The sequence below is a fragment of the Helicoverpa armigera genome, chromosome 13, assembly GCF_030705265.1.
Source record: "Helicoverpa armigera isolate CAAS_96S chromosome 13, ASM3070526v1, whole genome shotgun sequence".
NCBI classification, from domain to species: Eukaryota; Metazoa; Arthropoda; class Insecta; order Lepidoptera; family Noctuidae; genus Helicoverpa; species Helicoverpa armigera.
This window is the reverse complement of record NC_087132.1, coordinates 3,012,060-3,154,576: the sequence shown is the minus strand read 5'-3', so window position 1 is coordinate 3,154,576 and position 142,517 is coordinate 3,012,060. Positions and strand designations below refer to the sequence as shown.

The 142,517-nt window shown below is 34.6% G+C and overlaps 2 protein-coding genes and 1 long non-coding RNA gene across 4 annotated transcripts; 2 read left to right on the top strand and 1 right to left on the bottom strand.

Moving 5' to 3' along the window:
• Positions 1 to 3,920: 3,920 nt before the first annotated feature.
• Positions 3,921 to 5,264, top strand: LOC135117723 (uncharacterized). Its single transcript, XR_010277079.1, has 2 exons — positions 3,921 to 4,628; positions 4,784 to 5,264. It is a non-coding gene; the product is annotated as an uncharacterized LOC135117723 (long non-coding RNA).
• Positions 5,265 to 41,787: 36,523 nt separating this feature from the next.
• On the bottom strand, positions 41,788 to 46,815 carry LOC110384434 (oocyte zinc finger protein XlCOF6). The gene is made up of 10 exons (XM_021345716.3): positions 46,585 to 46,815; positions 45,567 to 45,692; positions 45,029 to 45,359; positions 44,734 to 44,829; positions 44,540 to 44,647; positions 44,303 to 44,435; positions 43,803 to 44,030; positions 43,400 to 43,508; positions 42,859 to 43,085; positions 41,788 to 42,040 (listed from the first exon to the last, which is right to left on the bottom strand). Exons 1-10 carry the CDS (start codon positions 46,726 to 46,728, stop codon positions 41,788 to 41,790), a joined length of 1,755 nt encoding a protein of 584 aa, XP_021201391.3. The 5' UTR covers positions 46,729 to 46,815.
• Positions 46,816 to 56,290: 9,475 nt separating this feature from the next.
• LOC110384446 (uncharacterized) lies at positions 56,291 to 134,343 on the top strand. Of its 2 annotated transcripts, none has more exons than XM_064037664.1 (8): positions 56,291 to 56,409; positions 75,956 to 76,115; positions 114,987 to 115,099; positions 119,239 to 119,334; positions 123,328 to 123,463; positions 123,840 to 123,973; positions 131,048 to 131,264; positions 131,885 to 134,343. In XM_064037664.1, exons 2-8 carry the CDS (start codon positions 76,052 to 76,054, stop codon positions 132,022 to 132,024), a joined length of 900 nt encoding a protein of 299 aa, XP_063893734.1. In that variant the 5' UTR covers positions 56,291 to 56,409; positions 75,956 to 76,051; the 3' UTR covers positions 132,025 to 134,343. The 2 variants fall into 2 exon arrangements, with proteins under 2 accessions (XP_063893734.1, XP_063893735.1); XM_064037665.1 differs by having other exon boundaries at positions 56,297 to 56,435.
• The last annotated feature ends 8,174 nt before the right edge of the window (positions 134,344 to 142,517 follow it).

The window sequence follows — 142,517 nt, the reverse complement described above, 5'->3', positions numbered from 1 at the left end:
TATAAACTTTTCAGGAGCAAAAGGTAAATCACTATGAAAATCATGTACGTGCTCGGGATATTCGAGATCTACTTCTAATATAAAACCATATTGACTTTCATCCGATATACTCATTACATCAAAGCAATTAACTTCCTTCTGATTTAGAAAACGAAACTCTGTAATTGGGAACTTTTAGTCATTGCGTAACCATACAGATTATTGCAATCGAGATATATCAAATAACTAGAAGGTTCTAGATCATTAAATTCTGGCAAATATTTATTGTTAGCCTTCGCATGACGTAATGAGCACTGTGCTAGACCACCGCGTATGCCCTTCTCTAGCATTTGATACATTTCTAAGTCATCTATTAAATCAAGCTCAACCTGTGTATAGAGCAGCATAGCATCCCAGCTTAAACTAGGTGCAGTTACGTAGTAGGCAGGATCTAATTTATAATATTTTAAACTTATATTTCTGAAATTTTCAAATATATCGCACAATAATAAAACATCACATTTCAGGTATAGATCAGTATACTCGCCAATAGTTGTTATTTTAAATGCATCCCATACAGTTTTTGCATGCTTATATTCTTCATCGGTAATATGCTCCATTTTCAATGTGTTATAAAAGAATTCTTTCGGAGGAAGTTTTGTTTCTTCATACTTTTTCCAAGTATTCATGTAATCATAAGGATAAATACCTTTAGTTTTGAGCAAATATATTAAATTATCATTTCTCATTTCCGTTGATAAATGCAAAAAATCTTTATCTGTCAAACTTTTGCTTAGTGCATCTAAACTTGAGCTTAGAAACTGAAACGAATCAATAAATTTAATTTGTACAGGACGGTTACTATTATCATGATCTATGTATTTAGTAATGGTTAAATATTTTTCTTTAGTTTTGGGTATTATTTTAATATGACCTTTATGTTTTGCTAATTCTTTTATAAAAAGATGGGAATCATAATTCGATAAATTATGAAAAATTACAGGTATAAATGGACATACTCTAAACATTAGATTACATTGAGTATGTGCAGGTCCTCTATACTTTCCTGTCACATGATCGTGGTCACGCACTTTATCGTCGAGTAACAAGCGATCACAAATATGACAAGTACTTGCATTGTTATATTGGGTTTGTTCTTTTTTAGTTAAAGGTATCATTTGTTTTTTAATTAATAATATATCATTTATTTTCTTCACATCTTCTATTAATCTAGTGATAAATACCTCCACACAATCTAGACCTCTATATGTTACATATCTATTTTGGCGGGGATCATGTGAACAACATATGTAATATGCAAAACATGAAGGTTGGTGTTTTTTTAAATTATGTGTGTTTTCAGATTTCTTTTCGAAACAATTTACCAATAGACTTTCAAAGTCTGCGTAAATTACATAGTTGATTTTTTGTTTTCGTTCATAATTCTTGAAACCCAGTTTACTATTTTTATCAGGTAAAATTGATAAAGTTTTAGAACAGATATGAGATCTATACTTAGTTTCACAGCTATAAAATTGTAAACATGACTCACACAGAAAAAAATTACCTTTATGATTTGTTACTTGTCCTCGTACTAAACGTGCCAGGTCTTTGATAAGACAGTAATGACTCATTCCTTTTCTTTCTAAATATAACAAATTTACATGTATAGATCTTCTTTTGTTTGTTAAATATAGAGGGCCGGTTACTGTTTCGCTCTTATTTTCTACTCCATAGACATTGATACTTATATTATTGTTGGTCTCAAATAATTTTATGTCTTCATATGAAACAGGGAAAGACATCCCTTCAATATTAAATATAGAACTGTAATGTGGATACGAATTAGTCCTGCATACATTCTTCTTAACGGGATATAATGAAGCTACTACACTCCATAAAAAGCAGCAATTGTCATTATTTTGAATATTAATACAACTTTTCGAGTTTTAAGTTTTTGGTAATTCAAGGTAAGTACCACCTCTCATAGGACAATATTTATTAACATTGATTTCAAGATGGCTCACTGATTTAAAAGACCATCCAGATTCTTTGTGTTCGAATTCTGACATTTTGCATTTTAAAAGTTCAATAGCATTCGAATAGAAGTCACTTAAAATCGTGTTATTACAAATAACTTTATATTTCGTATTAACGACTTAAGTTGTTGCTCACTTGTTTTGGTAACACAAAGTGGGCAAACAACTCGAAGTTAATCTTGACACAAGTATTCTTCAATAAAGACATATGTATAAGTTTCAGGACATCGTTCGTATTCTCACACAAGAATGCTTCGGGTGTACAGTATTCAACACCTTGTGCAGGGTTTAAACGATATGTTATGATTCTGTTTTTGAAAGCACTTGCAATTACAAAGATATTGTTAAAATGGCTTTGAACTAAACTATTTGACTTATGTACATTAGTTCTTAAATGATATTTCAATTCAGTTTTCGGTAATTCAATCTGACATTTTTTGCATATTATTAATTCATTGTTAGGATCATGGATATCAATTTCTTTTCTATTAATTCATTACTAGGATTATGGATATCAATATCTTTTCTATTAATTCATTATTAGGTTCATTGATATCAATTCCGGATTCTTTTCAATCTTCCGCGAGGAAGATACTCGAGGTGCTGTAAAATAAAACAATAATAGATCTAAATGTATTTTTTATACGTGAATAAATTGTAATTACAAACTAAGTAATTGAGTAAATACTGATTGATTACATTATTGACATGAAAGCATTTCAAGTCAGTCATCATTTAAAAATAAACAGCAATAAAAGAAATATAAGATTACATGTACCTATTACATTTATAAGTATTTTAAAGTTTTTTGTAAATAGAAAAAAAAATCGTAAATATAAAGAAACGTTAATAGTAACTGCTTACAAACTCTAAAGGACAGTTCTTAAACTCCCGCCTGGTCTCGTCAATAAAGTCTTTAAGCCGAGCCCATGCTGGCGTATTATTTTCAGTGCGATTTTTTATTGAAATAATTGAATGACGCCACCGATTTATAGGTGCGACATGTTCTATCGTTTTCACATCATAAATTTTAATTCTATGTAGTAAGGGCCCTGTTTTAACTCATCGGTTTGCCGGCTTAAGCCGTTTGCAACCCTACGTGTGAAATAGGAGTATAAGGGAGTTATTTTTATTACCCTTTAAATTACTTGCTGCTATCTCTTCACGATCATCGTCGCTGTCACTACCAAATAAGTCATGGCTCGTGGTCTTCATATCGCTTCTCTGGGGCTTCATAACAGGACTGATGGGATGAACAGTAGGCGACATCGTCTTGAGCTTCTTCTTCTTACTGTCCGGATGCGATGATTTGCTGGCGCTTCTCTTAGCAGCATCGCCGGAGCGTGAAGATGAAGACGCTGATGACGAATCCTTCACGTGTTTCACCCGTGTCTGTTGTTCCTCATATTCGTCTTCGGAGGGAAAGAGGTGATCAGCAGAAGTTGGTCCCGACCTGAACAAAAATACAGATAAAATAATTAGAATCAATAAAATAAAAAAGGATTAGGTACCCAGATACCATAGTCACAGGTAAATAGTTCGAATATAATAATCGAAAAAGGTGAATAGTTCGAATGAAGAAATAGATTACATTGTGATTGTATTGAATCTATACAAACATTTTATTCTGTTCATTCATTAGAATCATTCAATATTATTATTTTTTATATAATAAAAATAACAGATTAATAGATAATTATATCAGGACATGTAATGAATGAATAGATGAGTATTATAATAACAGGATATACAGGTAGGTACTTACATTCTTGAGGATTTGATTGAATAGGTTAACACTTTTGATAAAATTAAACTTGCACGCTGATTTAGTTCAGGAGTGATTTGTGTTGTTATTCGGGAGCCGTTTATATAGGCCTAAAAATCACGTCATTCTAACCAAATATGTAAAAATGCACGCTTGCAAAAATAAAACTAGTTGTCACACGTGGTTTTACCCGCGTCCCGATGGATTTAATTCCCGTACCAGGACAAAATATAGCCTATGTTCAACGCATTTAGTGTAGCTACCTAATAGTGAAAGAATTCGGTTTGATCGTTTCGGAGCCTATTCGCGGCAAACAAAAAAATAAACAAACAAACAATCAAATCTTGCCTCTTTATAATATTAGTAGAGAAATGCTGAGACTGCAGATGCTGCCATATAAAGATTATTTGCGATGGTGCATACGAGCGTTTAAATTGTAGCGTTTTCGGTAGCTCAGTCAGGCAGACAATCGTTTGTAAATCGCATATTATGTAGATGTTCTACCAATTGTAGAAACGATGTATAGCAACTTCTACCCACGATCGACGCAAAACAAGCAGTTTATAAACTTTTTCCATGTATAGGTAGGAAATATGTTTATCAGCAGAAACGCTGCGGTTTGCACGCTCGCGTACATTATTTCAACTTCTTACACGTGGAGTACCCAAATAAGAACTTGAATCTCACGTTTCTATAGTATATTTAAAAACAATGTATAATTATGTATTTAATTTTATAATTTTGAACCTTAATGACAAGAAAAAACAAAATGCGAGTAAGTATAAAACCAGAATAAAATCCTGGAGAAATCACATTCCCGTTGAATATCTCGTTCTACAATGTCGGTAAGTCAGCCTTTTCTAAATAATCAAACATTATTTTTATTTTTGATACTTTTATTCAAATAATATCTACATAATAATTCTACTTAACCATTGTATACTTACGAATAGAAACAGTTGATATTTAAAATAATAATTTTAATTATGTATTGTTTCAGAACTCCAGTGATATTTTCATCAATGATTCATCATGCTCCCAAATACCGGCAGCGCAACAACTACGTCAAAATGTTTTGAACTACCTAGAGAGGGAAAGACCGTTCCGGTATGATGAAATAAGATCGAGTCCATCGTACTCTCCGATTCCAGCAGCATCAAGAGAAAGACCCTTTCAATTCGAAGAAAGACCGAGCAGCAGCGGCCCTGAAAGAGTTCCTAATAGTAAAAAACGAGGGACCAAAACTTTGTATTCGTACATTAAAAAGCCTGCAAAGGGTTTACAATCGAAAGTAATACGGATCCAAATCTATGATGCAGAAGATTTAAAAAGTTCTAAATTATGTGAGTGTAGGGCTAATGTATGCGCTCAGCATATTGTTGAAAATGTGTTTAACGATGATATATACAAGTGCGCAAAAGATATGATAAGTAAAATTCAAAAGAAACTGTAAATAATTCATAAATAAACAATATTACTGATGTCTGTCTTTTAATTACCAGATTAACCTATTATTAAACAAGCATTGCTCACTTATGTACCTACTTACCTACCTACTCAACTGTATATAAATTAATTACCTATTCGTTTTATCAAACATAATTCCTATTGTTTGATGTATAGGTACCTATTTGAGTATATATCTGCTCATATCTTATGAACTTAAGCCTGATTGAATCATATTCAATAGTAGCAATTTTTATATGAATAAACATACATTGGTATAGTTACGGAGGCCTATGATGGGTAGAATCAGAATGGAATGCGCTCAGTTTCCTTTACGGGAATATGTAAACATTCTAACGCACCTAGCAACGCTCGCCAGTTGGATCATTTATAATTATTGTCAACCATTAATCATTATTAGGTAAATGCTTTTTATTAAATGCTATATTGTGTTTTTGCTCTCCAAAGACATAGAACAGCTCTTGTCTGTTAGTATGAACCGCTCATTCGATTTGTTTAAATAAATGCTGTTTGTAAGCAGTTGCAACATAAATAACGTACAATATATAAACGTGATATAATTATATACGGGAATGCAATTCAGGAAACATATTAAATTGAAGTTACCTAAAAGACAAGGTAAGTATTGAGGGACCACCTTTTTACTATAGATGGGTCTCTAAGTAACTAAGATAGTTGTCTTACTTTAAATAAAGGTTTTTGAATAGAAGTCTCATTTTGAAAAGAGAATTCTGGATACGATACTTATTTAATTCAGTGAATAGAGGTCTTACTTTGAATAAAGGTTTTTGAATAGAAGTCTCATTTTGAAAAGAGAATTCTGGATACGATATTTATTTAATTCAGTGAATAGAGGTCTTACTTTGAATAAAGGTTTTTGAATAGAAGTCTCATATTGAAAAGAGAATTCTGAATACAGTACTCATTTTGAAAAGAGAGTATTGGGGTATCTGGATCATCATTTGATCCAGATGCCCCAATACTCTCCTACTAACATCGCACCCAAAAACTGTTCAAACTTTCGCCGGCCAACGCTTAAAATAGAAAACTTAGCACAAAGCTCTCGGGGTATAAAGTATACCTTTAAAATAGGAAGCTCGGATCCATAAAATACAGCTTTGTTTCGTTATAAATGATTTCCAAAGTAAGCGCAGACTTCGGAATATAAATTATAGGGGCGGCCTGCCAACACCTAGGTGTGGGTAAAATTTGAAATTAATTTTTGCACTATCGTACCTGTTGCAATTATTCTAGCATTTGTCGGTACGGCGTGCGTCGAACTGTTTAATTGAAGAGTAAAGGGGAAGTTCTCTCGCGGAATACTGAGTGTAATGCATAGTTAAGTAGACATATAACGCGTGTGTAGATGCTTCATGCTTTTAGGAAGGAATCTTGACTGAGTTCGGCCTATGTTTGGAGTTGAGGAGCCAAAGAGATGTGCAATCGTATCGACCGGTTACAGTCCGCTTAGCTTGAGAGTTTGCTTTTAATATATCTCAAGCATGTACTACAAGAATCTTCACAATTCAGAGCTTGGTATGTACCAAGTGAAGCAACATATCTAGTAAATAAATGTAAAGGCTACTATGTGAACTGTTTTGATTCTACGATGTTTTATTCGAGTTGAATTCTACAAGATAATTCTCCTACAAAATCACCCATTTTACTCGACTTACATAAAACAACCTGTAGAATAATAATGTAGCATCATGTAAATGGCAAATTTTTGGCAAGCATTCAGCAGTTCCAGAGATTATCCGCCTACATGCAAACTTTTCATCCATTTAATGTGAGTATAGATTAGAGTTTTACTCCCACGCTGACAGAAGATTATGTAGTATGCATTACCGTTTAGAATCTCTGGTTTATAATTTTAAAACGTGTTTTATATTCAAAGCTTTTGTAGACCATCATTTGACACCAGTCTAACCAAGGGGTATCGGGTTGCCCGGGTAACTGGGTTGAGGAGGTCAGATAGGCAGTCACTTCTTGTAAAGCACTGGCACTCAGCTGAATCCGGTTAGACTGGAAGCCGACCCCAACATAGTTGGGAGAAAGGCTCGGAGGATGATGATGTAGATCATCATTTTTAACCGACTTCCCAAAAAAGAGCAAGTTCTCAATGCACATTTTTGTATTTTTTTAAGGATAAAAATGTAAGAACCCTGTTTAAAAATATTTTCAAACTATCAAATATATTTCGTTGATAAACCGTTTGTATATGAGCGATTAATATGACCGTTTATAAAGCGACATAATTGTATGCGACGTCAAAATTACAGTGGTTACTGATACGAGTAATATATTTCCATTCACGAACGTTCAGTATGGAGTTAACTACCTAATTATTTATATGACCCGGTGTATTTATAACAGTGTAAGTATATTGGTAGAGTAAAGGAAGTGTATTAATTTGTAAGTTTGGCAGAGACTATTTCGATGAAATTTTCTTTGGACGCTGGTGGGATTTATTTATGATCTTACTGCTCCTTAGGTCTTAAGGTCATTTGATGATTTTTGACGTCGTTAAAAAAGGGGCATAATGTTTATTTACAGAAATAATTTTAAAGCTTATTTAAATAAGGTGAATTGTATCATAAGGTTGATCTAATCAACTTTTGCGTATCAGTAACGAAAAGTAAGTAAACTATTGAATAAGAATTTATTATATTTGTCTTTCCCAAGATGAAATTAAACCATCAATACTTTTATCTTCATTAGGATTTTGTTTGTAGTAAATGTTTCACGCGCTATCTATTGCCTTGTAACGCGGGTTTGTTTACGAACATAAATCTCTGTAGCCCAAACATTTGGACTGCGAACAACTATCTGTAGGCGGTACAAATATTTGTTTCGTGAACGTATCGAGAATTTACACAATAACAATACGTATATGGCTTATACATGTACCTATACAAAGGCTGTGTACTAGTTGATTCTGGCTTTATTTGAAGGAACTAATTCAAGCGTCGGAAATATCACCCTCCATTAAGGCACTTTAAACTATCTATGTCTTTCTATCTATCTACATCCTTTTTACGGTTTGTGTTGTCAAGTGACCCCTTGAACTGTGTATCTGAGGAAAGAGACAGGTTCTTACTTATTAAAACCTGCCAATGTTTCATTTGAAGGCCTTTCCTGTTTCAAGGCCGCATTAATCTTTCGCATCCCGCGGCCCCGGTAGCCTCCTGCCCTAATTTCCATTCATACCCATACCACCATTTCATTTTACCGATACTAAGAATATCTAAAACGGTTCACATATTTTACCATTAAACGCCGAAAGCAAACACACATTATTACATTAGCGGTTATTCTAGAAACAAGGTTTATTTTCAACTGCATTAAATTACCCAAAAATAGCCTGGTTGTAACATTTTGAAACTGAACATTTTCAGAGAAATTGTTGCTTCCCACGCAAAAACGCCCGCGTCGACAGTTTGACAAAACAGAGGAAATAAATTTCAGTTATTTCTCCAAATGCTTCAGGCTGAAGTGGAGTTCAGACAAGACAATGTTGATGTTATGTTAACCTTTTAACTAAAAGAAAATATTTTTTTATTTGTCGGAAGAAATTTTATATTGAAATTGATTTTCGATTTGTAAAAAGTTTTGTTACAGAGTTATGAAGGTTGATTTTGTTTCAAAGTTTATTTTTATGTCCAAAAGTACTGCTTATTTGTCCGTTTCCGTCATTGTACATTTTCCATCGCGCATTGTATTTTTTACCTAAATCAATTGATTATTTTTAAGTTAAATACCCACTACTGAAGTAGCTACCTTTTCACCAGAAAGGCATTCCGTCTTTGACATGAATCTAACCAGCACTTTATTTTTAGCTTTATTTTAACAAGAATTTGAGTGGAATTTCTTGTAGGCAACAAAAAAGCTTAAATATTAAAAAGTGTATACTAAGCGACTATTCATAATTCAATATCATATTATTCTGAGAAGATTTCTAAAATTGGACGCTTTTTAGTTGTTTGTTTTACTAGTTGTTAGTTTTTGTTTAGTTGTTAGTTTTTGATATTTATTGTAAATATCTATGTAAATAAAGTTTAATTCCTCTCAAAAAAAATATTTTAATTAACTTAAAGTTTTATGATCTTAAATAATCATTTACGAAAGGGATTAAAACCAAGTAGACCAAATAATCTCAGAAACGGTTTAGAAGCTTATTTTCTGACCATGCATTTTGCTATGCATCGCTCTGATAGCCACAATCTGAGAGTGCGATTATTACAATTAAGCTAATTATTCTGATGCATTCAGCCAGCTTATGCGAACTATTATTACGTTAATTGACTTAATTGCACATTGTAATAAACCTAATCTGTCATTAAGAAACGTAAATACACCCTTTAAGTTTAAATAGAAATAGCTATATAGAACTCTGAAAATATATATTTTGCATAAAAGATAGAATCTCTATAACTTGAATATTCCTTAAGTATTTTATTTTAAAAGCCCGTTATTTAAATTGAAACTCCGTACATATGGTTCGTTTGCAATTGCATGTAAATATGTAGGTTCGTAGCACTCTCGTAGCACGTAATGACCATCTCGTAGCAGCCGTAGCAGTTTCGTAGCTTTATTTACAGAAAGTTGCATGTTTTCGGTAGCACACGAATTAAACTAATCTTGCTAATGTTTACACTAAATAAATGAGTTTTAACCAGTCTCAGTTAGTTTGAGCGCTGAAATTGTGTAAGCACAGTTCGTGGTTGGAGTTTTTGTACCTAGATTTAAATAGTTAGGTACCTAGTAGTAATGGTTTTTTGTAGCACTAAAATGAAAATTTTGTTTTGGCAAGACCTTAGGAATCAGAACAGCAATTCTAGAAATTAGATGTTATTTAGCTGAATTCATCACTTTAATCGTGAAATTAAATACATTGTAATCCTTGCTAATTCAAATTCTTTGCTAAATAATAAATGTGAAAGTAAACAGATAATCTAGCCAGATGCTGAGAAGGCTACTTTTTAACTATAGAGAGTGGGTATTAGTTTCCTCGTCGGAAATCAGGTGGAACCGTAAGAATCAGCTAGAATCATGTAAAAATAAATTTTTAATCACTAATTTAAGAATATTAACATTTTAATTAATAATAATAACGGAACACAAAACCACAGAATCGTTACCAAAAGTTGAACACCAAACCGCAGGGCTCCAACCACTCGGTTCGTGCATTACATCAGCTGTTTATATTCTATAAATATGACTGCATGCAGTCAGACGGACGCTTCAACAAAATATCAATATACTTTAGACTAGCCGTTTTCCCAAGGTTTCACTCGGGAACTACTGCCAGCACCGGGATAAAACATTGCCTATGTTATTCGGGAAGAGTGTAGCTTTCCAACAGTGAAAGATTTTTTTAAATCGATTTAGTAGTTTCAAAGCCTTTAGAGTACAAATAAACGAACGAAAAAAATCCTCTTTGTTATGTTACTATAGAAGTTATAGATCAATAATTTCCAAAAACCACAGCGACTCGGTTCGTGCATTACATCAGCTGTTTATATTCATTCTATAAATATGACTGCATGCAGTCAGACGGACGCTTCAACAAAATATCAATATATTTATAGATATGCAACCGCATCTGTTGAGAGCATTTAGATGACCTCAATGTATAGCGTTTTATGTATCAAAATTTTGATTATACCTTGCTTTTTATTTAAAAACGTATGTCTTTGGAGCATGGTTTGTGTAACGAGACATGCAAGCATAGCACATGCATATGCAATCAATTCTGTGGGTATTATAAATGTTTTTTTTTGTTCTAATAATGTTAACCTAATAGCTGACATGATACTTTAGTATCAATACGTGTGTGTAATAAGAAATCAAAATGATAAGCAACAGTGCTAATTAGCGTAATAAATAAGCCAATAATAACCTATCACTTCATTAAGGTTTTATTTCACTTCCAGTTAACCTGAAATAAGTAGGCCACGATCCACCATCCAATTAGATAATTGATAAAATCCATCACTCTAAAACACTAAATTCGAGTATCGTAAAACGTCTCAACTCATAAACTTCGGGCTTATAATATCGAAAATTCAATTTAAACAAAGCTGAGACAGGTGTTCTTTGATTGATCGGCCGACAAAGCGATAAGGAGTGAAAGCTAATGAGCTTATAACTGCTTCTGTAGATAATACTTGTATGTGTGTTTGTCTCTTTGTTTTCGTTTTTGAGTTAAAGAAAAAAAAAGTGATTTGAATTTTATGTAACTTGATTTTTTGTATGAAAAATAGTTCAGCTTAAAACCCGTACGTTGACCTTAAGCAACCCCTATTATAAATCTAAAAATGAGTATGTTTGTTTCTTGCACTTTCACGTACAAACTAATACAAACAAAATATTTAAATAAAGTACTATACCAATCGAACATTAACCTTCAACTATTGGGGTAAGGTTGAAAATTTATTGAAGTTTAACAGCTTAAGGTACGTTGATATGCTGTCTGTACTTGAAAAATCGTAAAAAAACAGCAATTGTTTAGGTTCGTGTATTTACAATAAATAAAATATATCGTAATTCCATGCAAAGAAATAAGCAATAAATAAAATGCAACACAAATAAAAATACAGCACATTTTCCAATTAAAAACAATTTATAACAAATCCAGTTAATTGGAGCCAAGCGAAAAATAACGATAGGTAGTTATTTGCGCAACTGAGTATCTGTTAAATTAGTTGCGTTGTTATTGAAAAACATTGATAACAAATTGTATTCAATTGCTTAATTAACTAACATACGAGTATTCATTTAATATTCTGTTTTAATTTATCTAAAGTTCAGAGTTTTGTTGTATTTTTATTTTTTATTAGACTTTTGGATATTTATTAATTTAGTGGTTAGGGATAAAAAAACAGTTGTATAATAAGACTTATCACTAAAAACACTAATACAGTGGATATCTTAATAGTTAACAGTTAAAATATCCATTGTATAATGTATTAGACGAGTGTCTATGCAACTTTTAGTATTCCGTTCCCAAAGGTTAAATAGTAACTCATGATGTCTTCCTAGCCGATTATCGGCTACGGCGGCTGTTCTCATGTAAGGAGATTAGCCAACTGCGCAGGACATATTATAGTGCACAAGCATTTGCGCAGACGCAGGTGCACTCCCTATTCCTTCACTCTCATATCCCGATGGGACGGCAATCCGACACGACCGGAGAGAGATCAGGCGCAGGACCGACATTTACGTGCTCTCCGATGCTCGGGTGTATCAATCACCAACTTCCAGGCTCCGGGCTGCTTTGTGAAAGTCTTCTAAAACTCACAAAGCGATTTCGGCCCGACTCGGGAATCGAACCCGAGAATTCGTGCTCAGCAGCCACACTTGCGACAACTAGACCACGAGGCAGTTACTCATATAAAACGTGCTTAGAAGGTTTAACAGAACTACTATTAATGTGTAAATTACATTGTTAATAAGCTTATCATAAAAAAAGTAATTATTCAAATCAGTTCAGTGAAACCGTGAAAGCATTACAGAGTTATTTTCGCAACAATACTTTTACCAAGAAAAGTATAACACCCGTTATAATCCAATTTACTACGCTTTTAAAATATTTTATACCAGCAAAATATTTTAACAGTACAAATTAAAATGTTTTATCGGTTCAGGGCAGCTATTATTCGATTATTCAAGGTTTTCTCTTTATTGCAAAAATAGTCTGTGTATTATAACTCCTTGGCTGTGTATTATCTTGAAAGCCTTAAAGGATAATTAAGCGGAATGTTTTATAGTGAACTAAATCTTTTGTTTGAAGGCACTATCTGATGTTGTGTTAATATCTAGTTCAAGACAAAAATATTGTTTACCTACAGTAATTATTTTCTTCTTCTTAAAGTGCTATTGAAAAATCATCTAAAATTCATTAAGTTTTCACGCAAAATATATTGTCGTTTATCTTATACGACTTGTTCATCAAAATACTCAAGGACCAGAATCGTAACCTGGCTACACATAATATTGTAGCATTCAAAGTCAAAGTCAAAAATGTTTATTGAAAATAGGCTAGTTTTAGCACTTTTTCACGTCAAATAATACATAAAGACAGCACCCCCAAAACACCCCCCATTTTTAACCAACCCCCCCCCCCCAAAGAGTAGGTCCTTAATTACACCAAGTATATATATTTTTACCACGATGCATTAACTTTATATAGTTTAACCGAGGTTTATATCAAAGTAACTCTTTAATAAATTCTTACGTTTAATTTCTCCCGGTAGCATCGTAAGTTCTTGTCTAACGTGACAGCTAGATTTAGCTGTCACCTTTATTTATAATACGGGCTAAGGGTTAGGACATACTAAAGTGTCTATTTCAGCCTTAAAAATGGGTCTCAAAAGTAACATGAAGGCCTAGGTTTTACGATTTTTTTTAGCTGTTTTTTTTTTAAACAGCGAGTAAAACAGTGAAAAACAGGGAAGATGTACATGTTTTTTTTTAATAATTATACCTGATATTTAAAATAAATGTTTTTACTAAGTTGTTACGATCTGTAAAAAAGTTAATCTTTAGACAATAATTTGGCTAATAGTTCAGTAAAAAATCAATACTAATTAGATACAACTTAGCTTAAAATCTTGACATCATATTAAAAACTATCCAACATACATATTCGGCTATAAATAATAGTTCAAAACACTACTGAACTTAAACATTCATGACAACCAAAACCTAGCAACCGACATTATTACGTATATCACGCTCCCAAAGGCGCAGGCGAGATTTATACCATCTGAGTATACAGCCTATTTTACAAGTCAACTTATGCAAAGTAACCTACAGAGTTATTGTTTTATCTCTGCGTATTTTGCTATCTTAAGCGTCAATATCTTTGCCCAAAACTTTGTTTTGCTCCATTCATGACTTTACGACTACACTTTAAGATGTTCCTTGAGCTTCATTGAATTATGTATGGCGGTGTATACCCGGTTTTAGCAGTGAACAGACAGATTTTGTCGAGATAGCGTATAGTTTTGTCATAGTTTGTGATGTTATATTTAGAATCGGTTTTAGAGGGTGAGGCTGCTATTTCTGTAAGTTCGCGTTGAAGTAGGGCTTTTACGACTTACTTAACAGGCTTTCTCAATTCATCCTTATATAAAACTAGCCGTTAGTCCGCGGTTTCACTTGCGTTCCGAGATGATTGCTTCATGTAGTCGGATGATTACAAAAAAATCCTACCCTTTTCCCGGGTCTAAGCTACCTCCCCTCTAATTTTCAACTTAAATGGTTCGGCCATTCTTGATTTATAAGCAGTGCAACTACCACAACTTTCTTTTATAGGTATATGTAGATGAAATATTAGTATAGCCAAAACCAAAAATAAACTCCAGTACAATCAACCGTACTAAAAGCTCCTAAAAGGACTGTAGCAACACGCCTGAATCATTAATATCAAAACGTCTGAATGTACGACGTAACATCTACACCGGCCATTCACAGCTAATTGCTAATTCATTGGTGATTAATTAATCATCACTTGCATTCATACAGCCTGTTGCTTAATCAACGTTTACAATCACTTGTAAGTAATTATCGTGGACTCTTCGTATTTCGTGCGGTTTATTTGCTTGAGTAACGATTGCTATGGTAAGGGATTAATGAAATGGTATTTTGAGAATACAAAATTCAATTTTAGTATTTTAGTTTTAATTGTGTAGTGAAATTAAAACAGCTACCCAGTTTTAACTTACTTCCATTCTACATATACTTATATCTATATCTTGTACTGTACTGTCTTCAAAGACAAAATAATCAATTATTTATATTTTATTCTTTTATTCATTCAGTGAGACTTTGAGACATTTTACAACCACCATGAAAAAAATTCAATAATTTAAAACTATAAATCATTGTTTAATCGCTTCTATCTAGTCAGGCTATAATTTAAGATCATTACATCCAATTCTTAACACTGAGTACTAAGGTTATTCTAGCAGTAAGTATTAATTCAATTCGTATGTTACGCATTAATGTAGGAAGCTGTCACTGTAAATCTCTGTATATAGCACCCCTTCTCTGTATATAATACCTATGTACAAGTGATTCTAGCACCCGTCTTCGCGAATGAAATATTTGAGACCTTTTTATGTGCCGTTATTTTCAACTGTCATGCTCAATTTTGGTGCCCAAGTATGTCTTTGCTAGTGTCACACAATTTGCGAAAAATGCAAATACTTACCTACAGAGCTTTTCTAAGTTGACCATAATTTAAGACCTATAAAAAACTTGGAATGGCAAATAACCCCGCCTTCTACCTCTAAAAATGTCATTGTGTCAGTCGAAAGACGTCCACTACTAGACTTAGGCCTACCCAGGGTTCAAAAATTTGCTCGATCTTCAGCAACCCGCATCCACTGCTTCAAGGCGATCGATGCTTTGGCTAGATCGTCCGTCCATCTAGTGGGGACTAAAACAGTATGATGATCTATTTTATGAATGACTTTGATAAAGTCAAAAATAATTTTAGGTATATCAATAAGTTACAAACGTCAAAATATAAAAACTTTCTTCTCTATCTCTTAACAGGCTATAATATAATGCAATAAAATATTTCTTACTTCCAAAAAAAAAAATACTGCCGCCCTTCAAAAGGGCGGTGGTTTATAAATAAGTGATGTAGACGTAAGAAAGTTTAGAAGCGACAAGATAAAGAAAGTTTTAAGTAAGCGTGTGCGACTTTTTGGTTTCGATCCTTTATATTATCCGATTACTTGCGCCACTTGAAAAGGTTTGTTACCTAAAACCACGTAAGCTTTGAAAGTCTACCTTGTGTTTTTAAAACAACAGGTCTAGGTACTGGTGTTATTTTGTGTGTATTTAAATGGTATTAAAATACGTGAAGTTGGTATATTTTAACAAGGATTTTATTGATTTATTTATTGTTATAACATGATATATCTACAGTTAAGTATTCTTATGTATTTTAAAGTACCTATATTTTATTATCTATATGTTTTTTTTTTATTTAACTTCTCATCAATTAAATGGGAAACTACACAATCATCAGGACCGTAAAAGGGTCTAACTGCTATTTAAAATTTCAGAAAATTTGCCATCTTTTTTTTCAAATTTCATGAAAAAAAAATATATAGCGATTATGGAAATATAATATTTTGCTCGGGGGATCGAATCTACCTATTAAACTTAGCTTGCAGTAACAAAGTACTTCTGACAAAATCTCCGAGTCCGTATAAAGACGAACTTCGCTTAGTTTACGTAAACATTTAGAACTTTCATATTAATAGGTGAGTTCCCTGAAATATCGGTGTGGGCGTACTTAAAATTGATTTATTGTTAAACTTTGACCCTTGTACCGTTTTCGAGTGAATTGAGAAATTATTTTCTTAAAACTTTGTGTTGTACTTTTTAAGTTCGCATAATGCTGAAATGATGGCCAGCGCTTTTAGGACCATTTATTTTGCAATGATCAAAGAAAAATATTTTTTATAATATTCCGGTTTAAGTCACTATTGCGCCAATCTGAAAATAAAATATACCTAGTATTGTACATTAATTTATCTTGCTAACACTTGTATCGACACTTCAAATACAATATTCGAAAGAATGATAACGCTGTAGCAACAGCTGTCTCCGCTACGAACGCTACGATTGCTACGACTTTGCTACGCCACGTAGTCGATAGCTCGTAGCATATTTGCTACGCTCACATTATTGCAAACATGCTTGTTGCTTTAACACATTTTGAACGATTTTTAGGACATTTTTACCACTCAAAATTATTGTGATTGTACAAGATTACACATATTTAAATGAAATACTAATTTTTACGAAGTTTTTCCTTATTTTTTATTACCAACTCAACGGCAACGTAACAAGGAAAATGTACGTAGGAAATTACAGTCGTAAGACTTCGTGTTATAAGGTTTGTTCATAATTAATTTTAGACTTAATACCCAAGATTTCCATACATCATATTCTTTTACAATTTCATACATCAGCTAATTTAGTTTCCACCCATACATATATTTAAATAACAACAGCAAGCAAATTAATGCATTTACCCTGCAGTGTAATAAAACCGACCCATCATCATTAATACTAGATTGCCTCCAGCAGATTTATACGTGCATTCAGAAAGTTCTCGCAAAGAAATTGCGGTCGTGTGGGTCGTTTTAATTGACGTACAGTGTACACAGAGGACCGATAAATGCACGAGATTAACCTATTGATTACCTTACACTTCAGTGCAGAATTATGGGGACAGTTAACAGTAGACAATGCAATTTTTGCACGGCTAAAGTTGGGGCTTTGTTTATTTAGAACCATTTTTAGGGTTCCGTGCCGTACGTACGTTTAAAGGGTAAAATGGGATTCATTGTTTTCGCTCCTCTCTCCGTCCTTCCGTCTGTCACCAGGCTGTATCTCATGAACCGTTATAGTTAGAGAGTTGAAATTTTTACAGATGATGTATTTCTGTTGTCGTTATAACAACAAATACTGAAAACTTGAATAAAATAAATATCTTGTGGGGCTCCCATACAACAAACGTTATTATTTTGTCCGTTTTATTTAATGGTACGGAACCCTTCGTGCGTGAGTCCGACTCGCATTTGGCCGGTTTTTTGGGTTCTGTTTATTTAAAAGATGTTAATGTTGAGTTTAACGTAGCTTAATTGCCAATGTAAATTGGCTAAAATTTCGCTATTAGCGAATTTTAAATGTCAGCCTGAAAATGTGTGACGTGCTTTTATTTAGTTTTGGCTAGAAATAGCTGTAATACCATTATGTTAGGATGTCTACATTAACTGTCGTTTACAGTGGATTGCCATAATGTAAACATCGTTAAAAAAATAGATTGTTTTACAACTTTCATCAATTTACTTACTCGTCCATTTTTTCGGTACATGACTATCAACTATTGATTTGTTTGTGACTGTTTAACTTTATACTAACCTTATACTTACAAAAATATGGTAAGTAGGCATATTCCTCAAACATATTTAACAACAAAAGATACTGATCTCTCTTTTTTATTACCAACTTAATTACACATTTTATTCATAAAAGGAAATCCTTCCATCTGAATTCTTCGAACATTTTCAGTCCCATTCATAGAACGGTAAAATTTAATTTTAACTCGAACCAGACGCCGACAAAAGAGTTAAATAGATAGCGCCTCTTTAGATCGGCGGCTTTCTATAAATTAGTGTTATTATTACTATTTTTATCGCTTATTCGCTAGACTTTTAATAGGGGGTATAATTTATAGGGGTAATTTCCGACATTGTTTAAAAGTTTTAAGTATAGCTGGTTTTTAGGTCAGAATATTTTTTTAGCAGTACCTACGCAAATTGTTGTAGTTGATTTTTTTTCCTTTCTAAATGACATTTGTAGACCTATCATTTTAGCAAGTAGTGCCCTATATTTCAACTATTGTTTGTATTGTTTACTTCTTAATATAAAGAATGATTTAAGATTTCTGTTCGTATTAAGAACAGCTTCTATTTTTTGTAAAATAAGTATCCTTTTGGACACATTTAAATTTAATTATATTTATACAAATGATCGTACATGTTTTACGCCGAATATCTTCCTCTTTTTACTAAAAACTGGTCTTCAACATAACAGCTCAATAAACAAATAAGTACCATTTACTTACTCGGCTAAAACGTTACCTATCTCATTTTATAGCTGACATTATTCCTCAAAATCGGCCCAAAAATGCCCTATTTTGCTTAGTGCCCATATAAAATCGCTTGATTTAAGTAGTCAGTATCCATTTGAAATTTACGATTTAGCCTGGATGGATTTACGAGGCTTTTGAAGTGAACTTACCGAGGATTTGAATTAAAAAACTCTATTTTCGAATATGGTGTTACTGTTGCAATATTAGGGAAGTGAAATACTTTTACCTTGAACAAGCTGTTTTGAGGTAGACACAGACAGAGTTACCTACTTTCGCATTTATAATTAGCGAGGATTGATATTATTTTTGTAGGATTTGTTGTCATTATATTTAAACTTGTGTTAATATTGTTGCAAGGGAATAATTATTATACGCTTTGTTAATCTTGTAACGTTAATCTTGTCATGCGTAAATAGGGAATACCGATGAGACACAGAACATCTGAGGATACCTAAGATTAAGATAGCAAAAAAATTTGCCATACACGGAACTTCCAGAAAACATCATAATATTTTATACCTACCATACTTATAAAGGTGCTAGTAAAACTATACTACGTTAATAACAGGATACCTCTAGCCGTATCTGGTAAGTGCAACGGTAACCTTTTCGACGATCGACATTTACGACCGGCACCGGATGAAAAACACCTGCTACCCACTACACCTTTCATTCTGAAAATATTACGGAAATACGCGCTTTTTTGGGAGTAATAATTTCTAAAATATATCTGCTGTACAATTCTAGATTGGAGTGAAAAAGCAGTGCGTACATAAGAACAGTCTACCATTGATATGGGCGAATGACAGATAATTTAAATTGATCATTAAAAACATATTACAATTATTTGTATTGGTCAAGCCGCGGTTCATTCTAATAACTGCACAAATGCTATATTAATTAGAGCTGTAATGCTACCGCATATTGAAAACAGTTATTTAATCAAATCGAAATTCAATTCAATAAAGGTTTTAATACTAGAACAACCAGTCCATTTACAAAATAAAAAAAAAAACATTTTATTTAACACACGAATCATACCACTATCAATAAACGCAACTATCTCCATACACATAATTTCAGCCCTATCGAACAAACCGACAAAGCACAAAAGCCGCATTATTCCGCGTCAAACGGCCTCACAGAATGCCATTCAATAAGCGTCGCGCAATCAATCTCAATCAAGTACAGAAAGAAATATCTTTACAAATTCCTTTCGCCAATAGTTGGCCTTTTCTCCAAACTTGACGACCCTTCTGTTATGAAGAATATGGATTTTTAATGGCTATTGAATTTTTTAAGGATTGTTTTTGGAAGAAAGTATTTTTATTTATTAGAATTTAGTTTTGAGCTGTAGACAAAAAAGTTTTTTTAAGTAATTTTGTGACCCAAACCATTCATTACACTCAAAAATATTTTTGAATTTCTTATAATGAATTTTCATTAAATTTTCTGCAATACGTGGCTATAAGTTGTTTCATACCCCGGGCGGAGCCGGGTTGAATCGCTAGTACTATTAAACGCTCCCATACTTGGCTAGTCTTCGTTTAAATTGTTCTCTCTGACCAAAACCCATTCTGTCGATCGTTTACTGAACCATTTCGCCACGACATAAACTGTAATAGAAAAATAAAGGCGTCCGAACATCTCAAGAATCGTTTAAATAAGCAATTTAACTTTAAAACCGAAAGCTTTAAACGATCAAAGATTTACTTTAACGAAGTTGTTTGTATTTAGATTAACGTTTGGAAACGTCAGTTAGTTTTGATAAAGATATTCAGAAAAGTGTTACTGCTCACTTTGTAGTCTAGTCATGCTAGATTTTCTCAAGTTGCTTAGAATTTTGTACTTTTTGAGTTGTTTACCATTAACTTTCATTTGATGCATATGATGAAAACACGTATCATACATTCACTTGCATCATAAACCATGCATTCGGAAGGACCCGAGTCAGTTTTTGTTCGTACTTATTATGAACGTAAACTGTTCAGCCCCGATAAAAAAATGTGCAATTTAACATTTTTTTATTGTAAAATGTGCAATTGCACATTTTTTTATTGGTGCTGAACAGTTTGCTACAGTAGGTATAGGTATTATCTCCTGATCCTTCTTCTGAACTAAGTTGGGGTCGGCTTCCAATCCAACCAGATGCAGCTGTGTACCAGTGTTTTACTAGGAGCGACTGCCTATCTGACCTCTTCAACCAAGTTACCCGGGCAACCCAGTACCACTTGGTCAGACTTACCGGCTTCTGACTACCTGTAACGACTGCTGAAGAATGTTACATGACAGCCGGGACCTACAGTCTAACGTGCCCTGAAACAGTAAAAGATAAAGTTGTACTATTTGTAATAGGTAACTTCCATTAAAGTATCCTAACACGTGTTACGTACTCGAGTTAAGATATTATTGTTCAATGAAAATTATCTTTTAAAGTTCGCCTCTGGTGCTCGTTGCACGTGGACGTGTCGAAAAAATTCCTTCGAAAAGTATTAGTGCGAAATAAATAGTACTCATTGCAAAGTGATTCTTACCGTCATAGACTCAAAGTGAACTTAAACACAAAGTGCAAATTAAGTTAAAACCTTGTGACACCACACACCGGCGAGTGCGCAGCACCGCTCACCCCCGCGGGTAAAGGAGATAGTTGCTATTTTTCGTCGCGCTCACACCCGAACGGAGAACGAGCGACAGGCCGTACGTCACGCACGATGAGTGTACAAAGGTCGCCACCGACGCATACAAGAGCGATGAGCGAGAGCATAAGCGCTAGCGGATCTGCACCCAACTTACTCACCTACGTCGATAATGATGATTTTAAAAACGTCAACACATCGAAACGAAAAGAACGCACCGAAGAAACGGAATATAAAAAAGATTTCGAAGACTTCCGCACTAACATGACGAGTCTTCTAGAGAACTTTGGCAAGACCCAGATTAATAATCTAAATTACATAAAAGATGAAATATCTGAAATTAAAAGTGAAATTAAAACCATAAAATCAACAACTGAATCCTATACACAGCGTTTTAGCCAAATAGATAACGATATACAAGATATTAAAAACGACAACACTATAACCCAAAACAAAATTAAACGCATAGAAGACGAAATAAATGAAATAAAAACTCACCAAAACTCTGGAAATACAACACCTCAATCGCCCGTCTTGTGCCACCAAAACCATAACCTTATTCTTGAGCTAAAGAACCAGTGCGAACGCGAGAAGAATATCGTTATTGTGGGTATACCAGAAATCAATGAGAGAAACATACAGTCCAGGCAAAACCACGATAATAATGAAGCCATGAAAATATTTATAGCGTTGTACGAAAACTGTCCTAAACCAATTAAAACTATCCGACTAGGAAAATACATCCCAAACAAAAACAGACCACTAAAAGTCTGTTTTAACAATACCGACGTTCCGAAATACCTACTAAGAAACAAGAAGAACCTACAGGATAATGTACAAATTTATGCAGATCAAACCCCAGCACAAAAACAATATTTACAAACATTAAAAGAGGAGCTAAATAAACGCATTGAAAATGGTGAATCGGATCTCATCATTAAATATATAAAAGGTATACCAACAATTATCCAAAACAAAACAAAACCAAAAAACTAATAACAGATTCTGTACAAAAGGCAATATACACAAATAGACTAAACCATCAACTTGTAAGTAGGTACGAAGATTTACCAACCTACCCGTCCTCGTTACGATTTTTCTATGCGAACCTACGTAGTATTCGCAAGACTGGCAAACTCGACGAAATAAAATGTATAATAAAAGCAACACCTATGACTGTACATTGCTTAATTTTCTCTGAAACATGGATTACATCAGATGCGGACGCAAAATTGTACCAAATACCAAATTATAAACATATCTATAACTACCGAACGGATCGCAGAGGCGGCGGGGTTTCAATTTACATACACGACAGTATCAAATACGACATAACGGAAGAGTTATACGAATTTGGAAACCATTACCTATGGATACATATAGATAAACTCTCGTTGAATATAGGAGCGATCTACAAACCCGGCGACTCCAATATCAACAATTTCATAGAGACATATACTTCACAATTAGAAAAAAGAAAAAGAACAATCGTATTTGGAGACTTTAACATCGACCTACTTAGTAAGGACAACCACGTTACAAGATACTTGGACGAAATAAAGGGAACCGGCTACGAAATATTAAACAAAATAAATAAACTATACAGTACCCGGGAAACCGACACTACAAACACCATACTGGATCATATATGCACCAACCTCAATAATCACACTTTCAGCATATCTATAATTGACTCAAGCTTATCAGACCATAAGCAATTATTCCTTCAAATAGGCAGCTTAGCACCAAAAGTAAAAAAAAGAATCAAGTACAAAGCACTCGACTATGAAAAATTATACAATAATACCATGACAGCAAACTACACTAATAATGAAAACGACTACTATTACTTAGAAAGATTTATCTCGGAACAAATATACAAAAATAAAGTGGATAAGACTAAAATCCTAAATCTACCCCAAGAAGACTGGATAAACCGGAATATTATAGACTCGATCAACCTACGAAATCAATTATGGCAACAAATAAAATCCTACCGAAAAGACGACAAGCTACAGAAGAGCTTTAAGGAAGAACAAGAAAAAGTAAACAACCTTATAAAAACACAGAAAAAGAGCTACTACTACAATCTGTTCCAGAACAACTATAAACGACCTAAAAAGATGTGGCAAGTAATAAACAATTTAGCGACCAACAAAATCAAAGACAGTAGTGCTCCTCCTAAACTACTGACAAACTCGGGACTCATCACAAATGGTAATGAAGTTTGTAACATATTTAACTCATTCTTTGCATCAATAGGCGCGGACTTAGCTAATAACATACCTCAAATGTACCATACAAACACAGGCAACATCCTCATGTACGACAGTAACTACACACATGAAGTAACTTTAAGTGAACTACCCCAATGTGACACTAATGAAATTATAAAAATTATTGACAGCCTTGACAGCAACAGTAGTACAGGTTTAGACGGTATCAGCACAAAAGCCATTAAATGCCTTAAAAATATAATTGCTGGAAGATTATCCGACTGTATAAATATGTGTCTAAGTCGGGGTATTTTCCCTGACTCGCTTAAAATTGCAAGGGTCAGTCCTATTCACAAATCTGGGAGTAGAACTGACCCCGGCAACTACCGACCGGTATCAGTCCTGCCAGTTATTTCGAAAATATTCGAACGAGTCTTATACAACCGTTTACAGGCGTATTTAACTAAGAAAAATTTTTTAATTGACCAGCAATATGGTTTTCGCCCTAAATCAAGTACCCTTACAGCCGCAGTAGACCTAGTAACAAAAATAAAAACAAATATTGATCGAAAGAATCTTGTTGTAGGTATTTTCATCGACCTAAAAAAAGCGTACGATACAGTTAGCCATCACAAACTACTACAAAAATTAAATAATATAGGTATTTGTGGCAACGCCCTTAGTATATTTGCTTCTTATTTACAAAACAGAAAACAAGTTGTAAAAATTGATAACTTCACAAGTTCAATACAAAACATAACATACGGCTGTCCGCAAGGTTCAGTTATTAGTTCGCTACTATTCCTTATTTACATTAATAATATAGACAAGATAGGGTTGAAAGGACACCTAACATTATACGCAGACGACACCTGCCTCTTTTATTTCAACAAGTCGTTACAAGAAATTATGGTTGATGCTCAAAAAGATCTGGATCTACTTAACGAGTGGCTAAAATATAACTTACTAACTATTAACACGTCAAAAACATCATTTATGATCTTTTCTGCAAAAAATAAACGGCTTCCCGATTTCTCACCTCTTACGATAGACGGAGAAGTGATTAAACAATCCAGTCACGAAAAATACCTCGGGTTGTGGGTAGATGACAAACTTTCGTGGAAATTGCACATAGACCATGTCAAAACAAAATTAACGTCACTATTAGGAGTATTAAGAAATATTAGAAACTGTATACCAAAGAAAGTACGACACATTATATATAACTCTCTAGTAAAATCCAACTTGGAATACTTAATCGAAATATGGGGATCAGCCACTAAATCAAATCTAAAATCACTACAAAGACTTCAAAATAAAATCATCAAAATACTATTTCATTTTCACTATCTATACCCAACAACAAAACTTTACGAAAAAACAAACCTACTAAATCTGAAACAACTTTACACATTCTACACCTGCATTCTTATAAAAAAAATTATCACTAATTCTACACAATCAAACATTCAAATACGTAAAAAGACAACAACATACAATACCAGAAGCAAAAACAAGTTTCAACTAATGACTGCAAGAGCACGAACTAACTACGGCAAAACAACAATACTATTTGAAGGAGCACGACTGTTCAATGATTTACCGGAAGAAATAAAGAAGTGTGAAAGTATTAATATATTTAAATCTAAATTAAGAAAACATATTTGTAACCGATGACGTGATTAACGCGCCAGATGCGGACATCTAAATTATTTTTATATGAACTATTTTGTATCTCATTTTAAGTGAACTATAATTGTTCTTATGAGAATAAAATTCTTTAAACCTAAACAAAGTCTTCTGATCCGCAATGAACTTTAGATCCTCAGACACGTGCCCACGAGTGAAATCAATGACGCGCAGTTTCTACCCCTGACATTTGAACCCAAGCGTGGGTGGGACAGAAATATGCACAAGTTTATTCAAATATTGTTCTAACTCAGTGTTGTGATACATAATACGAAGTTAATTAAGATTCCAACAGTAAGCCATGCCAATGAGAATTAATACGTGGAAAACGTAATAATTGTGATTACGAATACCTATAAGTCAATGTTGTTTTTCTAGTAGAAGTTAAACGTTAGTTCTTGGGAAACAATTTGATATTAATATGGGTGACATGCAAAAGTCAGTGAGCATTTATTTTATAACTTTTCAAAGAAATACACTCGTTACTAAAATAACCAGATAAAAAATGCGAATAAAAACTGATATGGTATTTATCACATAGGTATCAACATATTGGTTTCAAAAATTTAATTTATTTATCATAGAACATGTTCACACTACTCCAAAATACACACATTACCTTCCTAGTACAAGGACCGGCAGCTATTTCTCATTTTATTTTTAGAAAACATTCTAAGAGCGCCATCTGTCATGTCATAACATTATAACGAGTATCTTTATGAACTAATAATACTCGTGCTTATGAAAGGACCAAGTCGGGCCCCAACGTTTAAGAGCCCTAGAGGGTTATAGACTCTAATCAAAATGTTCAGAGCATCCGCCTCGAAGGACCAAAAGCATCAAGAGTTTAAAAATAACATTGAATGTCATGGACGAAGGTGAAGGGCAAACATGTGTACAGGGAAGGGAATTAAATATTTAAAATGTACGGTTAGAAGCAATAAATCCGGGTCAGAGTTGAATTAAAGTTAGATTCTATAAAAATTATTGATGTTGCAAATTCGTACAACGTTATTTGAAGGTCGAAGGAGTGGTGAGTAAAAGTAACTTTTAGAGACCACCAACTTCTTTTGATATTGAAAAATATTTTATGACTAACTTCTTAATTCCCTTTTAAATCCATATTTGAAAATCCAATTGTAGTTGACGCCACGATGAAGTTTTGACAGATGCATCGCAAAAAGATCGCTGAAATTTAATTTATTTTGACATCGATATTATATATTTTTGGCCCAAAAATATATCCAACTATTTAATTAAATTCTTCATCTGACATTTTGACAAGAATCAACAAGAAAAATATAGGTACTAAAGATTATGCTCACTGAACTAGGTACTCAAAACTTGATTCTCAGTACACATACCTAATACACTACACCAATAGAAAGGTACCATATTAATAAGGTCTAAGTCTAAATTAAGAATAATCCAGTTGACAGTCTCCAATCCAAAATAGCTTAACATCTTGAAGCTGCGATCAATAAGACTTGCGGTGTATACAGTTCTAGCACAACGGTATTTAGGTCACTTTAAAATGTACGGGATTCTTACTCACTGCTTCGGGAAATCATTATTTTCACTTGCAGTAAAAAGGTAGTAACTTAAAAGTACCTTGGCACTGATTGGTCTTTTTTGGTGAGACCTATGAATTGCTGGGTAGACTTTGATTACATATAATGGTAACATACATTCAAGGCGTTGACAATTCATGTTTTTAAGCAAACTGCCGAGAAGTGGTGTGTTTTTCTTCCTTCTTATTATTTCTATTATGGTGTATCCAAAATACATTCGTGCAATTGAGAGATAACGCTTGCTAAAGATAAATCCTTTTAAAAAGTTAATCAAGTCATTTTTCGTTGATAAAATTATTTAGAAAAAAGGGGGTGAATAATTAATATAAAAGAAGAGTGCTTTTAGAGATACCCCTTACTGCATAAATAGCACCTCAAAGCCCTAGACAGTTCGAACGCTCCATAAGATCATGATTAAATATTAAGAATTTAATAACAAAAATAACTCAGAATAAAGTAAAACAGCGTCATAAAGCAAGTAATTTATAAAGGGCTCTTCACATGTGGGGTGTATTTGATGTTCTTTGGTTTCATCTCCTACGATCCGATAAAAATAATGGCCTGTACGACTGATTCACTTTACGAACGCAAGCACGCGTGGCTCTTCATCAAAATTTCTATTTGATTACACACTGTGCTGAAAAGGTTCTGTGGCGTAATTTATGTGATCGCTAAAAATAAGTTAGGCTCGTTTCGCTGCTAATCAGGCTTTGATAATGTTAAGATTTATATACCTGTAAGCACAGATCCTACAAAGTTTATTTCAGTAAAGTAAACATACGTCTTTAGAATACAAAATAAATGATTGAAATAAAAATGCATCATAATCTCAAATACAATGTATGGAAAAGGTAAGAGCATGATAGTGAACAAAAAACTACACTGGATTTGAAGCTGCGACACGAAGCACGAATACGTATCAATCAGGAGCTGTGTCAATCGTGCCGCCCAAGATCTCACCTTCATTTATTTTTCAGAATTTACAACATATTGCATTATATTTAAAAAAAAGTTCAACACGAAAATCTTTTCTAAAATTCAAACGAAATTTCACGTCTACAAGATTTTAAAAGGCAAACTGTGTACCAAAAGTTATGAACGAAAAGTAAAACGTCTAATGTAAATAAAAGATGGCAGCTTAAACAAAATGGCGCTATAAAAATGTTTTTTTAACGCATTTTGGTAGTACGTACCCCCAGGCGAATCTATTTGTAAAAGGGTTGCCAACCTACGCAAATATCAGACGACTTTGTGTTGCCACTATAGATAATGCTAATTTAAAAAATATTACGATTCAGATAAGATTTTTTTCTAAATATGATTCGAAGTATTTTATGAGAATTCTTTTATTTTTATCATCTGAATGAAGAATCTTTAATATTAGCTTGAGCTAGGTTAGGGTTCAAATCGCAATATAATATCGATACGAAAAAATATGTTTTTATTTTAACATTATAGGTATTAGTTTCTAACTTACATGTAGATACAAATTTAATCTTCATATAAAATCCTCGTCATGCAGTTTTTTACATAGACAAAAATCGAGTTCAGTTTCTATACAATGTATTTTTAAAGTATCGACAGTTAATAAAAACTTTCGAAAAGAAAATCTAGCAAAATATCCCCAATTTAGAGCAACTTTAGGCCTGAATTTATTTATTAATTTACATTAAATATATAATGTACATACAATTTAAAATCTAGCCATAGTCACGTATTACACTAGCAGTTACCAATCTATAAATTGTACAGGTAAACACATTTAGCTATATTTCTGCAAACATGGCGACCTTCGGGCCACGACCACGGGCCTTCATACACCGCACACGAGTGTCGGTATTGCGTGAGCAGTCTATTGCCCGTATAATATTTATATATGTGAGGTAAAATTCACGCTGAGACTTTTATTAACTTAATGATGAAGCTTTTCTTAGCTTTGTAGAAGTTTATACAATAAAACAAAATGATAAAAAAGAGCAATAATTGTCTTCTATAGTAAAAAAATATTAGTAATTGGTTTGAAGCTACTAATTAGAGATACTCTGCGAAAGAAAACGGTATATTTATTTGCCTTTTTTAAGTGCAAGTTACACTATACTTCAAATTAATGAAAAATTTAGATATTTCCTCTGAAAAATATATTGCCACTCTGTTACAAATTCTGGTATATTTTATTAAAACAATATTATTCAAGGAACTTTGTCTACAATGACTGCCGTTGCCCCTCGAGACAGCAATAAAGTAAACCTTTTTACTAATTAATGAGAAAGTAACAAGTGGGCGGTATTTTTTAGATACTTAGTAAAAACTGAAGAGAAAACTAAAGCTAGGAGAACCATTAGTGTTATCGTTTGTCAACTATTTTCTCTCTTTGTTTTAAAAATAGCAGCCACTAAGCACCTTTAAATGGAGAATTTGTGTACAAGAAAAGAGATGTTTCAATTATTTGGAAATCTGCTCTTACATCATCACTCTCAAATGTAATAATAAAGGGTGATTTTTTTGCTGGTATCTTTTTGGCAACACTGTTTTTGGTAGATCACGCGTGAATCGTGTCTTGTGTCATTGTGAAACTTGTTCAGTATGGTCTATAATTTAACCATGAATCAACTTACGAACGAACAACGCTTGCAAATTATTGAATTTTACTATCAAAGACGACAATGGCCGAAACGTTACTGTGAATGGCGGGCGTTACCGTGTGATGATTGGCAATTTTTTTTTACCCAAAATGGAAGAATTGGACATGCCTGACATGTGGTACCAACAAGACGGTGCCACATGCCACACGGCACGCGAAACAATGGCCTAATTGAGAGCAGGCTTCGGTGAACAGTTTAACTCACGTTTTGGGCTCGTCAATTGGCCGCCTAGATCGTGTGATCTAACGCCTTTGGACTATTTCTTGTGGAGCCAGCAACGATTGACGCACTGGGAGCCAATATTGAAGCATTTATTCGTAATATACCGGCTGATATGTTGGAGAGAGTGCCGAAATTGGGCCTTGCGAATGGGCCATCTAAACCGGAGCCGCGGCCAGCATTTGCATGAAATCATCTTCAAACATTAAATTATATTGATCGTTCCATCGATTCCAATAAGGATTTCATCAAATTTTTCAAGTTTTTTGTGCTTTTTTTGAAAATCAAATCCTATACCTCTTAAAAAATCACCCGTTATAAGCACAGATTTCGATTTAAGTTGGCTTAAAGCTGCATTGGTTCATCCATTCCATAGTAAGTACACGGTCTAGTTAATGTAGTGTCCAAATTACTTTATCCCCAATTTTCCATCATAGCATTTCCTTAAATGTAGGTATAAACGCTCCATTTTTGCTACCTATTGTAGAAACTAGAAACTCCAAAAAGGCTTATCAATATTCCAACACTTTGAAAGTAGGCTCAATCTAATCTTATCATTCTTTACACAAGGGACTGCTACCGTCTGAAAATAATCGAAAGTCCTACGATCTAGATAAAGAGGCACGAAGACTTATAGTTCTTTGCGAAGCCACATTTAAGTATCAAAGCCTGTTTAAATACTAAGATAAGGAGTATCTGAAAGACATTTGCCTACTTTTGAGGCAAGATCTTCTCAAAGATTAACTTGAATAAGTAGAACGCCAATGATATTCATTAGTGGTTAGACATGTTTACGCTTTGACCCTTTCTGAATATATCTGGGTCTGCCTTACACCCTATAAAGACTGTATTATCAGTTTCACACGAACAGGATATATTTGGACTCTGCTTAGGTATCCTATAAACTGTCGATACAAAAGACCAAGAGAGAGAGATAATATAAGCAAGTTCCAAAATACAACATTAGCCCGGTTTGCTCCAATAATGTTTGGAGTTTATTACAATATTGCATCGATGCAGCACCAGTTTCAAGTTTGAACTGCCTTTAAGTCAATGCAATCTGGATTATAGGTACCTACTATTGAGGACAGTCACCCCTGCACACCACTATGTTCCTTCTTCCATAGTAATAGTATTTATTTGTCAGAATAATGTTACAATATATCACATATAGACCTTATTCATTATAAGAAAAAAATAACTCTTTCTTGCTTTGCCCCTAATGACCTTAAAAAAACTATATTAAGCTTACATAGAAGGTTACAACTATAGCGGGTTTTCTTCAAATAGTGTCGTAGAATTAAAACGAAATAAGGATACGGATAGGATAAGGTGGAAAATTCCGCTGTAGTTAGTACTTATGTACCTACTAATAATTCGATTCTTACGAAATAGTCTTTCAAGATAAAGGACGATTTTCAAGCAAAATATTAGGACCCTACAAGATAATTTACATTTAAAAAAGGTATTTTTATAACCCAGGTCTTGTTTAGCAATGAGCGATAGGCTGAGTTGATGGATAGGATTTTTATTACGAAGGTTCATTTTTATAGAGGGCCTCGTTAGATAAGCACTGGGACTGACAGGCTTTTTGTCGATTATTTGAAGATTCTTGTACTCAGTGTTTTTTTTTTTTTCTTATATTTTGAAGAATTTCAGCAATTTTGCATAAACTAACTTGGATATTCTAATCTTGTAGGGCTCGTATAAATAAATGTAAAATCTAGAAAGTAGGTACTATAAAATAACATTAAAGTAGTAAGGTTCAGCATAATCTGACCATTAAGTGATCTATTTTTATTCTTCATACATCGATACCTCCTGAGAATGCGTCAGTTAATAGATTGAGGTATTTTTACTCAAACTCCTATTTGTGCAAATTAGACGGTCTCTCGTTTAGAATCTTGTAGATTGCTCATCATTGATCAGTCAAAAAATAAGATAGGTAAATACCTTTTAGCAGTAGGTTACCAGATGACATTAGCAACCTATGACCTTTTCTGAGGATGTTTACATTTTTTAACAAGCATCAAAGGTCAAATACACCAGTAAGTATCTACTTACATAAGACCCTAAAAGACATTTCACTTAGGTACCTCCAAAACAAAAATCGACAGTTTACATAAGCAAAGGTCAGTTCGAACGTCTGTGGTCTACTTTAAGTAATTACATAGATTTAAATCTGGCCGCCGGCGTACCGGTGCTGTTCAATTTCCTCGGGAGACAATCGGGAGCGTAACGGCTAAAGTTTCAGTCTGATCGTGAACGTGGCTGTAATAAGCGTTATGATGTTACGCAATTATTGCTCTTTGTTGCTCTGCTTTTGTTTTGAGCAGATGAATGTGGTAGTGGTGTGTTTCTTTTTTTTTTTTTTCATTGTTTTGTTATAGGAATAAGAGGTTGTGTTTTTATTTGTATGCGCAGTGCAGAGAGTGCGTACTATAAAGACCCTCCTTGTATCTCCACGCATCTGATCATAGTCTTAGTAGACTGATAACAGATTAAAAAAAAAAACAAAAAAAAATGCGCCGTGCAGAAATTACAAGGGTGCAGTGAGCTGGAAAAATGTGTGGAGATACATCATTTTGAGGTCTAGCCTGATCAACGGGACCTTTCTTACCGGTGCTGTTCAATTTCCTCGGGAGACAATCGGGAGCGTAACGGCTAAAGTTTCAGTCGGATCGTGAACGTGGATGTAATAAGCGTTATGATGTTACGCAATTATTGCTCTTTGTTGCTCTGCTTTTGTTTTGAGCAGATGAATGTGGTAGTTTTGTGTATTCTTTTTTCTAATGTTTTTTGTAAGGTTAAGAGGTTGTTTATTTTATTATTGCTATGCATAATTCAGGAATTTTAAGGGTTTAGTGGATATGGAAAATGGAGATAGGTCGTTTTGAGGCCGAGCCTATGCTTCAGGACCTTTAGTAATTTTTGGATCAATTTAAAAATCTTTAATTTAAAATTCTCTTTCAACGTACCTGCGTACATAGAGGTATACAAAGCATAAAAAGTTGTCTTTATGTTATACGAAAACAAAAAGAAAACATCTTATAAAATAGACACGCAAAATAACTCCAAAGAAATACTTTCACAAATCAGACACTTTCATCAAGACCCATGTTTTGATACGAAAGTGACACACCTACGCTACTTTCTGAGCATGCAAACAAACCATTTGGATTGGATGATACTCCAAACGCCTCTTCACTTATATATAGCCTCATTTCCTTTTAAGAAAATGGTGAGGTATGATCGTAAATATCAACTGCCTAGCCTTTTTCCAACTATGTTGACCCCAAACTCCCATTCTAACCGCATCCAGCTGAGCACAAGTGTTTTACAAGGAGCGACTGCCTATCTGAACTCTTCAACCCAGTCACCTGGACAACCTAATACCTTAAAGTAAGACTGGTTGCAGGCTTACTGGCTTCAAACTAGCCGTAACGACTGCCATAGATGTTCAATGACAGCTGCCGTGCCCTCTGAAGCCACAGTTTATCGTGCCCTCTGAAACACGATCACTGGTTTCCAAGATATACTTAGAAAGTACATACAAACTTAGAAACCTGCCTAGGTACTTGCCTGACCTGGAATCAAACCCACACCCTTACTTGAGAAGTTAGTTCTTCAACCACTAGGCTACTAAGACTTAGATATGATCGTAAATAGGTAGACATTATTATGCATACAAACATTCGTTGGAACGTATCAAGAAGTTTCTCAACCGCAATGATTGCTTTGACGTAACGCAAATATACCAGTGACGTCAGTTCTTCAGAATATTACTTGTGACTGTTCCTATGCTAGGGAAAATACTGCCGTTTACGTATGTATGTAGATATTTTTTTATAACAAAGTACCTATGTTAATTTTGTATTTATTGGTTCACCCTTATAATATCACATAATGTGTCTTGTTGGTAATACCTAAGTACCTATCGCAGGCAAATATTCATGGATTTAAATGGTACGTCTAATAATAATTATCTTGTCACTGTCTACATTAAATCCAACTTCAGTCACACGGCTGTAGTAAGTCCTAGTAAAGCCCTAATTTCATTGCTGGTTAAGAGAAGTCCGAAAAGCAAGCTTTACTATAGACTTCATTACAATTTTCCAGGAAAATAAGCAGCTTACTTCATTTGTTGATAATTGGAGAAGACATTTAAAATCATACACCTCTAGCTACAAAATTCAACTAAACATAATATGACAAGTATTCCCCTGCAAGGGGACATCAACACGCCAACACAGCAACTTAGTTCAAGCAAAGAAATTGCGAGAAAACTCCAACATCCTATCGAATAGATATTATTTTAAATGTCTTCCCCGTAAGCGATATCGGTTACCAAAGAGGTTATATGAAAGCTCGAAAACTTTTAGCCAATATTCCGTTAAGATTCGAGACACGATCAGCTTGACGTAAAAACGCTTTAGCCATACCTAATGCTTCCAAATGTGCTTATTTGTGCCTCAAGTAAAGTTATAAATATATCATATAGTACATATGAATGCGGAATATTATGTTTGCCGTTACTTCAGTGATAAAACGCTTGCAAATGTAATGTTTGCTCACATTTTGTTTATTTTGTGTTATAAAAGTTTATGTTTGTTTTGTTTGCTGTGTAGGTAGATGAGTGGGTGGTTATTTTGTAGAAATATATGTGGTTTACACTCAAAATAGATACAATTTACTGAGTTACTGCATGTGGGAAACCAAAAAAATACAGGTAGATATCCTAAAGATCCCAGTTCTTCATAATTGACATAGGTATTAATTTAGCTATTACGGTAAAGACACATGATACAAATTCACATACCTACCTAAGTATACCTAAACTGACAAAATCATCACTCATTTGTATAGATTCTGTTGCTATGCAAGATACAACCTAGAAACACAGAGCAGCGGTGTTGTTGCTACAGTCTCACACCTCGATACAATTTAATTTTTAACCCCACCACTATAACCACAAGGCACTTTTCTTAACCCCCTAAAGGGGTTAACAATCAATGCCATTAAAGCCACCAGCCACTCGGCTTTAGAACCGGACGCTATTTCATTTTATACAGGACATAATCTACTTTATAGGATCGAGGTAAATACTTGCAAGTGTCTACTTGAATCCTTACACGACATATTTGAAGAGAAATAACGTGGAGTTCAAACTAGGTATGGACGGAGTCATTTTCTAAAAACAGTAAATAAAATACATTTTTATTTTGTTTCTACTTTCTAGTTGGTGGGATAATTCTTCTTGCCCTGAGAAGGGCTCACTCCAGAACAGTGATCATCAAGTACGCCATCAAACGAGACTTTAAAAAACTTAACAAACAAAAAACCTTTTTCAATTACCAAAAGTACACCTTTGTCAACAAAATCAGAATAGCCCCGACTTATTAAATCCACCAAACCGTATCTAACAGTAATCATTTATTCATGACCATACTTAAAATAGGACACTGACGAAAACCTCTGTGGTCTAAAAATAAGTATTTTTTAATCCCTTATTTGGGACATGTCGTATTTTCGTATTTTTACCACAGGTTTAGATACCCTCTTCGTTTAGAGGCGTACACGTATGGAGTTGGCAGTCGCTGGCAATTTATTTGAATCAAGCGATGCGTATGCATCGATAATGAGTGTTCGTTTTCCGTCGGTCGGAATATAATGGGAATAATAAGCGGTGTGTGCACATTGGAAAATTCGTTATGATTGGGTAGAACGAATTGTATGGGAATTTTATATCTCGTAATTATGGTAGCGCTTTGAAAGGGTTTAGATGGTTCGTTTCTTGCGTGGGCGGATTAGGAATGATTTTTATGAACGAGTAGGCCATTTAAGTATAAGAAAATTACATGACGCTTACGTATGTCATATCTTTTTATTGCTACAGGTCATTAGCAACATTTAAAAAAATCAACAAACTTAGATTTGTATCTGAAATATTTATTAAGTAGCCTAAGTTACGAGGGCTAGAAAATAATAATAACATTTTATGGACAAAATATTTTATTTAGAAAAACGAGATAAGAATTCTTTTTATTTACTGAATCTTCTAATGACATTAAAGTACTATCTACTGACTACATATTTTATTAATTTATTTTATCTTTAATGCATCAGTTTTAATGCGTTTCTATCTGTGTTCGTGAGTGTTGGGGGCAGATGAAATGACGTAAATAGTTCTGCTTTTAACACTTAATTTTGTTACTGAAAATTAAATTGGCATCATGATAGCGTGGGACGTGTTATGAACGTGGGTGAAACTGGAATGATAATGAGATATTATATTCTTGTAGTTTAATTTTAACTAGTGCGTCATTAAATACTGAGGGGTATCAACAGGGTGCTGTGCCTTTGTATTTTTGGTGTTGGTTAAAATTATGTGAGATTAGTGTTTTCTTTTTTTTGTATTTCAATTGGAATTTGATGGTTAATGGTGGTAAATTATGCATACTCTTTTTTATGTTATCCTTAAGTCAGCAATACCTTAGCCAAGGATTCTTTCGATTTTGCCAATTTTACCAGAGTTTTTTTTCGTTACCAACGCAAATTTAATTAGAGAGATTACAGCAATATTTACATGTAATCATACGTCATAAGTAAGTATTACACAATAACAATTCTATTTTTATAAATAGCTACCTGCAACTTCCCACGTCAGTCTCACAATCCCACACAATATAAAAATTCTAATTAGCACACCCTGTACGCTTGCTCTGTTTATTAAAAAGCTCAGCCATGTAAACAAAGGTTTCTATTATTGCTCTAATCTAACCAAAGAGTTCGTTTAAGTGTAATCACGGTTGGTGATAACGATAATGAAAACTGCTGAGCTGAGCTTTTAAGTGGATGAAGTTTAGAAATGGAATTGTACCCAATGTCCTTTGTAGTGGTAACGTATAGAAAGTGAATGGAAACCTTACAAGATTTTACTTAGTTACGTGTCTTATTTTGCAAGCTTTCATTAATAGGACATATTAATTCACGCCGACCTTACTCAGTTGACATTTTCGACGGTTGACCATTCATTGAGAGATAATTCCTACAAGTGTGGGATAGTCCTACCAAAACGCAAATGCGACTGATTGAATGCATTGTCATGAAAAGTCAAAATGGATCATGAAAGTATCGACTGTCTTTACAAACAAGTTTTAGGTTTAATGAAACTCATACTTCGTTGCGGTCGGATGAACATGACCACCACTCCAAACTTTTTTAATTACACATTATTTTTAGAAATCTCATCCCAGAGCCTACATCATAACCAGAGTATCCACCCACCTAATCACAAGGATCAAAGATCAAACATGGCCCACTCATTTTCAGATCAAACAACACAGACACAACAACCCTGGAATCGCCATTCTGCCTCCATAACCATAACTGCGCTCAATAGACCGCCCACATTTATATATCTACAAAATTACAATATTTACGTAGGTACGCGATATTAAGGATGCCACAAAGTCGTTTCGAAGCTGACCTTTGTATCGCGAAAGCTCAAAGCTTTATTCCCCACTAGGGGTTAGCTACCTTCTATTGAATTGTTATGCCCTGTGAGACGGCCCTGCTACGTATCCGCGCCCCGATATTGTATGGACCATAACGCTTGGCTTTCAAACTTCCCGCTGACTTGATATTTTGCCAGGAACTTTTAATATTTTCACTTGGAATTCTATATGGGTAGATAGATAGCTATCCATTTCTGTCTATAAACGTACCTTTGTATGTAAAAGTGGCTATCACAAAGGCCTTTATTAGACGTAGATTCGATAGCTTTCGGAAACATCCTAATTTAAGTAGGGATCGAAAAACGGTTCTATGCCTACCTAGCTCTTTTTATAAGATTATGAAACTATGTTACAGTTTGGAGCTCGATGAAAATAAATGTCTAAAATACTATGATCGTGAATCTATTTTTGTGATATTTTTCTGCAAAATCGTGTTAACCGTTTCACGCAATTATAAGCTTACACACCTAATAGGAACCTAGGATATAGAGTCTAATACCTAGACGAGTTTTTTAATGATGTTTTAATGTAGATGGATACTAAGCTGACCTCAACCCATGACCAACCTAATACATCATTACTAAATTAAATTTATTTTCGTATGTGTTAGTTTATAATTATTTTAATGTTAAGTGTTATTTATGTATTGTATCTTCTATGGGAAATAGTTGCCTGAATTAAAGGAATAAATAAATACATCAACTAAGCTACCGCTTTCACCTAATACCTAACATCAATTTTCATGGTGGCCATAAAGTGTAGTTTTCCGTAATTGACTTAAATTAGGTTCCTACATCTGATATCGGAGCCTGTTAGCCATGTAATGACCCATTATCTTATCTTAATTGATAAAACATTGTATAAAACCAGCTTTGACAAAATGGAGGATAAAAGTGGCTTAAACTTACAAACTATCGTACCTTTCTCCTGCAGCGTTAACCTGGTTGTTTGCATATAGAAGTAACCTGCCAATTTTTGGTAATTACAAAAGGATAATTTCTATTTGCCACTTTTTCAGTCTAACAGTTCTTCTTCTTATCTATGGTGCACATTAATTTATTTACAAAGTTAGGTACCTCTTCATTCAATTCAAATATTTGAACTATTGCGTAATTGGTATCTAAATCATTCATTTCTATTCCTTCTAATACTTTTTATGCTCCGATGAATCGGACTATATTGCTTAACAACGTCTAATATGTTTAGGTATCATATAATTTCTTTATCCTCATTGGATATCAAAATGATGCCTACAATTAAATTAACTAGGAAAATCTCCGAAATCCTTATATCGCACGTGTAGGCACATGCCTATCTAAATAAATTGTGAGTTCCTTACATTATCAAAATCATAAGCAAGTACTTTATTGTACCCATACAAAGTGGATAGGTAGGTACTTAACAGATAGAGATGCTTAGTGAAATTAACAGAAATTCGAACAACAAAAACAAACCTATAAGTGAGTAGGTATTTGAGTTTACCTGAATTAAGCGAAGTAAATTAATAAGATGCTAAAAAGCAAACTAGGTAGGTACTTATATGCTTTTATAAACCAAGAATTTACAGACCAAAAGAGGAAACATCAAGAACACAGGTATACTACTTGGCTGTAAAAACAAAGAACTAGGTACAAAAACGCACGTACACACACAAGCACAAATAACTTCAAGGGAGCTCCCAGCTTAGACTCAGTTAATTTAATATCCTACACATTTCTTAGTTAATTGGTACGCCTCAGGCAAACGTACCTCACACCTATATACAGATGTTTAATTGAATAAGTATCTACGTACCTAGGTACCTTGATACATACTTACGCAAGTACGTAACTAAATTGAAAACTTCAATTCAGTGAGAGCACCTAGGTATTCCAATTAAGAAGATACTTAGGTTACCTAGAGATCTGAATATTTATGCGTAGGTACTGTTACATTATGCCTAAGTATATTGTATAAGTTTCATAGTCCCATATTCATGAATGAAACATTTCAGAAACCACTTTCACCTACTGAAAATATCTTAATATTTTCCGGAATAAGGCATAAAACTGCCTAAATAAACAGCCTTCAGTCGCTACTGAAATTGATGGCCTGAAAACAATTAGGAGATTGTCCCATAAATCATTTGTAGACTATTCCCAATTCCCATGTTAATTTTACTATCTACTTCCTTGGAAAGATACCTACTGAACAATTCTTGGTATTCCAATGCAGCATGGTTTTTTATTTGAAAATTCTTATGTTCTTTTATAATTCGCATCTTTAAAACTACTTTATTAATAATGTTATAATCAAGGGTTCACTTAAAATCACAGCTCTGTAAATATTAATAAATATTATATTATAACTTTGCTAGAACTACCTTGAAGCTTTTAAGTGATTTTTTCCCTTGTAATAAACGAAGTAAGAAGTTACAGAAAAAAAAACAGACATGATTTGAACAGCATAGTTGCGAAAAGTGTCTATGCCAAAAGCTGTCATACCGTACACAAAATACACAATCCATAAGACATTATCTTAACTCTATGACTGTTGCGATAGATATGTACTAAGTACTTGTCTTTGCAACCATCTATCTTGAACTTATTTAGAAAAATATCTAACGTAATATTCAGTAGGCAACACCTAAGGACCCTGCCACATTATACATTCACTCGAGCGACGACGCGCGCTTGTGCGTGATGTCATTTGTTAACAAATTGATACGCACCAATATACATTACGTCTACCAAGTAAATGTTAATAACTGAGACTCGGGTGAAAAATGATAGGTCTCTAGGTAAATAATATAACATTTTTGTCTTTACTTTTGAGATATTTGTTGCAAAAAAGGAAAATAAAAATAGTTGTGATCTTTAAGCTGTGTATTTATGGCAAATTAAGATCATACTGCTACACATACCATATTATGAAATTATTACTTTCGTTACTGATGGAAAAAATGTTTAAAAAGCTTTCATTTTAAGCATCGCTGAAGAATACACATTTTACTACTCGTTATAAACAACAGATTGAAAAACAAAAACACGACGTGGATGAAAACGACACCTCGGAAAACAGCACGAAAACATTTTTAGCTTCATAAAATGTTTACACAGTACAAATTGGCCGTAGTATCTACTGGCGGCGTGCCACGGAGTGCGCGGTAGCTTTCGGCACTTAGCGGGAACAAAACAGAGTGTCAAACGCCGCTGCGACGTGAGTCGCCTGTCTGAAACACCCCTTACACTTACATACGCCGTCAATTACAAAACGGTCCATTGATTCAATCCGTTTGGAACTCAAGTTAATTAAATTACTAGTGTTTGCAAATCGCGTGATTAGACAGCACAAATAATAGGTAGCTAATTGAAACTGTTTATGTAACTGCAATCGGAAAAGTTCGCTGTATTTAGTGTGAATGCAAATTCGATTAAGATACAATAACTAAATACTTATAATAATAAATAGACAGTGCAATAATATAAGATAGTTATAGTCACATTTCAGAAAAATATCTATCTTTTGTACTACTGGTACAACAAACAATAAATCTAACTCTAGCGCTGAAGCAGACTAAACATTTTTCACCTCATTAGTGAGACAACAGGGCCTACGTAACAACAACGTATAGTGACATACAACACGAACACAAATTATAAAGCACAGATAGCAAATGAGTGTCATAAACAGTCGTGATCGCAGGACCGTCGAACTGTCACGACTATGAGCCACTAATTCATTATGCTAACGAGTGGAGCTGCCTCCGACGGTGATGGATTAGCCTCTCCCCTTCGCATAAACGCGGGGACGAGAGGAAATGCGTAAAAAATGGACCAATAACAGTGTATGCAAAAGTTGGGCGCTCCGTCGACGTAAAATATTAGGTTATTGAAATTTTCCAGACCCGTAGAGCGGAGTAGACAAGACTGCTAACACGGCTCCTTGCGACGTACTGAAAATAGCATTTCCCTGTAACTTTGCTACGTTTCCTACAAAAATAGGGTGGTGAATTAAAATGAACTGTTCTTGCTTTCCGGTTGAAGCGATTTCGATGTTTTTACATGAAGATGGATTCGTGTGGGAGTAAGTATTTATAGCACTGTGTACAAGTTGAATACTTATATAATATGTACCAGGGAAATGGCGGTAAAACATAGATATGTAAACGTGACTTGTATGATGTGAGAGATGTTGTACGAATTTAGAAGAAATCCTCATTATCTCCCAAAAATCGACACTCAAGAAGACATAAAACACATGTACATATTTACAAAACATATATAATTCTATTCATACTTATTATGTAGCTACATTTCCTTACAAAATCTATATATCCAAACCTCTTTGCCAATCTAGATCAATGTATAAAATACTGCCTTCACTTTTGAAGATCCAAGCCATCGTGGTCCTTATGTCGTAACGCCAAGTGCGCTAACATTAGTTTCCTAGCATGGAACGTTCGTCCACAAGTGGGAACAACGCAGCGATGACTGCGTACACCCGTATGGACAGAGTGGTGTCTTTTTAATTGATTCGAACTTGCGAATGCTTTGGTACACTGAGTGCATTTGAATGGGAATAAACCAGTATGGTTCCTCTTATGCACTGTTAGTTGACTGTTTGATTTGTATCTGTTGGAGAAAAAATGAAAATAGTTTTAGGTACTTTTTTGTAATATTTTCTTTTTATGGGTAGGGTTGGGAAATTCGTGAAAAAACCAACCAGATTTTTTTCATCACGTCAATTAACTTATAAAAAGAAGTTGTTGCGGTAAACAGTTTGTGTAGTTTTTTTTTATTGTTGTGTATTTTATATTGAAAAGCTGTTTCTCGCGGATTCGTCCGCGTCCTGGAAAAACTTCTTCCCGGATCCGAATAAAATATAGGTAATTATTTCACTCAGGGTTAGTATAGCATTCCAACAGTGTAAGAATAAATCGAATGGGTTCAGTAGCTCTTCAGTTTATTTATTGATAACATACACAATACACATTAAACTGCCTTGACTACCCCGTTGGTCTAGCGGTCGCAAGTGCGGCTACTGTGCTCGAGGTCTCGGGTTCGATTCCCGGGTCGGGCCGAAATCGCTTTGTGGGTTTTCTTAAAACTTTCACAAAGCAGCCTGTAGTCTGGAAGTTGGTGATTGATTCACCCGTGTATCGGAGAGCGCGTAAATGTCGGTCCTGCGCCTGATCTCTTTCCGGTCGTGTCGGATTGCCGTCCCATCGGGTTATGAGAGTGAAGGAATAGTGAGTGCACCTGTGTCCTCGCAAATGCTCGTACACTATAATATTTCCTGCGCAGCTGGCTGATCTCCTTAAATGAGAACAGCCGCCGTGGCCGAAATCGGCCGTGGAGGCCATTAAACACATTTAAAAAACCTCTTTCCTTTTTAGAATATTGGTACTGGCATGGCCGATTTGAATGAATAATAAACAAAAAATACGAACCTAGAACCACAGATTTCACAGCAATAACGTCTCTCTTCGCTATGAAAAACCATATGGCTCTTTAATTGGCATAAATGTACGAACTTTTTGTTACAGAACGTACATTCGAATATTTTCTCCATTTTTATAAGTTTCAAATGTCTTTTCAAAACGATTTCATTTTTGAACATATTTCCGCAGTGGCTACATTTCACCGGCCCGGTTGAGTGTACTGCTTTTATATGCACCTTAAAACAAAAAAAAAAGTATATAGAAACACATTGTCCATAATAAAACAATATAAACAAAGGACTCTCAAAAATGTGTGTGCGGATTCGATTCCAGGTTAGGCACGTGCCGATGCAACTTTTCTAAGTTTGTATTTTCTTCCTATGTATAATAATATGTTGGATATCAAGGCCTGATTAAAGGTGAAGAAAAACGTCTCGCGGAAACCTGGACTAAAAAGTCCCAAGCCCAATCCTACTCCGTATGAGAAGAGGCAATGGGACGATAAAAAATGGGATGATAATGATGTCATGGATATTTAAAAATACATTACCTTCAAGTAGCTCTTTCGGCAGAAGTGATTCCCACAAATGTGACAAATAATCTTGAACAGGCGCATGTGAGTCATGAGATGCTCCATCATCGCGTATTTCGAATAGAACCTGAAAAAAAAAATCATTATGATATATTGCACTCTTATGGCAACATTGCACACCAAACAATAAAGAACAGCAAAAATGGACTGCCGTCGTTTTGAAACCACCTAGGTAACCTGGCAACACTTCAGAGACAGATCAAGCCCTCAAAAAAGATTGTAAGCACATTTATAGATCTGACACGGTTGAAAAATAACATCCTTAATTCAAGAGTATGAGAGGTACATAGGGATAAGGAAGTATATACAAGATACATAGTCGAGTAAATAGGAGATAATTAATAACTTTCAACGAACTCACGTTTTCCCACAAAAATCGCATATACACTTTGAAGTAAAATGAGTTTGCTCATGTCTTTTCCAATGCCTTAATATGAGGAAATCCTTGTTACATCTTGAGCAGTAACCGCCAATCTTATTCAAATGTTTAGACCGGTAGTGAAAGTGTAAGGCCAAAAGCGACACAGTCCGATAACTGCAAATATGGCACAGAAAACGCATATCTTCAGTGCGCGGATAGTGAGAATATCTGAAAGAAAACTACATCAATACTACGGTAGAAAAATATTTTTCTCTAAGCTGAATGCTTCCACTGGTAGCGGGGATTTTTTTTAATGTTTTACCTAAGCTTAAAATCCGATATGAGGACGGATCTTATCGTTCGCGCTTATAATATTATGCCTCAAAGTAAATTTCGATCTCCCTGCTGAGCTAGGATTTTTTTACTAATCCGAAAAAGCAATAGAAAGCTCTCGAACACGGACATTAAATTAGCTTTTAAAAGCGGAAATTATTACTTACCTATGTGCAGCAATAGCAGCCAAGTCAATGCCAACAAAATCACATAACCCACATGACAAACTATTGCTTGACCAATGTTCGTTCAAATGTTGGTTCAAAGAGGCGCGAGTGCTAAAACTTTGTCCACAGAGACCTATAACACAGCATAAGTAAAACAACAAATAGGAAAAACAGCCTTATTACAAATCCAAAAGACAAATTAAAAAAATAATAATTTAAAAAAATATATATATTTACCACATAAGCATTGCCCATCAGTTTGATTTTCACTAAATACTTTAATATTAACGTCATCATTGGATTTCAGTTTTATCTTAGAATCTTTATCACAATTAAAGTTTCTTCCTGTAAAAAGATATGAAATAATAATTCAGTATCAATAAATATGTGTTTTTTAAGCATGCAGTTATTATTGTTATTTCAAGTCTTACCACAATTGTACGCATAGTCATTATCAACAACTAGCTTTTTTTTTCGTTTTTTTAATTTACAACTTGGTAAGTGGGTTTGGTACCGTGCTTTACCTTCTGAAAAAATAGGTTAAATTATTATCGTCTTACTACCTACTTAAATTGACTACCTAGTACCTATATTCCTGAATCATCAAGGAAATGCTTCAAGGATACAATTTATGAAAGATACGTCCATGGCTTCAACACATAAAAAATTAGAAAGAAGAAAGAAATATTAAAAATTAATTATTACATAAATTAAAACAATCCTTACTATATTTTTTATGGCATCTTTTACACTTGATTATTTCAACTTTTTTTCTGTTTTCATCCTGAGATTTGTTTAGTTTTAAGTCCAAGCCTTTTGTATCAAGACATTCCTTTATATCTATTGTAGAAATTTTTCTTTTATCAAAACATTCATTATTTTCCAGTTTTGTTTCATCTCCAGAATTATAACTCCGTTCTTCATCACTTTCTAGTTTAATTTCAGTAAACAGCGATTGGGTTATCAAATTCGGTTCATTTCCATTGAGATTATTTACAGCATTGTATACGGATGTGTTCCCATTTTCTAAGGTATTGTGTTTAACGATGGAGCATTGCTGTAACAAAATATTGTGAAAAACAAAAGAACTTTTGATAAAATATTAAATTAAGCTATGTGTGTAACATGGTAAAATGCAAATGAATGTCGTATTTGTTGGGAAACAAAACACCTCCCTCTGTGGGTGCAGTCCGTGGGACTGGCACTCTTACTAAAAATCGACTATGTAAATTAGCATTAAATATAAAATAATTTAGTTACATACCACGTTACTTATCACAGACTGCCAAAGTATATGAGATTTTTCACATTTCTTCTTAAACTGAACATAATTTTCTACACTATCAGCACACGGTCTGCACAGTAACCGAGGTTCATCTTTGATGGTTAGCTACAAGCAAAATATGATTACAAAATGCAAAATATAAATAATATTTATAATCATCTGCAAGGATATTGAGCGCTGACCTTCACCAGAAGTGGTTTATTGGGACTTTTGATTACCTAATTCCATCCCAATATCCATTTCTCAATTAAATAAATCAATATCGCCCCTATGACAACCCACTGACCAAAATCTTTCTTTAAATCATTGAGCCAGTATGAAATTATGAAGGGAACTTAGGAAAAAATATATAATAGAAGGGTGTGTTTTTTCTTGCCATAAGTGTATGGTTTGCAAAGCGAACCCCACTCTTCCGCTGAGCGCTCAATACCCGTGCAGATAACTGTACCTTGTCTGCCTTGGTGTAGTAGAGTTATATGTCTAAATAACAGCTAGCTGTGCACAGTTGATGGTCAGTGGGTTGTCTGACCTCTGATATATGTAATATTGGCCACAGCCATAAATGACCAATGTTATCCTGAGAAATTAGTCACAGCGGCTGACAATCATTCTCAACACCATTTTTATTACTACAGTACTCTTTAATGCTTAATTTATAGGCTTATATACCTATAGAAACTAACATCTATTAGAATAATTGTCACTTGTTTAGAGGCATTGGGCATTATTTATTAAATAATTGGGTCACTGGGCATCCTTAGGGTTCATTTCTAGGTTTCGCTCATATATCAAGAGATCTACTATGATTAACTAGAAAATATTTCTCAAAACAAACAGACTTCAGCACTAAATTTTAGCATAACCATGAACTGGATCCACTTACTGTTTCAGAGAAAATACTACAAATTGGATACCTATAATAAATAGAATCTTTACCCAGTGCGTTGGTTAAAATGAAATTTTATATTATACAGCTGAGCAAGCAGAGTAAACTTACCGTAATTCCAAAGCAATATTCGAAGTCATTTAGCCAACCATTATGATCACTTAGTAACACCATATCATCAGCACTAGCATCGAGACATATTCGACAAGAACGTATTTTAATATTTCCATCCAAACCACCTTTAATGGACACCATTTCGATGCAAAATATTTATATTTCTAATGATTTTAACAATTTTTTAGTGTTTATTTCCGAAATCTGGAAAGCGACATTGACGTTCATTTGTTTGTAACATCAGAATGCGTTGACATGACAGAATTATCAACCAATGGGGTGATGACAGTCTAAGATTATGAATTTGTGATTGGACGATTTGGTATTCCGCTACGGAACGTGCGTTTCAGAGACATTTCTATGTGACTTTAAGCTTGTGTATTCATACCATTTTAATCATGTTTCTTTCTGGTAAAGAATAATCCCACCAAAAACATTAAATGTAAAAAAAGCCAATCCTCTACGCAATTCCTCCACCGTAAAAAGTTTTGAGATCGCATAGAAGCCAAGTCCTGTTCAACTTTATTTGTAATAATAAATCAATATTTTGTGACTATATCAATAGTTTCGTTCACTTTACAATAATATTGACTTGGCCATGCGCACAATAAACTACAAATATAATACAGCATATCTTGGAGAGGTGAAAGTCAATCATGAAGTTTAATATCACAGAATTAAATACTTTTTTTTAGTTTTTTCAATTGTTACTAAATGACCGACAGTGAGTATCATCCAAAATCATGAACTGCACATTTACTATGGCGCATGTTTGGTCCATGGTGATCTCAAATTCCAATCAGTCCAATCGTAAAATCATGTCCATATAGAATGTATCAATTCAATGGTATTTACACATTATTTCAGGGAGCGACTATTAACTTGTGTTCATGGCCAAGACAATATTATTGTAATGTGAACAAAACTATTGATATAGTCACAAAATATTGATTTATTATTACAAATAAAGTTGAACAGGACTTGGCTTCTATGCGATCTCAAAACTTTTTACGGTGGAGGAATTGCGTAGAGGATTGGCTTTTTTACATTTAATGTTTTTGGTGGGATCTAATTTATTTTTTGTAGGTCTCCTTCTTCTCTAAGTATATAACAAATTAAATTAACTTACATGCAACTAACTAAATATATAACAAACTAAATATGTAGACCTAAACTAGTACGTAAACAACATTTTTTTTTTAATAAATTAAACAATTTCGAAATTGTCGAATTTTTTAATCGAATATCTTTTAGAATAAAAGAGATTTATTTCAGAGGTAGATGGCGCTATCACATGAAATTGTTTTTATTTTAACTAAAAACCGTAGCGCGATTTAGACCAGGACAACGCCATCTATCGAGCGAGCATGCAGTATTTATCGCACTGCATTAATATGAAAGATTTTATCATTATTCATTTTATTTTAACCTAGCTTTTTTATTCATATGTATGTATATTTAATACATAATAACAATATACCACACTACGTAACAATAAAACAAATAGTAACATTTTGTACATAAATAAATAACAAAGTTATCAATGCAGTCAAAATTCATACACAATGTTCTTGAAAAACCGCAAATATAAATTTGTTTCCTATTTTTTTATTAAGTTTTAAGGTTTTTATAATTTTCCCTTTATATGTAGCTAATAACCTATCTTGGTGCCAAATTTGAAGGTTCTAAGTTTGCTAGAAGTACCTTAGACTTTTGATGATCGGTCAGTGAGTGAGTCAGTGACAAAATGGTGTAACTTTGATCGCTCATAACTCGTAAACTATTTATTCAAATTTCTTGTAATTTTGGGACTGAGCTTGTTCTAATACTTACTCTTGGTCATCGAAAACCTAAACTCCTAGCTTTGTTCACATGGAAGATACAGGGGGCTGAAATAGCCGCGAAACGCTTCGAGAAAAGATGGTACGGCCGTGCCCGCTTTGCTCGAGTCTTGGCTGGGGCACTGCCGTGCCCTCAGATAATTTTACTTGGGCATGCATTCACTTACTTACTGAATTTGCGAAGTAGTAAGTCAGGATTTATGAATCCTAATACGAAGCAAAAAATATGCTCAGACTATACAGAATGAAAAATATGTGTGTGCCTATTGGCTGTTAAGATCGTATTATTCATATTTACTGATCTGAAAAATTATTTCACTGTTCGGAGAAGGCTACACTTTCCCCGAATGACATAGGCTATCCGGGTACGGGTAGTAGTTAGCACGGGCAAAACCAGATGGGTGAAACTGCGGGAAAACAGCTAGTTATACCTATAATAAATTAAAAATGGAAATTTTTTCCTTCAATTTGGTAGGTACGGACCTTTTACCTCTATGGTGTTGAGTAGTAGGTAATTATCATGTTATTATTCCTTTACCAATATCTTTAGGCTCGTACCTAAGTAAGTACTTATAGGAAAATAAGTGCTTACCAAATTATAACTACTCTGTTAATAGGTAAGGTCTACCTACTAGATAGACACCTAGGTACCCACAATAAATACCTACCTACATGAAACCAGACGCTTAAAAGACCTGTAATATTTCATAATCAGTTTCAAATTACCCAATTTTGTCATCTATAGCTGATTTTGCGAATTATTCAAGCAGTATGAGGCAAAAGTGAGATAAAATTGCTCAATTTATCTAACTAGTCAGTTTTTTGGCGTTCAATGGAGGGAAACGTTAGATCACTTTAAGCGCTCGCATTATTCCACGAAAGGCAAAAAACAGATAGGTACCGGGTACCAAACCCTTCCTTTGGAATCGTTGAGTGAAAGCGGTAAAAGCACTTAGATTCTTTGTTTTATTTTATGAGGTACCTAGGTACCTACTTAAATCGATTTTGTTTCACTTTAATTTAAAATTTATGTGATTTGCTACCTACCTAGGTATGACTTGATACAGAGGTGGATCCAGTCCTCGAAAAAGCTTGTGAGCACAACCTACCGAAATGGTTACATTCAATTCAGGTAACCCAAGGGTAGGTAAGTACTTATATTATTGAGTACCTAGGAAGTACATAAGATAAAATACCTATGAGGGGAGTACCTACATAAGGGAGAAAGGTTCATAGGTAGGTACTTACCTACATAGAAGAAGTTGGTAGGTACATAAGGGAGTACATACAGAAGAGAGTACGTAAGGAACTATTACCTATTAAGGGAGGGGGTATAGGTAGGTACATAGGGAATAATAGAAAAATAAGAAATGTCTAAAGTTACAAGAAAATCAGGGTTACGGGTGAGCCCTCAGTGCTCAATACGGTAGATCCGACTCTGGCTAGGTGTGTCTGCCCTTCGCTTTGCACATTTTTTCGTGTTATGTTAGGTACCTACCGTGTAAGTTCTTAGAATTTTCTAGAGCACTGTTTTCTTTATTAATGCTTCCAATACTTGCTAGGGAAATCTTAAGTGCCTCTTCTTCTTTCTCCTGCCCTGTTCCCAAATTTTACTTGGGGTTGGAAATCTCAAGTGCCATAGGTACTATAATAGGTGTATCTACAATCATACATTAGGTATGCGTACCTTGAGAAATACTTATATTCATTTACTTTATCTACTTTTCTCCCGATACTTATCTGCCTACATACCTAATTCTAATGCCTATTTTCCACATCAGCGGCTGGTTATCCCTGAATAACGATAACGACTTTTTGAAGGAACCTTATTTTCAGTTATTTATCGCTGCTGGGTAGGTAATAAAGCTATTTTCCATTTTGCATGGCGCAAAAATATTTCAGTCAGTTTTTAGGGAGCCAGAAAGTTGCTGTTTGGTAACCGAGATAAAGAAGCTAGTTAGGAAATAGTGTTCATTTGTTGAAGCATTTATCATGATCCCAAAGCGACTCGTTTAGGTAAAGAAACCATCCACTGCTCAACGTTGGTTTCCTTGATTCAGCAAAAGCAAAACAATATAAAGATATCAATAATATCTAAAACTAACGACCCCGGTAGCCAAACCAACAAAACAAAAGACGAACTATAAATTATATCGGCAAACTGCTAGCTCCAGGGCGATGATAATCTTCAAATTCAAAGGGGAAGGTGAATATTCAGTCCACGTAGCACCCTCGTGCGTCTGCCGTACGTGCCTCTACTTGCCATAACTATTCCTACATTATAAGCAGATACTTCAAATACAAGAGTAATCGAACAGACGCGAATGTTCTTTGAATTTATTGAGTTGTGGCCTCCCGAAAATTTTTGTTGAGTTCTAAGTTTTAGTTGATATTTTTCGTCTGGTTGGTGGGTATTTTATTTTCAAGAAATCTTTTTTTGGATATTTACTATAGCATTCTGAGGTTACAAGTAATTACGAAGTACCAAAAAAACTTGAGATTTAAAAAAAATGCAGTTTAATGTTTAAGTTTGTCTAAGAGATTCCGAGTGCAATAAATTCATGAGCTGAAATTAATATTGACTTATTCCTCAGAATCTGATTTTGTATCTTCAAAGAGCAATAATTATCGCAAGAACCACTACCTAAAGTACTGGAAGATTGTAATGGTCTACGCCTTCGAGAAATAGTTCTAGAAACTTTGTCCTAAATAAGTGTTATAGATAGGTTCCGTATAAAGTAAATAAAGTAGGAATTGATGTTGAATTTTAGACTACCAAAATTGAAAACAAGTGGTACAAACTGAAAGCCACGTCTTAAGGGCAAAGGAATGAAAGAAAAACATAAGGTTTTCAGTTGCTCATCTCCGCGAGAAAATTGTGAGAGTCAACTAAAGAAAATGGGTCAGTGTACTCATGGCTAGCGGGCATGAAATGCTGTCACCATAATAATATACAACGCCAGAACATAGCACATACAGACATGCTATTTTCACATACATTAGATGCAGAAATGTGGAGATAATTAGGTAACATGACTGGTAGGTACTGGTAGACTGATGTAGCTTTTTGAATGGGCAGTATAAGTAGCTCTTGATCGGGATGAAAAATTATCCATCCATCTATTTAGGCTGGAAGCCGATCCCAACATAGTTGGAAAAAGGCTAGGCAGATGATGATTTTAATTATAATTGTCTGACCTTCACCTACCTAAATTGTTCAAATAAAAATTTTATTTACTTTAACATCCCAAAAAAGCTAAAAATCCAATTAACCACCAACAATAAAGCAACAAAATGAACATAAACATATAATTATGTCACCGCTTAAACAAACAATCGAAATATTGTTAAGGCCGTAATGAAACGCAAAGCGAAACCCGAGTCTCCTTACTTTAGCGAAGCCCGAGGCACTCATTAACGAGTTTTTGGAAGCTCCCGTAATGGAATAAAGTGTGGATGCATTAAAAATAACTTTACACAAAGGCACGAGGGAGTTCTCCATAAATCTCATACGTAATGCTTTTAAATTAAAGCAGGTAGGCTGATGTCAACGTCGCTCAGGACCTTGTAAGTAATAAATTCGGATATCAAATAAAATTACGAGGGTTCTGCAATATAACGTAACGTTGCAATCGTTTTGATGGCGTGTATTGCTGTGTTGTGAAAAGCTGTGCATTTTTGGAGACGCTTTTTCCATTTCTTGGAAAAGGAAAGCTAGATTGAAATGTTTTAAAATAAAGTGCAGTTTAATGGATCTCTGTTTTATGTTTTTCTTTTTCAGAGACATAACTGGCTACCTGGAATTTATGTCAGTATTTTATTTATGCTGTTGTTTTTTTATAGGCTTGTTTTGTTTTTTTATCCACTGGAAGTCAACCCCAACATAGTTGGGAAAAGGCTCGGAGGATAATGATTTTCATAGGCCTTTCGTTTCAGAAATACGCAGCTTGAATGTGATTTACCTGAGAAAGGACATAGATAGGTATGTAGTCACCTACCCCGGGAAAAAGCCAGTGTTAACTAAGAACAAAGTTATGCAGCCCACATAATATAGCGCACAAAATCCTTACGTGTCATCGCGACATCGTGTCCAATCTTTTAATCCCACTTGTTGCTCCAACTTTACGGATAAGTGGCACGAATGTTTGTACAGATAAATGAATAAAGCAAACTTAATAATACCGTTATTGTCTTTATTTAAGCGCAGTTCGTTAGTTAGTTTGAATATCTGAGGATAGAGCAAATAGTGTGTTGATTGCTGGAGCTCGCCGCTCGGGCTATGAGAGTGAAGGAATAGTGAGTGCACCTGTGTCTGCGCAAATGCTCGTGCGCTATAATATGTCCTGCGAAGCTGGCAGATCTCCTTATACAAGAACAGCCGCTGTGGTCGAAATCGACCTTGGACGCCATTATTATTATGATATCTTTCTAGGATTGTTGGAGGAGGACAATTGACGATCGAGCTTAGTATAGTGCGATGTGAAAATACTAAGTCTAAGACCCAGTCGCACCATTTATCTGCTACGATACCTAAACTCACTGGTCAAATTGGCGATTTGACAACTCAAAATGTTTTGGTGGTCGTTATAGTCAAATGGTGCAATTCGCATTGACGATGATGATATTAATTATGATAAACATGATGTCAGGATAGCCTTAAAACCTTACACAGTAAAAGTTTTCCTAAGAGTTCCAGACTACAGTATAGGTATTATAAATGAGTTAAGTACTTAAATATATTTTTTCAGACTTAATCTTATTAAAAACTTTATTAAGTGTTTACTAATAAACGTTAAGAACTTGGGGGAATACTTAATCTAGTACTTTACTTTAAATATTAATTAATTAAACTTAGGTTTACTTAGACCTAAATTAAGTTAAGTTAGATGCTTAATATTGGACCAACTTGAAAGATATTAATCACTTCATAAATCTTACTGTTATGTACCTACACAACATTTTAGAAGTCACCTCTTATGTCTCAGTTAGTTTCCAATTCGTTTATTCGTAGTGTGACTGCCTCATTGGTCTAGTGGTTGCAAGCGCGACTACTGTGCACGAGGTCTCGGGTTCGATTCCCAGATCAGGACAAAATCGCTTTGTGGGTTTTATTAACTATCATAAAGCAGCCCGTAGTCTGGAAGTTGGTGATTGATACAAACGTGCATCGGAGGAGCACGTTAATGTCAGTCTTGCGCCTGATCTCTCTCCGGTCGTGTCGGATTGCCGTCCCATCGGGCTATGAGAGTGAAGAAATAATGAGTGCACCTGAATGTGCTCAAATGCTCGTGCGTTATAACATGGCCTGCGCAATTGGCTGATCTCTTTATACAAAAACAGCCGCCGAAATCGGTCTTGAACTCCATTATTCGTACTGTGGAGCTCAACGCGACGAAAGACTAAATGGAATAGCTTTGTCAAGCTACTGCACGACTATTTGTAGGCAAACGACAGTTCGGTTGAGTCCATCATTTATTTCGTGTATCTAGGGACATGATGCGTCTATGTCAAGGATGTTCACGATATATTCTAAACCATCGATCATAGTGCGATGAATATCGATGAAAAATGTGTGGTTTATGTCGGTGTAGGTAAGGTTGTTGGTTTATATGGTGTCGTCTATAGGTGTAATGGACCTAGTTCATCATCTGCCTAGCCTTTTTCCAAATATGTTGTAATTGAGGTAAACACAGCTTTTTAAATTGATTTAAGCTTTTTGCTAAGTTGAAATTGAAACACGGGTGATAAGATCAAGCAGTGAAAATAATGAGTGAAAAAATATGACAGATTTACATTTCTGATAGAACTAACACACATTATTTACTTAATGTTAATGTACCCAATAAAGCATTTTGTCACCAGTAATATTGTTAGATTATAAAACAAATCTGAACGTTTACAAATGGATTTGAAAATGTATGCACATAGTTTAAATTTAACATCAGTTCCAAGCGGCGAAAGTATCGCGTGAAGCCTGCGTTTTAATAATAAATTATTCTAAACGGAATATTACGGCTTGATAAAAAAAAGCTCAGAAAACCCACTTCTAGTAATTCACCGTATAAGGATAAAGTATTATGGTACAGAGTTTAAAATAAAATGCTCGGTGCTGCACGATATACAAATAGCTACCACAAAGATTTTTGAAATATTATTTATTCTTCTTAACATAAATATTACAAGTAACAAAAATCTAATTAGAAATAACAGACATGTATTATTGGGGAGTTGGATACGTCACTGCACCTTTCCAGAAAAAAATAAGAAGTGAAGGGAGGGTGTTTGGGTGCTGTCTTTTGTTTTTGATGTTTGAAAAAAGATTGTTTATCATAAACGGTTTGAGTTTGAGTTTTTGAAGTGAAGCAGGTTTTTCCCATTTTATTGCAGTGCGTCTAAAAAACAGGTTTCTGCATAATCGTCCCCATTATTTTAGGAAGTGCACCTTCTGTAAAATCTGTGATGCAATACGGTGAAGACAGTAGCGAGTAGCTATTCTCGTAAGGGACTTAAGCATCATTACATTGGGGTTTATTTTTTTACTGAGGTTCACTGAACAACGCTCGTATGTGCCACGATAAAGATTATAAAATATAAATAAATGTATACACGTGGTTTTAATTCGAGACTTGCTTACTCGTGCGAAGTATTTTTTATAAGTCTCACAACCAGTCTTAGCTAATGGCATTGGGTTGCCCGGGTAACTGGGTTGAGGAGATCAGATAGGCAGTCGCTCATTGTAAAACACTGGTACTGAGCTGCATCCGGTTAGACTGGAAGCCGACCCTAATATAATTGGGAAAGGCTAGGCAAATTATCACGAAACTACGTGTTGTACAAATATCAATATTTTGTTTCCAGATAGCAAATATAGTTAGTGTTTATTTATTATAATGCGAGTAATCAACAATTGTATTTTTAAATACTGCTTCCATTATAATAATAACGTAAAAGCAAACTATTTAATATTACAAATCATAACATTATTTTAAATTAATTATGTGACTATTCAAGTCAAGTGAAAGTCAATTAAGTCTTATTTTATTTTTTAATACTTTACTATAAGTCATGTTAGTATTGATTTTTTTAACACTCCACCAATTGATAAAAAAAACTTCACTTTTCAAATAAAAGACAATGACTTGAACTAAGTGAAACTTTTAAACCATTGTCTAAAATTCGTGAAGTGCTATTAATAATTTTAGTTGTTGCAAAAGTTTCATTATGAGTGATTCCAAAGTTATCTGTGGCAGATGGACCGGCTTAATTTGATCGCTTTCAATTTTGTTTCACATTTAACTCAGTTTTGGCTAATAGACTTAAGGGAATTTTCGAGATTTTAGATTTTTCAAAATATTTTAAAACAGAAATATGCTTATTGTTTTTATGTGCTGCCATTTGAGAAAATATATTTCATTTTACTTATTTTAATAAAGGCGCTTTGAATATATCTCAATTTGATATAAGTGCCTACTGTTATATAATTTCTCTATCTCAATATAAGTTGTTTCTAAAACACTGTTTAATCTGATTTAATTGTATATTCAAAACGATATATAAGTAACTACAGCCTCTTCAGAGGTAGTAAATATACAGGTATAATATTTTTAGTGCCACAAATGAACGTAACAGAACACAGGCAACGACCCACTATCAAAGGCATGTAAATAACAGTCGAAACTCAGCTAATCCATACTATCGGATAGCATTCAACAGCTTAAAGTTGAACGTTCGACCATAGAGCGTAATGTCTATGCGTACGTCATTATGGGCCAGGTGTCCGCCGCTATTTACCGCCCTACTTAGTCAAGAGCGCTGTGGGGGCGTAGTACCAGCCTTATGGATCGGGGGCATTCGGGGGACTCAGTGAGTACCGGAGTGCCGGCCCGCGCGGACGCCTCGCACTCAGCCCGAACACCCACGAAACGAGACACACATACGTAACCGACAGCGCCAGAAAGAGACAACCGCCCCTTTTCAACAGGTCGTTATTGTAACTTCCACTAAATGGTGATTCCGTGCAATAATTCTTACTTCTGTTGTACTTTTATTAAATCGTTCGCTTAAACTTTTATGAGTTTTGCAGTTATGCTTCGGAAGTTACTTTGCTAACGAATTTTACGATTATTTGAGTTTAGTGGGGCATTATGTTTATTGTTGTTCGAGAAGTTTTTGGACTTGCTGTGATTTTAAATGATGATGCGATAAAGTTTTGGATTAAACATTTTACCGTCACAAAGTCACTCAGCTAACAGTGTAACAAAAAATAATATGAACCCCTAAAATAATTTTCAAAAATTACATAAGAAATTTCTGGAATATCATACTAGCAATACTTCAGTGTCGTAAGCAGTACTCCTTATATCTTGTCGATGGCCAGAACATCCCCAGCCACCTGATGATATGTGTCCACAGACAACCATTTATATCAATAAGGAGGGTATTCTGACGTTTATCCTTATGTTATCTCCACTTCTATTACTGGCAAATCTAAGGAGGTTTTATACCCACAAATTCTTGATAAATGACGGTCGCCAACTAGTTGATTTTCTATTCTGTGGGTGTCGTTCGTATCATTTTTGTTCTACCATCTTGGACTATCAATTGTTTGCAAGCTATTTGACCTATTTTTGTAGTGGCCTCTTTAGTTAAAGTAGGAAGGCGTATCGATGCGTTCATTGTGCTTTATTTATAGTGGTTTTTGTGTGAATTGTTTACTGGAAAAGTTTGTAGGTATATATACAAATTGGCGTTACTGAATTTTAATGGTCAAAATTATTTTACTAATATAAATCGTTTAAAATATCTACGTTTATGTGTAAAATATTATATGTTGTGAGTATCAAGAAAAAATACTCCCCGTTCAGTCACACATAAAAATATATTGAAAGGTTTTTAAAACCAATATAATTAGTTTTTATTTGTGCGATCAATATTTACATTTTTAAAGAAAAATAAACGGCGTTAAGATTTTGTTGAAATAAAAATAAGTGCTTCGTAGTCGTAACCTAAAATATGAGGAAGACGGTGCACCTTTTAATTACACGCGAATATACACAAAGGAAATTTTTATATTTTTACGAGCGCTCTTTTCGCTCATAAAAATAATCAGGATTTATCGCATTATTATGGGCAGTTTTAATCTATTTTAAGATGCTATCTTAAAAATATGCTTTGAGATTAATTAATTATAAAGAATATAGCACTGCTAGGTTGGATTAAAATTAAATAACTCTATCCAATTGCCCCAATAAAGCTAATAGACATTCAATATATTTCTCGTATTCAGTGCACAAGCATTGCACTTAATTAATCAATTGAACATGCTACGAGCCTCTACGAACCTCTACGGGCTACGGGCTACGGGCTACGGGCTACGAGCTACGAGCTACACATTTCTGTAGCAGTGCTACGCGGTCTATTCACGAAACTATTAACAGTAGTTGAAGCACTTTGGTAATGTTCAAACAGTTTTTAGTGAAATAAGTGACGGTATAAATAGTGAACGAAGTTTGATTGGACTGAATTTTGTGGAAATTCTTCAGATATTTTGTGCTGTGCTTAGTATGATTCGATAGCGATTTTATCTATAGAGTTATTCGATTAGAGCAAGTTTTTCCAGAGACACCTTTTATTTATCAAAGTTAACAAAATATCCTTTGTTATACATCTTAGTTTTAAGTCATCTTACGGTCATTCATAACATTCTATCTATCTTCTGCTTTTCTTAGTAGAAACAAAAACATCAGCCCCATATAAATAATGTCAAATTCCTGTCGAATCTCTATTAAGAAAAATAACAGATATTGGATTGTATATTGGAAACAGCTCTAAGTATATAGATCCTCACAATCGGCCTCATATTGATTAAACCTACAAACTGAAAACAGACACACGTTAGTAAAACCTTCCATTATTTACAAAGCTATTGTAGTCTAGATCAATAATAACTGTAATTAGTGCCTTCATTATATTGCGGTACAACTCAAAAACTCATTATCAAATCGATTCAACATTTGGCGGTCACGCGATAATCGATTATTAAAATCGAGCTATGTTGCTGTAAGTTTTGAGTCCTTTGTATCATTATACTTCTTAAATGAAAATATACTTAGGGTAGCCTCTAGTAATATTTATGAGCTTAATAATGAACGAAGTATTTAGTTCCGTAGAAAAATTGCATTAACGAAATTTCGCTTTCGCCTACCTATTCTATAATGTTTCATTGAGTTCAGCTCAGCCAATGGTGCTCTTAATCAGCCATATTTTTTCTTAGTATTTCAACTATATTACTTCCATACATATAGATCCCGTTCACCTAATCTAACGCAAAACTCAAGTGCACAAAAACTCAAACTTGCAACAAATTGCAACTATATCCACGTCACACTGGAAGCGATTAAGCTCAGCACAAAGAACAATCATCAAACTAGTCCCGATTGTCGCGAGTTCCATTGTTGAACACTACAACTGATTCCCAGGAGCGCACTTCGAAATCAAGGATCGGTGCACAATGTTTCACTATTCTACATCTTTGTTGCATCCATAGAGTATGGAAAGAGCAGAGATGCTATAATGCAGGTAGGTCAGGCGTCTTCTTCTAGGTCGAATAGGTACGGTGGGCATGACTAAAACGATCAGTTATGTATGAAATTATGAGGAGTTCAAGTTCTTTGAGACATCTGACAATGATTGAAAGGTGGGTTTTGGTGTCTTTTGTAAATTTTGACGTTCGAAAAGTGCTGATTTGCAGCCAATTTTGATGAAACGATTTTTGATTTTTGTGATTGTGATTTAGATTTTTGGTATTTCCAAAAATGGTCGGGTCCAAAGAAGTTGCATAGGAGCCAAGACAGTAATGTTACTTGTACTTTCTTAGCAGATTTTCCGTTATGACACCTCTGCTAGTCATTTTGTTCTCCATGGTTTCACCAATGACAAACAACAGTGACTTACTAGAAGCGCTCGTTTTTCTAAACTAGCAGTTTGCAAGACTTCACAGCGATAAATTCTTAGTGCCATAGACATGTGAGGGTAACAAAAAGGAGAAACACTTCTAGAAGTGTTACCGTGACGTTTGGTAAATGAAGTTGCGACTTGCTCGGACACTACAAACGTACGTGTGACAGAAAGTACGCTTATATACGAGTGTGTACCTATCTATATGTATGTATATCTATTTATAGAATGGTGAGAAGTGAGTTTTGTGTTTACTAAGTAATAAGATACTGGCAGTTGATTGAATTCATTAACGGCGTTTTATGTGTCACGGTGGCCTAGTGGGTAAAGAACCAACCTTTCGAGTATGAGGGTGTAGGTTCGATTCCAGGGTCAGGCAAGTACCAATGCAACTTTTCTAAGTTTGTATGTACTTTCTAAGTATACTTAGACACCAATGGCTGATAAAAAGGTGAAGGAAAACATCTTGAGGAAACCTGGACTATAAAGTCTGAAATCACCAACCCGCATTGAGCAAGCGTGGTGATTAATGCTCAATCCTTCTCCATGTGAGAGGAGGCCTGTGCCCAGCAGTGGGACGATAAAAAGGCTGTAACAGTAACAGTAACAGTTTTATGTGTCAGTTGAATCTTAAAAATCGAAATGTTTTGGATTACTTACTTCTACTATAGTGTAATGATGAAATTTGTATACGGTGTGTCCCAAATCTTAACGGGAAAGGGCGAAAGGCTAAACTATTAAGAGGTTATACCATTACTTAGGTAGTTCCAACACTTAACGGAAATTTCCGTTTGAAGAATAACATGTCAAAACCCATATTTTAAAAAAATGTATTCCAATCGTATCCTTCTGAATTAATTATAATCAAGGTTGACCTAAATCTTTACACATCGACCTTTTTTATGAGGAAAACCACAGACCTACGTCACATTTGACAGATCTATATCAAATGCAAGGGTGCATTTTAAAGTACGACCAATAAAAAAAGGGACAAATCAACAATCCATTTCGGCATACAACCTATAAATTCGTCCACTCACAACCAATTCTACGCAATGAATATCGCGAAACTGTCAAAACGGAACCTTTTTGCTGTGATTGTGTTACGCCAATTTGAAACTGGCCATCGGTACCAAGAATTCGAATTTCGAAATCGCTTTTGCCATCAAAGCCTGTGTATATTTATGGGAATGCATTACAAAGTTTTACATTTTTTATTACTAAGCGTGCGAGTTGGTCTCGAATGTTCCAGTGCAGTTGGAAGCTGATTACAAATTTAAATGGGATTCGTATGGTAACGCGTATCGTGGGCTTTGAGTTACTTACTTTGTTTTTTTTCGCCAGTTTTTACGTTGAAATGTTGGAGGTTTAATGTATGCGTAGCGTGGCTATCTTAATTGAGATATTTTTGTTTAGGAATTAAAACGGCTAGTTGCAAAAAAATTAAACTATATAGAGTAATTTTAATTTAATTTTCCGTTATATAAATGATTCTAACAATACAAATGAACCCAAACACTGAAACAGGCAAAAGTTAATCAAATTGTACTAAATAATAATTACCGAAATATAATAGTACTGCCGGGTAGCCTTCATTATATTAAGATGAGATGTTCCCAATGATGTTGAAAGATAAGACGTTAAGACAGTCGGGATTAGGTTCACTCTTGTTATTTAATTTGTCCGTCAATCAACTGATTGGACGGTGTATCTTCAAAGTAATTGCCGCTTCCTTTGATAAGGGCTTATACAATTCCTACTTCCTGATACTGTATATTGTTTTGAAATAAATAATTTCTTATCATTTTTAAATACAGGATAGTATTTCATCAATTCTGGTGGGTTGTGAGGAGATATGTTTATTTCAAAATATTTCATTTTAAAACATACCCTGATGAGCATCAAAATTAACGGTAAAACTAAACTTCATCTTGAAAATTATTTCCTTGCTATAATCACGAATCCTCAGAAAATAGATTCTGATCGGACTCTTAGAGATGTGATATAATCATTCAAGGATATTTGAAAATATTCGGAAGAATACGACATGCCAATTTAAACAGAAAATAAACAAATAAACATCACAAAAAAAATCAGGCAAACATAATCTCCAAACGCTCCATAATTCCCGCATTATCAAACATTTATTCCGCAAAATAAGTCGGTAGTCAGAAAAAACAGTATTAATACACTTATTTCTACTTGTTGAATACGGCTGCAAACATTGATAACGTATGCTAAATATATTCATACTCTTACGTCTCTGGAACTCGCTCGGTGCACAGATTAAAAAGAATCTCGTGTTATCTCTGGTTGGAGTATATTTGCTTGTGAAATTATGTTGGTTTACTTTCTTGTTAATGTTGTGAATTTTTAAGTGACTTTATTATGTCTCTTATGGTTTAAAGCAATACATACATTTAAATTAATATGATGACAGGACATAGCAAAGTTAAATTATAAGCTACTTTCGCAGCAATGTGTACCTCTAATGTGATGCAGACTAATTCAATATTAACTAAATAAATCAAGTCGATTCCAACACTAAATAGGTTTGGGACCATTAAGGTTACAAACAAACAAACAGACTAAATCCTTATTTTTTTTACTAGCAAACATTATCATTCTTCTATACGCCATAGATCAATCACTGTAATTTAATACACACTTAGCCCCACATATGACGTCAAACACTAAAATAGCCCCACTTTAATATACTAGGGCTCGTAATCACCCAATTATGGCTAACGTATGTATGTCTAATTACTATCCATTGTATGAGAACCATGGAAAATAGAATGACGAGCGGAGTTGCCATAACAGAAATCTCTTAAGAAAGCTGCGTCGCCCAAATGGGAGTGTGGGGAGGATGCGGAACGCTACTTTCACCGCCCTTTTTTGTAGAACCCGAGCGTTTTTTTTTTTTTTTTGTAAAACCGATTTTTTGACAGTATCTCAAGAAACTCGCACTAATCGTTAGTTCACTCGCTCACCGCACTTGTTTGACCCAGAAGAAGGCGCTTAACCTACCTGCCTTATGACACCTCTTTTTTGTGATGGGAAATCATCAAATGACTCCTCCCGCTGTGGGTTAGCAGTGCGAGGGAGTGTCAGACTCTTACTGACTAAAACCCATCATGTTCCTTCGTAGGCTTTTATGTACCAGGGCCGCGGTAACTCTTTCGAACAATCCCGCAGTCGCCTTGTAGCACCTCCGCTCATCTTTCCTTCCTCCTTGATAAGAACAGTTGGAAACAAAAGAACATTGCTATGAGGAACCAACACCATTAATCTACGTACTAATGGTATAACAGAGACATAAACTACCCTCTTTGTTTCTTCCTAGAATTTGTTGCGAAGTCTGATATAATAAACTGACTTGTATAAATAAAATATGTAGTGTAGTGCGAATTCTCAGTTTTGAATAGTGTCTTCTTCTTGGTCTAGGATGCTAAGCTATTTAACTTACTGTTTGGTTTAATCAAAATAAATCCAGCCGTTAAAATAACATTGAGGAACAAATAATATAAGATATTCAAAACCCAAAATTACAAACTTTGACCAATTTAGACTAAAATTACATGTTTATGAGAAATCTTTTGTAATTTGTATGTGATAAAATACACTATTTTCCATTTTTTTCCGTCGTGGAAATCAAACCTCAAGACCTCATACTATTGGACATTCGACTTGAAAATACAGACAAACGTATTTCCCAAACTATAGGTACTTACAGAACAATCACTTATACCTTTTCCTAGAAAAAATATCCGACAAACCAACGTAAACAGGCCGGGTCGAGTTTTTGCGCGATAACAAAATAATTTCATCGAATACCCATACCCTTTATTCATAAAAATATTTTTATAAAGGCTCATAAATCTTACCTGTCATTATCATATTCCATATTCTTTTCATTATAAGAAGACGGCCATCGATTTATAGAGCTGCGTACATAAAGAACGTTCTACGAAAGATTTTGTTTACAAGAACAAAGTGATTAATTGATTTTTGAAATTATTTAAGTTTAATCGATAACATCTTTGATTTTGAGTCTTAAAATAGACTTGATTAACTAATTTGATTTTGATTTTCAAGTTAATGGAGTGAAACCAAATACGAATAGCCAGATTTCCCATGGAATGGTTTGCAACTGTATTATTTGCAAACCGTTTAGTGTTTTGGCACTTTGCCTGATTCTGAGTCAAGAGGTTGATTTAACATGAATATCTGCTTGTTATTAATATTTAATTATAGGCCTAGAATATTGGTACTTAATAGCTTGTCTGGCACTGTATATTTTACCACCAGTCAGATATTTTATGTAATAGTGATGGTTAATAAGAGACTTCAAATCAATGAAACCAAAAAAAACTATCACAAACATTATTTAATAATATCCTTTCACACAAAACATTAATTCATAAACGTTTAAAGAGCCTTAAAATTGAATACGACATGAATCAGAAAGCGGTACTCAAGACATTTAATTGAGCGAAGATACTATTTCGAACAAGCAACTCATTATATTGCTCTTTCCAATTACAGACTGTTGCTCTCGTGTAAACAAAGCTTATAAAATAGTACTGGGCTTAAAGTACACACTGCAAACTTTTAGTCGGCCGATAGTTTGTTTGGACTCATAAATCAGGAAGAAGATGAATGATAGTATGCACGCACATGGTAAAGATTAGGTATTTAGCCGGTTTGAGACCGACTGAAAACTTTAATTGGAATCAAAATTTTCTTGACGCTTCCCGTGACCAAAAGGTAATGCTGCCAGCCTCTTGGGTACGCTCCCAGTCAACATCGACGAGGATAATTTTTTTGACGCCTTTTAGTTTTAGTTTTTTTTTACCAGAATATGTTTTTATCGTTATTGCAGTTTTTTGTAAATACCTAATTCTAATGAATAATTTTCTTTAAAAATAATTTGCCAACCATCAGACCAACTGTTGGCCGACTGTTTAGTCTCCAGTATGCGCTTAGACATTTAGTTGAAGTTCCGTAATGCCGGTCTGAACTAAGCTTAATTATGTACTGGTTAGGATTCTAGTTTTCAAGCAACGCTGTTTGGATCCATTTGGGTTAGGTTTGCCTCATTAGATTTTCGTTGCTGAAAGTACTGTTAGTCGTGAATTTAAGAATGACTTTCAGGTTACTTTGGGTATTGTGGAGCTGATTTAAATGCTTGGTTTAGTCACGATAAAGGAACTCGTGGATAAGAAACGCGTAATGCGATCGGTACGTCGATAGTGACGAGTTCCTCTAGTCTGTGTTTCGGAAAGTCCGGAAAGTGATTGATCCCGACTGTTATCTTTAGTTTTATTTACTTTTCGAGGGCCGCGATAATCTGAAAATAGATATAAAAAAGTGGCACTAGATGAAATTTGTATGTGACGCGGAGGAATGAGAGTCATGTTGCGAGGAAGGTGATGAATATGAACGTGGATGAATATAATGGAAGAGGAAGACCAAAGAAACGATGAATGGATTGTGTGAAAGTAGATATGGTAAGAAAGGATGTTACTTTTGAGATGACGGCAGATAGAAGAGTATGGAAGGAAAAAACATGCTGCGCCGACCCTAAATCAAAATTGGGATAAGGGCAGGAGGAAGAGATGAGATTTGTATGGTTAATACTTATAAACAAATTAACAAACTTGATTTTTAATTTATATCTACTCTTTTTCTCAAATAGAGAGAGGTTTAATAAGTGCAGAGTGCCCGTGTCAAAAAAAACAAACCGACTAACAAATTGTGGTGCTAGCCTTTCCTCGTTATTTGCAAATACAGAGCAAAAGACCCAAGTGATTACTTCCATTTTAAAAGTAGGTACACTATCGTTTGTGCTTTCGTAATTTAAATTCTCCCGTGGAATGGAAATATTTGCCGTTCCACGAAATCGAAGCCATGTGTTGATAACATTCCCAAAAGAATAAAGTTCACTAGTATTGTAACTACGTAATTTATGTAGTTCTCTGTAGGTTTAAAATACAGTATCATACACTATAGTTGATTAAACAAAAATTGTGTACATATCGAAAAATGTTAAAGTCCCAAATGAATTTGGTGGTTTGTACACTGTCAAACGGGTGACGTTATAGCTAATAGCTAATGTTTGCAGATACAAACTTATGCGAAAATAATGAATCAAGAGTAAAGTTAACCAGATACTTTTCAATAACAATCGAGTCAAATCGATAAAATATCTTACACGATTCCATCAACATAGAATCTAGACATACCATCTCCTATTTCGAATAGTCTGACCTGACCCATTTGACATCCCTCGAAGACTTTGTTTCATCATGAATTATTCAACAGAAACAAATAAATATATTCTCAAGACTCCCAAAGGGACATGCGGTACAGTAAATGGGACAAAGAGATATTTTTTAGATTAAAATAAGGCTCACACTGTGTTGCTATGATATTACGTGGTTGATAGATGGGTGTCATATGTTTTTGGGGACTTTGTGCTATGTTTGTGACGACCTTTAGATTAAAGGTTAATAAAGGTACAATAAGTACACTTTAGGTACCTACAACTACCCTCGACGTAACGCTTCTATCAAAATTTGCATTTGCTTTAATTAATAAATCATTACAATAATTTTAGACACAAATTACGTTCAGCTTTTTTCAAAGCGTTTTAGATGCGTTTTTACTTATTTTTTCTTTATGTTTTTAAACTAGATTAGTTAGTTATCAAAATATTTGGTCGTCAGCATTTAAAGCAGGCATTAACGAAAGTACTTTTTCAGTGCAGTTCACGCCCGTCATATCGTACGCTTACGATATCGCCTTCGAACCTTTAGTTATCGCATGGGGTGATGAGGGGTGCAAAATATCCCTCGCGGGTACGTGCTATTGAATACGCAACGTTATGGGTTATTTTACGGTCCTTTGTCATGCTTGTTGACAGTTAATAATACATATATTTTAATGCTAAAGTTATTGATTTTGTGCGATCTGGCTCTGTAAATTGGAATAAATATAATTTTAGAAACATAATGGTGACTGAAATTATTCTTAAGGTTATTGTTTAACAGTTCAGTCCTTATAAAATTAACGTGTAATATATACTAGTCTTGATAAAACATAATTACAAAAAAAAAACATTGGATTTAGCCTTTACAGCTTTATTATTATTAAAGATCACAGATTAATTACCACAAAAGAAAGATATCCAACCAAAAAGATTCACAATGTGATTGTGATGTAATAAACCTCTGTCTAGTCGTTCATTGTTCTGTGGTGGAGCAACAAGTAAGGTTGTAACGACCTACATTTGAGCACGCCCTTTCGATATAAAATGTCACTCCGAGTTACATTGGAAGACGGTGCTTTATAACCTGAGCAAACGACGAGGGCCCAAGTAAACATCTTGGCTAATTAAATGGCTCTAATTTGTTTACTGAGACACTACACTTCTTGCAGAATAATGGTTTTATTATTTGAGTAATTTGCGTCGACGTTCTTGAGTGTAAACGATTGATTGTCAGCTGTTTCTGTGTTTGTTTGTGATTGACTTATGGATTCAATTGTTTTACGGTTTACAATGTTTACTTTGGAATAAGAAGGCACTTATTTGATTTTGCTTATTTAATAAAATAACGCTGGATGGCAAATGTGACACGGGACCCGTGATCGATATTTAAATTATCATCTCTTCTTCTAAATTATGAATGATCGATTATATTATACTTAGGTTCAAATCCAGTTTTCGGGTAAATATCTACGAGTAACAAGGACACCATTTATATTGACTTAAGATTTCTGTGTCCTGGATTATTTTTTCCTAGAGACAGCAACAATACACTTCCACAAAATTAAACACATCCACCTAAATACACAAATTGCAAATAAAACGAGTTATGGCAGCAACATTTTTATCATGCTATCCGTGCAATGATGGAACGGTAAACTCTTAACAAGGTTGTAGGAAGTTAATTAGCAAAGTTGCTTATATCAGGCTGGATCCAGGTGGAGCTTCGACTTTACACCGCATGAGTTCCCAACAAACTTCTCATCCACGTACTGAATATACATGAAATATGCGTAAATTATGTATTGTGTTTAAAAGGGCGTTTATTAATTTTGTTGCTAAGGAAATTGTGTACTTATTTCTGCTGATTAAGGTATATTTTTCAATGTCACAATTTGATATTGAAGATGGTATTTATTCAATTTTGAATTTTCCTTATCATAATAATAGGGATGATTGATCACAAATCATTTTTTTTTATCAGATCTTTCTCCTGATCAGAAATTATTGATTTCTAAATCACTACTTCTTACTTTATACCTTCTAATGAACTGCCAATAATGTTTAAACTAGTTCATAGTAGGTAGGTATACTAAGTGATTTTGTAGAACGAGAGCCAATCTCTAATCTAATCTCTAGAGCCCGACTACCGGGTAATACAGGTATTCTAATCCGAGCTAATGAAGTAAGCCTGTTAGAGCTAAAAGGAATTACTTCGAGTTTCTAAGATTTTCTTTAAAAAACCAGTATGCTTTAAACTAGAGGCTAGTAAGATAGTGAAGTAATTGATCAGAAGGTTTAACAAGTTTTTTGGATGTAGCCGATAAAAATTAACTACATTACTGTTCCAAAAAATATCTGGATCTGTCAAGAACATTGATATTTTATTGTGCTTATAAGTAGATTATAAACATAATATTTGGACACTAATTCGGTAGAATGTTATGATACCTACTACTTTTCTTAAAACAACTGATCTAAGTATATTCTGACAAATATGTTTTTCTTTTTTACACAGCCTTTATAATTATTGAAAACAAAAGGAAATAGAACGTGAAAAATACTTAACGCCAATATTTTTTATTAATAATGTCTTATTACATTTCTCATTTCGACTCGAATAATGTGTACAATTATTTATTTATTGTTTTATAATTTTACATATTGTTTGTAAACGTGCAAAGCCTGTAGGTGAGGCAGCCCTAAACAAGTTTGACGGTAACTAATAGCTTTCATACGACAATGAGGACACATTGTCAAGGAATAATATCGCCCACGTTAATAAATAAACTGAGCTGCTTATAAATAACGTGAATAACAAGTCAAGGTCATTCTCGAGTTCAAATCAGTTGACAAAATAATAAATATTCGTTTGCTTTCAAAAATATGTCGTGGCAGTTGACATGAATAAAATAATTGTTCTTAATTTTAAATTTTTTTATCTCCAACAGATTATTTTTAATAAATACCTAATTTGTGATTAATGTATTTGATACTCCTATAAAGAATTGGACGTCGTAAATAGACTTGAACGGTATACGTGGTAGGTATTTCATGTCAAATCAAATTGTTACGCTATGATCGATATTCTTAAACTATGATTATAATAGCCCAAACACGTGTTCCTAATGATATGTTATCCATTCAGTAGGTACCTACTTCACAAAAACTGTAGGTATGTCTGCCAATGAATTTGGTTTTTTTGTTAATACAGAACAGGTTTGCTATAAAAAGACTGGAAAAATGGAGGCTACTTATTACTGCATAAGTAAGCATTTTTTTATAGGATACATCAATTAAGTAGCTTTCTCGGTCTGTTACAATCAAAACCACAGCAAAGAACTGGTATAATTGTAATTACTAATAGAATGGCACGTGTTATAGACTGAAACATTTAAATTATGTAAAATGGAATAGCCGTGGCAACATGATACGAAATTATCATGATATCGGATACCAATTAAACGAGCCATTTTACACTATGTTAGCTGTATTGATAATAATAATTATTCTCTTTACATATTCGTGCGTATATTAAATGTGGTGTTTACACTTCCATTGAAATTAAAGCTTGTGTAATACATTAAATATGATTGAATTACTTTAGTGCGGTAATACAAGTATGTCATTCGTTGCAGATGTAGAAAATTTTTAGTTTTTTCATTGTATCTTTTGTGCTTTGATTTTAACACTTTTTCTAATTTATAAAAAAAAAAAACAGTTTTAAGTCTTAGCTACAGTTTTAAAATGATATTAAATGTTCTTTGCGCCCATTACTATTAAGAACAATTATAATCTGAACTGAAAAGATTGTATTTTGCAGTGATGCATACCTTTATAGTGGCTTTAGAATATACAGCATTTAATTATAAACATCATAATTTTTCACTCAATTGTGTACCAACGCAACGTTGCGATGCTCCAGTCATTTGTTTCATCAGTTTTCACGGCACCTGTTTATAAGCATGTTGCTGAGTAATGCTGACTAGCCCTCAGAAATCCTTCGATTATTGATTGACAAAGGACCAGGTCAGATAGGACCTTGGTAAAAAAGGGCCTAATAATATGTAGAAAATTCCATTATGAATTAAGGTTGTCTTGTTCGAATGACATTTTTGAATGTTGCTAGAGACTTTGACACTGTAGTGAACTTTCAGGAAGAAAATTAACTCCTAAAGTACTTTAAAGTACAGTACTATAAATGAGCTTGTAATTATTTATTAAGTAAGAATCATACTGTAAATCGTCTCAGAACGATAGGTCGATACGGGTAAATTACAATCCGATTGCGACTTAATACATTTTCTACGACCTTTAGTATTTTTCCAAACACAATGTAAATGTAATCTATATTAAACTAATAATGACAATTAAGTGTTGTGATTGACGAAAACGTATATACTTCGACTTTGATTGAGGTCGACTATTATAACGGCCTTTGTCGAATGAGGATGTCACTGTCCATTCTGATTATTAAATATGTAGGACTATTTCCAAGAGGTCAATTATTTTCGGTTTTATGGAACTGTAAATTATTAGGTCAGTCAATATTCTTGGTCGGGTGTGTATTATAGGGATTTATGTAATAAGGAACTAAAAACTAAACATATAACAATTTGAAATACCATTGTTCGTCATATATATAGCCGCGCGTATTTTTTTATCTAACTTTATCTACTCATTCGGACCTACATATTTACAAAAATTAAAAAGTCATTAATTTTAATTGTAAAAATAATTAGATTTTGGAACTCATTCGGATAAATAGACAAACATATTTTTCGAAGAATAAGCAAAGAAATACTGATCATCAGTCTAGGAGTAAACAAATATTTCTTTAATGTAGGTATCGATTTCTTCGAAGAGCTAGCTCGTAAAGCCAGAGGTTCTTAGCTTGATCCTTCAAGAAGAATCATTTTACCATTTTACTACCTCCTGAGAGTGAAGTTATAAAAAGTGCACCTGCGATTGATGCATAGCCTGCGTCATAAAATCCGTGCAGCTACGGGATATTTCGTTGATTTTAAACATGGAGAACAATATGACTAGCGGAGATGCCATAACGTGATGAAAATCTCCTAAGAAATTTGCTAAAAGAGCGGGAGATGAGGAATGGTTACTGTCTCTTTTTTGGACCCGCAAATTTCTTGTAATAGAAAAATCGTTGACAGATGAATCCGAACACGTCTTTAGTTTACTCGTAATTGAAACTGACCATATCTGTCGTGCCCACCGCATGTATTTGACCTAGAAGAAGGCGTTTGACCTACCTGTAAAGACATCTCTGCTCATCTTTCCTTACTCCATGCTTGTAAAACATGACTGAAATTCGATCTCGGACGTTTTACCATCATTTTAAGCCAACAGTAATTTATTGCATGTTCACGGAATTCCGTTCAACAAACAAACGAATGGTCGGTAAAGTTTCATTCATTACAGTCTTTGTCACAACAATGTTTTCTGTTCGTAAATTGGGTAAAATCAACTGTGATGGAAATTTAACTTTGTTTGTTCTGTGTAAGCGTATATGAACGAATGGGAGGCGGTTATTTAAAGGAATAAATATGTGATATTTTGTTACAAAATTGAAGACATGTTACTATTACATTTTCTTAGGTTTTACAATGTAAGTACTTATGTATTCTTTTATGTACTTCTTTGTGTATTTTTTAGTATGTACTACCTATACTCTTTATGTTCTTCATTATGTACCGACTTACATACTTCTTGATATATTTCCTAGATCATATTCTGTGTATTACCTTTATATACTCTTTCTATATACTCCCGTGTGCCTAAATAACCCATGTGTTAGACGTAACGTAGGTATGTTATTTTCATTATTTACATATTCACTATTTTCTTGGAAGTATCTAAAATAATCTTATCTCACGATCTTTGTTATTTCGCAGTAGTTAATCGTTTAATAGACACCTCTATTAAAGTTAATGTAGTCTTAAAAACTATCTCTTTTTCCCTAAACGTTTACTGCACTTCAGATTTTTTGTTAAGCAAACTTTTAGTTTGTAGCACGTTCAAAGTATAAAGTTGAAGAAGTGTTTTAAGTTATAAGCGCTTTAAAATAATATTTGTGTTCAAGTACATTTTTAAATAAGCAACGCCGGCGTTTAGCTTGCAACATAAAAAACACGGGATACTTGTTAATGATTCCATATTTTTAAGCTGTACTTTTGGCTCAAAAATACGAGTTAGCTAAAATAATATAAAAAGCAAGGAATAATTTGTGATAAAATTGTTACCAAAAATACCTTCTATCATTTCTAAGATACTTATCAAAAGATTACTAGTTAGAAGTGTCTGTTTAGCACATCAAACGATAAAGACACTTTTATTTTTCGATCTATACTCAGAAAATATTCTAAACAAAAAATCCAATTTATACCAAAATCTGTGATAGGACTTTCTTCACAAGCACTACGGATTACTTATAAATAATGACTGATATATTTTTTGATCCAATGTTTTTCATGTTTCGCTAATACAGTAAGCCAAAAAAACCGGCCAAGTGCGAGTCGGACTCGCGCACGAAGGGTTCCGTACCAGAGCAAAAATGTGCAAAAAGATTACGTTTGTTGTATGGGAGCCCCCAAAATATTGATTTTATTCTAGTTTTTACATCATCTGTGAAAATTTCAACTCTCTAACTATCACGGTGCATGAGATACAGCCTGATGACAGATGGACGGACGGACGGACGGACGGACAGAGGAGCGAAAACAATAGGGTCCCGTTTTAGCCTTTGGGTACGGAACCCTAAAAACTTCTGAGATATTGTATAAAGTTAGAAAAAAATATATCGTAACGGGATTAGTTCGATCCATTTTTGTTAGAGCCCAAGCATCAATCTCTTATCTAGTATTAGGTACTTGGTTTACTTCAAGCGAGGCAGTGGCTTATGGCCGACAATAATGGAAACCATTTTTTCTCGTTGTTTGAGATTTTAGTAGATTATATTGAGTTAGTCGTTGATCTACTGGTAGAAGTGCTGTTGAATGTGAAATATTGACTTTATTAGTCGTGCAATGAAATTATTTATTAATTCTAAAAAGTTGTTTTGTTACTGAATACTGGTGGCATAAGGATCGCTCTTAATTATAAAAACACTTGAAAATGCATATACATTAATACTGATTTAATAACGTACACTATCCGCATAAAGGTACGTTTTGAATGCTGGTTGCCTACTGCAAATCCCAAAATTGGATCGAAGCAGCACGCGCAGTCGCTCTCAGATATCGAATGACTTTATTTAGTCGCTTCAAGAGCGCTCGGCAACTGGCTTTCAAAACGCACCTTAACTTATCTAAATCTGAAATCGAATACCTACTCATCCAACAATCGATTCAATCAATACAAACAAACACGCTATCGCTTGGACTACCCCCGCGAACACTGTGACAACAGCACAACGTTGCAAGGAGTACATCACTTGGTATCTAGCTAATAAACCGGGGTTAGCCGGGTAAGATTGGATCGCACGTAACGACCGGGTTCGCACGCTTATATAGCTGGTAGGCTTACCCGGTTTGATCTCTGTCTGATTGGGGCATTCTAGACAGACTAGTTGCTTATGTCTGGCCTTTATAATTATCTGGTCGGTTGATAAAACATCTGTCTATCTAAGAAGCAATGAACATATTTTTTCAGACAGTCCAATGCAATTAAATAATAATTATGTACCATACGCCAGCAGGTCAAACTACCCGAATCTGTCAATACCAATCGAACATTAACCTTCCACTATTGTGATAAGGTTGAAAGTCTATTGAAGATTTTTGACAGATTGATGTGCAGTCGTCTAAAGATTGAGAACTACTTAACTAATACAGTTCTAAGGCGATGTACAGTGACATTTTACCATGTAATTTTAAACAAATACTTTTTAAACAAATTTAAATAATTGCAACTTTGTACCTCTAGAATTGCTCAAGCAAGAAAGACTGATACGCATCAACTATACGACATTTCGTTTTATTACCCATCACAAGTGCTGAACCACATGCTGAAAGATGAGCGTGTGAGTGAATAAATGTGCAATTTATCAAACCGAACACGATTCGAAGGGAATCTCAGAACTTTGATTATTGGTCGTATTCTTTGACGCGCGTGATGGAAATTTCAATAGTGAAGTAAGACCAAGATTCTTTCTAGTTGTGTAATTCGAACTTTAATGTTTGGGTCAGTTCAATTTTATTAGGCCATGACTTGATGAAAGCACATCGTAATAGTGCTATTTATTTAATATTTGTCAAGTCAGATGAATAGAATTCTTATAATTTTTTTTCTTTAAGTGATTTGCAAAAACCTCCCCATTTGTAGACTTGATTTGATTGTAGACATCCAGATTGTCCCGAGGCCTATCGCGTCTGCGGTGGCCATCTTGTGGTATCCACTAGCTACGTGATGATGTTGGTCCAATTAAATAGACTTCTAACCGTTTTTTTTAATGAAAACTGGTGCTCGATTTTCAAACACGTTTTATAAAATCGGTTCCTAACGTAATTACCTATTTATTTATTTTATTACATAATTATTATGTACAGATACCCCATACCATTAATCCCATGCCCACAGATCATTGTGTACCACCTGATCCTTATTTCAAAGATATATAGTCTGCAATATACGTCAGAGTAATCTCTTGGCGTATCTTATGTGCTGGTATCAGGTGCGCGAGAAATTCGCGGTTTATGTTCCTAATGTTGAGACTGTGATTGTTTTTATTTATTTGAAGTAATATTTTTACGCGTGGTATTGCATTTTTGACGTCTTCTGAGATTAATGTGTTTCAGTAATAAAATTCGTCATCATTCGTCCAAATATTAGTGTAGATAAAGAATAACCGCACACTACAAACTTTTCGTTGGCCCATAGTTTGTTTGGCCTCATAAATCAGTAAAAGAGGAATGGTATTACGCAAATTACAAAGCCCGAAATTATCAGACCAACTAAAACTATGACTGGTATCAAGAATTTCTTTAAAAAAATTGCTTAGTCTGTACTGTGTGGGTACTCTTATAAATAAAACATATTAATATATACAGTAATCGACCCCTTGTAATAATATTATCACACTCCTCCAATCGTGCCATCTTAGATAAGATTCTTCACAGAACTTAAAATCTTACTACAATAGGGAGAATATATTATGTTATACATCTTCCCTTTGAACATATTTTACGGTATCGGTATGAAAATCAATGATCTATATGGTGAAGATATTACTTTCTATAGATACATGTCTTTGTATCCGTAAGGTTGACTGACGATGTGATTTTCAGCTGAAGTGATATCCTTTTGAAGTGCGCCTATTCTAGTGTAGAAAGGCAACAAGGGAAAGTCAAAGACATGTTCGTTGAGGGAGATACGAATGAAGATATAAGACGTTACATCTGCTGGTACTTACTGTTAAGGAAAAGCTAGAATGCTGTGTCATAGCAGATTTTCTTAGAACCCATATTTTGTTAAATGTGGTTAGAAAGTAAGCCACGTGTTGTTTGTCCACTGTTATTAAATTATCAAACAATACGGATATGTTTAAAATATTTAATTTTATGATTTCTTTACTTAATCTATACTCATATTATAAAGCTGAAGAGTTTGTTTGTTTGTTTGAACGCGCCAATCTCAGGAACTACTGGTCCGATTTGAAAATTTCTTTCAGTGTTAGATAGCCCATTTATCGAGAAAGGCTATAGGTTACTTTTTATCCCGGTACAGGAAGTAGTTCCCACGGGATGCGGGTGAAACCGCTGGCAGAAGCTAGTTCTCAATTATTCATGTTTTCGCATATTATTTTTTAAAATTTTTAGGACCATCCAAATAACTAATTGTCTACAACCATTTACAATTTTGTTTTGTTCTCAAAATGCACAGTGCAATTTTGACATCAACATCTAAGAATCACTTGACCCGTAAATTGGTTAATACAAGCTTGTGACGTCACCAGGCAATCGCGTGATCTGACGCACTGAGCTCCTGCGCAGTTTAAGGACAAGGCCAGTTGAGTGCAACTCCTTGACTATAAGAAATAAGATAAAAACAAAAATAAGGGGCCTTTCATGTGCGATTATGGACCTATTTTTTAAAGTCCTGGTAAATGATTGTGAGTTTTTAACTGGCTTTGAAATCCTTGTTGGAAGAGATTGTCCATTTTTTCTAAAACACCACAAGTATTTGAAGATATCCCACTTATTTTATCCGTAAATTAAATTGACAATCACAAATGTATATTGGATCCTAAGATATCGTATTAAAGTTCAATTTCCTTTGTCCACAGATAGTGTAGCGAGGAAGAGAAGCCATGTGTTACTTCAGCATAATAGTGATAATATTCGATAGTTTTGTGTTGTGAAGTGTCAGTGAGTTCTCCGACATGCATTGGAAGCGTGACGTTCAACTGTTGCTGCTGTTCGCCCATTTGTCTGGAGTTATTCTGGGTGAGTTTGATTATTATACGAGTCTACATTGTTTATTAATAATACCTAGGTACTTAATAGAAATAAGAGGTATTTGTGGACTTTTAAAGTTACTATGACCGATAAATGATCACTTGATTATGCAATAAAATCTTGACTGTCTTTGAAAATATTGTGAAGTTGATGATAAGATGATATCATCAATATTTCATGATGTATAAAACAATTTAAATAAAATCATTAGGCGATGGATTTATGGGTTAACTATTAGGTAAAAAAAATATTATATCGGCTACAATTAGCTATCGGCTAATCACACATGGCTTTGACAAAATCACATTGGTATTACGTTTATAATAGCCTATATTCTCTAATGGCCAGTTTCTTCATCAAAAGTTAAAGTCAAAGTAATGTCTAAAGTAAAAGTAACGGTCAAATTCGTTTTTTCAAGGCTAAAGTGACAGCAAAACTAATAGAAAAATTGAATTTGACCGTTACTTTCACTTTAGACATTACTTTGACTTTTACTTTGGCTTTAACTTTTGATGAAGAAACTGGCTGTAAGCTGGACAAATATATCGCACATAACATTACCAATCGTAACAAAATCAATACAAATTCCATTACAAAACCCAACAACTTAAACAGCAATTAATCAAAGCTGCAAATTGATATTAATACGAACACTTACCTAAGTCTACTCAATTAGCTAGCTCGGTACTAAACGAACATTATAGGCACATACATACTTAGTACCTATTAAGTCCTGTAATACGATTAATCGTAGCTTACCAGAGTGTCGGACGGACGTAATAACTTCTGTATAACTAGATTTAGGGATGTGCTAACAATAGGTATTAAACCTGGTTATAGCATAGATCACGTTTAGTTCATGCATAACATAATGTTTGCAATATTTAAGACCTACACCTTTTTTACGGTATAATTTTCTATATATTAACTTTTTTTACTGCTTACATGTTTGCTTAAACACGATAATCACAGGTTAGAGACGTCAGAACTACAAAACCATGCATTATCATAATAATTATCTCACAAAAACAAACCTCGATAGTTCGAACAGCAGTTAGTATTTGAATTTTAATTAATTTTGAGGGCAACTAAAATACTAAACACAAATGCTAAATAAGTTAATTTGTAAAATTTAATAGTGATTATTATAATTGAATTGCAATCGTTTTTAAAAAGCACACACCAGATATTTAATTATTGAAAACACAGTTAATTAGTTTATTTTAATGCAGTTAAAATTAAATGTTGACGTAATACGTAATTACATTGCAAATTATATTTGGAACGGTTTTCACCTGAACGCCTAGAATTGTAAAGTATTAAACTAGCGATTATGCATAATTAAATCGGAAAATCCGATAATAGGTATTGTTCTAACACAATATACTACTAATCCTATTTCAATGAACAATTAATTTCCAATTCATTAATATAATCTCTCATATGCAATCAATATTCTTTTAACTTGCATTATTTATTTGAAAAAATGGTTGGTATTTTTGAATACGTAATCAAAAGGCGTATGGCGATCTCCAGATCTGCAATGGACAAGCTGAGGAAAATATGGAGGAATCGCAACATTTTTAGAGCCACAAAGATCCGACTAGTACGGACACTCGTATTCCCCATATTCCTGTATGCCGCAGAAACGTGGACCCTTCGGGAGGTAGAGAGGAAGAAGATAGACGCCCTAGAGATGTGGTGCTGGAGAAGAATGCTCGGAGTATCGTGGACTGAATTTCGTACCAACGAATCTATACTTCGAGAACTAGGCATCAAGCAACGTCTATCGTCTTTGGTACAGTCTCGTATCCTCAGTTATTTTGGTCACGTATGCCGCCGAGGGGAGGTGGCTATTGAGCGACTTGTGGTTCAGGGCAGGGTTGAGGGTACCAGGCCACGAGGAAGATCGCCTATGAGGTGGACTGACCAGATAAAAGCGGCAGTAAATGGCTCATCGTCACTCTACGAATGCACGAGGAAGGCGGCCATCAGAGAGGAGTGGCGGCGGGTTGTAAAGCTTGCAACCAACACCTGAAGTGATGACCACGACCACTCTGTCAAGAGTGATAACGACAAAGAAGAAGAATTAAGAAAGAAAGAAAGAAAGAAAGAAAACTTATTTATTGACACAAACCATACATACACATAGAAACAACAAAAAAAAACAAAATAAAAGAACAAAAGGTTGCGTCAAATAGGTCCAGTTCAGCATTATGCCAGACAGCTAGTGTCTGACGCTGGTTTTCAACTGGACCTATGCGGAGTTGCGGATGTCCATCGGTATGAACTGATTTATGCTCTATAGAAAAACTAATAAAACTACTAAACTATGTACTATTTAAAAAAGAAAGAAAAAAAGGAACGTAAATCATAATCAGAAGGATTAGTCACAAAAATTAAATAAAAATAAAAAGTGGAGGTAAACATAAATAAATTCATACCGTGACTAATCGCAATCCTGAGGAAGCATCGCTCAGTGACGATTTTATTTCACACAGATGAAATGTTACAGTGTGCACACATTCAAAGAGCCGTAAAAAATTAGTAATTTCCAATTTTTTTACAAAAAAACCTAGTGAAAACACGCCATGTTTTCCTTCAATTCCCAGACGAAATTATAAATAAAAGCAGACAAAAACCAAGGGGTCAATAAACCGCTTCATTCCAGAACGTTCGGTAAGGAACACGCTTTAATTAATACTTTCAGCAACTTAGACAGCTTAAAGCTGTACGAGTATTTGTTGGATACTTTAAGATAATAATAGAGATGCTTTCTAGATGAATTTTATAGTTTAAATCTACTGCTGAAAAGCTCAATAATAATTTTATGAAGTGTTGTGTTCTTGCATTTTTTCAATGATAGGTAAGTATTCATTGAAATTAAATCTCTTAGTTAATCTACCAACCTCGTAGCACACGGCCGTATTGTTTTATATAACCAATCTATGCGTTTTTGATATGTAGAAATAGAAATATACTGCGTAAGCTTGGGAGTGGTCTAGTTGGCCAGTCATGCAATGACTGTGTACATTGTTTTATTTACGCACACAAACATAGCTCAACTACTTTACTGAAATAAAACATCTATCCCACAAAAAATAAAAGAAATAACGCCCCAAGATTAATAGTCAGGACCTCTAGAAAAACTTCTAACATCTCCCTACTACAAATAGCTTAACAGACAAACAAAAGAACATTGCTGAATATGTTCACGTTTGCCAATAGAGAAACTTGACACTCACGTACATGCAAACTTTGTTGAGCGGCTTCTAATAAAATTTATTCGTCCGTCCATTAGTAACTTTTGTGACTTTCTGCTAAGGAAATGCCTAATCTTCTTAATTTGTGAGGCGGTTCAAAGTTTTTGTTCTTACAAAGGTGAAGGTCATCAAATATTGTTGAGGAATGGATTTTATGTAAGCTGTTTTTGCTTGGTGAGAATTGGTGAGATTATATTGCAAAGAATTTTTTATTGTTTTACCAAACTTCTACAATGCCGATGTTAGATTCGAAATGTGATCGGACTTATGCATCACACACTTCTATCTTTTTATTTTTATGAAACACCTCAGCTTAAATTAAACTAGAACATTTTGAATGATACTAATTTCTTGTAGGTAAACCAAAGACAAATGCATTCTACAATTTAAAAAAAATATATTATTCTAACACAAACAGTGCAGCTCTTCAGAGACAATTCTCTTAAGATAGTAATTTCCGCAATAACCTTTTAAAAGAAGGCAAAGGTGCCACTCGTACGTACTTACCCGACGCTGACAGAATGAGGTCCCATGAGATAGCAGACGATTTTATCTAGCAAACGGGCACCATTCCAAACTGGGATAACATATATGTTCGGGTATAAAAATCAATGAAACTTTAATGTCATTAGTTATTGGTTCCCCCAGTCCTTTTTACATGATTACACCTTTAATTTGCCAACTAACACAGAGTTTAATACTGGACTTTTGTTTTTGAATGTTATTATTACCTAAGGATTTAATATTGCACTTGTAGAAATTAGCTTTAAATCAGCCCAGAAATTAAAGAAATTAAACCTAAAGCACACCAAGTAGTCTACACTCACAAATTACAATACAACTGACGAAAATCCTTTCAGTCTAGCTTAAAAAGCCAGGTGTATGATTATAAATGTGTTAATAAAGGTTGATAGTCAGAATATTAGTGCGCATGCTCGTTAGCTCTACGTGATAGACCTCAGATAGCCAGAGACTTTGAAGAGAATAGACTGACTCGCGAATCTATCTAGCTCCTAAAGATATCTACAAGGAAACATTGCATATGATTTAGCGAACACAAAGGCGCACCCTGTTTTGAACTGAACGCTGTACTAATTAAAAAATAAATAATTCAAGACAAAATTTTCTTCCTCAGCAAAATCTTAGAGACCACGAAAAGTCCATAATAACAATGACTCCAGAAGAATGAATTAGAAACCAAATTGATGACTAAAGTTTTATCCTAACCCTTTAAATTGGAAGCATTTTTCTCTTTTACTGGAAAAGTTTTAAGAAACTCGATGAACATTCTAAAACTATTTTCGTTTTCAGTAAAAGGCGGATTTCACACTGCCAATCTTTGTAATACGGTGCACTGAGCATTGATGTTCAGTACTTCATCACCATTGGAGTTTTATTACTGTTCCATGTTTGATTCTCTAGTCCCCTTGTTATACCTGATGTGATTGCTGGGCCAGTGTATTCATAATACATCATGCGTCTTGTACAACGCGATTTGTCAATTCTAGCATTCAAGACCAAGTTTTTCACTGTTCTTTTTGTCACCATTAGTCATTGTATCCAATTTCTTACCAAGAATTACATGTTCCATATAAAATCACTTAGTTAACACGAATGATAGATTGTTTAATATGAACTTACTCACCTCTTAAAGACTGCCTGAATTTTCCTGTGACATCTTTAAGCTATGCTCATTCTCAACTCCTCGTGGTTTTGTACTCTGTCTTTTGGCACGTGGCACGTCTGTGTGTGATCCTCCCAATCAAAGTCGTCGGTAGCGTTGTAATAATTAATTTGGCACCGTTGACAAGTTGCCCTGGCAACAAGTTTGTGTTTAGGCGTTATACTCAAACAACATGTAACGTGTTACTCTGGGGACCTCTTACAACTTTGTCCTGATGTTAAGCATGTGATGTAATATTGATCGTTGAGACATGAAAAAGTACTTGGGATTTTTGATCTTAGTTCTAAAACTGCAGACAAGTCAAATAGCCAATGCAGCGTGTAGGTGTGAACGTTGCATTCAACAAGTTGGCTAAACAATGCGACTTATGATCATATTGAATTTCGTTATTCATTCAAAGGGCTAGCTGTTTGATTGAATTGCGACAGAGATAAAGCAGAGATAGTTATAGGACTTGTAAGCATCATTCTCTAATGAATAGTATCTTAAAAAAATAAAGTAACATCTGCATATTCACCTAATTATTCCATCACTATTACTTTAGATCTTAAACCCAATCACACTCTACTCCCCTCTCACGTAATTAGCACAGTTTCAGCGCACCTACTCTCAGTACCTACGGGGTGTTCAGAGCTAATTACTGACGTTATAGGAAACTTTCTCAGCATTATCGAATTTCGAGTTCTTGTGTGTTCACACTAGAACTTTGTCTACGGGTGCTGATAAAATTACCCTTAATTTATTCTCCAAGACTGGCCATTTGCAACAGCCGTGGCGAGAGATTTCTGGTTTGAGTCAAATAAGACACAGCCTGTATTTTAAGTAGGCAGAAATTTTAAATCGAGTTTTAATGATTTGCGTTGTGAATTTGATGATGGAGAGCAATTTTGGAGTGTTGATGATGATGATGATGATAAAACTGAAATAGTAATTTCAATTACATTTGCTTGTAGTTGTAGTTATATTTCGTAGACAAGTTATACAAAACAACGAAAAACAAAATATTAAATCACAGTAGGTATCTAAAAAGCTCGATGTCAAAACAATAAATGACAATTATGCTACATTCAAACGTAAATCCCCTAAAATATCAAGATAAAAAAACCATCAAAGCAAAGGGGTTGGTCGTTGAATCAATGAGCTTAACAATTAATTGGAGCTCGATCTACCGGCTAACTTCGGAGTATAATGTGCAAAATTTTAATCTGAAACGTCAAAGAGTATACGGCCAGCTCCAACTTTGTACGCCTCGCAACAGGTAGCCTTATATTTTGTACAAACTAATAGAAAGTAGCTTCAAGTGTAATTGGTTTTTTAAGTTTATGTGGAACAAGGATAGTTTTTGAGCTTTGAGCGGCTATTTTATGGTATTATAGGATATTGTTGTTAGTGTTGAAGATTTGTTAGGTAAAATTATGAAATAAAAATTATTGTAAAGTGACATCGTTGCATATAATTGTAATCTACATTTATTCTGTACGTATTTTGGTTGCAAACTTTATGATTTAAACAAAAATATGTATGTAATGTGGTAGGTTGTGAGCAAATTTTTTTAAACTGCTCATTCTATTAACTTGCAGTTGTTTCAAATACACATTGTAATCTCAAGACAGACCTCAAGAAAAATACAAAACTATCTAGTCTAATATCAAATATCGGATATCTAACCAAGAAAAAAAAGAAAACATATTTGCATATCTAGGTTTATAGCTCAGAATGGATATCGGAGAACCCGTAAACCACTTTATACCGAGAGATATCAAACTATTGGTATCGAGGAGCGATTCAGCCTGGCCTTTGACATTCCACTCAAAAAAACACTTTGAAGTAACCGAAGCCGAGTACACTGCAGACTTTAGTCGGCCGATAGTTTGATCGGGCACTTGATAAGTATGAAAATGAATGGTAGTAAGGACACATTACAACGATCAGGTATTTGGCCGATATCAGACCGATTAAGATTAAAAACTGCGGTTGGAATCAAGTTTTTTTTTAAGTACGCACATTACAACGATCAGGTATTTGTACGTTATCAGACCGATTAAAAACTCGGGTTGGAATAACAATTTTCTTTAAAAAAAATTGTCCACTTCGACCACTATCGGTCGACTATTTAGTCTGTAGTGTGCGGAAGCGTTTTGAAGTAACCGAAACCTTTACTAGTCTACGGGGACAGATGGTTTTAGAAATCGATGAGAAAATGCTGGTTGAGAGTGCTTCTTGTCTGTATTTTTTTTGTTGTGACATGTCTGTCAATAAACGAAGTTTTTTTGGAAAAATGTATGTTAGTGTGGTTTGTGTATACTAAAGACGTTATTGAAAAATATGATTTTTAACCGATTTGCCAAAGAGGAAGGGGTGGTCAATTAGCATGCTTACTGAATGTTTTTCATTTTGATTCAAACACATATTTTATTGGGGTTGTTTAAAAAACCCACTGTAAAATACCTTAACAATTTGTTAAATTAATAGTTTAAGCATATTTAAAGAAAAAATCTAAAGACGCATATGTATAGCATAAATCCTGCTCTACAATACATTTTAACATACATAGGTATATACATATACAAACATACATAATTATTATAATGTGGAGACGCTGTGCAAACAGGATGCACGCGTGCACTACAACAATCCAATTTCCGTCGCATTCTGCTTACGGAATAAACAATGCATGGAATATCTTTAGACACAGCATTTTCTACTTTTAGATAACAGGAAAGATGGTAAAAATAGCTACATTTTAAAGATAAGAATGATATGTGTATTTAATTTTATTCCGAATCTAAACTGGGTTTGCTTTAACCAATAATAATTTTATCCATCAGTAAATTCTGGTTTTAATTATGAATTAAACTTTCCTACCAAGTTTTTGGAAAATTAGGCGTTTATTTTCCGAGGCAACAATCAAATATAAAACAAAAAAATACAGCATCAATCGCTTTAACAATTTGATTCCAATATTTGTATTTTTAAATAAAAAGCTATAGCAAATCAAATAAAAGCCGTAAAAATTGGACTCTAAAATAATATTCCTTTTTCCTTGGTTTTTTTTCTGTTTACTCTAAAGTATCACATATTATAAAGTCTATCACGCCTGAAATATTATTCTATCCAATAATTCAGTTTATTTCGCAATCGAGTAAAAAATAATTAAAAAATTGCTATAGGTATAATACAAGCAATGTTAAAAAAATCCCCAATTTCTCCAGTTATATGAACATTCCAGGAAATTATCTAGAAAATAGTAGTTATACCTATATAAAACCTACATTGTAACACGTTTACAACTTCAAACAATGCTTCATTGTCGCTTTCGTAAAGCACTTTCACAGACAATGACTGTATTATCAGTCACACATTATAACTAGCACACAATGTGCTAACCTATATTTTGCATATATTGACCGGACATTGTCAACAAAGAACAATTTGTTGATACTACTGGGTAAAGTGGGTCAGGGAGAGTTTGTGCCTACAAGGAGACATTATATTATCTGTTTATAAAATATAATACATAATCTATACTGATATTATAACATGAACTATTTTTTATTTGTTTATTAAGGCTCTAAATTACAGATTGATTTGACAATTTTTTTCACTGTTGGGGAGGTACACTTTCCTCAAAAATGTTCCTAGAAGCATATAGAAATACAATAAAACCAATTTATATTTCAATTAAGTTAAATTTTATTTTTTCAGAACTTTTCGCATATCTTTTGGTTTCACGTATTTTTTCGCTTTATTAAATCCGTGTTAATTTCATTTATATAGATTTCTACAGTGTAAACATAAAGCAATAGATAATATAAAACAAATGATGAGCACAACAAACATTCTTGTACCAGGAACATTCTAGAATTAACTGGAAGCAATGCTACATTTTGCTCCATAAATGTGGTTTAAAACTTTGAGGAAAACTGAAGTTACGGCCAATTTAGATTTCTTAGAAAAGTCCAGAGAATTTAATAACCATGCAGCGGGGATAGGAACGTAAGTCTAGAGTAGGTATTTGATTCCAATTGAGGCTTACACAAGCTAGACAAGAAATATTTTATTTATTATTTTGACCATACTTTTCCACCTACTTTCTTTAAATATTGCATGTCCGACTTGGATGGACTGTTGAGCCAATCTATTACAACCATAATGTACACAGTTGTGCAATAAATTAATCTTTATTATATTAGGTACATGTTGAATGTAACAGAATGTTACTTACTTTATTTCTAGAGTCATTCATCATCATTATAACAGCCTATTGCCGTCTTCTGTTGAACGTAGGCTAAGCATTTCTAACTATAGAACAGAATTTAAGTAACGCAGTAATAATGAAAAACAAATGAAAGCTAGGAGCAAGTTTCTTGTCTTGTAATAAGGTCGGAATATGTGTAGGATGTCTGACACACATAGATTATAATGTATGTGTATATTAGGGTGTCCCAAGACATAAGGGGGATTTTTTTTTTCTCGAATTCAAATACGCATACCCTCTAATTTTTTTCGGTTTGACCTCATTAACTCCTATAATAAATATTATCTCGATCAGACAGTGGTAACCCGTGCCGACTTAATGCCAAAGTGTTCACATAAAAATTTGTACTGACTTACTATGGAGAAATTTAGATCCTAATTATTTTTACTAAAAATAAACCTCAAATGCATCCAAATAATGTATTATCTTCTCATATACATTGAAAAATAATATCATTGTTAAGATTTTCATTTTAAAGTAGTTTTTTTTTTACAGTCAGGATAAATTTTCCGATGTTCTAGGACGGTACCTAACAATAACTGTTTTTGTTCCTCATCTACTGTGATTAATCAATAAAAGTCTTGCATGAACTTCACCGATCTTTCGGCCACATCGTTCACTAACTCTCAGTGCTGAAACTTTGGTTTCTTGATACGAAGCATTATTTGACTAGAAGGTAGGACACATTCATGTAGAAAACTGTCATTAATTTTAAGGCGATCGATCAAAGAACTCGCTTTTTACTGAAATGGGGTGATTTTGTCATACAACGTACCGTAAAGATCATCTTTTGAAAAAAAAAAATAACCAAAGACAAAATAACCCCTGAAAAACAATACATCCAATCGTTCATTTTTCAAGAGTTATTTCCTCTTCGCTCCTCTGAGGCGCGTGCTTTTTGTAACTCGCGCTAACTATTAGGCAGGCTGCTCTCCTGGCTGTCATTTAACATCTTGGACAGTCGTTTCGGGTAGTCAGAAGCCAATAAGTCTGACACTAGTCTTATCAAAGGGGTATTGGGTAGCTGGGTAACTGGGTTGAGAAGTCAGATAGGCAATCGCTCCTTGTAAAACTCTAGTACTCAGCTGAATCCGGCAAGAATGGAAGCCGACCCCAACATAGTTGGGAAAAGGCTCGGGACATGATGATTTATTCTTATTAATCAAAATCAAACAAATTACATATCTAAGTTGCTGAAAAAGTCGTGATGGCGTTGCTTAAAAACGTCTTTGTGTCTTTTGTCCCTCCAAACTTGATACAAGGTGACGAGTTTCGTCACACAATTAGGCAAAGATTGGAATACGCGCCTTTTCCCAGTAGATAATGCATTCGCGAATAGTAAGATTTACGTTTTCATTCACAATTAAATTAATTTCCCGAATATCACTACATAGGTAGTATACAACAAAGTCGCTTTTTCTGTCCCCGTGTCCCGTTGTAAGCTTACCTAATTCTTCAAAACTACGCAACCGATTTTCATGCGGTTTTCTCTAATAGATAGAGTGATTAAAGAGGAAGGTTTACATGTATAATAACAAACATTAATAGTGGAGAAATACTGTTATTCCGTGCGAAGCCGGAGCGGGTCGCTACTTGTACAATGAAACTGCCAGAACTTGTCCATTAGACGGAAGTTTTGAACCCGTCATTTGATGCCTTAGGTCCCCTAGTTAAAAATATACCCTTTTTATAACTGCGTAAGTCTAGTGACATGTTGGCTGTTTGAAAAAAGTTATTCGATCTCTAAATAACAAGAAATTACAAGCACATCGACGAGTTAGATCGCGTTAGTCTTAGAGAGCAAGTATGACATACATTCAAATGTAAGTCGGCACGGGTTACCGTGGTCCTACCATCATAAAATTTTATTTATAATAGTTTTGGACCAAAAGGAAAAAAATAGGAGGGTATGCGTTAAAAAAAAATGATTTTGATTTTTTTGGGACACCCTAGTGTATATGCAGTATCTAAATTATGCTGCACTGCGAAGCATAATGAGCTCATCAGTAGGAACTATTCTGGGCTCAAACTTGTTAAGCAACAGTAGAACAAAGCATAACTTCAATAATAATTTACTTCATATAACAATCTAACAGAATTGTTATCATGGTATTTTTTCAAAATTAATTAAAGTCACCAGTTTAATCGGGGTAGAAACCGATGGAAATGGAAATCAGGAAAACACAAGAAAAATATTATAGGTATGTACCTAATTATGTAAAAAGAAAATTAGATGCAGATAATATAGAACTCGAGACTTCATAAAAATTCAAAATTTTACAATGGATATAAAAATTTAAATCTTCTGAAAAATCATTTCGTAATACCCAACGCGACTATTCTCCAACTCCGAAGGTACAGAATAAAGTGTTAATATTTCGAACAAAAGTTAATCCGGAGTTTTTTATTCTCTTTGAGACCGTATTCTCCCCGTATCCTCATTTCAATTAGAGTGAAAAGATACTGTGACCGAGTTTTAATTGTCTACCCGACTCAAGGAAATTGGGTAGCTATTATAAAAGAAAGTATTGTGACCAAATGGGTGACTTTTGCCTAATTATTTTTTTAAATTATAAATGAACCGCTGTGTGTTTTCGTGATGTGAATTTAATTTTCTTGCTTTATGAAACGTGAAATTATGCACGTTGTTTTGGTCATTAAAATTATTTTTACATTATGTACTTGAGTTTTACCTTGTTTGTAATGAAAATACATACAACGTTGAACAACGTTAAACTTGAGGATAGTGACAGCTATTTCATACTAACTCTACTACTATTGTCTTTTGTTTTTGTACCGTCAAAAGAAACCTCCCAAACAGCCCTATGATATTCAAAAGAAAAAAAAATCATTCGATATTTGAAAAGCACAAACATTTTTCGAAGCGTAACACAGAATGTTAGTCGATAACAACCGAGACTCGAACCTCTTTGTACCAGACTCCTTGCTGTAATTAGATTTCAGGAATTACTTGGACAGAAGACTACGCTTACACAGAAGTTTCGAAGGCCAGGTTTCTCGCTTCAAAGTTTATTTTCGCATTCCGCATTTCTAATGGGGATGGGATCTACTTGGTATTACGCTGAAGATGTTTCGGTTTAGCTGTAGTTTGGCTGTGAAGGGAATGCCTAATAATATAAGTAGTTCGTTGAAGTACTATGTAAAATTATGTCGTTACTTGTTATTTAAAATTGGTAAAATTTAACTTAAATTCTTTTAAAACTTTTTAGAACAAACTGAAAATAATAAGTAATATAACTGGCTATATAATTTTAAAAGGCCTGACAAATAAATATAACCAAAATATACTATTTGAAATTACAAAGGAGTTCTAGGGGTGACTTTCATAATTACACAAAATTATAATTATTCATATTCTCTAACCCACATAATAATTGTTCTAGATAAACGCTTAAGCTTCGCGCTAAAGCCTGGAACCGTGCTTAAACCACTCATTAGTAAGCCCAAACACAGAGACTTGGAGCTTAGCTTAAGAAACTAGTTAACATACTGTTATATTGACTTGCTGCTGACTGAAGTGACAAATGCATGCTTTGTCGATGTGTAAGTCTGAAGTGCAATGTAATAAATGTAAATAAGGATCTAAATTAAATACCGGAAAATGCAAAAGTTCAATATAATACAAGGGTTTATAAAATAATAAACTCTGAATAAAAGACACGACACTCAAAAATATTATCAATTTATTCCCCTGATGGTTCAATTCTCTATCACGTACAGTATGTTATCACAGGGTAGTTAGTTTAAAATCGAAGTTTAGTTCATTTATATAATCATAAAGTTCGATATACCTTAAGAAGGAAATGCATAAAAAGGCTATTGATCACAAAATTAAATATTTTTTCAAACTTGTAAAAGTGTTGCAACACACAAATATGTTAGTACATTTTCATTTCTATTTATAGGCTTATCTTTAACTCACGAGAGGTCAGGCCAGTTCACAAAATAAGAACCCGTATGTAGAACAGTAGGCACAATAATTTAAATATAGGCTCGAAGCGTACAGAATAAGGGTAATTTAAAACTTCCTCAGTTATACGAGCAAGCTCAACAACTTGTTAAGATTTTAGCGAAACATGGGAAGGCTGTGTTTATGTAAATAAATCTGATACAACTTAATGATTGTTACACACGCGAACTTCTGAAAATTTACACAGTTATTGTGAACGTAAAACGTGTCCGTGCTCTGGTTTTTTAACGTTTTAATACCTCGTTAAATAATAATTTGTTTTAATGGATCATAAATATATACAAAATTAATATAATTTATGAATCAAGTTACAAGGTTTTGTAGGTTTATGAAACATAAACTACATATAATGTGATTGGTGTCAGAAATACCCACCCAAAACAATAATGTGAAAGACTGCCAAGTTCGATAATATGGGAATGCTTCGCCTATAAAATAAGTGAGATCTGAATAAGTACCAAGTTCCATAGTTACATATACCTCAGTTCAAAATAGTTACTTTTTAATGATGCTACTTGGCAAGTTTTCACACACCTTGTTATAAACCTACTAAACGCAATGAATCAAGTATTTAATTTTCTATTAAAACTTGCCAAGTAACATCATTAAAAAGTAACTATTTTGAACTGAGGTATATGTAACTATGGAACTTGGTACTTATTCAGATCTCACTTATTTTATAGGCGAAGCATTCCCATATTATCGAACTTGGCAGTCTTTCACATTATTGTTTTGGGTGGGATTTCATTTATTTTTGTAAGGTTGATTATTGTATTTTTTTCTTATGATTAAATTAGTTAAGGAAATGTCTCATTTATACTATCTTTCAGATTTATGCTTCTTACAAAGAAATGAACTAGATAGATTAACTAAATGGACTAGATTTACCAACTGACTGACATGACATGTTATCATATATTATGTTCGTGGATCAAAGTTACACATTCGTTATTTTCGAAACTGACGCACACTTGGTCATTTTCAGATCAGATTTTTACTTTACTTTGACTTAATACAAACCTTTGTAACGAATTTCAGATCGGTACGACCATTCGAAGATATATTATATAAATATAGATAAATTTATTTCGTTTTAGTTCCTTAGGGGTATAAATTTACACCGGGTATAAAACACCTTCATTATTTTGAAACCGACTCACACTTGGCCATTTTCAGATTTTTCCCTTTACCTTGACATAAAGACCTACCTCCATGCCAAATTTCAAGTCAATACGACCACTGGAAGTGGTCTAGGTTTTTGATGAGTGAGTCAGTCAGTCAGTCAGTCAGTGAGTGTATAGTAAAAATAACGATTTTCTGACGTCAATATCTCAAGACCTACAATAGGTATATTAATGAAATTTTGTATTTTAGATAAGTGAGGGGGTCTCAACAGATACTAGAAATTTGGTATGCGTAAATAAAATAGATTTTGAGTTATAGGGGGGTCGAATTTGGCCCGAAATGGTTCGTGTAATATAACCCACGGCCGGTGTGTCGCTTTTTTTGCTCGAACTTGGCGGACACACTGCCGTGTGTCTAGACCAAAAATACTCGTGTCTTTATTTAAATTTCCTAAGAAAGTCTATTAATAAAATATTTCACCTTTTTTCTCGGTCCTAGATAAAACCGCCTTCGTTACGGTAGAAAAGTTCCTTCTTTTTAACTAAGTTAACCTGCAGAAAATTCATTATGCATCCATTTATAAAACTTCACCTTATATACCATAAAGTTAGAAGCTACAATTATTATAATTTAACCTCGAGCCGACAGTATTTTTAAACTAAATTAATTTTCTAGTTTCACTCTGCCTGTTAACACCCGGTAAAAAATTACAGTAGTATAGGTAAAAACTATCGGTACCTAGTAATTTATTCGTCAGGAAGAAATAAAGTATTAAAAAAACTATTAAATATATCATCAGTTGGCTCGTACATACCTTTTACTCAAGCAGCTACAAAAATGTGTTAAATAAGAGATTAAAAAAAATTACAATGCCTCCATTCAGTGAAAATAGGTAGGTATAGTTTTAAGGCATAACCACTGACATGTGAAAAATAATTGCATACTTTTTATTACCGATAGTTAGATGCGGTTAATTTATTTATGTTTCTAGTGTTGAAACCAGTTGATAAGGCAGTTCATAAGGGAGAACATAAGAGAAGAACTTATGTACTCTCTTATGTACTCCTTTGATGTACTCTCTTATGTATTCCTCTTATGTATTCTCTTATGAACTCATCTTAGGTAAGCTCTTATGTACTGTCTTATATACTCTCTTATGTACTCCTCTTATATACTCTCTTATATACTCTCTTATAGCTGGATGCGAGAAGTAGAAAATCGATCTCAGTGGCGTGCACTTGGAGAGGCCTATGTCCAGCAGTGGACTGCGATAGGCTGATTATGATGATGATGATGATGATGATACTCTCTTATGTACTCCTATTATATACTCTCTTATGTACTAGTCTTATGTACTCTCTTATGAACTCATCTTAGGTACGCTCTTATATGCTCCTCTTAAGAACTCTCTCATGTACTTCGCTTATACATATACTTCTCTTATGTGCTCCTCTTATATGCTTCCCTTATATCGGATGTGTTGTACCTAACACATTAAATCCTATCACATATACTTTAAAAATTCATACTAAAATTAGTTATTATTATTTACTGAATTCCATAAAAAGGAGGATTCTCCGTTTGACCACTGCGTAGGTGGGCGAATACCTTACGTTTGGCTGAAGAATTTTGTTTTGGAAATCGTGTTTAGAAAAGACCATAAAATATCGACAACTGACGCAGCTACTTACTTAATAATATTTTATTAAGTAGTTGCCTATAATATTTGTGTAATAGTGCTTTGTATGTTATATTTGTGTAATGATATTTATGTACTTACGTCTATTTTAGTATTCAATTCTGTTAATCTCTAGTTGTCTTATACATGTCTTTCTAAGTATGTAATGCACCTACCATGTTATCTCTGCATCACCTTAAGGTTGACTGGAGAGAATGCCCATTGCATTACGTCCGCCTTTGTAATTGTTTTAGTTAATAAATAATAATAAATAAATAAATATTTTATACCAAAATACCTAGATACGTACATATATATGTATATTCACGAAGTCTAATAAGCGGGTAGATAATCACGGAACCAGGCTTGCTGGGTACTCCGCACCCCTTTGGAATATTAATGCTGCAAACTTGGATCTCGCTATCAGATAGTGACCAGCGTGATGACGTGACTTGAAGGTTATGCTAGCTAGGGTATTAGATGAATTTAAATAGGTAGGTAAGCTTCGGTGGGGAGTAATTTAAAGGGTTGGTTGTGACGAATATGAATCTTTATAGAAGGTTACCATTGCTGTTTATTTAAAAGACGACAGAAGATTTACCTCTTATGACTTTAAGTTGTATATTTTTATTGTGTGAATATTTTATATTTATTTATTTAAAATGCTGTTTACCGGTCAACAGTTTCCCGCTTGTATTATTATTTGATCAACCATATAAAATATTGCCTCGAAAAATAATACAATCTTATCCGTTTAAGAGCTAAAGTACCATATTCAGACACACTGATTCACCATAGGGCACCGTAGCTCTAAGCATTTAGCACCACAGCAAAGCCTTAAATACTCATTTGCATTTACTAAAATCTGCACATTCGATAGTTATTTGTTTTCCAAACCAAATCAGCCTGTTTTCAAGGCCGTTCTTTGGAATATTAATGCTGCAAACTTGGATCTCGCTATCTGATAGTGACCAGCGCGATGATGTGACTTGAAGGTTATGCTAGCTAGGGTATTAGATGAATTTAAATAGGTAGGTAAGCTTCAGTGGGGAGTAATTTAAAGGGTTGGTTGTGACGAATATGAATGATTTTAGATAGTTAACCTTACTAATATTTCCCTTCCCTTAAGAATTAATCTGTGCACCTAGATAAAAAGTAGCCTCTATAGAACACCTCATCCGAATCAATTCCTCCGTTTAAGAGCTCCGGTGCGATAGATAGACACACATAGCGGTCAAACTTATAACAGACCTCATTTGCATTGGGGGTTAAAAATGTCTAAAGCCTAGTGTAATTACACATTTGCAACTCAACACCATCTGCACATTCGATAGTTATTTGTTTTCCAAAAACAGCAGTCTGTTTTCAAGGCTGTCCACAAGCATTTTAGAGTTGTACGTACTGCTGGCAATTTGTGAGATATAGGCAACTGTGACGTGGTTAGTTCCGAGAGGAACATACAATGTATTCTCACACTAGTCACTACATTTTTGCTTATTACAGTTAGTAATCATCTGTTTTGGCAAAATAAAGAAAAACGTCATAAACAAACATTTTAGTAAAAAATATGACGCTGTCCTCTTATGCCCACCCTTTTATATGTTCCGAAATTAAAAAATAAGCCACTAACAAAATATTTACCACGCCAAAAAAAAACAAAAATCCAATTTAGAATTCACACACCTCATCTTACCCCATAAACACGGTCATATAAAGGCACGCATACACACCCGTGTCCGGACGCACGAATTATTAAAATCTCGCGACCTGTCCGGTGAAATCGGACAGACAAACACACACAAGAAGTGAAGATGACATTTTTTGCGTAGGCCACACGGTGACCCGAATATGTAATGACTTGCGGAACGAGAAAGTAATCCCGAGGTTTTTTTTGTAGTGTGTGTAAATGTGGTATGTGTGCGTGCAGTAATTTAGATGTAAAGTTTTAATGGGCTGTCTTTTGTTTTGACCACGCCTTACTTGATATTTTGCTTATATAGACTACTAGCCGTTTTCCCGCGGTTTCAACCGCGTTCCGTGGGAGCTACTGCCCGCACCGAGATAAAATATAGCCTACGTTACTCGCAGATAATATAGCTTTCTAATGGTGAAAGAATATTTAAAATCGGCCCAGTAATTTTTGAGTTTATCCATTACAACCGAACAAACAAAGTTTTTCTCTTTATTAAATTAGTATAGATGGGACGCCAACCAAAATAAGTGACGTGACATTACAAATTCTATACAAAATGAGATTAAGATTGAAATACTTTAAAGGGTTTATAAGAATGTGAAACATTATTATGGGTCTTCGATGGAATTTTTAATTTTGAAGACCATGATGCGATCAAGTATTTTGACCCACATTGTGCCTATGTACGCGTATATATGTAAAAGTTAAAAAGTTATCTTAATTAGATATATCTGCTGAAACAATGAATCTTTATCTGGGACTTGTACTGCAAAATCATTTGTGCGCAAACTGCTTTTATGTAAAAGACTATCCAAACTTTCAACTACAAACAATTAAAATAAAACAGAAAGATGCTCTAATTATATTTAGCGGTACATTGTGTTAAGTGAACAATGTTGTAATCGGGCCTCTGGGAGTGAGCCAGTCCTATTTACAACTGCCCACCATTTGACGAGGGTAGTGCAAACTTTCACCATTCATTTTCGATGTGTCTAATAAGCGAAAATTTTAAGCAAACCTTCCTATGTCATGTGTTGGAAAACTAATTATGCACAAATTATAAATCAATTTTAGTAACAGCAAAATGTACCTAATAACTACGCTAATCTAATAAAAAGGATTTTTTTGTTGGTTTGTGCAATGAAAACTCTGAAACTACTGAATTGATTTGAAAAACTTTTTCACTGTTAGAAAGCTACACTATTCCCAAGTAACATAGGTAATGTTTAATTCAAGTACGGAAATAAGTCCCCACGAATTGCGGGTGAAACCGCGGAAAAACCGCTAGTAGCTGTGATAAAAACATTTCACACTTAGAAAGGTTAAAGTTGTATGAGCTGTTATGATATTTATAGACTATTTAAGTATTTATTGACAGCTACCGCTCTGTTTTGTGATCGTCTTTTGTCATTTTATAAGTTAGAAGACAGTTCTAGGATTGTCTGATACAAATAGACACGTAAAAAGTAGGTGAGACTGTTTGAGTTTGCTTTTCTTTCACTGTTTATTTTTAATATTATATCTGAGTGTTCCAGTAATAATAGGGGTTAAAGTATGAAATTGCCGATTTGTACTGAAAATCTAATTTGTAATTTTTTTTAATTTTTAACAAACTTATTTAATCAAAATAGTTGCCATTATTATCTATACATTGCGGCCATCTAATAAGAAGGTCATTTATGCCGTTACGATAGAACTCTGAGGATCTAGACTGCACAAACTGTGTGAAAGAATTTTGATCTGCCTCCTGGAAAGAAACTTCTTGTGACGCAGATAATTGTCCAAATCACAAAAAAAAATGGTCGTCCGTTAGAGCAAGGTCTGGCGAATATGGAGGAAGACGAATAGTTTCCAACTGCAGTTCCTGAAGAGTTAAAACGGTTTCTTTTGCTGTATGAGGCCTCGCGTTGTCATGGAGCAATAACGGTGAAGGTCGATTCATGAGTCGTGGCTGTTTTACTGCTAATTTTTTCAACATTATTCGTCTTCGGCTGGGTATCTGGGTAGTTTGACTAGGATCGGCGTTCACCGTCTCTCTTAATTTCTCGATAATCACCTGTCAGGCGGTCTTTTTCATGGCTCGTTCTTCAAGTCGAAGTTTCCACCACGAAAGCGTTTAATCCAAAATCGCACGGTGCGTTCATTAGCAGACACCTCTTCAAATGCAGCATTGATATTGCGGGCTGTTTCTGCCGTTTACTTCCGCGTCGGAATTCATATTCAAAAATTACTCAAATTTTCGCAGTGTCCATCTTTCTTGTTTAAGTTGAATAACAAAAACAATTGAACATCGATAATCAAATGTTTCACATTTTTAAAAAGAAGAACATCACAGAAACCACGTGAAAAAAGTTTCATTCGAAAACCTCAAACCATGAAGACTCTATGGCAATTCAAAAACCTACTAGAATAAAACGGCAATTTCATACTTTAACCCCTAATAAATATAATAAAGGTTACTTAATCAATACACTAAATTGTATTTCTATAATTCCTTAAATTTACAAAACACGAGTTAACAAAATGTAATAGGATACGTTATTACGATATTGTTCCATTCAAAATTATAAAGTAATTATTGAAATAATCACGCCAATCATGTTTCTGTCCGCATCAAATTAATTTTAACGAACAGTTCACAGTATAATTTGACATACGATACCAAAATAATCATTTTTAATTAACTTGTATTTTTGATTTGGGAAAAAGATCGGTAAAATATTCGCTTAATATTATTTCCAACTATTGTTGTGTTGCAAATATTTTAGACTAAACGAAAATATAGATCAAGCTTGCCTAACTGCATTGGTCTACATAAAGATTGGTCTCAAAGTTGATAATTTACATTTCGAATTTAGCAAACTTTACCTATGTTTAGTGAACTTTACAAGAGAATAAGACCTAGTCACATATCATCATCATCATAGCCATAGAACGTCCACTGCTGAAAATAGGATTTCCTTTGATCTCCACAGATACCTGTCAGTCACATATACATATTATGTTCAAATTGATAGAGAAACTCTTTCTTTTCCAATTAGTAAAATCATTGAATTCAAAGTAATTTATGTATTGCTTGTTTTTATCGTTTCAACGTGATTGGCGTGACAGATCACTTTGTGGGCCATCACAATTTAATTACATTTTTTAACGTCGCTTAATAGTTTTATGGCCGTCGCGGCTGTTGAGGTTGATTCATGTTTAATTCTATCATTTATCTTGTTTTACTTACATGAATAAATGTGGAGTTTTGATATCGGTGATGCTTTTTAACGCTCAAACAAGCATCTTTTGTCCGTCCATCCACTCTTCTGTTACCAAGCTGTATGTGGGGTTGAATTCCATACAACGAAAAAGCTGAACTGATATAGCTTTTTATTACATACTAGCCGTTTTCCCGCGGTTTCACCCGCGTCCCGTGGGAGCTACTGCCCGCACCGGGATAAAATATAGTCTATGTTACTCGCAGATAATATAGCTTTATAATGGTGAAAGAATATTTAAAATCGGTCCAGCAGTTATTGAGTTTATCCATTACAACCAAACAAACAAAGTTTTCCTCCTTATAATATTAGTATAGATACATAGGTATACTCTATCAATGCCTCGGTGTTAAGCAGTATTATTAATTTAGATTTGTTGAACTAATTTTGAGGCTTAACATACCTGTTAATGATGACGGTCATATGTCTACCTAGGTTAATAAGGGGTTTATGTTTCGCTTTGTACAATGTACCTCTATATCGTCACTTATGCCTCTCATCATCAGCACACAATTATCGCTAATTGGCTCACGGTCGCGTTATGTCCGTGTGTTAGTGTGTGTTTCCACGAAAACTGTTCATAACCGACTTCATAAAAGGAGGTATGTTATGTATGCAGGTGGATTGTATTATCCCATGTTTACTGTTACTGTTACAGCCTTTTTATCGTCCCACTGCTGGGCACAGGCCTCCTCTCACACGGAGAAGGATTGAGCATTAATCACCACGCTTGCTCAATGCGGGTTGGTGATTCAGACTATATAGTCCCATGATTGGCTGAAACTATTTTTATGCGGTTACAACAAAGCATACAACTTATATATGTATAGGACTGACAAGAATGTATTAGTACATTATTGAAGACAGCTTTTTTGTAGTTTTTTAATTTTTTTAGTTATTGTTGAGGCTCACTGTACCTACATATCGTTACTTTTACCCATGATCATCAGCACACAATTATCGCTAATAGGCTCACGGTCGCGTTGTGCGTCCGTATATTAGTGTTTACTGTTTTTGTAAGTATAGTACTGTAATTGTTGTAAAGAAGAGAAACGATTTCAAAAAAGGAGGTATGTTTTTATGTAGGCTTTTCGCCATTATCTCAATTTTGGCACAATAGATTTTTATGGGGTTTACAAAAAGTATTTTTAGTTTAACAACATAGTATAGTACCTATATTTTTTCATAATAAATTTTAATTTGTGCTCTATCTACTTTTGAGTTTTACTGTATCTACGTATAGTCACTTGTACCCATAATCATCAGCACGCAATTATCGCTAATTGGCTCACGGTCGCGTTGTATGTCGGTGTGTTAGTGTTTACTGTTATTGAGAGCCTTCCACGAAAACTGTACTTAACCGACTTCATAAAAAGGAGGTATGTATGTCTGCAGGTTGATTGTATTGTCCCATGTTTGGCTGAACCGATTTTTATGCTTTTACAACAAAGTATACGACTTACATATCGGACTTACAAGAAGGTTTTAGTATATTATTGAAGACAGCTTTTTTGTAGTTTTTTAATATTTTAATGGGTTCAGTTATTTATGAAGCGACGATATATACATATCGTCGCTTATACCCATGATCATCAGCACACAATTATCGCTAATTGGCTCACGGTCGCGTTGTGTCTGTGTGTTAGTGTTTACTGTTATTGAGAGCCTTCCACGAATTCTGTTAGATACCTTATGCGATGGGAGTGTTAAAGGAAAATTATGTGAAATTGATTAATATTGGATGATTGGTTGACTGTTTTATAATTGGTTTCTTTTCGATAGTTATTAAAATCTGATGGGTTTTATGTAAAAGAATACGATGGGGACGAATTTTTTGACGCTTTTTAGTTGTTTGTTTTACTAGGATAGTTTTTGATATTTATTGTAAATATCTATGTAAGTCAAATTGTAAATAAAGTTAATTTTCTTTAAAAAAAAAACAATTTTATCCAAAACTTGTTATTTGACCTTTTATATTTCAAGTCAAAATAAACCCTGAAGAAACAAATTAAAAAATAGTCAACTTCAGAAGTTAAACTAGAACAGAAGACTTTTCTAAAAAAACATGCATAATTTATTCCAAAGTTTCCCTTTAAAATAAATACAGCAAGAGTTATTAGTACCTCAGAAAGCAACATTTACTCCGAGCGCTACGTTTCTAGCATTGTGCATCAGCGCGTAGCACACGCTCGGCTACGCTCGTAGCGTCGTAGCGTCGTAGCGTGCCGTAGACACCTGTCGTAGCTTTGAGACGCTACTTACAATGTTATTCACTTTTATGCTTTTTTATTTTTAATTCGTTTTTAGAATGTAAATTTGATAATGTTGTTGGAAATTGTTGTGATTCTTTGATTAAGATCGGAGTTTAAGGTACAGACAAAAAGCCAGAAAATTAATACCCTATAATTTTAAAGTTTTTTTTTCATCATTTTTGTATCAAACATGGAATAAAGAAACGTCTGTCGTATAAATACTGACTGTGAAGAGAACGAATTTATTTTCAAAAATATTACATTCTGCACTCGATGCAATCACACCATTCAAAACGTACGTGACAAAAGGCACACATCAACTTAAAAAATAAAAACAAAGCTTATCAAAAAACATCACAAAAGACACAAAACAAGAAAACTCAATTTTCTCAAACAAAATAAAAGCATACACTCCCTCAGCAATTTTTCAAAAGACATACCTTTTGGAAAATACCCTCGTAATTCCAGTACAAGTACATTTGTGCAGTATTATGCTTTGTTGTCCATTGGGGATAACAATTGTTCTTTAGTTGAAAACTAGCTTTAGTATCGATTTTGTCTTAATTTTATGAGTCCTTTGATATTTTCTGTGGACACTTATAAATGTTGAATGTAAGGTATATATTGTTTGGAATAAGTGAATATATTATTAATTGCACTTTTTTAAAATAATTATCGTAAGTGTACAGTAAGTAGGTAATAAGTTAGATAGGTAATAGGTTAGATAGGTGAATACAATTTTACTATTTTTAAAATTAAAATTGTAAATATTTCAATTAAAATAAGTAATTGCAAAATTATTTGACTGCAAAGTTAAGTTTATGTAAATACCTCTCTAGTTACAGGATGAAAAAGAATTAGATGGAAATCGTTAGCCGGCAAATAAACGCAATCAAACTTAATTTACAACACAAAAAAGATTTCCGTAACGTTAGCATTTTTTTAAAAACATACATTAATTATTATAAAGCTACCGTAATTTTATCAAAACTACTAAATCTCCCATTGTTCCCATTTTATTGCTTTTAAACATTAATTACGTAAATGTGATCGCCCTTAATCAGAACAATTTATGTTTTTGTTACAATATTTTAACACGAACACAATATTTAACATTTTGTTTGAATTAAGTTCACACCTACCTTTATCTTGGTTTATACGTACATATTCTACCTTCGTAACGATTTTCATAATTTATTTATGTAAATATGATATATGTATGTAGGGCAAAATAACAATATGTGACAGCTTATCAAACCAACGGAGGCCAAATGTCGCATCATGTTGAGACCCTTTCAATTATATACGAATCTATATAAATCGATTATACAGTTATCCGAACATAGCGACCATTTTCAGCAATATCATACATAACATTATAATTAGTATTTGTGGTACGTAGTGATAGTAATTCTATCGCTGGTTTGTACAGCAACTTTTTCGTTTCTTTTGTGAAGTTACTTAAGTTTATCTTACATATCGCTAAATGCTATTTATATAAATGAATACAGTAAATATTTGCGAAAAAATATATTTTACCAATAGGTCAAAATATGCTTGAATATAATTTTAAATTTAACTGAAGCTCTATCTGTCCGTTATTTTAAATTTAACTACATAATTATTTTATAAACGCAAACAAATCCGCAAAATTTCTAGTATAAGTTTACCGGCCTTTATATCCTCCGTCCGTGGTACTGAGAAATTGACCAGGAAAATTCTCCCTTCCACACTGGTCAATTGCGAGGTACCATGCCTGGCTGAGGCTGTAGAGGCTTGGAAAATCACCTGCCCGAATATTGATCTACCCGTCAACCCATCCTCTCAGAGACAGTGGGATGAGCCGCTCTGCAGAGCTACACGGAATAATCTGATTAATACGTCAATTTCTTCTGCAGAGCGAGCGCGCCTTCTGGCTGTGGGCGAATGGGAGTCGGGTTTATGGCTTCTGGCACTTCCGTCGTCAAACATAGGCACCTTGTTTGACGACACCACTTTCCGGCTTGCTGTTTGCTTGCGTTTGAGTGCTCCGTGCTGCTCTCCTCACCGCTGCCCATGTGGTGAAGCTGTCAGCAGCCTTGGACACCACGGCTTGTCATGTAGCCGCAGCGCCGGCCGTTTTGCACGGCATGCGAATATCAATGACATAATCCGTCGCGCTCTTGTTGCCGTCGGCGTTCCAGCCATATTAGAACCCAATGGTCTGGCACGCGACGATGGCAAGAGACCAGACGGTATGCCGTTGTTCCCGTGGAAGATGGGTAGGTCTTTAGTATGGGACGCGACCTGCGTCGATACTTTTGCACCATCTCACCTTCCTAGCTCGGCGCGATGTGCTGGTTCCGCTGCTGCGGCTGCAGAGGACCTCAAACGGCGCAAATATAGTACCCTGGTGGGTAACTATACCTTTGAGCCGTTTGGGGTTGAAACCCTCGGGCCGTGGGGTCCAAGTGCTCATCTCCTATATAAGGATATCGCTAAGCGACTTGCTGACACTTCAGGTGACCCAAGGGCTGGTTTTTATTTTGGCCAAAAAGTAAGCATTGCCATCCAACGTGGCAATGCTGCCAGCCTCTTGGGTACACTCCCGGTGGGCAGCGATGAGGAGTTTTTTGATGCAATTTTTTAAATATTTTTATTTATAGTAAGTGTATATATTAGGTAATAAGTTAGTTGTATATATATTTATTATTAAGTTATTGTAAAAAGTTATTTGTAAATAAATACGGAAAAAAAAAAATATTTTATAAACGATTTTAATTAAAAATTAAGTAATTTATATACTAAAGAGGTCAATAGACATTGAAAACCCGAGCATTCAATGAGGACGTTCTGAAGTCAAAACAAACGTGCCTGATAATTGTCAGACGTGTTTTATAATTAACCCCTCCCACGCGAATGATTCACAAATTACATTAACTACACACGCCTTTGTTAACTGTCTCTTTGCTTTAAATACTTTTAATACTCACTGATATTAAATGTAAAAGTATCTCTGTGCATCTGTATGTCGCGGTTTGTCGCCAAAACCACTGAATCAATTTATATTTAAAGCCAGATCGAGTCGAGAGCCTGAGAAAGGAAGTATGCTATTTCATTAGGCTTGACTAAGGTATTATATTAAAGTACGTGTAACAGTCCCAACAAATAAGGTTCTATTAGATGAATTTATTATAAGCATAGTAAGGAGCTAATCTTTGACTAAACTTTTCAATATTTTTGCTATACTTAAATAAATTGTTTTTCTTTTCTTCTTAAAGTAAAGCAATAAAAAAAAAGAGAAAATAGTCAAGCCTCAAAATGAAATGGGCTTGAAGGAGCCTGTAAACCCATATTTATGATTGTATTTTTAATCAACAAAAATCTTTTGTTATTCATAATATAAACCTTTGACTACGGCACTCCCCCCTAATAAAATAAACAAGAGTTGTTTTAAGAGATTTCTTTATGTATTATTTATACATGACGAAAATCTCTTAAAACAATATGTTACTATGCCTTACCTCCCAATTAGTCTCACATTTGCTTTACGCACTCAACAAAAAATCCTACTACCTAGCAAGCCTACCAAACTGCCATCATCCTACCCACTCATACCCATACCCACACATAAACACGACGCACACATAACCACCTCAGCTCACAGTTACACACGACTACAGCTCACCATATCGATAGCTCAGCTCACAGTAACCGAGTACTAAATCCGAGTGTAATGATACACGAGTTTTCCGCCCGTTAACAAACTGTCAGTTACAGTCGGCCATGGAACTACGAAACGTATTCGATAAAGGAAACTTCTAGTCTTTTGAACGATTATTTTTTTTGTCGCATTTTTAAGTGGGATACAGATTTTGGGGACAATTCGTACCTAATTTTTTTTGATTACCTTGGGAACTGGGTTGAGGAGGTCAGAAAGGCATTCGCTCCTTGTGAACCATTGCTACTTAATTGTGTCCGATTAGACAGGTAGCCGACCCCCACATATTTGAGAAAAGGCTCGGGTGATGATGATTTTTAATTTACTCTCAAATATATGGTATATGGTACTCTCAAAGATGGAGAAGTGGGGACGTTTGTTGAGCCATTTCTCTTTGCCAGCAAAAACACATAGGAAGTGGTGAAGGGTAGGTGTTTGGGGGCTATCTTTTGTTTTCGACGTTCGAAAAGTGCTGATTTATCAACCTTATTTGAATGAACTTTTTTGAATTTGAGTTGAGAATTCGGGGCTAAAACGAGACAGTTTTTTGCTAGCTATAAGTTTGCCGAACTATTTGACATATATCATAGATATTATCGCTATTACTACGACAACACAAATGACTATTTACGTCACATTTCCCTTCTATTCACAAAGTTTACAAGTTATACACTTGTCAAAGGACCTCAAACTTCATATCAGCTATACAAACTACTTTAACATTAAACACAGCTCATATTCATGTTACTTAAATAGAACTGTTAACTATGAGTACCCCATACTACCGACTACACAGTCGACCGACTGTAAATTCGATGGATAGCATTTTTGTTTTTTAAGAAAATCTTGATTCCAATCAAAATTTTTAGTCACTCTGATACTGGCCAAATAGCTGACTTTTGTAATGTGCGTAGTATCTACCATTCATCTACATATTGATTTATGAGCCCGAACAAACTATTGGTCGACCAAAAGTTTGCAGTGTGCTCTTAGACATTTGCGTTACAGACACATCAAATGCAATTGGATTCCTAGAAATATATTCCATAAAGGTTCTTTGTAGAGACAAAGTATTCAAGACTGGTTTTTTTCTGCGGTTTTAACTGCGTCCAGATGGACTGCATTTTTATCTATTTTATTCTAGAGGCAAAGTAGCTCGCTTTGTGCACCTGGATTAAAAGTATACCTTTCATCCATATTACCCACAAAAAAAATTAGGTACTAAAAAAGTTTCTTTTGCATTCATTATAACATACTGGTTTTTGCCAACATTTTCAGATAAAAATTTGCAGGTATGTTATTCTGATACATAAGCTACATTACTGCCAAGGTTCATCTAAACCCATTCTATTGCATAAAAGAGGAACACACATCCGTGCATACAAACATTCGCATTTATAATATTAGTAGGATTAACTTACAATAAAGTAAGGAGGTTAGATAGTATGTAAATGAATTAATTCCATAGACAGTAGGGCAGCGTTTTGAGCAATCAAACAAGGTTCCGTTGACCAATCAGAGCGAACTACGTTACCTTTGTTGACCATTGATTGGGCGTCGCTGGAAGCGTTTACCTTAGTCATCTCCTTGTATTTCAGTAACATGGCATTTCCATTTAATATTAAAGCTGTGTTGCGTCTCTGATTGCTTTGTCTTTCATTGTTAATTGAATTGTGTTGATTTAAATCTGGTATCCATATATTTATATCAGAGAACATAAAAATATCTATCATTTTAAGTAAAGGGAAAATATCATACAGAATATGAAATACACAGTGAAGCAAAATAATATCAAAATCAAAATGATAAAATCGAAACCTGAATTCCTGTATCGAAGAATATAAATAAAAGTATCGGGAACAGAATTGTCCGCGCAATGCAATTCCTCGTTTCCGTAAGACGAATCGGAATCTCCATTTACGAATAAAGGAAGAAGGGGGAAAGAATTTACATTCGTCGGTTAAGGGACGTCCACTCCTTAGAGCAAACATCTCGAAAGTGATTCAACATTTATACAACAGCTCTCGACTGTGTTTTTTTTTATTTGACAAGCTAAGGCCATCGCTCTCACAGCCTAAAGTATTTATTCTATAATCTCACTTCTTGAACTTTTCGTGCAATTTGGTTAGGCTTTGAGTAGGCGGATTTGGCTGGTAACCTTTCGCGTAGGATTTTGCCTTGAGGCGTAATGTAAACAATTATTTTTAGAAACAATAGTCTTGTTAAGAAAATCTTGTTAGGCACTAGAAAGTTATTTGGCAGTGTTAACGTCCTACGAATGCCAACGACTTACATCTTTCATTACGTTTGTACACCCACAACTTATTCTGATATGTAAGCTTATAGTTCATAGTGGTTAGGGCGTAGGTAATTGGGAAATAATTAACAAATATCCAAACATATTTATAGCCCGTAAACTTTGACATTTATGACCTAAAAAGCTATAAAATGTTTAACTAAAACTTCTTTAAATAGTACGAGTACAAGCTGATTTCCGAGTCTAAGCATCAGCTTTGCATATTGATAGATCTGGAAAGTAGTACTGTCCAAACAAATCTATGGACTAGCGCCTCTTTTCTTAACTTATCGCGTCCCGTCTGTGTTGGCTCGTAAAGCCGTCTTGCCCCTGATCTGTCTCCAGTCGTCTCGAATTGCAATCCCATCTTAGTTTAAGAAAAACTAACGAACGACTGCACTTCAATGCAGACAGTTTTTTCTAGTCAACCTTTAGAATAGAATCTCTAATGTCATGTACTAAATTATTAGCTTTTACCCTAAATTGTTGAAACTGTTTTCCTATTCAACCTATACTTAATTTTTGCGATTTTTTATTTTTGTAAATATGTAGATTCAATTTGCAGTCAAAGTATCTTTACATTGAATAGGTATGTACTTGTATGAATAAGAATTGAAAATACGTTTAATATTACCTGTACCTATATTAGAATAGACACTTTTTCTAGAACATAATCTCAAAAGTCATGTACTAAATTATTCTATCTTCTACCCAGAATTGTTGAAACTTGGGTATAATACAAGTTTTTAGTGGCTCGTAATAATTTAGTGTGTGAGTCCACGCGTGGTATGTTCCCTGCAATTCGTGACTCCTAACATGAAATGTGGTCGGTCTCCATTAATTCCGTCTCGTGCCTGCATCTGCGGAGAATGTGGGTAGTTCGTGGGTATGGCCAGGGGAACGAATTAAATTTTACTGTCTACCGTATTTGTGGATTAATTTAAATGTTAGGTGGATATGAAATTGTGGTTTGGTTGTTTTCTTTTGTTGAAAAGTACTTGTCTATTTATGGCTAAATGAAATAGTGATTACATTTTAAAGTACCTTAATTATAGTACTTATTAAGTTTGAAGATGAGGCCGTAAGTATAGGGCGTTTAGGTACTGCAGTCTGCCCTTTCTGTGTAATACGTAAATACCCTAAGTATTTATTTTCCATCAAAAATAGCTACAGCTCTATTAACCGTCGTTTAAAAGTCATTAATCCCTCACCTGTAATCAAAACATTCCTTCAACAACAAAATGAACAATCAAAATACAGCACCAACCGCATTTAATTTGACAAGACTAAAACATAAACAAGAATTACGTTCTCTATAATCACTACTTCATTACTTAATAATGTAACTATTGCGCCTCCGAGGTGACATTGGGTGACGTTGGGTGACATCCCTTTTAATGTAACCCTTAAGAGGCTGACGGTACCCAAAACAAAATACGTACGACAGAGAAGCCTGATGACGGGACGATCGTAACGTTCATAACATAATATTAATTAATAGCTGTAAAACGAGTTGAATAGTCAAAAATATAAATCAAATTAATTCTGTATTTACATATGGATCTTATTAATGTACATTGAAGTAATAATATATTTTTGGTCTAAGATAATTTTAAGAGGTAAGTTTACAATTTTTTTATCGAGAAAATATTCATACATATTCTTTTCGCCGTCAAAAACTGTATAGACTTGGCCAAAAAATTGTTTGAGACAAGCCAATTCGAGTGCTGTCAGCCCCTTAAGCTGACAAAGTACCGAGATGGGTGTAACTTTAGAATATTACAGGTGGTACAATGACAATGAGTTCATTTTAGACAGGTGTGTAAACAACTTGTAGTCTCGAAATTACATGAATGTTTTGTGTAAAGTTCTTGAGAAACATGTTGTCATATAGTTTTCAAGTTAGAATTTTGTGTTGGGATATTTTTCATTTAAAATACTTGAGGTAAAAGGTTGTCTGTAAGACATTGCTTTTAGTGATAAGACGCCCATTTTGTCACCTATTTTTTAGTGTAAATTGGTGTACATAATAAAGAATATAGGTATTTTTATATCTTATGACATTAAGATGTGTATAAGCAAGGTTTGGTTAAAGTTTTCGATGTTAAAAAGCGTAGACTTTTTATAATTTGCTAACACTTTAAAAGAGAACTCATAGTTAAGTTTTAAGTGCAGTTAATCAAGCCATTTAAAAAGGTGTTAGTGTAGTACTAATTATGCTACTTACTTATCGTAATTAAGAGTGCTAAATAACTCCAATAGTGGCATTTATTCCAGTATTTTTTAAATAAAATTTTACACGCCAAACATGAAATACATTTTACATCAAATTATTTTCATATTTTAGTTTAAATATGTATTTACGTGTGTTTGATGTGGTTGCCGAATATAAAGCTAATTAATGTGAGTGCTTACAAGTTAATTAAAGAATAACTCTTCAAAATAACACGTTTAAATTAACATGTCATTGTTTTAAACAATGTCTCGTCGCCACTGTCTGGGTTTTAATTAATTCTGCTTCTAAACTAGGTGTTCTTAGAAAGGCAAATGTTCATTACTGCGATACTTTTTGCATTTTAAACATTTATAGATAAAAGTGTTATATGGTATTTAAACTTAATGACATTACTGTGTGTAAATATATGTTGTACCTAACTTGACCTAACCATTCTTTGTTATTTACATAATACCTACGTGTCCATATAATACTTATTAGTTTTAAATCGGTCCAGTAGCACCTACGACTATGGCGTACAAACAAAGAAAGAAACTTTTCAGCTTTATAAGTATTCATATCACATTTTTCTACACTACCACTTAAAACATTACGACTAAAAAGCAATTACTTCCCAGATATGGTTTTCTAAACTCACCCCTTACTTAAACAGCTACTAGACCCTTTTACAGCCTTCAGGCACGAGGGACCGCTACTATGTAATTAAGAAATAATATTTTATCTACGGAATAACGCTATTCAAATTATATTCAAAGCGTAACAAAGTTTGTTCTGTAGTTTGGCCCAAGGCCTGTCTTTTGTGAGCGAAATCTTTTTATGCGGGAACTGTAGTGTTTTTGTTCTCTTCATTATTCTAGTTTTCATTCCGGTCTTCAGAATAGATGGGAACTTCCTCGCAGTTTGTATTTTGAGGATGTAATTTTCATGGTAGTTACTGATTAATATTCATCATCATCTTCTGAACCTTTTCCCAACTATGTTGGAGTCGGCTAACAGTGTAAACGGATGCAGCTGATTTATCAGTACTTTACAAGGACCGATTAATATTAAAGTTGATAAAAACATTGTTTTCTTAACAATAATTTACATGGTTAGTAGCGATTCCCTGCAGTTCTACCCATGTCCCGAGGGAACTACTTTCCACACACGGATAAAAAGTAGCATATGTCCTTTACCAGACTTTGAATTACCTGTGTAACAAATTCTCCTTCAATGGATTCGATAGTTTCACGTTTTTGTTTGTTTGTTTGACAAACACAATATAATTTAGATTCCAAAGAATTAATCATCGCTATGTAAATATAACAATTACTAAAGACATCAAGCTTTATTATTCAATCAAGTACCGAAACACACATTCAAACAACTTCATCACCATTATCCTACACAATATACACGAAAAGATTTTATTGTTTTCAGAATACCTACATCTCCTTACACAGCGACGTAATAAAAAAGGACCTACAACGCATAAAAATGTCTGTCGCGAACACGAAACGAATTTCGAAGGTGTTTTCAAACAAATGTGATTTTTATCATGAATTTTATTTGAAGAATAAAACATTGGAAACGAAAACGCGTCGGAGATTTAAGAACATATTTTTCGTATTTTTGCGTTGAGTTTTGGAGAATGTTGGAAATAACTATGGTTGTTGATTTGTTCAGTTTAATTTTTGAGGACTACGTATAATTTGAATAATATTATGTAACCGTTTTGGCTGAAGTAGCTGGAATAAGATGTAGACTACTAAACATATTGGTTTATATTATAATATCTATAGTAAAAGATATTTTGTTTGTAAAACATCTATCATAGTATGACCTTTATCTAAACTACTATTATTAAACTGAAGAGTTTTTTCATAGTTTTTGCTTGAACACGCTAATCCCAGACCTTACTTGATCGATTTGCAAAACCCTTACAGTGTTAGATAGTCCATTTATATAAGCTACATTTTACCAGGGTGAACGAAGTATTTCTTGGTAGCGGGTTAAACCGCTGGCAGAAGTCAGTAGTAAAACGAACCAAAGTAAGCATCATTAACGTTAAATCAGTCTAAACAAGTGAAATAGACATTTGAACGATACTTCAAATAACGAGCAGTCGGCGCAGCTCACGAGTTTTCCTCTTGGCAATCCACTGTAGACATTTTGTGGCGGCCGCTTCTTATTTAGAAATTGAAATCCGATAGTGAACCGACTCCAGACACGAGTATAATAATTATGTATTTAAATATATTTGGAGGGATTAACTAGACAGCTGTTATAATATTACCTACATAAGTGGTAGGTTTCGATAACTGACATTTACCGAAGGGGGCAATTTCGTAAGCAGTATCGTAGTAATAATAGTTGATTAATTTTATAAAATCGCTGGTTTTTAATCACGCTTCCCTGGCGATTTACTGACAAAGCATTTGCAAGCTTGGAAAATAACTTTTTAGTTTTTGAATAAACAGAGGGCGAAATTGAGCCATCTGAAAACATGAAAACCAATTAAAACATAAGTTACATAAGTGAGTATTAATGACGGAAACTTTCCAATAGCTTTTCTTTTGTTCATGCGTTTCAAATACTTTTCCAATACATGAAACATGCCACTTACTGTTTTACCTAGCTTTTAACTGATAGTGGGCCCCAAAAAATACTAATAGGTATTCAAAGGAAAGCCGTCCTTTGTTTTTATTACGTAGTTTTTTTGAACTGACCCACATTAAATATTCTACGTATCTTTCCTAGCAATTAGACCGGCCAGAGGACACTGACCTCGAACTTTCGTAAATTGTAAATCGGCATAGTGCTTTAGTAAACACTATGGTATCGGAATTTGATCACGATTAACCTAATCACATTTGATCCACTCGATTTTACAAATCGATTGATCGCAATCATCTGATATTATAACGATATGTGATATTAAACTACATTAGTAATTGTTAATCTAGGTAAATGTTTAGACTTAGTTTATCTACAAGATCAAATAATAAAAATGTACCTAATCAAGTATCGTTTATCAAAAAGCACCTAATATAAATATATTTTTAAATACAGCTTTTAAATGCATTTGTATGGTAAATGTATGTATGTATTTTTATTATTATATTATGTATTTTCCAGTCACTATAGCGAGCATAATAAAACCATATCAAATCATCATCATTAACCCAAATACAAATGCCTTAAGGACTTTATTTCAAATGTTACAAGACATTATAACTTGTGTGTTTTGTTTCGAACACGAGTTGAGACGTAATAACTCCAAATAAATAGGGGGGCGCAAGTTGTGGGTAGAGTAGCGCCTTCCGTGACATAATTTTGACCAAACATTGGGCAATTAACGCAAATTAAGCGGCAATTGTTTGTGATGCTATCTATATGCCTTTATGGTTGTTACTAGATTTAAGCGGGTGAATAATATATAAGCGGTAATTTTGGTAGATTCAATTTCTAGGTCGTAAGCAATGTCCCAAATTGTGGGCATTACACGTACTTTCATTTTAGTCAGCCCTTAATTTTTCTTCTTATCTTTAGATCTAGTATTTTATGCCGTAATTACAACGAGCATTTCTTTAAATTAAATAGTCAAAACACCACGCAATTACTTTATCATTTTGCAGAAAGCATTCATACTATATTAGCTAAAGTTCGTTTTACAAACCGTAAGCGGTTACACCCAAATGCACGGATATTGAGTCAGGTCAAAGTTCACAAAGTGGGTCAGCAACTGATACTAATTACGCATTTCTTAGTGTTAGTTCCGAGTCGGAGTTGTGTGAGCCAGCTGTTGTCCGCCTCGGCTGAGCTCGGCTCTGATCGGGAAAACGATTCGTTTTAATACGAGTTACCTTAGTGTCTGAATGCAGGTTGTAGTTTGTGCCGACAAATTGTGTTATTAATTTGTATTTTAACCTTTTACTAAGGTAAATTACATAGCAATATAAAGTTATGTATCAATGTGTATTTCCAATTAAAATTGTAGGTTTTTGCTAAATCGTTTGTAAGAAATAAACCTTACCAGATCAAATACGCGTTTATAATTTTGTACGTAAGTAATAACACATGAAACTCATAAACGAATTTCAAAAATTCTACCTCAAATTAAGGCACATTTTACCTTGATGGCAAACCTAAATTTTAACGACATGGCAATTTAAAAGACAGGCAGTAGCATTGCATGCGTTATCCCATAATAATTTGTAAGAAGCCCATGAACTGCTTTACTTATAAATAATTATAATTGCAGATACTATAAGCTTAATGAGTATTTCGAGTTATTTTTCGTGGTTGATTGATTATGAATAATGGTGGCAGTCGCTATGGCACGCTCAAGAACACGAATATTAAAACGTAATGTTTATATTTGTCACGATCCATTAAGTTTCGTCGTGTTTTGTTATTTCCTTTATTTTCTGGAACATTCGGCGGAGAAAATTGAGCTGTTCCTTTGTTTACTTAATTGATAGTGACAACTATTTTTTAGGAATAAAGGCTCTTAGAAGTCTCTGATCTCAAAATCAGATTGACTGAAGGTTATTTCAATTTCCTTCTTGATTGTTGCCATAGTACCATCTTTAACACACATATGAGGTGCCAGACTATTGTAAGAACATCTTGTAAAGTTATCAAGGTGTCTTGAATTTTCTTTCATCGACATGTAACTATAACAAACTTAAATGGCGACAAATAAACCATATGCAACTAAAACATTAATCAATACCTCCTTACCAGAGTTACCTTCGAAATAATCTTCAATCCAGCGAAAATCGAGATTAGCGAGGTTGAAATTTAGATAGAGATTAAATTTACACCGGGTTTACGGCCCGTTCTCTGGGGGCGAGGTGAAATATAGCGTCATTTAGCAACGGTAGGCTGAAGCGAGAAAGTGATCATCATAAACTCAGTGTTACCGGTGCCGTTTGCGTCACATAGCACTTTTAACTGGGGTGGAATGTCACCTTGTAGGTCGTACATAGGTACCTGTAATAACGTTAGGCTTAGAATAATTATTGTAGGATTTTTTACCAGGTGAAGAAAATAACTTGTATACAGGATAGCTGCTTCTAGTGTTAACACAAACTATTTACATCTATCATTAAATAACTCTGTCCCTCTGAAATTGACTACTACAGTGAATTGTTTAATTTCATCAAATGCTGTACTTCAGAATAAATTAGTCAATCATTAACATTTTGATTATGGTGTCAATGACTATATAAAATCTTCATTCGAGCGACCAAAAAGCGGATTAGGGAGTTCCAATTTAGATCAGTCTTATTGCAGCTTGTATACATTAATAAGTAAACAGTTGAACATCTACAAGAAAGTAAAGGCTACTTCAGACACAACCCTCAAATTCTACAATGATTCAGTCTTTACTTACGCTCTTACTGTAAAATACAGGGCTCCGGTATTACACGGTAGTAATTATCACTGTAAATAGTAGGTATGTATGTGCCTTACCTTCCCTGAGTCTTAAGTTAAAGCTTAGTACACGTGACTCGTTACCTCGAGGGGCGAAGACCTCATTGTCTCGTTTGTTAGCATATGTTTTCTTAGGAAATATTCATATGCAAACGTCTGGTCTTGCCTTATAATTGGGTGCTAGATTAATTTTGTTTTGTTGAGTTTTGATTGCAGTTGTTTTGAAGTTGTGTTGTGAAAGTTTTGTGGAACTAAATTAATTATAGAAATGAGTAGTCGCATTTGTATAGATTTTAAGTTTTGACTCAAAAAACGACAATTACATTTATGTGGTGTAAAAAAATCTCCTCATATAAAAAATCATCAATTTTAAAACAAATGAAGTATGAAAGCGCCAAAAAAGAGTTGGTATAATCGACCATATTATAACCCTAGAAATATCAACAACACTACCAAAATTCCATTATTATTCAGCAACAATCTACAGCTAAAAATAAACCCTTAATTAGTACTAAAATAAACGGTATCGACTAAATATTCCCACAATCGCGACACTTGGCACTCTGCTAATTTGCCGCACACATTTAAAGCTAAGATAAGCCCGTAACAAATGCGACTATTAGTCGATTATCTCGTTCGAAAATAGCTCTCGATTCTTTTACAACTCGTTTACCTCTCGATTATAGTCAGAGAGGCTTGTAGTTGAGATATTGCTGTACCAATCGATAGTTTAGGTTAAACTATGCTAGGTGTGGTTACACCAAGGATGGGTGCTACTATTTTTAGTGTATAAACGCCTTGCATGCTTTAGAGTGCATATAAAGTGGTAGTTCACTTTGTTTTTTTTTTGCGAACTAGTTGCCTGACGGTAAGCGATTATCACTGCATATAGACTCCCACTTTTACTATAGGAGTCGCGTGTTTTTTGCCGGCCTTTTTAGGCTTTATTGAGGAAAATGGGCAGTGCTCCTGAACATAAGTGCATTTTGGACACTCTAAATACGTCGTCACTGAAATAAAACTTGGAGTGTTCTCTTACTTTTTCTTTCACTAACATACTTTTTTTGCAGTTAGTAAAGATGTAACATCACCATCTAGAATACTCGTATTTCTTTATTGTGGTAGAAAGATTTCGAAGGGAAAATTATATTTGGACAGACAAAGCTTTGTATATATGTAGAGTACTTAGTTATTATCACATAAGTAAAAGCTTTTACAAGCGAAGTTGGGGATAATACAATTATTTCGCGCCGTCTCGTGATAGTAATGTTTTGTGAAAAAACTTGTTTGTTTTGGTTGTACATCCTGAAGTTGCAGTTTGTGTCCACAAATAAAGTTACAAAAAATTATGTCTTAAAACATTATTAATGCAGATTATTACGGGATTAGGCTTTAGTGATAGTGCCATACTGCTTATTTAAGAACTGAACAATTTTCTCGATAAAAAACAAACATTTTCAAAAAACCTCAAATATTGTAAGTTTGGTTGCACTAAAAGGTCATTGATTTTCGCAATATATAATTAAGTTGAGCTTGAAGTCCTGTATCAAATGGAACAATCAAAGGCTTTACCAAATACCATCTCTAGTCATTTCTCGGAACAACCGAATTAGGGCACAACTAAATCTGAACAAGTCAATAGGATAATATTGACTTTTCCTGGTATTGTTACAACATATTTATAATGCAGATATAGTGCCAATAATAGCAATTTAAAATTAGGATTATTGGTAAAAAATATGATTCTCGTGATTTCGTCAGTATTTCACTCATTTCGTATTTTTAGTATAAGTCAGGATATACACAAACAATAAAACACTGGTCCCCAGTTGCATCTGGTTCAACTGTAAGCCGACCCCAACAAAGCTGGGAAAAGGTTATGCAGATGAATTTAAGATACAATTACACGCATTTTAAACATAATAAATTATTATTAATTAAACACATTATGACAAATTTAATAATTATTTAATTAACTGTATATTTTCCTTATCCACAGTGGCTGGCATGTCCGAGGTATGGGTGGAGCTGCGCGCGCCACGGTTCGTGGTGCACCATCACAGCGCGGTGCTACGCTGCGACCATAATGTCGACCCGGAATCTCTTTACAAGGTGGGTATTTTTTTAACTTTAAATGTATTACTTTTAATCTCTTTTTAATTTAATATACATTGAGTAAAGTCCAAGTTTAAACCTATGAAAATGTATGGTTACTCCGTTATTGTTCCAGGTGTAACTTTAATAAGACCGTTAGTGTATGGGTGATTGTAGAAATTATTCTGAATATTACAAAAAGTAGATAAAGATTTCATAGATAGTCGCAGAAAAAAAAATATTCATGAAATTTTCCAAGATTCATAAATAAGGATATCTATCGTTAAAATATGTGCCTTATTATTCTTGTCTATTATTTAATCGTATAATGGGTTGTAAAATCGCTAATTAAATAAAAGACAACGAATAATACCTCTAAAATAGTGTTTTTATGGACACATATTACATAACAGAAAATAGTATGTCATTACAAAAATACATTTTATTTCTTGAACAAATACGTATCTACAGTCTAACAACAGTACAGTGCCTCTTCAACACCTCCGGCACGATCGTGACTCTAAACTAGAACAAAAGCTGCTTACGACTTCTTCTACGCGACTGTACCTACAACACAACTACAGATATATTTGTTAAGAGAACAGTCGACAACAAAAGTGCTTAACTACACCTGGTAGTCAAATGTGTTGGGGGGATATAATTGCAAAGGAATTTTCAATTTAATAATTGTAATTTCTATTAGGTATATTTAAGTAAAGATAATTGGTTTCCTTATATTCAGACCTTTTAAGATTGACTAAGAGCACACTGCCGACTAAAAAGTCGGCCGATAGTTTTAATATTCGAAATACCTGGTCGTTCTGTTATGTACCATTCATATTCATACTGACTTAAGAACCCAAACCAACTATCATCCGACTAAAAGTTTGCATTGTGCGTGTATTTTAAGACTTTTGCTAAGAAGTACGTAACGTACCTATTGTAAAATATTTTTCTTTATTTCTTTGTATGATTATTTCACACTTATACGTGCAACATTAGTGTTATAACATACTTTTTTCATACAAAACCCATAACTTATTATATAAATACCACCTGCTACGTACCTACATATATATTTTATTCTGCAGCGTTTATTCTCCGTACCTAAGTTTATAACGTTACGGTTGATTATAATCATGTTATACGACTTGAGTTCCCGACTGTACCGCTGCACGCAACTCTTAACCTTTAACTTTTAGAGTGTAAATTCTTTAATCAAGTCTTATCTAGTATCTTAATGTATCTATGTATAGCTTTGTTGAATAGACCTTCCTGTTTTTTTAATTAATGCTTTGTTTTTTTTTAAGTAGCCTTATAAATTCGAAAATGAATATGAATTAATACTTTTAGTACTAGTGGTAAAATCTAAAAAAAAAAAACAGCGAAAGATCTCCTTGACGCTACTGACAATGACGTATGCGTGGCGAAATAGTGGGCCTCTAAAATATAAGTCCGATTGCCATCGACTCACCTAAAAGAAAAAGTACTAGCAGTTCTATAGTACTAGTATTTTTTTCATTCAATAGCATAAAAGGCAAAAAGAGGGAGATAATTAATAATCTAAAAAAACATCTTGTTACACTCGATTCTTTATATTTTTTGCACAAAAAGTGATTAAAACATACCCACTGAATATTCAGAGGTCACCGAACACTATATAACAAAAATACGCCGAAGCCAAACTCCAGTCAAAATGAACATAAGTGCAGCTACCACAATGCACTTTAGTGCTAATAGCGAAAACACAAAGTGCACTAACACGACACGTTAAATCGGCCTAGAACGGATTGTTCAAGGAGGATTTGCGCATACGACCCATCTGAATTCGAAATTCGAAATTCCGAATCGTATTTGAAATTCTGAATTCGAAGTTTTAGCCCAACACTAGTGAACGAAAGCTTTGCAGGTAAAGTCTTAATGGGATGTATTATAGATATTGTCTATGCGTGTTCTACCTAACTATTATTGTGGGACCTACTGGCAATGGAATGAATATTAATAGTTATGTTGTAGATTTTTTTTGGGAAATAAGTTTTAAAACCTAATTTTGTGTCCCGTCCAAAAATAAAGTGTCAAAATACAATGTATTGTTCTTAACTATTAAGGCTCGAGCAGACCGGATGCGTATGCGTAACCACGCGCGTAGTCACGCGCGTAGTTACGGCGTAACCATGAGTTGTAATGTATGGAAATGTATGAGACAGGCCACACCGCTTGCGTAACGTAGACACGCGCGTCGTTACGCAAGCGGTGTGGCCTGTCTCATACATTTCCATACATTACAACTCATGGTTACGCCGTAACTACGCGCGTGACTACGCGCGTGGTTACGCATACGCATCCGGTCTGCTCGAGCCTTTAATGTGATCTTTACGCAGAGGCTCGTCTCGAAGGAGATACTTAGGTAGATATAAGCTATAGGGTCCTAGGCCCTATATTGTTTCTTAACTTATAATGTCCCATTTGTAAAGCATACGGAATGCTAATAAAAAATTGAGTATTGAGATATATACTCACAAAGAGCTCTAACGACTAATAAAAACCGAATAAAATTATGCAAACGTATTCTAAGCACCACTTACGCTCTATTATCATACTAATCTAAAATCCTCCAGCTTTCCCAACTAATTTAATCCTCTATTCGCCAAACATTAAAACTATAAGCACTTACATCTCAATTCACTTACATACGAACTTGCACTTAGGGATAAACTCCAATACAGCTATACTTGGAAATCGGTAATCAGGAAATTCGCATGAAACGCACACACGATAGGAAAACGAACTCCGATATCTATTAGGTGTAACCATGGAGAACAAAATAACTAGCAGAGATCCCATAACGCAAAATCTCCTAAGAAAATAGTCGCCAGAATTTGGGTGTTTGGGGGATGAGGAACGTTACTACATGTCGTCTATGGAACGCGCCCTTTTTTTTCAAAATAAATCAAAACCCATCTTTGACAGCCTTTGATTCGACATGGAACTGATTACGCCTACCGACTACGGTACGTTGCTTGACCTACAAGAAGGCACCTGACCTGCCATCCTTATGACATCTCTGGTATATTTCCTTTCTCCGTGGGAAAATTCGAAGTTCTTCGAATTAATACGCCCAGGTTTTACGAGGGTCCCCTAGTACCTATTCTCTTCGGAAATTGATTAAAAACATACTGAGTTTAGACGTAAATTGTCGCGGTTTGCTTGTTTATCCCACGCTTTGGACCTTTGTAATGAATAAATAATGCTGTTACTTTTTTTTTGTTTTGTTTGGAGAAAGTATAATTAGATAATCCGTAATGTAAAAGTTGTGGACTGTGATTCGAATAATTTAACAGTCTATTTTTAAATCTGGGTGACGTCGCGTTGGCTGTGTGATACGCTCTCAGTCAAACAGTTTTCAGCAAAACATCGTTATAGATTTCGGAGAACTCGATGCACTGCGGGTCTACAAACAAAACAAAACAAATAACTATTTTTAAATAAAGTCTTACGCATCATCATCATCATATGCCTAGCCTTTTCACAAATACGTTAGGGTCAGCTTTCAGTCTAACTGGATGCACTAGTGTTTTACACATTAAAACAACATTTATACAAGTAAAGGTAATAAATCTACAACAAGCATCTCTACAACAACGTAAACAATGAAACATTGAAATGTAAAACTAAAATAAACTCCCTGAAAGTTTCAGACGAAGCCACTTGCGATACTTTTACGAGTACATTTACGTTCTATACATCTGGTTCAGTTAATTTTAGATCCTCCAACTTAGACTCGGAATCAATTAGAAACGACATTCTTGCTGCAAATGAATTTGTTTTAGTTGTACTGTGCAAATTGAAGGATTTAAAGATTTTAAGAGTAGTTCCGCGTTCTGAACGAACTACTTTCTGCACCCGGATAAAATAAGCATATTTCTTTTATCGGGCTCTAGATTATCTTTGTCCATACACAGTTCAGTTGTTTTTTGTAACAGCGCAACAGACCTATAGAAAAACGAGTTTTTTACATTTATAATAAGGATGCATTTCGGGGATATGTAAATTAAACTAATATACCCAAGATCAATAATTACTTAAAATAAAAATGTCTGGATGTGTGATTAAATGTTTTTCTATATACCTACTTATCAGTATATTTTTATTTGCAGGTGGTGTTCTTCAAAAACGGTCAACGTATCATGAAGTTCGTTAGAGGGAGAGATCCTCCTTTCGAGCTTTATAACATCACCGGCACTGAGATTAATGTAAGTATTAAATGGTTTTTATACTCATTTCTTTATTTCTATCTTTTCAAAGAAACAATTACCGGTGTATATTTCCAAGAAATAATTCATATAGAACTAGCAACAGGTATTATAGGTATCTAAACTGAGTGTTGTAAACCAATCCCAAGTTTATATACTTCAATAAACATTTTCTTTAACCCAGGTTTATATCATCATTATTTACTGAATAAACATTTATCTTAATACAGTTTATTCCTCATTTGTTTTTGTTTTAACTAGGTCAAGCCTTAGTAGCCATTCTCTTCTCTATTAAATCCTAATTAGTTAGTAAGTTTCGTTAATTACCTCGAACAAGACAACTTAGAAACTTAGGCAAGCCACCAATTAACCGTCTAAGCGGTTAGGCCACTAACCTATTGATCCATTAGACTTACAGACAGTAACTACGCAAAATTTTGTAGCAAAAACTAAATGTAAAAGATTAAAAGGAATTTTTAATGTAGGCATTACGCAGATTAAACCCTTTTAAAATCTATATCTAAGTACACTAATATTATAAAGAGCTAAAGGTTTATTAGGTAACTACTTACCTAATCAAAATTTTGTTGGTATAATTTCTAGTTACAGTTCATAACAATTTTCAAAAACTGCTTATTGTTTGCGGTTTGTGTCAGATTCAGATACCTAATAATGATTGCCTATATTGATTTTTCAATCAATGGTTTACAAATGTCTTCAAACACGTTACACACGTTACACGTCACGTTACACGTTATTTTCAAAGTTTGCAGATCTAAATGGCTATTGATTCTTGAAATAAAATAATTTTCTATATTATTCTCTCCATTCTATTGTTTATTCAATAATTTCTAAGCTCCAAACCTAACTACAAATCTAAGTCTACAAGCAATCAAAGCAAACCAACAATACTGCAACGTATTTACCTTCAATACAAGCAAATCACTACAGAACATCTTAATCTACATCTGTATTCAACAGTATTGTATCTGCCGTACAAATTGAATAACCTATGTATGTAGTACATCACCATTTATCTACGAACACAATAAGACTACTGCAGAGTGTTGACTAAATTGTCGGCCGATAGTTGACCCCGATGGTTACCTAGCTACCATATCATAGAAGTATACATAATTCTGGTATATACTGCAGGAAATTCTGGTATATATTGTAGGAAACTGGTGGCACATACTATGATGCCACCTTGTAAATCTGCTGACAATTTATTTTATTTCTCACAACGATGTGCATACACTTTAGAAAACAAATGAAAGAGATATGAAACTTAGTGTATTGTGGGAGACTGATGCCTAATATAGACGTATCGTGTAACGTGTACCATGCATCTCTGTTCTGGTGTATAAGCCCAATCAAATCATCGGCCGACTAAAAGTTTCCAGTGTGCGAGGTCTTATACAGTCCGTTTCCCGAAGTCAGTTGCAAATATATTCCCAATGGACTGCTGTGTATTATATTATACATACATAGATACAATATATTATTATAAACATGGAATGAGAATCACGTTGGGCTAACTCCATTGTTGTAACTCGCGCTCACACGGGAAATTCAACAGTGTCAGTTAGCTAGTTTAAATATAGTATTGTTTCTGTTAATATGGAAGAGTGGGGACAAGCGTAAATTGGACGACTTAGTACTTTAGCAATACAACGTGAATAACATTATTATTTTATTATCTAAAAATAAAATTGTTTGAAGAATGCCTTTATGAGCATATTCATCAAAATATCTGCTTTTTGTAAATAAGAAGAACGGTCCTAGCGGATTGGCAAAAATAAGGTATTTTTCACGACGACAGAATGTTTGCAATAGGGTGTGAGAACTAACATTAGAAAAAGGTAGTTTAAAACTCGAAAATCGTTCACTCAGAACGCCCAAAGTATTTCATTATCCTCATTGACTACTGTTTTGCAATTACGGCACGGAATGTAATCACGAACCGAACTGTTGAAACAGTATGCATCGCATACAGACGGACTGCAGTCCTGGGATTGTATCGTAATCCGCACAAAAGAGGTTTGTACTGGTTCTAGCTAGATATAGCTGGTTGAAGCCAGTTTTTAAGAGCCGTTTGCGAAGAGAATGCTGATAAAAATTCTAGTGTTGTGGTAATTTTGGACTATTTGAAAAGGTTCTTTTGTTAATATGTTAATTGTTTAGTCTTTGTTTATGTGTGGCAATAAAATAGGAATAAAAGATGCATAATCCAGCTCAGATTTGGTAGATGTAGCATAATGCTAGACTGGGTTCACTGCAGAACAAAGTAAAAAGAAGGTATTTAGGAAACACATTCGTCACATCTATAAATACTATTCAATCGCATTTTTAATAAATTGTATAGGTATATTGGCGAATACGCAAAGGAAAAAATCGCGATATTTCAATGTCAATGCGAAATAATTCAGTGTGTAACAATAATGTCACACACTAAGTTAAAGCGAGCGAACCTATCACTAGAAAATAAAACTTCAATACTCATACGCGTATATTCTTTTACCAAAACCGGCACTCGATACACTTCATCTTGTTGCTCCATAAATAATAAAAGAATATAAAAAAAATATTTTCTTTTATTGATACTTCTTACAGGTATCGACATAACTGAAATAAAACCTTAATAAAAACAAATATCGCTTTTATGTTAAACGTAGGTGTATGAGGCTTTATTTTCAGATAGTTTTACGACTTCAGACTTCTTATATTCTACTTTGATAGAATAAGTAATATTACAGTACATTGTAGAATAAGAAAACAGGGTCTGAAACATGTTTAATAAAATAGGCATTTATGAAAAACATGGGTACTTATGTTCATATTTGTTTAATGTTGTTCAAACATAGAAACCCTTTCGCCCTTTGAACCGAAAGTTCTAGAAAACAATGGTGGGAACACAACAAAACAATAAGTATAAATAAATCAGCATAAACAAACAATTTAGGGTAAATATTATTTTCTCGGAGTTCCGCCGCCGGTCGACCACAAGTGCGCAGAAATGCTGCAAATGGGACAAACAATATACAGGAATTATCCTTCAACTTGTTTATTTATTACTGTTTTCATTTAATTGTGTTCTCGTTAATTTCATATGGCACTGCAATTCAAAATATTTGAAACATTTAGCAGACTTAATTGGAAATTAATAGATAATTTATGATTTAGTGATCTAGTATTACCTACTATGAATAAAAATTAAACACAGAAACTTATTTAATTTATTAACAAATAAGCAAAAACGTTTTTTGAATAGCAAAGATAAACTACTTATTTTAATTCACTACTATTTTTTATTCATTTCAAAAGCGATCATTTTCAAAGCTGGGTATTGTATTAAAATTCTAAATTGAATTTCATAAACTGCGCTCACGAAGCTAAAGTATTTTTATTTTTATGTTAAAGAGCTTTATTTGAGAACATTCTAGCTACGATTTATGGACCTCAAATTTAGTACTAATATTCCCTTTTTTAGGTACAATTTATTCCAATAATTGAATGGATTAAATTAGTAAACTTGTCTAGACTCGCCAATTGTATTAGAGCTTAGTGTTAATAGGCTAATTATATTCGCTAGATCAAATATAAAACGTTACATATTTTTTTATTTACATCGTCATTTATTTTTTATTCGATTTGATTCGCTATTTAAAACGAAACGCTATTTAAAATTGAATTTCATTTTTTTACTTGGTCCATCTCATAATTTTATCAAATTAGAAAAAAAAGAGGATTAAATACGATAGGTAATAAATGTTAATGTTTGCCTATTTTATCATTATTGGACTGAAATATCAATACATTTCGAAATAGCTGCTTGATTACAAGTCAAAATTGCCACCACTGATTATATCAAAAGTTGACCACTCGAAAACAGCAACCTAATTAAACTTTTACCCAAAACACTTCGATAGCGACGTGCAATAATATTCCTGACTCACAAACACCATATAATAAACAGTATACTCTTGTTCACAGCTAATAAAGTTGTCTCCGACATCTATAACCCTGGAGCGACTGGACTTCTCGGCGTCGGGACCCTATGCTTGCGAGATTGCGTTAGAGACACCTTTGTACTCTAAAGTATCGAAAATACATGAATTGAATGTCATTGGTAAGTAAATATAAAGATCAGTGAATAATTTGTCAAGCTTATTTTCTTATATGTATATTGTTCAAAATTATATAGGTAAAATGTACCTAACACATAAATGTTAAGAAGGATTCAATTGTTTTAATCCATAACCGTACATAAAAATTAAAAGTAGTCAAAATACGCTTTATTAAAATTTAAATCATTATGAAGCCTACAGGGATTTGATTTCCATATCAAAAATATAACTATTTACCTACGAAAAAATATGATAAGTACCTGTTTATAGCTATAAAGCTACACCATAGCATATACCTCATTCCTAATGTCACAAAATTGCCCTTGGTACTCAAAGTATTTAAATTCTATGTCATAATATAAAAAAAAATTGTTTCAGTTCGTCAGAAATACCGTCCAAAGATTAAAATAAAGCACAAAAAGCTGTCATCAAACGATCACCTGGAAGCGACGTGTCAGAGTGCGCCCGCGCACCCAGCGCCCCACCTCACCTGGTTCATTAATAATAACAAGGTAAGTTTCTAATCGCCCCAACCGATAAGTAAAAGAATGAGTAGGAAAACTGATCTGTAGTTCAAAAAAGTGAAATAGTTTATTTTCTTCATTGCATAGTGAGTAGTAATCAGTCTACAAGTTTACTAAGTTTAAGTGTACTTAGTGCCCAGTACCTATGCCTCGAATTTGGTATTTTTGAGTGTCGTCAAACGTTACACCATTTTCAAATGTTATAGTAATTGGCATGTATCTTAATTTTGTGATTGTATGTAAAATATTATAACCTTCTCATGATCTCTATCTTCTCATACACTATGTTAAACTTTATTTCTGTAAGTTCGTAAAGTTCTAGCCAATACCAAAATCCTAAAGATTACTTAATACAAAAAAAAAGGGACAAAATATCCGTACGTAGGAAGAACACTTAATTTTCTTTTATTGCTCAACGTAAAAAAATCTCAATTTAAAATAATAATTTCATGAAATATGACGTCACATTTCTCTGTGAAATTGTAAGCTCGTTCAAACGTGTCATGTAAATGTGCCTACAGAGATTTTATAGGCAAGTCGGAGTATCCGCACACTGCAAACTTTTAGTCGGCCGATAGGTTGTTTGGGCTTTTGCAACTTACAAAGATCGGGTGTTTACTCAGTATCAGACCGACTCATCATCATCACCCGAAAATTTTCCCAACTATGTTGGGGTCGGCTTCCAATCTAACCCAACGCGGCTGAGTACCAGCAGTTTACAAAGAACGACTGCCTATCTGACCTCTTCAATCCAGTTACCCGGGCCATCCAATACTCCTTGGTTAGACTGGTTTCTGACTAGACGTGGGGACTGCCAAGGATGTTCAATGACAGCCGGGACCTACAGTTTAACGTGCCCTCCGAAACACAGTCATTGGTGTCCAAGATATACTTAGAAAACACATACAAACTTAGAAAAGTGGCCTGACTTAGTTCTTTTACCACTACGCCACCACGACTTTCAGACCGACTAAAAACTTTTATAGGAATCAAGGTTTTCATTTTTTTTTTAATGTCAACTGTCGGCCGACTATTTAGTCTGCAGTTTGTGAGTACTATATGAATTATGCCTACAGATGTTATAGGCAAGTTATATGAATATTTGAAAACTGGTAGACTGGCACCCGAAGTAAATGAAGCACGTATTGTATTAGTCTTTATTGCGGATATGAAATAGAACGCGGAAAAATGACATTGTGCTGTAGGTACCCAATTTTTCACTCAAATGTAAAAAAAAATGGTTTAGTGTTTTTTGCAATGTGAGTGATATAAGTTTATAATGTTACTTATAAAGAAATCATAAGGAGCAGTTGTTTATTTTTTCTTTGTAAATACAGCACCTGTGAAATTATAGGTATACATGTAATGTAATATTGAAATTAAATGGACCAAAATCAAGCATCAATAAATAACACAGTATACGTTATCTTTGGAAGTTTCCACATAGACTACTAATTTAAGTAAAGTGTCACATCCAATAATGAAGACATGAATATCACTTTAAGACAATGCTAGTACCTATTTCTCTAAGCATAGTGTAACATATGTTTATTCAATCTGAAGTTACCGAATTAATCGATCCACTTACCACTGAAATACATGAATATTCTGCTGTTAAATAAACATAATTTGATCGTTCTAATTGGAATAATTTCAAGGTCCTACTATGAAATACGGCTTGTTCTCATTTACTCCAAACCCATTGTTTTCTGTGAGCAAAGTTTTCATACATTTTTTCCACTTACACTTACTTTCACACAAATAATAAAATTAAAATACCTTCAAATTCCTTCCACATGGCTCCAAAACATTTTGTGTATCGTCAGCATCATCATCATCCTCCTGCCCTTATCCCAATTTTATTTGGGGTCGGCGCACCATGTTTTCTCCTTCTATACTCTTCTATCTGCCGTCATCTCACAAGTAACATCCTTTCTTACCATATCTACTTTCACACAATCCATCCATCGTTTTTTTTGGTCTTCCACTATATCCCTCCGCATCATGGTCCTACTATGAATACCATGACAACCGGCTTCCGCGCAGTTTTTCTATCGTCTAGTTTTGTGTATCGTCAGCAACATATCAAAATTACGTCTTTGTACTCAAAATCTTTTGGAGCTCGGGGAAGAATTTTATTATTTTTTAAGATTTTTTTTTTTCGCTTTGGGCCCGTTGAGAAGGAATTTGTGGAGCAAGTAAGAACAAGCCTGAAATACTAGGGTATGAAGCTTGCTAACTATTAAAATGACCTGGTTGATTAGTATTCAAAAATTTGAATCATACCTGTACAGTTAGACATTGAATGAATATTTATGAAATCAAAACTCTGGATTGGATTGAGCTTGACTTTGTTCAATGATTGCAAATTTCATTGTCGATTTGTTGAAACTTTGCTGGTTTGTTAACGTAAATTATCATATAATGTATCTTTATACTTCGAAAAAAAAAACACTGTTATTAGCACTTAGGTACACTGACAGAATTATAATATGTACGCTGTTATATACAACAAAAAATATAGTGTCACTAGTCATTACTTATACGTAGGTCCATCTTTAATAAGTTTTACTTTGAAAATATATGTATTACAGAACTCTTAAATTGATTTCCTTAATTTTCTCCTATATTTCGGAATACAGTTCCTCAAACTAATATGGGTTAACAAGTTTGTAGTCGTACAATATTGTATCGGGACTTAGTTGTGACGTGTTCAATGTATGCGCACAGGGACCCTGAATGCAGCTGTTTTGTACTGTAATGAGTCTGGGAATATTTCGATCATATAATTATCTTAATTTCAGATCCTTTATATTATTAATATAAAGGATCTGAAATTAAGGCTCCATTTTCGAGTATACTGATGATGAATCGACATTAATATGTGGCTTATATATACGAATATTATAAATAAAAACCGCACTGTATATATTATAAAGTAGTGTATATGATTGCGTAAACATACATTACGCAAGTAAAACTCGCTAAGAAACGTGTCGAAGAAACGTCAATAGATATTATTTGGATACAAAGGTAAATGTTCTACAAGTAAAATAAGGGGAATGCTCTGTTTTATCACTATTAAATAAGGTGCAATTAAAATAATGTCTTACACTCAAAACGTAACAATTCATTCTAACATTACAACACCAATCACCAGAAAACAAAACTTCCTGAAAACCAAAACTTTAGTTCGCCTTCTATCAAACTCCACTTAACGCCTAAATATTCTAGTAACATTTCAACGTTCACTAGCTGTCTACACGACTGAAACGTTCCATTAGACTGTCAATAAGTGACCTCTGGAGCTATAAGTGACCTCCGACACTATAAGTGACCTTTGACACTATTGACATCAACTGCACGAAGTGACTTTGGTGAGCGGTTTGGAAATGATAACTGTCAGATGACGTGTAGACTATGCTTTAGGGAAAAGGTTTCGATTTTGAAAATGGGAGGTGCGTAAGGACAAGCATGGAGGTTTTATCCATTTGGGTTTATAGTATTGTTTTATGAACAAATGCAGATAAGTTTTGATTTTTTGATGTCATAAAGATAAAAGTGAAATATTAAAAAGATGAGTACTTAACTTTTGTATGAAAAAAAAGGTAGCCTCTAGATATAAATTACACTAAAAAATAATATAGTTTTCTATTTTTCAGAGCCTTACAAAACATAGTTACATAAAAACATAACTTTTATCATAATCATAATAGATTTCTTTGAACACAGATACATTATGTAGATCTAATTCAGTGCGTGACCTATTTACAACGTTATTACAATAGAATCCCGCTGTTTGACAAGTGTCATACTATCGTATGTTTGGGCTCGGTTCACTGAAATCTATACGAGTCAACATCAATTTCGTTTCAATGGAAATCGTTGGATGTAGGTGGATATGTAAATCATAAACATGCGGGTAAAAGAATCTATCGTGGATAAATTATAATACCTAGTAGAGAGTATCAAGACATTAATAGAATATTTCCAAGGAAAATGTTGTTTTGTATTTTGAAAAACTTAAATGACATAACATTGATAGTAGCTAAATCCTGTTTTTAAAGTTAAGAGATTCGTGTATGTTGCTGAATACATTTTGACGTGTATCTTACTGGAACTTTCAGCGATATAATGTGTTGTTTTTAACTGACAAAATGTAGAAAGAATGGCGATCCTAATTTTCAAATGTCGTGTTAAGTAATTGGTAAACCTTGCTATGCTCCAAATGATAAGTAGCTCCATAGTTTGTGAAATAAAAAAACTAAATTCAAGAAATAGTACCTACACATAATTCTATCTAAAAACAGAGCAAAAGATTTGTAAAGTTGATTAAAGTGGTTCAATAAAATATTCCTGCTAAAGAGCAATGATTATTCTGGCTACCGGTAAAAGTCATAGAATTTTACAACCTATGGGAGGGAGGGGATTAGGTTCCGCGCTTACTAGCCTAAAGTATATGGTGCATCGAATTTATTAGCTTCTTTATGTAATGAATTGTTAAATGGATTCGTGCCTTAGTAGCAGGCGTGTTAAGTTGCCTTTGTGGCTATCCAGCTTATGTATGAACTTTACACCATCATTGCACGTTACTAGTTGATTCCAGTCGGCATACAAATTTTAATGTACAGAAAATTTACATGATATGCATCACCTCTCATGTAAAAAAGCACACAACTGTACCAACAGACCCATAGTATCACACCACAAACAAAAGAACCTACAATTACGATATACCGAAAACCTTCTCCGAAATGTGACAAATACTATGCTCCCAAACGAGAGATAATCGCATATTCATACACTGGGGTTAAACTGATAACCCTTTTCGTTTTTTTGAAGTTGATTAAAAACGATGACGACGCCGAATGATGAGACCTACTTTAAACATTATCAGTATAGAAAGTGCTACAATATTGATCAATAAACCTATCAACTATTTGTAAACCCTTTGAACAAAAGGGCTATCGCGTGCTTCACAAAATTAACCTTGTGGTCCGTAGCTAAAGGAAATGTATAGCCACGCCAAGATCGGCCAAATTTGACGCCGACCGTTTCCGACCAAAAATGTGTTGAGTTCATTATGACGTATTTAGGTACAAGTAACTTAGTATTTTAGGGTTAAGTACACTTATTTTAGGAAAGGTTGCTTTTATTTAGCTTTGATAGCTCTTGATTAGAGAAAAGTCCGTACATATGAGTGAAACATTGTCCCGAGCTTAAAGTTCTTATAAAAAGATATTATACCTCTAAGTTCTATTTTGAAAGTGCATTTGGAAATATTGATTGTTTGAATCCAATTTTACTAGTAAGCAGCGAGTTTAACTTTAGTAATAAGAAAATAAGTACAAAAATATTATATTTCAATGTCGTTCCTTAGCTACAAAAATCAAATAATAAGAACCAATTTCTCAGTAAGTTCACAAACAACCCCGTCAAAACTAATAATGTAATAAACCTTATCCAACTCAAGCCAGAGGTGTTCACTCCACGTGAATTTACATTGATCCCAACCACGGAGTAAGGAATGAGCGGAGATGCCATATTGCAGGTAGATCAGGCGCCTTCTTCTACTTCAAATACACACCTACGGTGGGCATGACAAAAACGATCACGTAGCGAACGAAACGTAGCGTTCGGGTTCTTTGAGACAACTGTTACAGCCTTTTTATCATCCCACTGCTGGGGACAGGCCTCCTCTCACAGAGAAGGATTGAGCATTAATCACCACGCTTGCTCAATGCGGGTTGGTGATTTCAGACTTTATAGTCCAGGCTTCCTCAAAATGTTTTCCTTCACCTTTTGATAAAATGGCTGATAAGCCATTGGTGTCCAAGATATACTTAGAAAGTACATACAAACTTAGAAAAGTTGCATTGATACTTTGAGACAACTGTCAACGATTTTTGGTATCTATTGCAAAAATTATCGGGTCCAAAGAAAGTATACAAGGGCCGAGACGCTTGAATACCCGTTTTTTGGCGCGCTACTTTTTTAGGTGATTTTCCGTTATGGCACCTCCGCTACTCATTTTGTTCTCCGTGATCCTATCTCTCATTTGGTTCAGATTTTCCAACGGGCGATGTTGGACTCCATCGGCCCGGAAAGGCCAGTTGTATCGAGATTTATTTTGAAACTAGTGACCCGGCGCGGTTTCGCTTGAGTGGAGATGAATGTATTATGTAAACACCTGTATTTTCTTTGAGGTGCTCTGTAAATAAATGGAAAATATAATGTTACTACGAGTATTTTATCTACGAGACTTTTACACGATAACAACTGTGTACGAATCTAATATACGAGTATTATGGTTTGTTAGCAATATTATATTATCAACATTGAAATTAAAATAAATTAAAAAATCATTTTTCTGTGAACTGTCTAAATAAAATTTTCGAAATATGTGATCTACCGGTTTATCATTTAATAACTTTTTAATTTATTTCAAGTAAGCACAAAGAATTTTAGATATAAGTTATTATAACACCATGACTGTTCCATAAATTTTATTTGATTTGGTAATTACGTAGGTCATGAATAGCAGACGCGCAAATAAAACCATAAATGGTTTCATTTAATTTGCTACAGAAGCCGTTAAACGCGTAGGTGCGTCATTAATACTCTGTAGTTGTACTATTTGTAGAATTACGTGCTTAAATTAAATCGTTTAAATGTAAATTAATGCTATTTTAGTGCTTTTGATCTTGAATGGAACTTAAACCCCTTTAAATGAATGTTAGACTTTCATTTAAAATAATGTCTATTTTTATGACAGAGTAATGTAATTGAAAATTATTTAATCAAAAATATTAATTGGCGTTACTTATAGAATAATGATAATAAAGACTTTATTTTTTTGACACCTTTTCGTAACATTCAAATTGTTTACACTTTTCAGAATTTTGTTTTTTTTTTCTCGCTACTTAAACAATACTGAAAATCTTTGGTGATTGTCAATTCTAATAAAACTTTGATTGTATCTATATTTTAAAAATATTTTAGAAACAAAGGTGAAAAAAACAGTCCAACACTTAATAGTACTATTTTTTTTTCACCCACCAGGTAGACGAAAGTCTAACAATACCGTACGGGACGATGAAGGTCCACCGTCACCACCACGGGATCCCGCTCTCCATGACCAACACATCCCTGCACTTCCCACTGACCAACCTTCAACTATTCCTCAACCAGACGGTTGAGATCACCTGTCTTAGCACCATTCCTAGTTACGCGAGCATGGCGGAGGGGTTCGCTGATGTCCAGAACAGTACGGTTACAGGTATGGCGTCTTTTGTTTTACTGTTCCTTTAACGCCGTTTCTAATTATTTATTTATTTTGTTTTATTTGACTTGTTCTGCTCTCTCTGATTCTTCTAACCTAATAGACAGACATGTATTGCTGGGGAGTATGTTGCGCCACTTCTTCTTCCCAGCCAAAAGACATGATTGTGGTGAAGGGGGCTGTCTTTTGTTTTGATTTCACCGAGTACTCGAGTATCTCGTACTTAGATGATGTTATCATTTATGTATACGACGTTTTACTCTCGCGTCAATCGCCCACTACAATCCGTATCTGAAATCCCCCATGTCAATCAAAAAACAAAACTCAAGGGACGCCTAAAAGAAAAGTCTTAAGTTCCTTTACATTTAATAACTAAGCTATCAAGATTCTAGGTGGTAGTGCCTACGTATTCATAAAATGAATAAATATGAAAAATAAACCTTAAGAAAATTCTCGACGAAAAGCTTCACCCCGGGAATTATAACGGTTGAAGTACCCTCAAAATTAAGTCCTGAGCCGTATGTAAGCACAAATTCCAGGCTAGCGAAATTATCCTCATTCCCTGTGGTAAAAATACCAGCCATTATTTATGTTTTAAAAACATTTTTCTTTTGCAGTCAACGTGGTTCGCATCGAACCGGCGCCAACTCAGCTGCCAGTCAAAATCGTTAGTTCGCAACTGAATATATCAGCTCGGTGTCATGTAGAAAGTACACTGGTTGTTTTAGTCATATTTGTGTGCCATATTTACTCCTAAACTTGGATGTGACGTATGTATATTGTAGCATAACATCTGTCAAATTTGTTCTGATGTAAGGTTGACGGTAACGTTGCTTGGTAATGCGTAGTGAATGTTTCATAAAGGCTGATCCATATTGCACGGTGTGGGGTTTACGTTTGTTTCGAATGGCTCCAATTCGCCGCAGATTGCGTTGCATTAAAACGTACCGAGCAATAACACGGGAGCCTTTATAACACATGCACAATTAACTCCTGGTGTTTGATATTCGCAATGTCGCCACATTCTGTATAAACATTACGAACGAATATTACTAGGACGTATTTTATGAGCTTAGCCATGTATAGTATCGATGCATACAGAATATAATAGTTTGTTTATTGAAAAAATACAGTGGTGCTAAAACTAATGTTTTGGAAAAATACGACATCCACACAAAAGCAGCAGATTATAGAAAAAAATAAAACTATTCCAATGATGTTATTATAAAACTTGGTTTGTTCAAAAAATCAATAGTTTGATTTCTCTACAGACAATATACCATCGCGTGCGTCTAATTGTTCCTTGCGTTACGATTTGACAGGTGTTATAATAAAATTATGAAGAAACATGTCGATATTAATCTATTTTTAATTGGTGTAATACTTCATAAGAATTTTATTACAATATTGCTTTGACCTATTTTTTCAAGTTTTTCTTTATTTTGTACTTTAGCTTAATAGCGCTGCGGCTATTGCAAACGTGCCATTTGGACTAAAATTACTTATTTATATTTTACGCCATAGAACACGCAAATTATTCAGATAAAAACAGTAATTTGAGCAACAATTTCATTCTAATTTTCCAAACAATGAAGTTCGGTAACAACTCAATTGCCGACATCAGTCGACTGTTCGCTTCACAGCTATTAAATCAGTTCAAATAACTTTTAATAACGCGATTCCATTTGCAAACAAATATTAATTTAATCAACGCTAGTTAGGTATAATCTTATTATGGTTATTTAAAGTAAATCCCTTCAAAACACAGGGCCAAGGCAACGTTTATAATTATTCGAGTCGCCAATATCAAAGTTGGCGCTCTAATGAAGAACGGCATGGAAGTAATTTAGAAACTTCGCTGCCATCAGCCCGAACTAAATTCCGACGCCTTTAATACAAGATTTTAGAGTGGCGGTTTTATTAAAATGGACACAGTAATATATTTCAGAAAATCTGAAACACCCGTGTTTTATATGCACACGTATATAAACTGTATGGCGATTAATAAAAACGAGCGCTCAACAACGTTACTGGGCACTAGTTAATGGTGTTATTCGAAGCTAAAAATACAGTGCGAAGTGTGCGTACACTGAACATGGAATAAATGTGAATTTTTATATCAAACTTTATTGCCATGTTATTTTTAGCTGCACGTTTTAATTATGTTGCAGACTTTGAAAAAGGAATCCACGACCAAACGTTTGTCCATTTGAATTTTTTACAAGATGGCTGACATTTTCTACGCGATTTACGTTTAGATAAAACCTTTATCGATGAGCTTTTCTGCGCTTCTTTATATCTTTTGTATATTTAACTATTAACTTATGTATGCGCAATTATGAGACTGAATTAGGATGTTAGATATGTAAATGACCCGATTTGACACCCACCTATCAAATTGCTAGAGCCCATCATTGTCCATTTTGTAATATAAATTATAATATAATGGCTAAGCCAGAGACAGTAAAAGCGTGTAAGGAGTCACAAGTTTTGAATAATTGCGTGACTATGAATATGAATGCATTGGCTTTTACATATCAGTAGTGAAATATACATGAACGTGAGTGATTTTTTTTGTCGTCTTCTAGGCTTAGAATCTTATGGAACTTTTTAACATAGAACGTAATAAATGTAAATAAAATATAAATCCTATTAAAAATCGTGAATAGATAACTGTTAACAGTTTATTTTCTCATTCTCTGATATATCTGTGTACTGCTTGTAGTTTTAGGTTAAAACTTATGTTAAGCGAGAAGAAATTGATTAAATTGTAAGTTGCTCTTAAATATTTAGCCCTCAAAATTATTCATTATTTTTTAAATATTTTCTTCTTTCGTTGGCTACCCACGGTATCGAACCAAGTTTTGGATTGAGATATCTCAATTCTTAAGTAAAACATAATTATGGCTAATGTCATCAATTTGTGAAAATGTAAAATAAATTATAATTTTTGCTATTTATATTTTAAAATGCGATGACGTCAATTGTTTTAAATAAATTATATTGGAATATAAATGGAAGCGTCTAAACTCGCTGAGAACATGATATGGTGGATAAGACATCGCGCAATGTATGCCTTTTAACGTGCAAATAAACAATCAAATATAAAAATCTTTGGAACGAACATCACATAGAATCCACATTTATGGACAAGCCTACCTAGGTATAGCTGAGATTAGTTTATCTTAATAATTGAGTATAACTCAAGCTCAGATGGTTATCAAGCACACTATCATAAGTAAAATATGTCTAATCGTGCAATGTCTGTTAGCTGATATTTATTTTGCTATTTCATTAAAATAAATAAGCGCAAAAATACAACCTTTCCCAACACAATTTTCCTCCCCATGCACATTTATTTCCCCTTTACTACATACCACAGATATCCACATAGCTGATGCACTCGCTCGGTACTGAAATCCATGTACCATAGACAAAGCCGTCCCGAGCTCTGTGGGACGTGCGGCGTTAGCCCGACTCTGCATACATGACGCGCCGCCTAATGATCTAGCAATCATTGTGTGCATCCAGCATTCTGAGTTTGAAAGCGACATTCGAAAACCACATTCTAATTTTGAACATGTAACATTTGAATTGCAAAAAGAATGTCAGTTGCAAACCATATTCTGATTTAAAAAATAAAACATTTGAATTGCGAATAAAAGTATGTTGTAATTGTAACAATGCACTGTTTTGATTTTCGAAAACCATATTCTAATTTTAAACATGAAACATGTGAATTAAAAAAAATAACATTCTAATTTTGAAAATAAAATATTTGCATTGCGAATAAAATGTCAGTTGTACCTAACAATGCCTTGTTTTGATTAAACATACATTCTATGCATAGTACAAGCGTAATTTTCATAAATTAAAACAAATATTTTTGCGATGTCATGCAAAAAACTACTAAAGGCACGTTGCGCGATGGAATATTTTGTTAATGAGAAACGTTAAGGAGCAATTGTGTAACAAAAACATATCATGATAAGGAGTGAGTATTTATAAACAATTTTATAAATGTTGTCAAAATGGAGAGGCTTGCGTATCATTTCGTTTGTATTAAAATTTATTGTAAATGTTTAACATGGAAAAATATCTGTATCTCAATGTTTTCTTGCGCCAAAACGAATGGTAATAGAAAACGAAAATTGAATGTATTGTATAAATATATCTGGATGACTTAATTTGAACGTAATTTCGTGTTAGCAAAGCTTAAAGCGTACATAAGGTAGATAATTATTGTGTGTAAAACGTATTAAAATGTAAATAAATGCTAATTATTAGGATAAAAACATTCTGTGGATATATCATTGGAACATAATAACTGTGTTTAGTGTTTGTCGTATCATTTTTCTGTTCAATGTCCGTTATTCGATTTCATAATAAACTCCTCGGTGTTTTGTTAGAGTTAGTATTTCAGCTTTTAAAGAACTTTCCAGTGAGTTTCAATTTGTACTGAAAGACCAATAAACTTCAAAGGAATTGAATCCACTGATTAAATAAAACAAAAGACACTTATTGTGAACAGATTTTCTAAATCAGACTAAAATAATACTCGACCAACATATAATTTTTCCAATCTATTAAAAAAAGTAAAGAAAAATATCAAAGGCCTTTTTTTAGTTCCAGCCCTATTAAAAATCATATTGTTTCGACGAATGAAACCGATTAGAATGAAAAGAAATGTTATACCCCAATTAGTAACGAACTAAGATAAATTCTATAAATAAAATGCTTATTGAAAAAATAATTTCTGACCTTAGGACTCGCGTAATTTGCTAAAGACGTTTATTGCGAAATACTGTCAAAACATTACTCTGTGACTGTCAATGTCATATGTTTGAGACAGGATTAAAAATTCGGTGTATTTAACTCTCTTATTAATAAACAAAGATGGAAATAAAACCAATGCAAGAATAAGAAAGGAATGACCATACATTTTCAAAGTTTAAACTTATATTAATTTTACTCTGTGTTTATTAATAACGGGGTAAATGAGTAGGTACGTCTTAGTTCCATACAAAAAGTAACGATCCCTTTTTGTTTTTCAGCTAATAAATGAATGTATATATGACATTGTCCTAAGCTCCTTCATTTGACGCCGCAAGCATTATACCTAATTATTCTCCTTATACCTAAATAAGAGATAACGAACGATGTACCACAGGGGTAAATACGACAAGACATGCATTTTACTTTCTCAGTGAACTAATAAAACTCTCTTCTATAAAAATATTCCAATCCCAGTTCAGATCTGAGCAAATACGAATAAGAATCTGAAGTATAAGTCGATTTGCCTGTTCTAGCCATTCCTTAGTCTACATTTTCGTTTACTCCTGTGACTTTAAAACTGCATTGAAATCGAAAAGATGATTTACTGTATTTTCTATATTGATGATGTAATTCATGCAGGCTATCGATGTCTTCCTTATTGCTATACACACTTTATATAAATTTTAAGTCTTATTGTAAGTTAGATTTTATATTGTAATAGTTGTAATGTATTTCAGAGGACCGGGTGTTTGTTTTATCCGATACGATGTGTATATGTTGCTTCATAGGAATTTATGATGAGGCTAATTGTCAACTGCGCAATATATATTTTGCGTAACTCCGACTTTACTCTTGTAACTTCCGTAATTTGTATAGTTATCGGCACGAATATTGAGCTCTGACCTATATCTGCGCAGAAGTGATTTATTAGCAAAGAACCAATCCCGAGTGACGGCTATGACGCGATGCACTGCGGGCCAATCACCGCTTTAGCCCACCCCCGCGCCTCACTTCATACCACAAAAGGAACCCAATAAATTACTTCTGCGCAGGTGAAGGTCAGAGCTCAAGATTCGTGCCGATAACTATAAGAAGTTCTAAGAAATTACGATACGTAAGTTAATTACGTGAGCTACTTATGTGAGTTACATTTACAAGTGTAAAGCCGGCCTTATGATAGGTTTTACTATTCATATAATTTACCCTCCCTATAGGATTACTTGTATATAAATGTGAGATGTATATTTCTAATGTAATTTATTTATGAAGATGTTTTTATTCGATTCACTTTAGCTGGTAACTTACCTCCTTACTCCTGTGACTTGTTTTTAATAACCTTTGATATATTACACGGGGGCTAAGAAACCTATCCTTTTAATAAATTAATTTATTAACTTATATATCATTACGTTTCATTGTACAACATGTTTAGACCCTTTTATTCATCACATTATTCTTATAAATCAAATCTGAGTATACCCTTAAGTACAGCTACGTGTAATATATCTGAGTTCTTAAACAAAATACGCACTAGGCATTTCAACTGCTGCCGTCAACTTCAAAGTTAAGTCAAAAACTCGTTATACAGCGTTTCTTCAAAGAACATTAGATTGCAGTTTTTTTGCCTAGTGCGTTTATTCCCATGCCCTCTAAGTTGAAATCAAATACTTGTTAGCAAATCCGATAGTAGATAATGAATAAATGTTATATATCATGTGTTTCGTGTGACAGTCTGTTGCGCTGGATTTGTATGGAAAATTATGTCTAATATTTACAAGATGTGAAATTTTATCTCTTTATAATATAAATGTATTACACGTTGGTTTACACATATGACCGTGTATGTTTTTTTAAAGCCTGGAAAATCCCATACAGAGTTAAGAACGCTTTAATGAGGAACTTTAGAAAATAGGTATGTAAATGGGTCTAGATGTCATTTAGTAAATACATAATTATTGTACTTAATTTATGTACAAATAAACCTAAACTCGATGTTCAAGTAAGTACTCAAATCCTGTCTGAATTATGCGAGCAAAAGCTAGATACACACAATAAAACATTAGCGGTACAGACAACAAAATGCAGAAATCCAACACTTGGAAAGAAATCTGTAGTTTTCATACATTTATTTCCCGGTTTACGCATGGTGTGAGTCCCTCCTGACTCGCGTAAACCCATGGATTTGTTACGCATGACATTCCTTCTTACGACTGCGGCCGACCAGACTTTTCAATTCGTTGAATAAACACATTTTCATGTTTACGTTTGTAATAAACTAAATGGAAATGGTGAATTTGGATTAACATTAAATATTAAATTGTTTCTATTTATATCATTTGGTAGATTCGGTCGAAGGATCGGCCCAGCAAAACCGAAAAGGCTTCAGCGTTTTGTCTTTGGCCCCACGTTTGCCTTCCATAAATCCAGGAATCTATAGTCTCGTGAAGACGTACAAAATAATAATTCCTACAATTACGGATGGAAATTTTAATTTTAGTTGCTTTATTTCACTATTTTTTATATAAAATACTCAAGGTTTTAAAGCACTGCCGCAGTGAATTCGAATACAAACACTACTGAGGTTTTCTTTTTTTTTGGTATGGCATCTCGCAGTTCATCCTAGGAGGCCGTGTACTGCTTAACCGGACTTTTCCCTGTGGATGCCTAGAATTTAAGGCCTCCAGCCAGGGGCGTAAAACAACTTATAAACTAAGCGACTGCGCTAAGGGTACCCCCTGTGGGGTCGGACCTCGGCTAAGGGCGTCGCTGGGGAGGCAGCAAAGGGACAGGCTGGATCATATGATCATTATTATTAAATGGGGAATTTAAAGCTACTGGCTCAGCTCGCGGGCTGGCTCGATGAGCAAGGGTCGGGAGGACAGAGAACGGGACGTCGCGGCGGACCTCGGCGGCGAGGTTTGTACGAACGCGGTTTGTGTTTGTATAGGGTGCTAGTGAGTTTACTACTCTCTTGGAGGACAGTTATCTCATCGTCAGGTTCTAGAAGGGCATGCCTAGGGCGGCGAATCCTACTGATGCGGGAGGGAGTGTAATTACTGGCTGACACGATAAGTGAGTTATCGTGTTTCTCAGCGCGTTCGAAGTACCGTATGGCGGCACGCTTCATATACTGCCGGATGGTAGGGATTTTTAAGTCGACATGAAGAATCTCATTTCGAACATAATAGGGAGCTCCTGTGATTTTCCGTAAGGCACGGTTTTGAAGGGCTTGCATTCTGTGAAGGCAGCGATGGCTTGCCTGTGCGAACACAGGGCAAGCATACATCATGACGGGGCGTATGCACGATCCGTAGAGGCGTAACTTGGATTTAAGAGATAATTTGCTCTTTGAATTGAGCAAGAAGTGCAATCTGCCGTACACAAAGGCTGCTCTAGAGCGCACCTTACGTATGTGCTCGGCGAATGAGAGGCGCTGGTCTAAGATTACACCTAGATATTTGGCATGCTCCTTCCAAGGAATCGGCCTACCAAACATGGTGACTGACGGGGGCGCGGGAGGAAGCCTACGGCGAGGGCTCGAAAAGAGTATGGCCTGGCTTTTGTCGGGGTGGAGTTCGATTCTCCATAGCCTAGTCCAGACACCTAGGGTGTTGCAATAGGCTTGGAGATGTCTCACTATGGCGGCTGGGCTGCGGCCTGAGCAGTAGATTGCCGTGTCGTCGGCGAATAGGGCTAATTGAACATGCTTGTTCTTAGGAATATCGCTAGTGTATAGCGTGAAGAGGATAGGGGAGAGTACCGAGCCTTGTGGGACGCCAGCTTTTATAGGGTGGGCCGAAGAAAGAGTGCCGTCTATGCGATAGCGAAAGGATTCGACAAAAAGTCTCGTAAGATGACGACGAGACGGTCTGGGACACCGAGTTGGTAAAGCTTGTAAATCAAGCCTTTGTGCCAGACTTTGTCGAATGCCTTTGCTATGTCGAAGAGAATCGTGCCGGTGAGTTGGCCACGTTGGAATCCGTGGCCCACACCTTCCACGATGCGGTGGACTTGTTGGACACAAGAGTGATGGGTTCGAAAACCAAACTGTTCTAATGGAATAAGACTCTTTGCTTCGACGTAATCTTTGAGACGCTTATAGATAAGTATCTCGTAGATCTTGCCGAACACATTGAGTAAACTGATAGGGCGATAGCTGGACGGATCTGATTTTGGTTTACCGGGTTTGGGAATACCGATTACGGTTGCCTCTTTCCATGCCTGTGGGAACAGGTTATGGGTCATGGCGCAATTGAAGATCGCGGTCATGAGCATTACGAGGAAAGCGGGTAGGATTTTGAACACTTTATTGGTTATTCTATCTGGGCCCGGAGCTTTACGGGGTTTGAGACGTTTGATGATCTCTGCCACTTCGTCTGGAGTGACGGGAGGCAAGGGATCGTCGGGGTCTTCTTGCGGTGGTAGGAGGATCTGCGCTCGACCTCGGCTTCGACCTTTAGTAGGTGAGCCGGGTCGACCGGTTGGGTACTAGGCGAGCATTGAGCCTCGAGGCTGTCGGCCAGACATTCCGCTTTTTCATCGTCCTCGAAGGCGATGGAATTGTCGGGGCGTTTGATCGGCGGGGTGGAAGCTACTTCATCGGATTTGAGTTTCCTTTGAAGCTGCCAGAAGGCTTGATGAGTCGGCTCGAGTTCGCTCAGCGTCTTGTCCCAGCGCGTTTGACGCATCTCAGCAAGGCGTTCCTTTACAGCACGCTGTAAGTTACGCATGTGAGACTTGTTAGCGTCGCAGGGAAAAGTACTGTAGGCACGGACAGCCGCGTTCTTCGGTCACCAGAGCACGCACGTCATCCGGGAGCTTGAAGCGATGAAAGCTCGTCGCTTCAACTCTACGTGAACACTTGTCCACGGTGGATTGTACGTGCTCGGTGAACGAGCCGATCGCGCCCGTCATGTCAGCGACTGAGTTGATTTCATCGGGAATTGATTCTAACTGGGCGGAGGAGGATTTCAAGCTTTCGCTTAGCATTCTCCAGTCCGTGACAATCTGGGTGGGAGGAGGGCGATCCGGGTCGAGTGGGCCTGAGCGCGAGGCTAGTTCCACAAGAACCGGTCTGTGGTCGGAGGTGAGCTCGTGTAGTACCTCGATCGAATGTAAACGTAAGTTTACGTTCTTGAGGAGCGCTACATCGAGAACGTCGGGAAGGTGGTCGACTATATTAGGAAAGTGAGTGGGATGCATCGGAGCGATGACATCGAAGTTGAGGGATTCACACTGATTGAATAGCAACCTGCCTCTTGGAGAAGTAGTGTTGCTATTCCAGGCGGGATGTTTGGCGTTTAGATCGCCTGCTATTATTACAGAGTCGCTCAGGCCTAGTAAGGCTCTGAGATCGTTCGTGAAAAGGATCGGGTCGTAGGACTGAAAGGATGAGGACGTGGGAGGGCAGTAGGCCGATACGAGAGTGATCGACTGGTGCTGGGACATGGCTAGTCGACAGATCGAGGCTTCAATGCAGCTTAAGTCGGGGGGAGTGATCTCTACACAATGTAGCGATCTTTTATAATAGATAAGCGTGCCGCCTTTGTGGCGTGTGATCCTGTCATTTCTAATTAACTTATAGTTAGCTATATTAGGGCCGCGTACACGCGGCTTTAGGAAGGTCTCTTGTACGAGAAGAATGTCTATCTTATGGGATTGTAGGAAGGCGGAAATCTCGTCGCGTTGGCCGAGAATACCGTTGGCATTATAATAGCCAAGCCTAAGGGAATAGGGTTTAATTTTGGATGTATTATCCATTTCTATTTCCTAAAGTGAGGCAGGTTTTGAACTGCCTGGGCGACGTCTGAATACTCCTGCATTACGGAGTAGAGTTTGATAAGGTCGCCATTGCTGGCGACTATCTCCCAAAGTTGTTGAGCTCTGTCGCTCGTGAATACACTGAACGTGCTCAGTATAACGTTCATAGAACTGAGCGCTGATACTGGGCTAGAAGAGGGCGCGATCGCTTGCGCTTGCGCGGGCTTGGCGGCTATAGGAGCCGCGGAGGGCGCGGAGGGCGCGGAGGGAAGGACGGGAGGGACGCGAGGTAAGCTCGCGGGCGCCGCGGTGGTTTTATTCACCGGGGCGGGAGTTGGCTGGGGCTGAGTTGGCCTCGGGGTTGGAAAGGCTCTCTGATGGTTGAGAGGGTTCCATGGGGAGGGCCGTTGTGGGCTGAGACGCTCGGGAAGTTGAGCGGTAGCCTCGCTGATGGGCTTTCCCTTAGCTGGCGGGCGTTTGCACGCTTGGCCAGCTTGGGAGACGTTTTTGGGGCCTTTGGGCAGCCGCGGTAGTTGGCGGGATGACCTGAGGCGCCGCAGAGTACAACTCGGAGGCTCGGTGCACAGAGTGCGGTCCTTGGGTCGCGGGCAGTCGGAGGTGCCGTGTTGGCCTAGGCATTTCACGCACCTAGGCTGGGCGAAACAGTTGCGCTGTGAGTGACCCCACAGTTGGCAACGGTGGCATTGGGATACA

What these genes read in the sequence shown, in the direction of transcription:
- LOC110384434 (XM_021345716.3), bottom strand. Translation starts at nt 46,728, where the DNA reads ATGGTGTCCATTAAAGGTGGTTTGGATGGAAATATTAAAATACGTTCT. An exon ending in GCTGCTATTGCTGCACATAG is followed by an intron (nt 44,031 to 44,302) that starts GTAAGTAATAAT and finishes GTTTTCTTTCAG; the next exon opens with ATATTCTCACTATCCGCGCA. An exon ending in TGCGATTTTTGTGGGAAAAC is followed by an intron (nt 43,509 to 43,802) that starts GTGAGTTCGTTG and finishes TTTTTTTTTCAG; the next exon opens with GTTCTATTCGAAATACGCGA.
- LOC110384446 (XM_064037664.1), top strand. Translation starts at nt 76,052, where the DNA reads ATGCATTGGAAGCGTGACGTTCAACTGTTGCTGCTGTTCGCCCATTTG. An exon ending in TTTGTCTGGAGTTATTCTGG is followed by an intron (nt 76,116 to 114,986) that starts GTGAGTTTGATT and finishes CCTTATCCACAG; the next exon opens with TGGCTGGCATGTCCGAGGTA. An exon ending in ACATGAATTGAATGTCATTG is followed by an intron (nt 123,464 to 123,839) that starts GTAAGTAAATAT and finishes AAATTGTTTCAG; the next exon opens with TTCGTCAGAAATACCGTCCA.